The 144,179-nt window shown below is 32.5% G+C and overlaps 2 protein-coding genes across 3 annotated transcripts; both read left to right on the top strand.

Annotated features, from left to right (window-relative positions):
• The first annotated feature begins 44,982 nt into the window (after positions 1-44,982).
• LOC118191268 (gamma-interferon-inducible lysosomal thiol reductase-like) lies at positions 44,983-95,677 on the top strand. The gene is made up of 7 exons (XM_035362073.2): positions 44,983-45,137; positions 80,843-81,157; positions 85,994-86,074; positions 87,134-87,229; positions 89,022-89,168; positions 91,912-91,980; positions 95,429-95,677. The coding sequence occupies exons 1-7, from the start codon at positions 45,087-45,089 to the stop codon at positions 95,459-95,461; spliced, it is 792 nt and encodes a 263-aa protein (XP_035217964.1). The 5' UTR covers positions 44,983-45,086; the 3' UTR covers positions 95,462-95,677.
• Positions 95,678-99,604: 3,927 nt separating this feature from the next.
• On the top strand, positions 99,605-130,607 carry LOC118191267 (uncharacterized). Of its 2 annotated transcripts, none has more exons than XM_035362072.2 (4): positions 99,605-99,857; positions 119,771-119,854; positions 124,471-124,656; positions 130,362-130,607. In XM_035362072.2, exons 1-4 carry the CDS (start codon positions 99,827-99,829, stop codon positions 130,574-130,576), a joined length of 516 nt encoding a protein of 171 aa, XP_035217963.1. In that variant the 5' UTR covers positions 99,605-99,826; the 3' UTR covers positions 130,577-130,607. The 2 variants fall into 2 exon arrangements, with proteins under 2 accessions (XP_035217963.1, XP_035217962.1); XM_035362071.2 differs by lacking the exon at positions 99,605-99,857 and adding an exon at positions 119,463-119,692.
• Positions 130,608-144,179: the final 13,572 nt, after the last annotated feature.

Genomic DNA, 144,179 nt, shown 5'->3' with positions numbered 1-144,179 from the left:
GGGTTTGTACTGAATAAAAGAAGTTGACCGCTAATCGTTTAATATACTCTTGAATGAGTTCGATTCGAAGGTCTCTGTGAATGTAGATGTTTGGAATATACCAAGAAGCATTGATAATTTCTCGCAGAATTTTATTTGGCAGAATTTGTAATTGTTTAATATTGGTTTTAGCTGCATGACCCCAGACCCCAGATCGGAGCTGCATGAAGGAGGGCTGGACGAAGTATGGAGCGATATAAAATTAATTTGTTTGTAGTAGATAAATTGCTTTTTCTACTAAGAAGAGGTCGCATAGTAGCTGTGGTGATTTAAAATTTTCGTACTACGGAGCGGAAGTGAGTTCTGAAGGTAAGTTTTTGGTCAAGGGTGACTCAAGGGTATTTGGTTTCATTAATCCAGTCTATTTCTTCGTCAAATATTTCAGGGGGTGAAGGATAGTATTTCATGTTTCCTTTACGGAAAATTATTGCCTTAGTTTTATCAGTGTTAATTTTAATCCTCCAAAGGGTGAGCCATTTTTCCAGTGTAGTTTTATGACATAGTTTTGGAGTTGGTTTCTTACGGCGATAACTGTGTAGGCTTTAGTAAGTATGTGCAAGATAAACAGAAGGGTCTTTAGGGATGTCTTGTGTATAAATATTAAAAAGGTACAGCGAAAGTGCCGTCTCCTGTGGGACACCAGCATTGATTACTCTGGTGGTTGAGTAGGCAGTACCGATTTTGATTCTCAATGTTCTGTTGCTGAGAAAAGAGGCTATTAAGCGAATAAAATGATTTGGAAAATTGAGAGTGATTAGTTTGTAAATAAGGCCTCGATGCCATACCCTGTCAAAAGCTTTCGCGATATCGAGGAATATAGCACCGGTCGGAAGCTTGCAGTTGTAGCTTTCAGTGATAATGCTGATAACTCTAAGAAGTTGGTGGCAAGTGCTAAGATGATTACGAAAACCGAATTGTTCTTCTGGGAGAAAATTCATGGAAGGGTGAATTTTTGTATGTGGAAAAGTAGGATTTTCTTAGTAACTTTAGACAGATAGCTAAGCTGATAGGGCGATAGTTCTGTGGGAAGATTGTATTTTGTTGCGGTTTAGCAAAAACAATTATTATAGCTTGCTTCCATGAGTTAGGAAAATGAGCGAATTTGATAATGTTGTTGATTATCTTAGTTAGGCAGGTAAGAGCGTTGATCGGAAGATGTTTCAGTGCTTTGGTCGAGATGCCATCGTGCCCTGGGGCTTTTTTCGTTTGTAAGGAGTTGATGGTGTTCGCAGCGATTGTTGGGGTAGTCAGGAAAGTGAAGTTGTACGGAGCAGGGGTATTAACCTTTTCCCGGGGGCTGGGACATATGTGTCCCGAAGTAAGTATACAACAAATGGGGGCTCGGGACAGTTTGTCATTGGTGGCAGGGGTAGGAATTCTAGCGCTTGAGGCTTGATGGCTATTTTGTGACACCCCGTAGAGTGCGTTCTTTTGTGGGATTCTGCTAATGGATTGAGGAAAATTGTCCGTGTTTTGAATTCACATGTGTTGTTGGAAAATTTGGTATCTTCTCAGAAATATTTTGTTGAGAGGAGAAAATAAAAAGAATAATTTGTTACTTCTATTCACACGCGTTAGCGTTTTCAGGTTTTTCTCCTGCGCAAATACGGCTTGGAGGTCAAGTATCAAAGAAATTTTATTTTCCTAAGTTCGTCTGCTAAAATTCTTCGAAAATTATTTTAAAAGCTTGAATGTAGTTAAAAATGCATAATTTTTCAGTTATTTCTGATTAAATTCTTTTTAATTTGGTTTCAATTCGAATTTGAAATTGTCTTTGTTTCATTCTTTTCATAAGTGTTTTTACCACTTTATTCCATTTTTTAATGTGCATGTTAAGGCAGTGTAAATAAATATAAATGTTTCAGGTGATGAATATTAATTTTAATTTTATTTCTAAATGATATACATTCCACGACTACTGCTTACTTGAGTGAAATTTTGGTTTTTTATGTTCTAAATGAAAACTAGCGGCCGAACGGATAATATTTCTTTAACTCTGATAATTTAACCTGGATTCAAATTCCGATGAACGGATTGACTGCATGAACTTTTCTTGTTCTCGCATATATAATTAGGGTATATCAGCCAATTTCCTTTGAAGGCGCTCCACAATAGCCCCTTTCGCTTAGGTAGATAACACTTTCTTTAATCCGATGAATAATTTTGATGACAAAATGAATTTTAATTGTGCGACAAATGAAATACAAATTTTTACTAAAGCAATTACTATGGAACATTTTCTAATTCAAAAAAAGTTTCAAAACTTAATTTATCCGTTGTTATATGTTTGCATCTATGTCATATCTATATCAATTGGTTCAGACATTAGACACCGTTTAGGTTAATTGAATATGGAAAAGCGCACGAAGGCTGCCTACCTAAAGAAAAAGATGCCTTCGCGGAGATCTTTTAGAGGAAATTTGCTCGTTTCACATGGGGAAAACAACGAAAACCGACCATGCGGCCAGCTCGATCGCCTGACGTCGAACTAACAGCATTCAGCGCCTTAACAGCTAGTAGTGTTCAGAAAGTAATTAATTTTATATGAGAATTGTGTTTTGGAGGGAATCAAATTTAGATACTGAAATACTAAGCATGTATACAGGAATTTGATGTCTACCACTTTTTAGTTCCCTGAATTTAATCCTCAGTGCGAATCTTCATTAATATTCATCAATTCAGTACGAATCTTCATTCCCAGCTTCATTACTCCCAAAGAAAGCAAGTGTAAATAGCTTGAGACCTGAAAATTTTACATAGCAGTTTGATACTTCAAAGGTGATTTTAGCATTCTGAAAATGTAGATCATAAAAAACTGAACAAATATTTCGCTATTCGACAAAGAAAAATTTTACTTTCTGAAATATCAATGCCTTCCTGTATATGCAGTTTTGCATTCAAAGAAAAAATGGTGTAGCAATATAAACTATCGAACAACTATCATACAAAGTAATATCTATCAACAAAGTAATATCTTATATAGCTAAGTGATAAAACTAAATTTTTGTTACTGAATACATTAAAACTCAACAAGGATTTTATTTTCTGAAGCTCCAGGGTTTGCATCTGCATTTCTTTCTTGAACCAAAAACTATGAAGCGGTTAAAAAATATTAAACATCTTATATGCCTTATGTAAAGGCAGATCAACTCTGGGATCGCTATTTGCAATGCCACATGGAAGAAAAGTAAATAAAAAATTTCTTGGCTCATGCATTGTAAATTTTTAGTACAGTACAAACGCAGTGACCAATTGCTATTTCTCCAGAAATGAATATTACTAGAGGTGTAAAAGTAATAACACTCATTTGGGAATCCGGAAATGCTTTTTAGTAAAGTTTTTAGTTTCTTTGTAGTAAATAAACTCTATTTAATTTGCTCTTCAACATCAGAATAATAATGCTATTAAAAGGAGAATGTATATATTATTTGCAGGAAATGTTGGAATATTTTAACTCACTGAATTTTGATACGATGACAAGTGAATATATTTAATTCCGATTGCTTCGCTTATTTTTTAGTACATAATCTACGTGCGAGTTTAAAAAACTATTTTAATCATAAAATGGAACACTTTTTAGAACAAAATTTTATTGTTGTAGCATACATTTCATCTGAAGAAGATAAAATAATATTTTTTTCCCTTGGGAAAACTGCGTTCATCTACCTGCAGTGTGAAAGCAATTAGTGCATCCCGCATTCTAACGCCTAAAGAATTGGAACTGGATTGAAAGGAAATCATGACAGTTTTCTTGTCTGCCCCACAAAAAAGCACTAATCATTTAGTCGTCAAGACTCGATTCGATAATTTTCCCCCCTTTGCATAAGCGCTGAGCCAAGAGTCCCCAGTAAAGGTACACATCTGTTTTTCGAGCCCACGCAAAAAGCTTAAGGAAGTTATTGACCACCAGGCTGACCCTTTGAATATGGTTATTGTTGTACGGAGTGGGATTAAGAGTGAATGTATCTTTCATATAGTCCTCAAAAGATTTAGCTTTATATTCTTCTGTGTATGAAATTTCACTAGGTCTATGGATAGGTGGGATAAGTTTTAAAGTTTCTTAAATTTGCGGGAAATGTCAAATAGGGAATTGTCATCAATAGCTAGGTTATTTAGGAAATTGGTCCATTTTTGGTTTTTCAAGTTCTTGATTCTTCTGTTGATTTCTTTTTGCATATAGTTCGCGTTTGAGTTGTGGGTCCCTGGTGGTTTGCCATCTTTTACGGATCCGGTTTTTCTCTTTAATACTATTTCTTATATCGGCAGGCAGGGGAAGGAAAGGCTTCGTGGGATGTATATATTAGAAATTTTGAATTTTTTATGTTCTATTGCAATTTCTATTGTGTTACTTTCGAAAGTAGTGCTGGGATTAGGAATTTAAGAGTGTTTTATGCTCTTTTTAACAAATGCGATGATGCTACCGCCTCTTCCTGTCTCACGATCCGTACGGTAGGTGTTATAATTAGCATAAAGTACTTTGAGTGCTGGTCTAAGGTGAAAGTAAGGTGAAAGGTCTAAGGTTTCTTGTATGAGTATTACGTCAGGTTCAGTTTCAATAATGAGGTTGGATAATTCATCTTTTTTATGGTAAAGACTATTTGCGTTCCAAGAGAGAATTTTTATGTTGCACCTATTCTTGAATTTATTAGAATTGAAGATGATTTCCTATTTTTTCAATGATTTCGACTACTGCGATTATTTTATCAAGACGTGATTTCTTGGTTTTAATGTTTTTGAGTCCTCGTATCACTATTGTCCAGATTGGTTTTAGCGAAGAGAAGTCGAAGAGGTCTGACAGAGAGGATTCTGCGGTGCTGGTAGTTTCTTCTGTTGGATTTTCGTTTCGAATGGAGGTTTGAGCGAGATTTTCGTTGCTGTTTGATGCCAGCGGAGGAAAGTCTTGTCTTCTGTTAGTCCAGGGATTGATTGCTGGTGGAGGACTGGGTTGGAATTGAACTTTTTTTTTGGTCTGGCGAACAATCTGAAAAGTTGGCTGGGTGAGGACCTTTGCAGTGGGTGCATTCTATAGGTTTATGATTGCCTCCGCAACGGACCCAGTCTCTGGTGCAGAGCAGGGAACTGTGAAAAAATCCCTGGCATCTATAGCATTGTGGAGGGCAAGGTTTCTGGCGTAATGATTCTATTGATACGTTCATATAACCTATGCGTTTGATTTTGAATACTTCCTTATTTTCTTCTGATTTTGGTATATGTACTAAGAAAAGCGGCATTGGTTTATTTTCTCTTTTGTTTCTTAATAGTGTAATAAAGTTAACCTTGAATCCTTTGTCAAGTAGTTCTTGCGCTAAACTTATTTTAGAGAAGGAAAGGAAAAATATGGATGCAATCATAGCATATAGTTAAACTCTTAGCGTCATCTTGGAAACTGAATTTTGAAGAGAAATGAAAATACAGGGAGAAGAGCAAAAGGAAAAAAAAATAAAAATAAGCAGAAGAAGAGAGTTACATATCAGACTAGAAATGAAAGAGAAGTTAAATAATAGGATTATAAAAGATGAAATCAGGAAACAATAAAGCTTGGAAGAAAATACATGTATCAAAAGGTGAAGGAATATATCGAAAAAAAGTATCTTCAGCCATTTTAAATAAAGAAGAGAAAGCCAGAAATCAAGAAAATAAAGAACATCTTGATGTTTCCAAACAACGGTCCCTGGATAACAAAGTCTGCACCGTATAACAATCTTAAACAAAGCATGACAGTAAATTCTATAAATCGTATGAGAAAGTAAATTCTATAAATTAGATCAATTTGCGCAATTGCTGGGATTAAAGATACTTCGTATGCTAATGAGAGGAAGAAGAGATATTCAGTAGCGCATAATATAAACGCGCGAAAATAGGACTTCCTACCATATGCATTTGTATAAATCGCTATATACATGTGGGAAATCATAACGTCTAATGCTGAATTAGAATTGCCCGTTATGACGTCATCAGTATAGCATCACCCAGCGCAGTAAGAATCGTCCCAGACAGCGCTGAGACCTGGTCGAGAGCGGAGGGCAGACGTGAGCAGACGGCTCACGCGTCTTCAAGAGTTTATGAACTTAGATTGTGCTTTTGATAGCTGTGATGATTAGCTGTGATGATGCTGTGATGATTTTAGATTATCATACTATTTAAAGCTATGCTCGAATGTTTGTGTAAAAGGACTGCATCATTATGTTAATCCTGCATACCGTTAACTTCATCTTTATATACTTTTCTTAATTACTTTTATTTCTTTCTATTAAATAAACCATTTAAATATTACTTCGTGCTGTCATGCTGTGAATTAAGTCAAATTCTACAAAAAAATCATGGCGACCAATCGTGCGGCCTCGAATTCCAAATTGTGCGAGTAATAGAACTGTGCTTTGAACTGTGAACTGAGTGAACTGTTCTCACAAGTTATTTGATTTATTGGATTACTTGTATAAAGTGTGGAATACCCAATTAACGACGATCATCTGTCGGGTGAGTACAAAACTTTCTTTCCAATATGAAGTTAGTAGAAATTCCAGAATTGGAAGCAGCTTTAAAGAACCGTAAAAGTTCTGAAATCAAAAGTTTGCATAAGCTTATTTTTAATACTGATGGAGATCGAAATAACCGGAAACGATTACGTGAATTTTCTGGCTTTATATTTAAACCAGATTCTGAAGAATATAATAAGAAAATAGATACAGTGCAGAATAGTTTTACTTTGAATGAGTTAATTAAAGTTTGCAATGTATTGGGCATAAATTCAGAAGGTTTAAAAACGGAAGTCGTAACCCGAATTGTCTCTTTCCTATGTGATTTATCTGTACTATTTGAAAATATTTTGCATGAAGAAAATAGTGATATTGAAGATGAAACTATTAATAAAATTTCTGAGGTAATGCTTGATGATAATCAAACAGATAATCCTGGTTTTAACAAGTCTCAAGTAAACAACAGTATGCAGCTTCCAATTCAAGATCATTTTAAACTTCATCTTAGTTTTTCTGATATTGAAAGTATTATTAATCCTTTTTCTGGTAATGCATATGAAAATGTTGATAAATGGATTGATGAATTTGAAGATGTTATAAACTCTTTGAAATTGAGTGATTTGCATAAATTAGTTTTTGCTAAAAGATCATTAAAAGGTAAAGCGAAACTATTTATTCAGAGTGAACCTAAAGTTAATGATTGGTGTAAGTTAAAAAAGCTTTTGAAATCTGAATATGGTAAAGCTTTTAATTCTCCTGAGTTGCATGAAATGTTATGTAAACGTAAATTAATGCCTAATGAATCTTTAGATGAGTATTTTTTGAAAATGAAAGAAATGTGTTCGCGAGGTAACATTGAAGATGCTTCATTAATTAAATATGTTATTGATGGTATTCCCGATTCTGTAGTTAGAAAAACTATACTGTATGGTTGCGAAACAATATCTGAATTCAAACAAAGGCTTAAAATTTATGATAAAATGAGATCGGACAATGATAAGTTTAAAAATCCCAAACCGAAAGTAGACACTCAAGTTAAAGATAGAAGTAAGCTTTCGTCATCAAACCGAAATCAATCTAACGTTAATAAGGTCAAATGTTTTAATTGCTAGGAATTTGGGCATTATTCAAAGCATTGTGTAAACTAATCAAAGGGTGTAAAATGTAAAAAGTATGGGCATTATTCAACGGACTGTCCAGAGCGGAACCCCGAGACACAACAAGCAGCTTTATTACAGCGAATTTCCGACAAGGATAGAATTATGAAGACTGTAGGAATAAATAATCATTTAGTTGATAGTCTAGTTGACACTGGTTCAGATGTAACGATATGTAGCGTAGAGTTACACAAGCAGATTGGTTCTCCTAATTTAAACTGTAGTGATATCAAATTAAACGGAATTGAATCAAAGCAAACGTACCCCGTCGGCTTTTTTATTTCTGATATTTCAATTGATAGTTTTCCACTGCGTACTAAAATTTATGTTGTTAAGTCATTATGTAATCAAATTGTATTAGGTTTAGATGTATTGAATCAGTACTTCTCTTTTACTGAGAATGGCCTTCAAATAATTTCTCATCGGAATAAAAGTAATGTAAACTTGATAACTGCTGAGTCATCTCGAAATTCTAACGTTCGTTGCGTTATGGGAAATTTGAATATTGCCATGTCATTGAAGAATGTTTATGATCTTTCTCAGTCGTCTGACGCCTCCGTTAATGTAAGCAAAAGTCCTGAAAGCGGAAGTAGCTCAACGTTTAATTACCTTTCACATCTGGTGAATGCTATTTCTGTCAACGAGATTGATTTATCGCATATTTCGGATGCAGAACACAAAGAAAGACTGTGTAATTTAATTAATTCGTACCAGCCTCGAAAAAATAGACAATCTGACTTCAAGATGCAAATAAATTTATGCGATGATATTCCTGTTTGTCAAAATAGAAGATAGATGTCTTTCGCGGAACAAAATGTTGTTGACGATCAAATTAAGGAATGGTTGAAAGAGGGCATAATAAAGCCTAGCAATTCTAATTATTCGGTGCCTATTGTTTTGTGTAACAAGCGTGATAATTCGAAACGTTTATGCGTGGACTATCGGAAATTGAATAAGAAGATTATTAAAGACAAATTTCTACTGCCTTTAATTCCGGAAGTACTTGATCGCTTAGAACAGTCAAAAGTCTTCACGACACTAGATTTGAAAAATGGCTTTTTCCATGTAGACATAGATGAAAATTGCACCAAATATACCGTTTTTGTAACACATAATGGTATCTACGAATTTCTTAAAGCTCCTTTTGGTTTATGTATTAGTCCAAATGTTTTTCAAAGGTATATTTATTCAGTATTTCGTGACTTGTTAAATGAAGGTGTACTAATTATTTATATTGATGATATAGTCATACCGGCTAATGATGAAGTGGAATGTTTAGACAAATTAGAAAGAGTATTCAAAACTGCTTCGGAGTATGGATTACAAATAAATTTCAAAAAGTGCCAATTCTTAAAACGTAAAATTGTATTTTTGGGACATGTAATTGAAAACGGAACACCTTCCAAAACTGTTGCCGTTGGAAACTTTCCTCAACCGCGTTACTGTAAACAACTACAAAGCCTTTTAGGACTAACGGGATATTTTCGTAAATTCATTCCTGAGTATGCTAAAATAGCTAAACCTCTTAGTGACTTGCTTAGAAAAGGTATTGGTTTTAAGTTCGATTCCGAACAACAGGAAGCTTTTTGCAGATTGAAAGAAATTCTCAAGCACCTGTTCTACACATATTTAGGCAAGGATATCCATTAGAACTTCATACTGATGCTAGTAGTCAAAGCTTTGGTGCGGTATTACTCCAATTGTCTGATGATGGTAATTATCACCCAATCCAGTATATGAGTAAGAAGACTTCACCGCAGCAAGAGAAACTCTGTAGTTAAGAATTAGAAGCCCTTGCAGTAATAGAAGCTCTGAAGAAATTTCGAAACTATTTGTTAGGCACTAAATTCAAAATTGTAACTGATTGTAGTACTTTTCAGAAAACTTTAGATAAGAAAGATTTAACTCCTAAAATTGCAAGATGGGCAACGTTTATTGAAGAATTCAATTACGAAATTGTACATCGTTCAGGAAGCCAAATGAAACATGCTGATGCTCTAAGTAGAAATGCTCTAATTTTAACATCATACACATCCGATGTAACTGAGAAGATTCGGTTAGCACAACAACAGAATGAAGATGAACATGTGAAGTTAATCAAGAATTTAGTTGAGAAGGGAGAAGAAAATGTATTCTTCGTGAGAAATGATATTTTGTACAAATTTCAAAATGGTAAAGATCTTCTAGTAGTACCAGAATCCTTACAGAATGAAATCATACAGTAGGTACATAAAAAAGGTCACTTTGCTGTAGATAAAACTGTGAATGCTGTAGAGCAAGAATTCTATATTCCCAGACTGAAATGCAAAGTTGAAAAAGTAATTGCTAACTGTATAGAATGTATACTGTACAACATGAAGCAAGGAAAAGCAGAAGGGTTTCTTCATCCTGTACCGAAAGAAAACGTTCCTTTGAGTACGTATCATATCGACTTTATTGGACCTCTTCCATCGACGAACAAGAGATACCAACACATTCTGACTGTGGTCGACGCTTTTACGAAATTTACTTGGTTCTATCCAGTGAAATCACCAACTACGCAAGAAGTTATTTCAAAATTGAAGCAACAACAGACTGCATTTGGAAATCCAGTCAAAATCATTTCAGATCGAGGTAGTGCCTTTACATCGAAAGAATTTGCAGCGTATTGTACTGAAGAAGGAATAGAACATGTCAAAATTACTACCGGTATTCCAAGAGGTAACGGACAAATTGAGCGAATTCATAGAATTTTGATTCCTGTTTTGTCAAAATTATCACATGAAGATTCAACGAAATGGTTTAAGTATGTTCCAGATGTTCAGAGAATCATCAACAGTACGACTACGAGAAGTACGAAATATTCACCGTTTGAGCTTCTCATAGGCACGAAAATGAAGAACAAAGAAGATTTGAGAATTAGTGAGATATTGAATGAAGAATATCTAAAACAATTGATATAAGAACGTGATGAAATAAGAAAAGAAGCTAAAAACAACATTTTGAAGATTCAAGAAGAGAATCGTAAGCAATTCAACAAGAAACGTAAGAAACCGAAACTATACAAGATTGGCGACTTGGTAGCCATTCAAAGAACTCAACATGGGACTGGTTTGAAACTACGACCTAAGTTTGATGGACCGTATAAAATCATAGCTGTTCGATCAAATGACAGATATGAAGTCGAGAAAGTAGGATGCCATGAAGGACCGAATTTGACATCTACTGCGGCTGACTATATGAAGCCATGGTCAAATTGATTTAATGCTTGTATCAGCTCAAAACCTAAGGACCTGATACTCTCTTTTTCATGTTTTTTGGTTTTTTTTATTATCTTTGCAGGTACATGATGGTGATGTCCATTCAACAGACATCGAGGACGATGCCTCTTCAGGCTGGCCGAAGCTGTGGGAAATCATAACGTCCAATGCTGAATTAGAATTGCCCGTTATGACGTCATCAGTATAGCATCACCCAGCGCAGTAAGAATCGTCCCAGACAGCGCTGAGACCTGGTCGAGAGCGGAGGGCAGACGTGAGCAGACGGCTCACGCGTCTTCAAGAGTTTATGAACTTAGATTGTGCTTTTGATGTTATGCCTTCAGCTGTGATGATTTTAGATTATCATACTATTTAAAGCTATGCTCGAATGTTTGTGTAAAAGGACTTCATCATTATGTTAATCCTGCATACCGTTAACTTCATCTTTATATACTTTTCTTAATTACTTTTATTTCTTTCTATTAAATAAACCATTTAAATATTACTTCGTGCTCTCATGCTGTGAATTAAGTCAAATTCTACATACATACCTATACATATAATTTCTAAAATGCGCTCTCGCATACCTGCCAGATTTAAGAGCATCACAACGTATATACGTCGCGGAAAATTCCTGACATTGCAGATACAAAATCTAACAGACAGACAGCTGATCAAATCACAACATTAAAATTCGAAAAGTTAAAAAAGAAGATTACCATGATTAACTTCGCCTTTCACATACCAGCGAACTAAAATACAATCCAACAGAAATAAATAATGATTAACTGCCACATATTCGATTTTATTTTATAATTTAGAAAAAAAAAATTACAAGGAAAAACGTACAAGTTGAACTCTTTCTTCCTTACCCAAGTGAAAACTTCGGATGGGATAGAGACCGCCATCCAATCGGAGCTGTTCAAGTCCAGGAGATAGTGGATAAAGTTACTGCCCGTATAAAAGAATTAACCAAGCAAATCAATGCCTTGAAGCGTAATGGGAGTCGTAACAACCTATCTTGAAGTACTGGCACTAAGATGGTGAAGGCCACGTACGAAGGAACTGCAGAACACCCCAAGGCATGGAAAATAAGGCCATTCTACCGCAAGGACGCAGGAAACAAATTAGAGACCATCTCGAGGAGCGGAGGTTGTCAGATAATGATAAGCCCCATTCGAAAGCGCTTGATATTTTTGCAGTGAGTTTCGGCAGTAATAGACTCTTCACTGTGGGTCATATCAATGGAGTTCCTTGCAATATGACCATCGATACAGGAGCCAATGTTACCATCATACGAAAAGATTTGGCTCAGCAACTGGAAGGTAATCTCATCCGGTCGCCGCCCTACGTTATCGTCCAGACCGTGTCTGAGGACAAAATCGATATCGAAGGGATATTAAAACTTAACATTACATTTGGAAGTGCCGCCTACCATACCAAGGCATATGTAGCGAACATTACAGATCCTTGCATAGTCTGATTAGGTTTTCTAAGGAAATATAACTGATAAGGAACTGATAAGCTTCAGTGCCCTGCGTTAAATGAACTAGTAACTCTTCAGAGTCCGTGTCTTCGGAGAGCCGAATATCGGAGTTATTGCCGAAAACACATCTAAGCGAGGAAAAGGAGTGCTGCCTAAAGGGTCATTTAAGAATTTCATGATGATTTTTCCCATTCATCTTCTGATGTGAATCGAAACAGTTTAGCTCAGCCTAGAAATGATACGAGCGTTCATCCACCAATCAAGTAACATCCAAGACCAGCTAACAGGAAACTATCTTGATACTTCGACATTAGACTAATATTCATGGATTGAATAATGTGTTTGCATTTAAAAATTTAAAGTTTTCTTTAGAGAAAACTCTCTTAGGAAGGAAGGAGTTCAATGATAGTGATTCCTAATGTAAAAAGCAAGGGTGGGAATGTTATAGTGAAATAAAGAAAATAAAACGAATTGTTTATATTTTACAAGGATGTTTTATTTGTGCTGCGAGGATACATTGGTGCATTCAAGTTTCTAGGTATTAACAGTGAAATGAAAATGAAAGAGAAATTACGTGAGGAGAAACTGAAGATGAATGCTGCAAATAATGATTCATAATTAAAGATGTCTTAAAATACATCTAATTTGTTTAATTTTGTGAATAAGTCGGTATTGATTTTGCTGAAAATGTTTAGAAAAACGCAAGTGCCTTAGAAGCACATTATTTCTACTATAGCAAAGAGAGACTCCTTAATCAGTTTTAGCAGTTTTAGGAAATTTTTCATCAGCACTTACAGGTTTTCAATAATTCTATCAATACTGTTAATTCATAATGACTATTCTAAATTTCTGAATGGATGTGGAAGCTGATAACGAAGAATAATATGAATTTCGACTATTTTTCAGATTCGGTCATCTTTATTTAGAATCATATTTTCGTTATTAGAAACGGATGCATTAAGTTTAGTGATATAACATTACACGGAGAACATAATGTAGAATAAGAACTTTTATATACGAATATTTAAAGTGAGGAATGTGATTTTGCATACATTAATTTTTCATTTGTTGCAAAAGTAAAACATTATTCTTTGCTTTTAATGCAAAATTAATTAATATTAGTACATGTTATCCTTTTTAAAATAGAGGAGTATATATTTTAAACAATTTGAAATGAAACTTTAATTAAAAATACTAGTAGATTGTAACAAAACTTGGTCATATACAAGCACAGGCATTTGTAAAAATCAAATAAAGTTAAGGTTACAATTAAAAACTGAGCAGAAATTTATAGTTTAAAATTAAAAAAAAAATCTTTTATTTATGTTGCTGTTCTCATTTATTTAAAAAATTAATTTATATATTATATTTTTCATGGTTATATTTTTATAGGCATATTTCTTTTCAACGGTAAATTCTCAGAACTTCATATTGCAGACAATTATATATAATGTTTATACATAAACAGATGAGATTATAAATGTCAATTCTTTTCTAGAGAAACAACAGAAATACGTAGTGGTTATAATTAAAATTACCGTATTTAGACCTACTTCTTGTAGATCTGAAACTTGGAATATACGTTACATGGACAATGGGGAAAAGAAATCGCCAATAAAAATTAAAAGCTCAAATTTCGACCGACACATGCAATCTAGAAAGGACTTACGCAAATTTGAAGTGATTTAAAAGGCCAGTAGTCAATACCATAAAATCATTCTTCATAATGCCTTTAGAGAAGAATGTTTGAGTTTTACTGATGAAGATGTGTTATCAAAACGACAATAAATTTTCAACTACATTGAGAGAATATCGACGCTGAAAAGGCGTTAAAGGATGGCCTATGTCGAGGTAGGGTTTGAAAAAGAGATCACAAAATTGGAAGAGACTGGGGAGTTGTTTGGGCTGCGAGGAAGAAGACGAAAACGGATTTCAAATGAAACTGGGGAATAAACCGCTCTTTCTGTGGTGGAAAAAGCGTCAAGTTCTATCAGTATTCTTAGACAAGTGCTCAGCCTAAAGGTTTTGCGATAGATTGTAAAGTGCAAGATTCCAAGTTCTCTAAGAGCTGCATCCTGCAGCCTCGCAGGATTTTGCTAACCATTTTTTGGCCAGAATAGCCGTTGACAATGGATGGCCTTGGAACATTATGTGGTCGGACAAGTCGTATTTTACCCGGAGACGGAGCAGTCAATACTCAAAACTATCACATACGGGGTACTGCAAGTCCTAATGTTGTGCATGAATAGTCTTCGTATCCTGGTTACTTTACTGTATGGTACATTTTTACTGCTGGTTTCATTCTTGATTCATTTTTCAATCAGAAGAATATTTCCCAAAACCCTCAAAGGTTTTCCATCAAGGTTGCCCCTTATTACGAACTCCTTCAGCAGCAAATTACTCCAATTTTACAAGACTGAGAGTGTTTAGAAACTACTGTCTTCATGCAAGATGGCGCACTACCTCACACTGAGGACCCGTGAAGGCACTGCTCAGTGCCAGACTTTGAGATGACCGAATAATTTTGAGAAGTTTTCCGCTTTTCGGCCTCCTTATTGCCAGGGTTTGAATCTATGTGATTTCTTGCTGTAAGGATTCCTGAAAGATCGACTCTGTGGAGGAAGTATACTGACTATGCCTTAAGCAAGAATAACGCATCATGTTGCTGCAATTGATTAAGAAGCCCTTTACGGTACTGTTGAACATGCTATAACATGCTTTGAACGTACGATTGACGAAAATGGAATTCACATTCAACAAATGCTGTGATTAAATAAAACTTTGTGTTTCCAGTTTGCGATTTTTTGTTCTTCATACGCCCCCTACTCCCCTAATGGTCGAAATTTGAGTTTTGTTTTTATTGCAGGTTCCTTTTCCCCATGGTCCATAACGTAAATAACAAGTTTCAACGAGATAGGTCTACCAGAATGGGCTCCACGTAGGTTAGGATAATTTTAATAATAATCATCAGCCTGTACTAAAATTAATATTAAAAGGAAGCTAATCAAAGGCCGATCAGCTAAAGTTTAGTTTGACTTAGGCTCAAGTGAAAGCAAATGGGTTGGCTGCATATATACTTTTGTGTTTTTCTCCATGTGCAGTGAGTACATGAGACCAGTTTCTCTCAAAAAATCTTTCACGGAGACATCATTGTCTTCTAGAAGACAGCTTTAGCGAGATTTTCTATAATTTATATAATCCAATCCATCCCCCTAGAAAGCCTTCCACGAAATTATCACTCTTTTTAAATAGGTAGAACTATTATGTTCTGTCGTAATAAGTGCAATCCAGGTGAAAATGTGCTTTAGCCCACTGCTTGGCGATTTTCAGTAGCGGCGATTTTTTGAAAATCGCCAGTAAACGTTATATAAACAAAGTTGCGAAGGCGGAGCTATGTGACGTTCATAAATGGGTGGGACTAAAATTGTGACGTCAAAATGTATTCTCTACAGATGTAGAAATAAGTATACTAAATTTTTTGTATTTCAAACTATTAAATACGGTAAGTGAATTGTAACAGTTATTAAAACTGTAAACAACGTCGCAGTCTCTCATACAGGGTGAATATTTTTAAGCTTTAGTATTTATACAAATAAAAACAGATTTTTTAAAATTTTAATTTCATATTGCGGAACATTTTAACTTTATCATCTTTACAAAATTACCTTATTGCTACGTAACGACACTATCTCTTACATAATAGTAAGTAAACAATCTCCATTATTTTCTAAAAATTTTTAAGCTTTATATTAATAAAAAAAGGGAAAATATTTATTATTGAATATCAACATCATACACAGCTTTCATTTCCAAGTTTCTTAAATTCCTAAACCACGTTCTATACTTTCGTATTAGAATTCTACACATTAATAAATTTAAAAAATCTAATTTCTCACAATGAAAGAAAATAAGAAAATTTTAAAAATAAGCAATTTTAAAAAGAAAAAATATTTTCACTTACCCTTTTCAGGAAAATAAAAAGTATTTTTGACAATGACGGCACGTTTCCCTTGCATTTCCAATAAAATAATAAATTTACATGTACATTCACTCACCTCTCTCAGCATCACAGATAAATCCATAACGATTGTTTATTTAACGAAATATATGCAGAAAAATGGCAAAAACACACAGATAAAACCACTCGATTGATAACTACCACATAAGAACATTCAAACGGCAAATGAATTAACTGCTCAAATTACGAAGTAAAAATTCCAAAAGAAATCGTCTGCTTGGAAATTCTTTTTAACTGCAAGTATAGTTTTGAAAGCATAAATTATCGTCTGCTAATTGACAATTTGTCTTCGGACATTTGTGCTCTCTCCGAAGAAATTTATTCGTACAGTGTCTCAAAAAAGTGATGGGACACTTGTGCTTTATAAAAGGAAACTGCAATAAAATAAATTTAAAAAAAAAGTAAAATTTTTTGTGGGTGTGTTTCATACTTAAATTTAGTAACAATTATTACATAATATACATTTTCTCAAAATATTAAAATATTAATTTAATAAAAATACAATTGTTTAGAACGGAGCAGAAAATGGCTCACTTAAGTGATGGGACACTTACTTTTCCATCAAATATTTATCCAAAAATTTTACTTTTTAAAAGGTTTTAATATTTTGTTGGATTTCCTTTTACTTTTAAAACATGATTTAATCTTCTTGGGATGGATTCAACTAATTGTTTTGTGATTTCTGGAGTGATTTTACCCCATTCTTCTTCAAGCACCGATTTTAATTGTTGTTTTGAAGAAATGGTGTGTTTGCGAATTCTTGATTCTAATTCTTGCCAAATATTCTCTATGGGATTTAATTGTGGAGATTGTGGGGATGTTTTTATTATTTCAGGACAGTTATACAGCAGCCAGAGTTTAACGTTCAAAGCACTGTGCTTGGGATCATTGTCCTGGTAGAATTTAAAATCGTTATGAAGGTTCAATTTTCGTGCTGAAGATTTCAAATTTTGATTTAAAATGTCAATATACTTGTACTGATCCATTATACTGTCAATAAAAACAAGATTACCAACTCCAGCGGACGACATACACCCCCATACCATAACTCCTCCTCCACCATGTTTTACTGTTGGCACCAAGTTCTGTTTGCGAAATTCTTCCCCGGGTTTTCTTCACACCAAGATTCTACCGTCAGACCAAATATATTAAATTTACTCTCATCAGCAAATATAACTTCATTCCAGTAATCAGAATTCTTATTTATGTAGGATTTTGCGAAAGCCACTCTGAGTTTTCTATTCTTTTCACTTACGAAGAATTTTTTCCTGGCTGCTCTACCGTGATATCCAGTAGATCGAATTACTCTTCTAATAGTCTCAGAATTAACAATTACTCCATATAAAGCTTGTAAATCAGCAGCAACTTTAGGAGCACTCGTTCTTGGATTTTTTTTTTTAATATTTCGAACGATAATTCGCTTTATTCCATTGGATAGCTTTGATGGTCGGCCAGGTCATCTTTTATCCTGAATCATATGATTCTTTTTATATCGTTTAATGATATTGAAAACTGTTGAATGACTGAAGTTAACTGTTTCAGTAATTTCTCTAATAGGTTTTCCACGTTCAATATGCAAATTAATAACTAATTTTCGAATTCCAGGCAAAGTTTCTTTTCGTTTAGCATTCATGGCTGCACAGAGGTAAAAAACACAAAAATTCCAAAACAAACTGGAGAGAAATACTGCAGACGATTTTATAAATTATTGGCAATTGCTTTTGAGTAAAAATAAATACCCCAAAAGATATTTTTATTGCTTACTTCAGACGACTTTTGTTGCATAGTACGTAGTGTCCCATCACTTAAGTGAGCCATTTTCTGCTCCGTTCTAAACAATTGTATTTTTATTAAATTAATATTTTAATATTTTGAGAAAATGTATGTTATGTAATAATTGTTACTAAATTAAGTATGAAACACACCCACAAAAAATTTTACATGTTTTTTAAATTTATTTTATTGCAGTTTCCTTTTGTAAAGCACAAGTGTCCCATCACTTTTTTGAGACACTGTATCTTGTTATTAAAAAGCGCTGTGAAAGCCATGGCTTTTCGATATCTAAAGCTACGATAGGTAATATGGTCAACGATAGGAAATTAAAAAAAAGACAACAAATATAATGAAATTAGAAAACAAAATAAAATCTGAAATTTAAGATTTTACATTACGCCCCAAAAGTGCATTTTTTAACACTTTGCGTGTTACCTTTATTAATTAAATATCATGTTCTTCGCACTTAAACCGGGCCCACCAGCGGCCGAGCGGTAAAGTCGCTGAACACTGGAAGTTCGGTCCGAGGTTCGAATCCCGCGAACGGGCTGGCTGCATGGGTGTTTTCGTGGTTTTTCCCATGTGTAACGTGTATACGAGCCAGTTTCCCTTAGAAAGTCCTCCACGAAGGCATCCCTCCCCTTAGGCAGATAGCCCTAGTGTGCTTTACCATAATTAAATACACGAACATACACACTGCACTTAAACCGTAAAATTCAGTTCAACAGCGATATCACAAAATAATTTAAAAATAAGCATATCTTTAGATTTTCCGATACACAGCCTCGCGCGCTGGAGATAAAAATGTTTTTATCTGTAGAGCATTGTCATTGCTTGCTTTGAAATTCCTCAGTATGTTAATCAAAAATTCGTTTCGTTAAAGTTTTACAAAATATGAAAACGATAATAAAAAAAAAATTCCAAATTTCCAATTTGGGCTTCCAGATGCCCATATTCGCAGGAGGATGACGTTATTCTAAATTTGATGTTTCTAGGTACCGTTGTTTTATCAAAATGAGGGAAACATACATACATTTATGAAGATTTTTAATCGTTTAATTCCTTTAAATATAATACAGGGCGATAATATTTGTTGGCCACAATTTGAAACATTGGCTACATTGGCTTTTCCCATGTACACATCGATCTATTTTTACTTAGAAAAACATCCCATAATTGCACAAACTCGGCATCGCGTACAACCTCGGCATTGCGCACCACATTGGCTTTGCCCATTTGCACATCGATCTATTTTCACTTAAAAAAATCCCAGAATTGCACAAACTTGGCATCGCGCACAACCTCGGCATTGCGCACCACATTGGCTTTGCCCATATGCACATCGATCTATTTTCACTTAAAAAACATCCCAGAATTGCACAAGCTCGGCATCGCGCACAACCTCGGCATTGCGTACCACATTGGCTTTGCCCATATGCACATCGATCTATTTTCACCTAAAAAACATCCCAGAATTGCACAAGCTCGGCATCGCGCACAACCTCGGCATTACGTACCACATTGGCTTTGCCCATGTGCACATCGATCTATTTTCACTTAAAAAACATCCCAGAATTGCACAAACTCGGCATTGCGCACCACATTGGCTTTGCCCATGTGCACATCGATCTATTTTCACTTGAAAAAAAATCCCAGAATTGCACAAACTCGGCATCGCGCACCACATTTGCTTTGCCCATGTGCACATCGATCTATTTTCACTTAAAAAAAATCCCAGAATTGCACAAACTCGGCATCGCGCACAACGTGGGCATTGCGCACCGTTGCATGGCTTTGCCCATACGGTGCCCATGCCCATTAAAAAAAACATCAGAGAATTGCACAACGTTAGCTTTTCCAATCTCCTAGAATTGAGCCAAAAAGAAATACAAAATATTAAAATAAGCAACTTTAAAACGAACCATACAAGAAAACTTTTTTCACTTACCCTTTTCAAGAAAAATGTAGTCTTTTTGAGGGGATTATTACTAACCAGAGACAGCGTCAGAGTCTAGGAAAGGTAAAATTTTTAGAACTGAGGAAGGTACTGTGAAACAGAATTTAAAAGCCGTTAAGGCTGCACCGGAGGCAAAACGTCTAAAGACGTCACTGTTGCACACTTTTATAATACTTTGGGGCCTCGCTGCTGAGTGGAGAAATTTGCTTATTAACTTCCCGATGCTTGCATTTGCTTTCTTAGCAATTTATGCTTGTTCACAGTCTACGTGAAGTTGTTTGCATTTTTTGTTTAATCAAGCTTATTAAGTCAGGGATCCTTATCGTTTCTGCTTTTTCATAATTTATTTCAGGGGAAACCCTTTTGGATACCCCCTCATCTTTAAATAAATTTACAAACGTTTATAAGTAATATATGCAGAATATTTATACGCCGTATCCGTAATATTTATACGCCGTATCCGTAATATATGCAGAAAAAAGGCTAAAACCCACAGGGGGAAAAAACACTCGATTAGAAAAAGAAACCATATAAGAACATTCAAACCGCAACAGAATTAACGAGTAAAAAAAAAAAAAATTAAAAAAAAAAAAAAAAAAAGCTTTTAGATTTTACATTACGCCCAAAGGGGCATTTTTTTTAACGTTTTGTGTGTTACATTTCTTTATCATATAATGTTCTTTACACTTAAACCATAAAATTCAGTTCAACAGCAATATCACAAAATAATTTTAAAATGAGCATATCTTTAGAATTTCTGATACACAGTTTTGCGCTCTGCACGTAATTTTTTTTTTTTTTTTTTTTTTTTCCCGTACTGTATGGCAGTTGGTCGCTTTGAAATCTTTGAGTTTGCTAATAAAAATTTACCATAAAATTCAGCTCAACAGCAATATCGCAAAATAATTTTAAATTGAGCATATCTTTAGAATTTCTGATACACAGTTTTGCGCTCTGCACGTAAAAATGTTTTTTTTTTTTTTTTTTTTTCCCGTACTGTGTTGCAGTTGCTCGCTTTGAAATCTTTGAGTTTGCTAATAAAAATTTCGTTCAAGTTTTACAAAATATCAATCAGATAATAAAAAAAATTCCAAGTTTGGGATTCCAGATGCCCATATTAGGTTGGAAACGTATGTTATTCAAAATTTGATGGCTCTAGGTACCGTTGTTTTACCACAATGCGAGAAACATTTATGCAGATTTTTCAATATTTAATTTCTTTAAATATAACACAGGGCGATAACATTTAGTGGCAACAGAATAACAACACAGCTTCAAAACATCGGGTTAGCCATGTTGGCGCGTTTATTGCCCATTGAAAAACAATCGCCAAGCAGTGGGCTAAACCGCATTTTAACTGCAATCCACAACACATTAAATAGGTTAATATTATGTAACACATACTCATTCAGTAGAGAAATAGAAGAAAAATAACAAGGTATAACATGAATTACAAGTTCACCAATTAAAATTACTTTGAAATTAAGAGTTAACTGTAAAAACGAGTAGTTGAAAATTGTCTGATTTCTACAAAAGACCTCATTTAGATATAACCAAACGCATAACATCGAACGGAAAAAAGTATTGGCATTTCATTTAAGAAAAAATACCATTTTTTAAACGATAAACACATGTTAACGCAATGCTCTACATAAATCTAATGAATATATAATATCTTATTTTTCAGATTCACTTAATTATAAATTACCTTTTAATCAGTCAGCTTACTAGAACGAAAAACACTTGGAAATTTCACATTCATTTATCATCCCATGTAAAACTTCGAAAGGAAGTGCAGGAGAATATCACACTGCAGGAGTTAATTTTTATTTGCGATTTTGAATGAATAAGGCTTCAAAAAGTGCTAGGGTATTCTGTAACATTTATTAACGTTATATTTAGTAAAAAATTAAGTCAAGAATATTATGTAAAATTTATATATTTTTTTGAATAACGTTTTCTTACTGGTGCCATCTACCATTTCCTAAACTCTGTCTTGCTTTGCTCATGTGCTTGAATGCCGCTAGAACACCTTTAAATCTTTCAAACAAAAAAATGTACGCTGATGCATTCGATAAAATTCGACAAACGATATTAATCATGTTTTTGTTTAAAAACTTAAAGCTTAAAACGAATTATTTATACATTTATGCTGTGATTTTTATCCGTATAAAATATAAAGGAAATAGACATACAAAAACAAATATCATAACTAGATAATCTAGATATCTAGAACATTTGTATCAAAATGTCAGATTAAACAATATTAGATTTATCAAAATATCAGATTTGGATTACTTTTCATTAAGAGGATTTTGATAACTGCAGATATGTCAGTAGAAGAATATCCGCACGCATAAACATGATTAATCGTGTGCATCCTAACGATTAATTGAAAGCAGAAACGATAAGGATCCCTGACTTAATAAGCTTGATTAAACAAAAAATGCAAACAACTTCACGTAGACTGTGAACAAGCGTAAATTGCTAAGAAAGCAAATGCAAGCATCGGGAAGTTAATAAGCAAATTTTTCCACTCAGCAGCGAGGCCCAAAAGTATTATAAAAGTGTGCAACAGTGACGTCTTTAGACGTTTTGCCTCCGGTGCAGCCTTAACGGCTTTTAAATTCTGCCTCACAGTACCTTCCTCAGTTCTAAAAATTTTACCTTCCCTAGATTCTGACGCTGTCTCTGGTTAGTAATAATCATAAAATGTAAAAGTTTGATAAAACTGCAAATTGTTAATATGAAAAATGCAAATAAAAGAATTAATTAAAAGACTTATAATTTGTATCTTCATAGGATCCTAATTATGTAGTATTAAGTCCTTCAAATCCTATTAGATTGACAAGCGAATTATCGCTCCGTTTGAAGTATTTAAAAAGGGCTTAAGATGATTTTAAATAACTCTTTTTTTATTAACTTTTTGAAATAACAGAAAGCACAACTTGTGAGTGAAACTGAACTCCCCTACTTGCGAGTTATTTTAAATAACAGAGGTGAAATTTCAGTTTAAAGCTACAGTAGTCGGAGATTACACAAATGGGGCTACTTAAGATGCTCAGAATTTTAAATGGCGCATATTAATGTCGGCTATTAAAATGATTAAAGCCGAAAACACTAAGAGAGCTTTTCGACAAAACGTTAACTGCTGGCGTCGCTGCCAAGAGCTGTATATCTAAAACAAGCGTCAGCAACCCTTTTTTAGCTGACGGTCTAAAGTCAACCCAAATGTGTATATTAAGAATTTTAATTTTAAAACAGTCTTTCTGGATGATTATTAAGATAAATTTCATTTAGAAATTAATTACAATACACTTTAAGCATAAAAATTAAAACAATTCTAATAACTGAATGAACTTTATTTTCCTATTCAATATCAATGGCTTCCCTGATGCTGAATTTGTGATATCAATTTAGTCAAGAGTGGCTGACAGTTAGTCATCATAAGACGAATTCAAGCATCTGAATTTTCAGTAGTTAGGCTGGCCCCTTCTCGCTTAAAATAAATTTCATCTGTGAAAATATTTGATCCCTTTTTTGAGATACACATAGGCTTTTAAAGGCATACTTACAAAATTTTAGTAGTGTTCAAAGTAGTCTCCTCCAGCATCAATGCACTTCTATAGGCAAATTTTCTAAGGATTAAATGCATCAGGCCTTTCATTTCTTGGACTCGATGAAAAAATGCATTTATAGCCTCACCAATTTCATCTTCGGAAGGAAAACGATGTCCATGTAGATTCTTTTTTTTAGATTTAAAAATAGCCAAAAGTCACACATAGTTAGATCGGGTGAGTTGGGTGGATATTCCATAACACTGATGTGTTTTTGTTCAAGAAACTGAACTGTCAATCTTGCTAAATGAGAAAATGCATTGTCATGGTGAAGCATAAGTCCTCTAACATTCATTTCTTGAAGAATTTCTGAAAAACACTTAGTTCTATACCAGTTAGCTATGATTGACTTCTGTCCTTCCAGCTTGATCGCTTTGACCTGCGCTGTTGTTCGGAAAACAAACGGAATATATTATTTCTTTTCATGGCACATTGTCTTTTCACCATTGTGTGTAGGGGGATCATCTTGAAGGGCTGAAACTATACTTTCTTCATGTGTTGGAAAGTCAAAACACGGCATCTACGTTTCATCACCAGTAACGATTTTAGAAATAATGCGGTGGCCACCACCTTTACGTAATTTAAGGGTTTCTTTACCTATTCTGACATGCTTCTCTTTTTGGTTCTCAGCTAAATTATGGGGAACCCAAAGGCAAACAAATGTTTTCATATGCAATTCTTTATGAATAATTTTATGTATTGCAGCGGATACAACGTTAAGTTCCTTCTGTATCATTTGGTAGGTGCAGCAATTATCGTCGGTTAACATTTTTTGTAACGCAGACACATTATTCGTCATAACTGCTGAAATTGGCCTTTCTTTGCGTTCTACATCCTGAAGAGAGTTGCGAGCTCTGTAAAATTCTGTAAAACATCTGAATATAGTGGCAGGAAATAAACCTTCATTTCTAAATGCTAATTGTAGACGTTGAAAGTATTTTTCTTGATGTTATTCCACTGTAAAATCACTAAAACTCATAGCGAGATAATGTTATCCCGTCAACTCCATTGTCCCTTCTGCCTAAACTACTTGCAAATGGCGTTTAAAAATAGTACTCTAAGCTAATACAGTTCGTATTTTAAAATCTAGCCGTTAATCGTTTTTGCATCTTATCGCCTGCCTTAAGCTAAAAAATTTCAGAGTGACCTCCATATATGCTGAACCGAATGCAAACAAAATGGCAAGCCATTTTTTTCAAAGTTATGATTTCCAAACTTATCGATTTCTTAGAAATTATATGCTAAGGCTCTGCAAAAATGACCAACTGTAGTTCCAAGACCTTTTGCGTTCCCGTAAAAGGCGTCGCCGTAGAGAAAACGAATTCATTAATGCTCATAATCTGTTCGCTATTGGTCTGCTTTAAGTGTTATTAAAGTGCCCTCTGTGAAAGGTCTTTTGTTGGCAACCGTCAATGAGCCATTAAGCAGTAAACGGCCTACTTCATTTTTAACTAAGATTTGCTGCATTATAATTGAAAATCATCCATGACTATCACAAATCCTACTGCTGCCGTCTGGCTTTAACATTTTAAATAGTGTTTGCTTTTGTATATTCGAAACAGCTGCTTCAATGTGAATGTGAATGTGCGTCCTATACTGTTTAATTCTGTTTATTAATTGTTTATTAATGGTTATTACCATATCTTATTTGTAAATTGTTTACGCATTTATAATGTAAAAAGTTTAAGCATTTATAATAACGTTTGATTACCTTTTGCAAATAAAGTAATATTTGAGTTTAATTATAATTTAAAAAATTACCGTATTATGGACACTTTCAAAATTGCCGTATTTTGAAAGAAAATAGATATTTTTCGGTTCTCAAATTTACACACTTTTTCAATATAGCTATGTTAAAAAGTGTTATACTTCTTTGGCAATATGAAGCAACTCCAATGATGGAACACAGAAAAAAATTTATTTAGCAGTCAAATGGCGACATACAAAACAAGAAGAAGAAAGAATTATAACATTTATAAATAAATTACATTCTTCGTGCGAGATTCGTACGTGGCACTCGAGTCTGGTTTCAAATATTGCCATTCACAAATACCTTAATGTTCATCTATTTAAATTATTTAAACTACAAGATTTTAATAATATTTAAAGCTGTTACAACCTCTCCCCGAACGGAGAGACTTTTTCCGAAGGGAAAAGTTCTGTAAAATTCGACAGTTTAAAAAGCTCGGCTTGCTCATTTGCTTAAAGAGAAAAGGTAACTTCTCTCATAAGTTTCCAAATTTCAGGCCAAAAGTTTAAAGTTTTAAACAAATACTTTTACACCACATTTAAATAGAAAAAAGTGGAAAACGTTCAAATACATCAGTTGAGCAGACATTAAATAATAAAATAAATTCTGAACGTGGTTACATACACTAAGAGTTATTACATTACTTAATTCTACTCAGAACATTTACGTTTTTGTTCAAAGATCCTTTGCGATGAATGACCTTAAAATTGTAAGGTTGTAATGAGAGTGCCCAGCGCATCAATCTAGAGTTACATTTGGCATTGGATTGTAGCCAGACCAAAGGGTTATGATCAGTTTGAATCAAGAATTCTTGTTGACCATCCAGATTAAAAAATGCAGTTTCTTGATAGCGTAGATGATAGCAGCGCATTCCTTTTCAGTAGTACAATAATTCTTTTCAAACTTAGTAAATTTTTTGCTTATATACAAGATAGGATGTTCACGTTGTTCATCATCTAATTGGCATAGTACTATACCCATGCCATTGTTTGAGGCATCGGTTTGTATAATAAACTTTTTGTTAAAGTGGGGAGCATACAGAATTGGTTTCTTGCATAGCAACTCTTTTAAATTTTTAAAAGCTTTGTCACATATTTCAGACCATTGTATATTTCCTTTTTTTGTTACCCCCTTCAAAGCGTCCGTGAGGGGTGAAGCAATTTCCGAAAATCTCGGTATGTACTGGCGATAATACCCAACTAGCACGTACTTCTGTTTTGGTTTTAGGTGTAGGATACTCCTTTATAGCCAGGATTTTTACTTCATCCGGAGTTCGTTGTCCTTGTCTCACGACATGGCCTAGGTATCTCACTTGATCTTGTGCAAATTTAAAATTTACATTTTGATGGTTTTAGTCGTAAGTTTGCTTTCTGTATTCTCTCTAGAACAGAAGTTAAGTTTTTGAGGTGCTCTTCCCAGTTTTCTGAGTAAATGGCAAAGTCATCCAGGTAATGGTACAGCGAATCCTTCGCATCCAGCCAAGACTTTATTCATAACTTTGCTAAAAAAATATGGGGCATTTTTTAATCCGAAGGGTAAACGTAGAGGCCTGAAACTTCCAAAACTAGTTACAAATGTTGCATATCTTTGGGCTCTTTCTATTAACGGAATTTGCCAGTAGCCTCTAGATAAATCTAATAGGGTTATCAGGTTCTGTGTTCCTCCTTACTTGCTTAGAGAACATTAACTGTCCTGACTCGGAACAGGGAGCTTACTAAAGCTATGTTCAATAATTTTGGGAAGAATTTCCTTTCCGTTGTACTTCTAGTTTACTTTGACGATTCGTTGATAAAACAAGAATACACACAGGAAGGGTATACGAAACCCTTTATTTTTCTCTCTTTACAATGATTTCCGGACTTCGGAATACAGAGACCAACCACTTGTGGTCTGAACGTAAGAACATAAAAATATTAACTAAACTCTAACTAAACTAACTTTGGATTAATCAAACAAGTGCCTAACTCCAAGATTGGCCGTATATTAACAAAAAGCCGTATGTAGTACAGAGAACTGCTAACACTACGATACGTTTAAAATTATCAAGAGGATTGAACCTCTGGCCTTGAAGGCAACCAGCAACCGAGTAAAACTACTATGGCAAGCGGCCTGCTTCTAATAGCTCCTTCCTCTCTCTTACTTGGCAAAAAGCCACAACTTAAGTACTTGGCGTTCGCAAGACAAATTTGCATAAATAAGTTAAAGCTTTTAATTCTGGCCGGAAGTAGAAAATAAGAAGTGATAGTAAAGATTTAAAACAAAATAAACGTTAGTAAAACTTAGGATCCTTACAGGGTAATATATTTTGCTTTTACTACAGTTTCGATACGTTCTTCAATATTAGGCAAAGGATAGTATTCAGTTTTAGTAACAGCATTGAGCTTACGATAATAAATACAAGGCCGAAGATCCTTTGATGAAGATTATATCAAAATCATGGGAGATGTATAGTCCGATTCTCCCGGCTCTATAATTTTAAGATCTAGAATTTTGTGGATTTCCTTTTTGAGAATTTCAGTCTGTCGGGGGTGACAGTCTGTATGGCTTTATTTGTATTGGTTCGTTATTTAATATCTCAATATCGTGACAAACTAAGTTTGTTAGTCCAGAATTATTTGAAAAACAACCAGAATATTTCCATAAAATCTTTCGTAAATCTTCTATTTGCTCGGGTTTCCAACTTTTCTCGAGATCATTCTCCTCTATGATGTCCGAGAAATTTAATATCCTTGGATTGGAAGGTAAATGAGGAATGTTCATTTTTTAAGTCTCCTTCCACTTCAGTTATCATATTAATAATTTCTGGTCTTTTGTAATATGGTTTAAGCATGTTAATGTGATACACTTGATTTGGCTCATTTTGTTCCTCGAAACTTACAATATAATTGGTTTCTGAAATTTCTGCTCTATTTTTCCAGGTCCTTTCCGTTGTACTTCTAGTTTACTTTGACGATTCGTTGATAAAACAAGAACTAAATCTCCTCTAGCAAATTCTCTTTTCACTGCGTTTCGATCGTATCATGTTTTCCTCCGTTGTTGAGCTTCCTTTATGTTTTCCACGGCAAGTTCTTGGCATTTCTTCATTCTATTAATAAGTTCGAAAACGTAACTGACAACATTATTACTTTCTTCAATCGGTTCTAGCCACTGCTCATAAAGTAAAGTGACTGGCGTTCGTAGGTTTTTGCCATGAACTAATTCTGCTGGTGTAAAACCAGTGCTTTCGTGTGTGACTGTTCTGAGAGCAAAAAGAAGTGATGGTAGATAATTCTCCCAATCAGAAGTCGCTTCTATACATACGAATCTTAACACCCTTTTTAGCGATCTATGGAATCGCTCAACGGGATTACTCTGCGGATGATACACAGAGCTTCTTACATGTTTAATTCCGAAACGCTCCAAAAATTCCTCTGTCAAAGCACTGACGAAAGAGGTCCCCTGATCTGTTTGGATCACTTTTGGAAAACTCATACGACTGAAAATCTGTAAGAAAGCATCAATAACAGATGGAGAAGAAATGTCTGTCACCACAACAGCATCTGGATATTTGGACGACATACACAAGGCTGTAATAATATATTTTTTTTCCAGTCTTTGAAATAGGTAGCGGACCAACAGCATCGACATTTATTTTAGTGAATATTTCGGATATTACTGGTACTAATGTCATTGGAGCCTTCTTTTTGTCATTTCCTTTTTCAGCGCGCTGACAAGCATCACAGGTTCTTGCAAAATCTTCAGTTTCTTTGTAACACCTCGTCCAGTAAAAATATCTAGCAAGTCTGTCTTTGGTCTTTTTGACACCCAAATGACCAGAAGTTTCTTCGTGGCACATCTTTATAATTGACGGCTTGAGTTTTTCAGGTATGACTACAAGCTGTCTTTCAAACCCCATTTTATCCGTCGCTTTTTTAACTAAAAGCTCTTTTCTTGTCTGACTATAGTTATCATTTTTGCATGTACCTTCTTTAACTTCTTGGATGATTTTAGACAGTTCCTTATCAGTAAGTTGAAGTTGTGCAACTTCTTCTGAGTCAATGTTTATCAGTCTCATGAGAGCTTCATCTTCCGTATTTAGTTCCGGTAAATTATCTTCTTCTTCAAAAACATCTCTGGATGCTTTATTTTCTTCCTTCATCGGTTCCAAGATCTTCTCTTCAGCTATTTCTCTTTTCCTTTGAGCTCTAGTAGAGACAGCATTAACCTGGTGAGGACAACTATTAAGCTCCTTTCCTTGTTTATTCAACAGTTCAAAAGTTCGATTGCCTAATAAATACCTTCCTTTGTCGAGTTCATTTCTAATAATGGCAGCCTTAGTTATTACTCGCACAAGATCGCAATTTAGTTCGATCTCAGCCAATGGTAAACAGGTTGGATTCAAATCTAATGGCTGTTGCACCCACACATTTTCACCTGTCAGCATTTCCGGCGTGATGTATTTGCGACAAACTATATCAATACTAGCACCTGAATCCCTTAATATAGGAATTTTATGACCATTTACGTAACCCATACTAGTATAAGGTAATAGAAATTTATCCTCTGGTTTTGCACTAATTCTGTTAAGATTAGCAGGAGATTCAGTACTATTCTTAAGTTTTGGACATTGGGGTCTTAAATGTTGATAGGACCCACACTGATAGCACTGTGGCGTCTTTCGATTTTCATATTTATCATCTGGACGTGGACTTTTAGGTCTATGAAACCAGCTTTGCGAAATAAATCCTGATGACAATTTTTTTTCAGTTTTATTTTGATTATATGAACTCAATTTATCTTGAGTTAATGCATTGTATGTTTCTTTCTGCCGATCCACTACATGCCTCTTTTTGAAAGTTTCCGCAAACGTTTTTATAGGCATCAAAATTTTCAGCTAATTTTTTAGATGAAATCATCTCTACCCACTCATCAAGAAAATGATCTCGAATTTCAGGAGGAACTCGACGCTTAAGTTGGTCAATCACCATCAAATCTAGCAACTGATCAAAAGTCTTAACTCCTAGACCAGTCACCCATTCTTTGCAATAATTTTCCATTTCATAATTTAAATCCACCCATGTGGATTCGGTACTCGTTTGATGTTTCATAAATTTCTGCCTATACTTTTCCGGGCTTAGTTTAAACCGTCTTAACAATAAATTCTTCACGTGTTCATAGTCTTTTAGCTTTATCGAAGGGTTCTCTAGCTATTAACTGGGTTACTTTGTAAGGAAGTAGTCCTAGTAAATGAGATACAAATTCTTCTTTATAAATTTGAGCCCATTCTGCTTGTCTTTTAAACAATAGCAAATATAGACTGATATCTCTTTTGTTGTCATCGAATTTCTGCATAATGTGACGCAGCTCCGTTTTCGGCCGGGTCTGTCTGGTATTTTGAGACTTTGTCTCTGCTTCAAGTCTTTAATCTCTCTAATTCATACCGTTCTTTCCTTCTCCGCTCTTCTGCTTCTTCCTGTCTTCTACGTTCTTCTCTTTCCTCCCTCTCTTTCCGTTCTTCTCTTTCCCTTTCCTCCCTCTCTTTCCGTTCTTCTATTATTGTGTCTAAGACTCCTTTGACGAATACTTCATCATAATCTCTACTTTCAAAAATTTTCTGTTTTAAATCGACTATTTTCAAATCTGCATTCACATGAACTCTCAGTTCAGCCGCGAGATTTTGCAAATCTTCCTTACGAGCTCTTCCTAAGTAAGACATTGTTTCTATGTTTAAAATTAACGAACACTGTGTTCTTTATACTTCCTCAAAATAGCTCAATTCGATTACTTTAATTAATTAATGCATCAGGAATCACGGAATTAAATGCACTCTGTTAAATACGTTTACATCGAAAATGAAATATTTAAAATATATGAAGTTCGTACTTTCTACCACATTAATTTTGACTAGAATAAGAATAACAACGTACAGCAATATATATATCTACCATCTGGACAACTAAAATGAATATTAAAAATAATATCCAATACGGTAATAAAATAAGACAATTCAATATTAACAGGAAGTAATAATCTGGTATCACTAAAATTGCGTTCAGTGATGAACTAAAAAAATAAAGCAATTCAATATTAATAGAAAGTAATAATCTCGTATCACTAATATTGGGTTCAGTGATGAACTAATAAAATAAAGCAATTCAATATTAACAGGAAGTAATAATCTGGTATCACTAATATTCAGTGATAAACTAATAAAATAAAAATACGCACGATTATTCGATCTCGTCGGTGCCTCCAAAATAATTATGACTGTGATACTTCTTTGGCAATATGAAGCAACTCCAATGATGGAACACAGAAAAAACTTTATTTAGCAGTCAAATGGCGACATACAAAACAAGGTGCTACTTTGGTAGACGGTTGCACGGATTTTTGGCGATTTACTTTGGCGCAGTTGTTGAAGCGGTTTTTACAATTGTCAGCCATCTTGAAAAACGCCGCTTTTACGTTATTTTCCGCATAGTAAAGTATTCAAAACTTAAAAAAAATAAATATCGTTAAAAATAATGGATTAATTTTTTGTTGAAAACTTTGTTTTTTAAGATGGCAAGCAAATGTAAATAGATACATTTACTACGAGTATAAAATACTAAAGAAAGGTTAAATTATTACTTTCATATAGCACAGAAATAGAATAAAAATACCGCTATAAAAACATTGCGCCAACGTTTAATTGGATTAAAATATTACGTAAATTGAATATCGAATTAAAAACCATCATACCAACGTTTAAAAGAATTAAGATATTACTTAAATTAAGTACTTTAAAATAAGTAAATAAGAATGCTTCGTACACTAGAGCTAAAACACAGGAATTAGTTTATTGTCGGTAAAAAAGGAGGAATGCCTAATATTTTTCTTACCGTTACAGAGGTTATTTCTTCCAACATGACCAAAATACCATATACGGCCGTCCTTAGAATCGGCTCTTCTAACGATCTTCATCTGTGATCTACATTTTCGCATTTCATCGAAGAAGCAATTAGCGAGGTTTCCTCCAAAAATTTAAATTGAAATTATCCTTTTCAGCACTAATTTGGTTTAGATATCTCTGAAAATTTTGTAAGAAGGTACTATTATTAGAGTTTTTTTGGAAGGTTTGAAGACTCCTATGGTGCTCGAAGGAGAAGGGAGGAAAACACATTTCGCCCATTCGGGCTTAATGTTGTCAGAAAATTCCATGCGAATATATTTTTTTTATTCGTGCAGCTGAGCGACACAGTATGCATTCAACTTTGGTACAGAATAATTAATATTACTTAAAATGTTCATGACAAATTCTGGACTTGAAACATTTACATTTTACATTGTAATTTAGAAGCTGCTGTGATTAAAAAAAAAGAATTTTTGAAACATCTAGTACAAGGATTTCCAAAGTTTTGTTTCGCATTGACTTCTTTTAAAGGAATGATTTTCTTCACCGATCCTGTTACATTTTTCTGTATAATACACAACATAATCATAACACAAATAATTTCACATAAATAACTTACAGATAAGAATTAGATTAAGAATAGAAGCAAAAGTTTTGAAAGAAATGATTCATTATATCAAGTTTTCAGAAATAAAATCACAACTTCTAATTGCACAAATGTTCAATTTTAATAAATGCTGCGCTTGATGCACTGATGCAGCTGTTTTAATATTTTGGCATAAAATTGTTTAGTTTAATTTTAAAGTATGATGTATAAAAATAAATTAGAAAACATAAACATGAAACGAGCACTTGAAGAACACACATACAAAAAAGAAAATAAATAATCATAGTATTTTTGTTTGACTACAAAGCTGCAGTAACGAACATGCATTTTTACTTCCTTGTATTTCAATAGCGAAAATTTTCGGGTATCCTATTTCAACGAAAATACCCAGTTTGACAGCTCTTGGATCCATTTGAACGATGTTTTTGAGCGACATCTGTACGTACTGACGGAATAAAGGACTCGTTTTTCCAAAGCGGATTGTAAAACGAATTTAAAATGGATTCAGAAGATTTTTTTTCGTGACGTACGTACGTATGCGTACGTGCTTACGTATGGATGTGTCTCGCATAGTTCAAAAACGAGCAGCATCAGAAAGCTGAAATTTTTGTATATGGGACTGCTATAACGTGTACAGTGGCTAACATTTGTTTTTGGACACTTTTGTGTTTCAGTTTTCTTTGCAAATATAAATTACTTTAGCAAAATTAATAAAAAATATAAATTACTTTAGCAAATTAATAATTAAAAAAAGCTTAAACTTTAGCAAAATGATTTTATTTTTAATTTCACATATATATTTTAAAGCCTACTTGTTTTGAAAAAATACTCAAAACGTTTTTAATAAAAAATATTCAAAAAGCTTGACAATGAACTTATAAAAAATGGATTATCTCATAGAAGCTTGTAAAAATTAAATAATGAATTAAGATAAAATGCTTAACACTTTTGCATCTACCAAAAGAAGGGAATAATAAATTTAATTAAAAAATCATATTTAGATTTAACTGTTATTATTATTATTACTTGCAATTATTAATTTGTGGGTTTTTCTCTTTTAGTTGCACTAGACGCTGCTAATATTGGAATGCAGTCTTAGCCAACAGATATCCAAATGCAGTCTTAGCCAACAGATATCCAAATGCAGTCTTAGCCAACAGATATCCAACGAAATACTGAATGTCTCGTTATTTTCATTTTTATTAAACATAAAATTTTTATTCAGTGTCCAAATACTTATATGAAGTTTGTAGAGAAGTTAGGTATTTTTGGAAGCAGGCAAGATGAAAAATTAGCAAACGCCTTCGCCGGTAATCAAACCACAGACATCTGGTATACCGGTTCAGCGTGCAGAGCCACTACACCACGAAGGCACCCTAGGAAGGCGGGAGAAATACCTTATATATTCCCCCTTTTAAAAGGCGACTGGAGTTTTTAGGGGACCTAATCGCCAAATCCTGGGTGAGGAGCACCACTTTTAGTTCGGGCACCACTGCAGAGATATTAGGTATTTTTGGAAGCAGGCAAAATGACAAATTAGCAAACGCCTTCGCTAAGGTATTTCTTCCGCTTTCCTAGCGTGCCACGTGCGTTCGTGGTGTAGTGGTTCTGTATGCTGGGCTGGTATTCCAGAGGTCCGTGGTTCGATTCCCGCGAAGGCGTTTGCTAATTTGTCATTTTGCCTGCTTCCAAAAATACCTAATATCTCTGCAGTGGTGCCCGAACTAAAAGTGGTGCTCCTCACCCAGGATTTGGCGATTAGGTCCCCTAAAAACTCCAGTCGCCCTTTAAAAGGGGGAATATATAAGGTCCCGCCTTCCTAGGGTGCCTTCGTGGTGTAGTGGCTCTGCCCGCTGAACCGGTATACCAGATGTCTGTGGTTTGATTACCGGCGAAGGCGTATGCTAATTTTTCATCTTGCCTGCTTCCAAAAATACCTAACTTCTCTACAAACTTCATATAAGTATTTGGACACTGAATAAAAATTTTATGTTTAATAAAAATGAAAATAACGAGACATTCAGTATTTCGTTGGATATCTGTTGGCTAAGACTGCATTTTTCATGCGGTCTGACATGGATTCAACTAATGGTTTCCACAAGAATTGTAAGAATGTTCTATTTATTACATTCTTACGTAACTGCTTTTAGTGGAGCTTTTCAAGAAATTAATGTTTCATGATTTATAAGGCCCAAGATTATGGAGAATTTTTTTTAACACGACAGTGGTATAATAATTACGAGCGAACATTTAGGTTGTTTATGATCGTTATTCTGATAGAATTTGAGAAGTTTACATTCCAAGTTTTCTCGCAGTGTTTTCTAGTTTTTCTTTAACAATATTCATATATTTATACTAATTTATATTATTTTCGAGAAACATAGATTTCTAATACTAAACGCAGCGAAACATTTCGAAATCATTATGCTCTATTCTCGTGCGGAACATTACGCAGAATTTCGAATCCAATTCTTAATTTGAATGCGATTCTTAATTCAGGCTTTGACATCTATTAAATCGTCTACAAGAACCAAATATGTTACATTTTGACTTTTCTGCAAATATAACATTGTTCAAATATGATAAAACTTTGCTTGCTATCTGCTTTGCGAACGTCAGATGTATTTTCCATGCTTTCTTATTGACGACAAATTTTCTTCTCTCTGATCACCCATTGTATTCATGTGCTCTAAATAACTCTTCAAAAAGCTTAAAGGTTAATGAAGAATAAAATGACGTCTTCTATGTACATAACAAACATTTATTTAAACTACGAAGACGTTGAACAGCAGAGTAGAAACATGATATTACACAGCGCTTAGCCCTTCTCGCTTACATGCATTACTCACCATTGACTTTGGCTAACTGCCTACTAAGTATAAGTATTACGCAGCAGAGAACTTGCTTATCATGCGCATGCGCTAGGGGAATCGACGTCGGTTGCCAACATACCCCCTTTCGACGTTGATTCTCCTATTCCTGAAAAATAAAACAAAATACATATTAAACAGTATTCAATCCTACAATTGTACAACAGTTTTGATGTTTAACAGGAGTCAGGGGTTTGGTAAACACATCAGCTCCCATTTCACTGGTAGGTATGTACTTCACATCTAATTCACCGCGTTCATACACTTCACGCACATAATGATGGCGAATGTCTATGTGCTTTGTACGGGAGTGAAACACAGAGTTCTTTGTAATTTTCTGAGCTCCTTGATTGTCGCAGTATATTGTTGTTGGGTGTTCTATGTTGTAACCCAGCTTCTTCAGGAAACGACGTAGGTAGACAGTTTCTTTGGCGGCCTCAGACAGAGCCATATATTCCGCCTCCGTTGAAGATAGAGCTACACTGCGTTGTTTTCGTGATTCCCAGGTTATAGCTGAACCACTTAATATATATACAAAACCGGTGTAGGATTTTCTATCATCGACATTTGATGCCCAGTCTGCATCCACAAAGGCGATGAGTGGTTTTCCTGTTTTCGTATAAATTAGTCCTTGATCTTGGGTTCCCTTTAGATATCGAAGTATTCTTTTCGCAGCATGCCAATGTTCTTTTCCAGGATTTTTGTTAAATTGACTTAAGAAATTCACGGCGTATGTGATATCTGGCCTAGTAGCTACTGAAAGGTACATTAATGATCCGATCAGATTTCTAAATGGAACATTTTTCATGTCAGCGATTTCATTTTCGCTTTTAGGACTAATTTCTTTTGATAATTTTTTGCTGTTATCTATAGGTGAAGACACAGATTTAGCATTTTGCATGTTATACCGATTTAAAATATCATCAACGTATTTCTTTTGAGAAATTTTAATTGAATTCTCATTTTGGTAAAATTCTATTCCTAAGCAATAATGTAATTTTCCCAAGTCTTTCATTTTGAAAGCAGAAGCTAAACTATCGCGAATTGTTTCATACGTTTGCTGAGAATCGGTAAAAACGATAAGATCGTCTACATAAACGATTATAATATTTTCACTGTTAGGCGTCTTTTTAATATAAACACAATTATCTGAATTAAGAGATTTCAATTTTATAGATTTCAATTTTTCATCCAACTTTTTGTACCACTGACGTCCTGACTGTTTAAGACCGTATAATGATCTCTTTAAAAGACACACTTTATCTGAATTAGTTTCATCGCGAAAACCTTCGGGAATTTCCATGTAGATTTCTTCATCTAAATTTCCATTTACATAGGCCATTACAAAATCTAATTGGTAACCTTTTAGATTGTGTTCTACTGCGTAGGCTAAAACTGTTCTTATGGAACTTAATCTAGCAACAGGGGAAAAGTTTTCAGTGAAATCGAGACCAGGGATTTGAGCGCACCCTTTAGCAACTAGCCTAGTTTTGTATTTTTCGATAGTGCCGTCATGATTATATTTTAATTTAAGAACCCATTTGCTACCAATAACTTTCTTGTTTTCAGGTCTTTTTACTAATTCCCAAGCCTTTTCTTGAACAAGCGAGTTATATTCTAACAGCATGGCATTATGCCAATTTTCAGCATATGGTCCATTTAATGCTTCTTGCACCGTAGGATTAATGCTTTCCTCAACAACATTTTGAGTTTGTTCATTTTTATTTACAACTGTATAATGATATTCCTTTTTAGGCCTTCCTGGCAAACCTGTTTTTATTTTCTTGGGTCGACCAGGCCCCCTTTTAATCAGGATAGGAAGCATTGATTCGCTATCTAAATCACTTCCGCTTTCCTTTTCAGCTTCAGAGTGAAGTGGCGACTCGCTACCGTCCAGAGGTGATGATTCATTACAACATGTTTTATTTATAATTTTTTCCTCCGGAGCGAAAGGCAGATTTATTTCTTGCTCTGAGTCATAACTACAGCATTTTTCAAACTCATTAATAAATTTTACGTCTCTGCTTATTATCACTTTACATGCCTCGGGATCCCAAAGTCTATACGCTTTTGATTCATCAGAATAGCCAATAAAAATACATTCTTTAGATCGAATATCAAATTTGCCTATTCCTGGCCTTTTATTTAGCGAAAATGCTTTTTGGCCAAAGGTTCTGAAGTGAGAGACAGCAGGTACTCTGCCAAACATCACTTCGTAAGGTGTTTTTATTTCGTGTTTTAAACCTCGCGTTGGGCAGCGATTTCGAATGTAAGCAGCCGTATTGACGGCTTCGGCCCAGAATTTCTGAGGCAAATTGGATTGCAATAACAAACATCGCGCCATTGAAACTAAAGTTCGATTTAATCTTTCGGCGACGCCATTCTGGGCTGGCGTGTAAGGAGTGCTCATTTCGTGTTTTATTCCCGCATCATTAAGAAATTTATTAAAGTCTTTCCCTAAATATTCTAGCCCGTTATCGGTTCGCAGGATTCTGATTTTAGAGTTAAGTTTATTTTCAAAGGATGCTTTAAAATTTCTGAAAGTTTCTTTAACCTCATCCTTAGATTTCAGAAAATAAACACGAACATATCGAGATTTATCATCAATAAATGTTGCGAAATAAAATGATCCACCGATTGATTCAGTTCTCATGGGACCACACAAATCAGAATGAATTAGATTCAACAATTCAGTACTTCTATATTCAGATTCTTTGGGAAGAGGGGTTGCGGTTTGTTTACCCTGAATGCATACCTTACAAGTAGAAAGAGAGTCATTTTGAGAAAAAGAAAGACCTCTAACCATGTTATTTATTTGAAGTTTTTTTAAGATCATTTTCATTTAAATGGCCAAATCTTATATGCCACTGATCTATTTCTTTAGCAATTGATACAGATTCAAATAGTGGCATGACAAAATAAAGATCATTTTCACGTTTAGCTAAAATTACTGTTTCGTTATTAGAATTAATTATTTGAGCACATTTTTCTTTGAAAATTACTGAAAGATTATTTTCAGTTACTTTAGACACTGAGATTAAATTATTTTTCAAATCAGGTACACACAATACATTTTTGAGTTTGATATTTTCAGTTTTAGAACCTATGCAAACTTTAAATTTAACAGTTCCTTTTCCAATAGCTTTAACAGTTTTATCAGCAGCTAATTTAACATAAGTATCACCTACCTCGTGAATTTCTTGAAACAGTTCCTTGCTGTTACACATATGCGATGTTGCACCACTATCCAGACAAAAAATGTCTTTAGAATTGCTATTAGTGCATGCTACGGCTTTTTCTCGCTCCAAGGAATTCTGATATTCTGCAGACATCGCAGTTTCACTGAGGCGTTTGCTTTTAGTTTCTTTATTTTTCTTCATACATTCCGATGCTCTATGCCCATAGATATGGCAGAAGTTGCATCTGTAGTTAACTGGATACTGTCTTCGGTTTGCAGATTTATCTGGTTTCGGTTTAGGAATCGGTCGTTGAGTATACTTCCGATCTTTCGAATAGCACGCATGTTGTGGTTCAGAAAACGTTGAATCTTTATTTTTGCGAGCTTTAGCTTCTTCCAACAGTTTAATTTTCAGCATTTTTGGAGAAGGCAGTTCATCACGAGATTCGATTGCTATTCGAAAGCTTTCATAAGAGTCCGGTATGCTATATAAAAGCAATATTGTAAGCAAATCATCCGCAATGTTTATTTCCATTTCTTTAAGTTTGTCCACAAGAATGAAAAAATCATTTAGATGAACAGTCATTTGTTTAGAATCACTCATTTTTGTAAAAAGCAATTTTTTTAGAATTGTGGCCTTTCTAGCTGCTCCCTTCGATTCGTAAATAGAATGCAATTTACGCCACAGTTCGTGAGATGTTACACAATTCTTTACTTGCGGAAGTTCGCTGGGTAAGATGGATAGGATTATATCCGCTCGTGCTTTTTGGTCAGTAGTTTTCCATTTAGCAAATTCTTCATCACCAGGTTCTGGTTTCGGAATTTTCCCAGTTACATAGTCCCAATGATCATTTTTAATCAGTATTGCTTCCATTTGCAACTTCCACGTGTCAAAGTTGTCCTTGTTTAGCTTTTCAATTGACACTGTATTAGTCGTCGCCATTTTCATTTCAGTCGACGCAGCTTGGCTTGCCGAAAGAGTTTAACAATGGTAGTTGCTCTGCACAGTTAAGCGCTATCTGGGCCCATAACCTATGAAGAATAAAATGACGTCTTCTATGTACATAACAAACATTTATTTAAACTACGAAGACGTTGAACAGCAGAGTAGAAACATGATATTACACAGCGCTTAGCCCTTCTCGCTTACATGCATTACTCACCATTGACTTTGGCTAACTGCCTACTAAGTATAAGTATTACGCAGCAGAGAACTTGCTTATCATGCGCATGCGCTAGGGAAATCGACGTCGGTTGCCAACAGTTAAATTTTGTTGCAAATTGATATTCTAAATTTTCTGAATATTTTAAATTATTAGATTTTGGATGCTGTTTGATTTTTCATAAAACAAATCTGTGATTTCTTGGTGTTAGGTTGGAATGTATTCCAGACTCCAGTGCATTTTCGATAGTGCCAGGAAATTTTCGTTTTTTATTACATCAGAGATAATTAAACGCTTTATACCATAAGGTGTTTTTCGGAAATTTGGAATACTTTTGACAACTTTAAAAAGATGAGTTATTACATTTTTAATAGAATTTGTTATTAGTTTCTAGCGTCTTGCCATGCTTACTTCAGATATGGAACTGCTAATTTATTTTGCTAAACAAGTAAAAATTTCTAAATGCAGGCGATACTTCTTGTGATGTGTTTTCATTTAAAATAAAAAACTATATTAAGAAGCATTGTGAACTAAAACATTTCAACAAAAATTTGGAGTTTCGGAATTATTATGTGTATATAAATAAATGCGTATATAAATATAACTACCTAACATATTTTTTACCAGCAGATGATTTTGTGTAAGGAATATTATGAAGATTATTTCTGTAAAAAATATTTGCCTTCAACAATCATTTTGTTTATAATAATTAATCTCATACTTTAAGCAAAATTGAAGCAAAATTTTTGACCGGGTCTTTTTGCTGAAAATATTTAACGAAGGACTCGCCGTCTTTATGAGTGATCTATTTTTACTGATTAACACATGTGAACAAATTATTTTACTGCAGGGAATATTTTAATGCTATTTATTTTGCAACGATCAAAGTTTAAAACACAGAATACATAATGCATTAGAAAAAATTTCGAAGTCAGTGTTTCGATATTTAGTGCAATATATATGCAAATTTGGTTGCAATCGGCCACAACATTCATTCTGCTACCCGGTTCGGTGAGCTGAACTCTGTTTTTTTATTCTTATATGTTAGTAAATTATGCATTTTTTCTTTTAAAAGTGATTGAATTATGTTGTTCTTATGTTCCGGTTAAGGTTTTTATGCCTTTAGTTAATCTACATGCAATAGTTGTAGAATTATCAACATTTTAAAAATTGTTAAAGAGGTACTAAGTCTACCGAGGCCGCCATTCGTTTTATTTTGAAGAATAATAAATTCAGTTAATGCACCAACTTCAGTGTCTTTTTGCCGAGTGGTACCAAAAGTAAATTTTCAGCTATGTGCACCAAAACAATTTATCTTCCATCCCGCTGGCCGAATAGCTTGTTTTTGCGTACAAACTCTAAATTTAATTGCAACAATTTTTTAAACTGTTTTTAACTGTATTTGATGTTTTAGATTTCTCTGCATTTTGCAATTTTTAATGAAGATATTTTAAATTTTATGTATTTTTGCCTTGCCGCGAAGGGAGAAATGAACTGTTTGGATGAAAAATATATTTCTAATGAAATTAAAGGAAATAAGTTTAAATTAAATGAAGCAAAATTGTGTACGATTTAATAGGCTGTACATGGAAGTCATGGGGTGTCCACATCAAATATTTTTATGTAGAGAAAATTCTCTAAATTTCATGCATGCGACTTTTTTACTTCCTTGTAAGGTAAACCAAGTATTGTAATCGCAAAAATTTAAGACTATTATGTTTCAGTAGAAATATTCCTTTTGAATGTTTCCGAAGTTAACTGGCCCTTTACTTTGCGTGACATATCTGTACGACTGACAGCATAAAGGACTGTTTGTTGCAAAACAGTTTCCAAAATGGATTCAAATGATATTTCTTCGTGATGTCTTCATGTCAGTGCTTACAAATGTATATATGTATTTCGTATAACCCAAAAAATATTTGCCGTACAGCATTAAAATTTTGTATATGGGACTGCTATAACATCTAGTTGTGCACCTCTCTTTTCTCTTGCAATCCGCAGAACCCAGGATCTGTATGCATATATATATACGTATTTGTATATATACCGACCCCCTTATCCGGCTTAACCCATTAACCGCTGGTGTTGCGTTGACGCAACGGTCAAAATAAATGCGTATATAAATATAACTACCTAACATATTTTTTACCAGCAGATGATTTTGTGTAATGAATATTATGAAGATTATTTCTGTAAAAAATATTTGCCTTCAACAATCATTTTGTTTATAATAATTAATCTCATACTTTAAGCAAAATTGAAGCAAAATTTTTGACCGGGTCTTTTTGCTGAAAATATTTAACGAAGGACTCGCCGTCTTTATGAGTGATCTATTTTTAGTCAAGGTCACCGTTTATTAGAACATTACATCATTGAGATGTTTATATTTGTGTTGGAAAGGAAGGGAAAACAGGTGTTGCGTTGACGCAACGTCAGCAGGAAACGGGTAGTCAATCTCCTTTTTCATTCATTCCTTTCGATGTTCTGGTTCATGTTTTGGTTGTTTAAAAATGCCTAGAACGAGGTATCTTACATTAGAAGAAGCCCTTCAAAGATTTTTTGGTGAAGAAACAGATGATGGTAATGTTAATAATGACCAGAATGAAGCTGATATTATTATTGTTCCCCCAGAGATTGCAGAGGCTAGTGACGAAGAAAAAAGGAATGGCAATGTTTTAAATAATGATAACGACATTTTACCAAATGATACTGCTGGGGAAGTTGAAATTCACGTAAGAAGTAAGTTTCAGCCTTCTAAAAGCAGTTATAGTCATACTAAAAAGGATAAAAAGAAGAAGACTGAAATCTTGAAGTGGATAAAAAATTAACTGTTAGCTATGTCACAGGAAGAACATGAAGAAAGAGATAGAAGAGAAATGATAAAAGTCAAAACACAAGGTAAAACTAGTGCACAGATTTTCGATTTTCTATTTGGTTTAGACATACAGACAAATATATACGCTCAGAAAAAAAAAAAAGCTCAGAATTTATTGCATCTGTAGCCTATATGAGAAGATTTATTGGAATATTATTGCTTACAGGATATTATTCTTTACCTCAAGGAAAAATGTATTGGTCTTTTGATAAGGATATTTCTGTACCTGTTGCACGAGAATTGACATCACGTTTGCAGTACAGGAATATGAAGCAGAATTTGCATTGGACAATAGTCAAATTGACAATACTGATAAATTATATGAGGTGAGACCGTTTCTAAACTTACTAAATATCACCACTTTTTACTATTCCTTTTGCAAACTCCTATTGAGAGTGTAGAATTAGCCAGAAATAGATCAGCAACAGGAAGGCTTAGTAAATTCAGCATTCAAAAACCATTGCATGGAGATAGTAGGCACTTTATCGTCGTTTTATCGTTAAGTCTGTAGATAACAAAAGACTCTGTTGTAAAGAGTACCGTAGCCAGACTGTTTATACATGCAAAGAATGTAATGTAGCTTTACATCATAATTGTAATCAAGCTTTTCATATTTGAATCTTTCAAATGAAATAATCTGTATTTGTAAAAGAAATACAATGTATATTTTAATATTAAATTAATTACAAGTAAAGTGATTTGTAGATTTATAAAACATTATACAGCTAAAAAGTAATCCTGCGCTCCACTCAAAAGAAACATCTCACGAGTACAATCCTACTCCCTAAACATCCGTAGTCTTATTCCGCTGACGTTGCGCGAACGCAACACTCTTTTTTCACAGGTAAGAGCATTTTTTTTTTAAATTTTCAATGTAAATTTATGTTATAAATGCTTAATTTAATATTTGTTATTATTTTCATGAGAAAAGAAACATTCCTTATAGTTTTGGCGGTTAATGGGTTAAAAGTCCCTACCTGGTCCATATTTTCGCAATCGTTGGTCGAAGTCATATACTTCCAATTACGGAACTGTTTTAAATGACGAAAATATTCTGTTTTGGTGATGTCAAAAAGATTTTTTTTGCAAATAATAACGAAATTTAAATTTCAATGCGGTCTCCCGTTTTCTGTACTTATGTTTGGGAAAGCCTTATAATCGTTATGAAAAAATTAAATTGTAAGAAGTTTCACTCCTGTGCGAGAAAAACTGATCGATATTTTTATTTCAAAACTTGCAGGAAAACACTTGAAAATCCTGAGTTATTGCTCAGGTTGTTTAATGAATAGTAGCAACTGGCGTATTGATGTTCATGGACAATTGTAACATTTGTTTCGAAAGAGATGACCACGTGTAGTGCTCACATTCATGACAGCTCGAACTCTAGTCGTATTCCAAACAAATAGCATATCCCAAACAAACAATTTCGTGTTCATATAGGACGCAAACCAAGTTGGACGTATTTCAAAGCTAACGTATGCCGAAGTACCAATGTATATGGTAACTCTGGTAAGTACAGCAATTATTGTGATATTAAAGAAATAATGTTGAAGTTTGTTACGAAATCAAGATACAACGCAACTAGTGAAGTCGAAAGGTGATTATTATAATAATAAATTTAATGACAAATTTCTGTTTTAAACATGCTAATGGGATGACGAAAGTTTTCCAAAGAATATATTCTAATCTCCTTTGTCAGTAAGCGTATTTATATTTACAGTTTAATTGATAATACAGTTGATGAAGTTAAGTAAACACGTAGAGGTATACATTATACTAGAAACCGTTTAACATTATTTATCTAAGCATTTCCTTGACCATGACTGGATCTTACTTATGACATGGATTTTCATTGCCGTGAAGACTTTTATCAGATTTAGCAGACGACTTTCTAATGCGTTGTTATGATTGGCCGGCATGCTCGAGGTCGCTTAAGAACCGGAAACCAAAGCCCGTCCGCTATCAGACGTTTTCCGACCTCAGTTGCTCCCAGTAGGTAGTACAGTGAACATGTTTACTCTCTTTTTAACCTGCTTAGCAATTGCTTCAGCATGCTTGCAGGTAAGATTCTTAACTATTAAAGTAATTTTCTTGCAGTCCTGCTTTGAAAAATGAGGTTATTGAGTAAGTGAATGTGAAATATCAGTGAATTTTTCACAACATTTGGTAGAGAAGGTTTTAAAGTTTCAGTATCTGAATTTTTGTTTACAAATTTAAAATCACCTGAATTCTAAAATTTGTGTGTAATAATATGAAACACTTAATAATGTTTTCTGAAAAGTTATAAGAAGTTTTAGCAACAAATTAAAAAAGACAAAATTGAATTTAGTTTATGAATTTAAATTTCATAATTAGGATTACTTCAAAAATGGTTCAATAAGAATTAATTAATTTACAAAAGCCATAAAAAATGTTTTTGGCCGAAAAATTAATAAGGCATTTTTAAAGATCGTGTATACTTCTAAACTTCTAAACTCAATACCTTTGTTAATTTTAACTTCTTACGTATTATGAATAAAAAGAGTACTTTGTTGTGTCTCATGATTTGGAAAGTAAGGGATTGTTTCAGTTTCTTTATTTCAATTCAAATGTATAATTGAATAGGTGGCTTGTGAAGGACGCTAAAAGTTTTCAGCTTAATGCATTAAAATATTTACAGCGGTATTTTTAGTTAAAATTCTTCGTATGCTAACTATGGGACGGTTTTGAAATAGATTCATCTTGTGAATCACATGGGAGTTTTAACTGTTTATTCTTGATTTAAATTTATCTACGGCTTGTTGGTATTACTTAAATATAAAAGTGAGACGAAAAATTCAAAGTTAAAAAAATTTGTTTTTTCAGTTTTGTATATTTTAGAATATGAAACCACCATTTAAACATTAGCCTTTTCTTAAATGAAATTTGATATTTATTCTCAAGATAAATCAAGTTATGAAGTTTAAATCTGGATTATCATTCTTTTGTTTAGTGTAATATTCTGATAACAGAATCAAATTAAGATTTACACGAATAAAGCAAAGCATATTTAATAAAAGACCAATTATTAAATTAATAAAATTGGTCTTAATATGAATGAATTGATATGTCGTGCAATTAATACAACTATGGCGTTTGAATACACTATACTCTATTTAGCACAATTTCATTAAAGAGTCATAACTATGAAATATTTATTTAACAAGTTAGAGAGTTAGCTTAACTCAGGTAGGATATAAATAGAATGCAAAGTTAATTAAAGTTAACAGTCTTTAAAAACTTTTAAATCGAAGTGTTGAAATAAAGAAGTTATAAGTTTTAAATATCTTTCGGGTTACATATTAGGCAATAACAACAGGAGTATATTCCATAAAGTGAAGGTAAAATGCTGAAAACAATGAAACACAAATACAGTGTCAAGACAATATCTTTATAAGATCATCATCTGAAAAACATAGGTAGAATCCACCTCGCCAATATATCGTTTGGCGCTTTCTTGTTTTTTTGACGTCGCCGAGTTTCATTATGAAAAAGTGACACTAAATTATTATAATATGAATTTCACTCAGATTCTCAGAAATCATAAAATGTTGAAAATTTACATGTTGAATATTGAAATGACTTATTTTTGAAACCATATTGCATCACGCTTTAAATAGTCAAGCAATTATTACAATCTTCAAGGTATTCACCGTTTTTTTGTTACTTATTTATAATTTTTACTCTAAAAGAACTCTAATGAAAGTTAAACTTTATGCTTATAGAAACATTCTATACACAATATTGAACTGCAGATTTTGCCATTTGTGCTTTAGTATTCATGAAAACAAAAAGAAATATATAGCATCTTAGTAAAAAATACTAGGCTATGAAATATGTCAGTTAGAAATGGCGGAAATAAAAATTAGTATTTTCAATTTTTCTGGGTTTGAAGAAATAGACCTAATAACTGATGTGCAGCTAGAATATGCAAGAAAATTTAGCAAAGCTAAACACACAGCTTGGCAGCAGTCGTAATTAAGAAAGATAAAAAATATGCATTCCATAGACTATCCTATACCATGATCAGGCTTGTCTCATTAAACTTCATCTGTTATGCTACTCTCCTGCTTCATTTCCCTCAAATATATATTAGAAAGCAGTATCATAACCACAATGATAGTTTTGCGTGATAAACAAGTAAAATTTAACAATTTTTCTATTTTAAAGCAATATTACTTTTCATTTTGTAACAATACCGTAATTTTCATTTTAAGCATTATTATGTAAAATAACTGTAAAAATTTACGAATTTTTAACTTTTTATTTATAGTAATGGTTATATATTAATAGTTAATAAATTAAAATTACATTAAAATTGAAAATTTGTTCTTTGTCGGTTTATCTACAATTCAATCGTTTTAAAAAAGTATCTTTCTCTCTTAAATTCGGCATATACTGTCCTTCAAAATATATGGAACACATAATTTTTAAGCCATGGTATAGTATTATTATAATATGCAAGGAAAAGAAATATTATGTTCGTCGACAATTTGTGTTGGATTCAAGATTCAAGACAGTAAGTAACACTGTAATTAAGCAAAACAGTTACGGAAAAGAAAAGTACCATTCACATATATTTTAACAAACAGACAATTTAGTTTAGAATGTTAGCAGTAGACAGCGTTCACTCGCATGAATATTGCTTTTAAAGAAACTTAAAAGTTTTAATGGTCCTCGCTACTTGGACTATGTTGAACGTAGATCAACCTAGTGAACTGTGCAGTGACTTAACGCTGGATCCACGCATCCACGCATATAATGACAATTTAAAGGGTTAAAATACCCTTTTATTCACTCAAAGAAATATTTAGAGACGATCCTTTCTCGGGCGTACAGGGAAGCCTTCAAACCGAGTGACCATAAGCTAATACAGTTAAGAAACTAATCTAATACTAAACTAAACTTAATTAGCTGAAGCTAGACACAGATACCTAACGTAGTTGGCCTTAATTTAACTTAGCAGGCGATTATCAATAGGCACGCACAATGAGGCCGAGCATAGTAGATTTAATAACGAAGTAGCTTGACGGCAAAAGCGCGCCAATAAGGACTCCTAAGCTCTCCTACTAATGCAAGCTGAACTTTTCTTAAATACTCCTTCAACCTCATTTACATTCAACGCGATTCTAAAAATTCATTCTGGTAAGGAGTTGTAAGTGGGAAACAAGAATTGAAAGGAAAGGGTTTCAAAATCAAAAATAACTCTTATAAAATTAAAATACACTTTACAAGGTTACTGATACTTTGAGACTATAATAATAATGTTTGAATCCCGTCTCACGTAGTATGGCAATAAACAAATAAAAAGATGAAAATATGCGATGCTGACTGAATTTGAAACTGAGAACTGAATCGAAGGTTTTTCATTGTTGCTCACTTACACAAAATGAACATGCGCTTCTAATACCAAAAACACCTAATAAATGCTGTTTTTAAGAAAAAAAGGTTTTGAAAATTTAATTGAAATTGAAAATATTCATAATAAACAAACAGCAGAGCTTTATAAAGACCATGTAACAAATTACAAACATATATATATATATATATGACTTTGATTAATATCTTATCAGAAGATTTTGAGAATAGATTTCAAGATTTTAGAAAACACCAAATCCATTTTTGTATGGAGTTTTTATAATCTTAATTGATCTTTTCGGATTAAGTAACATAGAAGTCCAAATCTGACATTCATGGTCAGTTCATCCATGGTTACTATTGATGTTTCAAAGAAATAGTTAGACCTTATTTTCTCTAATAGTAAAGAGCTAGTGGCACTAAGATTCGCATATTATCATTTGAAAGGGCAAAAGATCAAAATGTCAGTCGGAGAGGCACCCACAGGTTATGCAAATGTTTCCTTATCAACTTATAAATTATTTCCCCCTTCCTGTCTGCATGCCTTCGAGGTGTACAGGTAGCACACTCGGCGCGTATTCGAGAGGTTTAGGTTCATGTCCCGGTGAGGACACTGCACATTTTTGTCTCTTGCTTTAAAATAACCTGATGACTTTATAGTGGAACTAAAAGGTGGTGAATGAGGATTCTTCATCACAAAGATTAGGCGATTGGATCCCCTAATACCCAATCACCTTTTAAAAGGGGGATTGATTATATAAGGTGTTTTCTTCCTCCTTTCTACATGACTTCGTGGTGTAACGGTAAACACACTCGGCGCGTATTTGAGAGATCTTGGTTCGAGTCACGGCGAGGGCACTGCACATTTTCATGTCTCCTGCTTCAAAATAATACCTGATGACTTTATAGTGGCACCCTAACTAAGAGGTGGTGAATAATGATTCTTCATCACCAGTATAAGGTGTTTTCTTTTTCCTGTCTGCATGCTTTCGAGGTGTAAAGGTACCACACTCGGCGCGTATTCGAGAGTCTAGGTTCGTCTCCCTGTGAGGGCATTGACATTTCATGTCTCCTGCTTCAAAATGTCCTAATAACTCTACGAACTTTAGGATTTCAAGACCAGCCTCAAGATTTCACATGCAGAGCCATCCGAAGATAATTTTCGACTACACGTTTGGGGCTTACAGAAATGATTTTTCTGGTACACGTTTCTGGCTCAGTTTTCTACTTCAGCTTTTTCTCAGTGCTTTCATAGCAACAGAAGAGCATATATCTACTTCTGCGAGCAAAATATTTTCCTTCGAGGATGTTTTACAAAATGACAGTGTATTCATCTACATAAACAGGACAGCTGGATTAAACAGACTAAGAAAACGTGCGCACACATAAAAGATAATATTAGTCAATGAATCGAGGTACACTTTAAAATTTAATTCGTTTTTTTGTTATGATCTTAAATGAAGAATTCTATACAACAAGTCAAGAATTTTTAAAGGAAACCTTTAAAGAGGAATCAGCAGAAAATTTTGAGGAATCTATTTGGGTGAACATTCTGATTTTAGCTTGTTTTTTGAAAGATACCCGAATGGGTCAAATAACTTGCTCAGCTGAATCTGCTTAATTTTTTTCTTTAATCGACAGTATTATGGCTTCTCTTAGAAAAAACTGAAAGCAGTCCATAGATTGAAGAGAAATATTTTTTTTAGTTAGATCAATAGATAATCAGAAATCATTAAGAAAAGTGTGATTACACTGTTCTTTCTTTCAAGGCTATGAAATAAACTCGGATAAGTACTAAAACGCACACTATTCTTGTTGATGATTGAAATATCCATATTTTTAATTGACATCATAAAAAGGATAAGCAAATATTTATTCAGACTAGAACTGGGCTTATTTCCTACTATATTTTATTTTCTCAGTTTTACAAAATGATTTTTGCCAAAAGGCGTTAGCCCAGAAGGGTTATTAGTTTCGTTTTGGCATTTTGCGTTGGTTCACTATAAAACAATGAAATTGTTGCCAAAAAAATAGAAGAGCCATGCATTATATTTAAAGAAATTAAATAACGAGGAATCTGCACGAATGTATATATATTTCTTGCACTGAGAAAAAACAACGGTACCTAGTGACATCAAATTTTGAATAACGTAGTCTTGCTCTCAAATATGGGCATCTGGAAGTCCAAATTTGGAATTGGATTTTACTTTATATTTCGCAAAACATTAACGAATTTTTAATTAATAAACTGAACGATTTCAAAGCGCTTCATTAACATTAACATTGCGTGCATCTTCAAATACGGTTTGTGTGCGAGCTTTCTTTACATTTGTTTCTGGTATTATGTTGGTAGCGTAGCAATGCAAAGCCGTCACAATGTCTAACGGTATTTTGTGTCGAATAACTTTGAATGTCTGCATCACTTTTCAAATCCATTTTCAAATCCTTCGTGAAAAAAACGTCCCTTTGGGCGTAATATAAAATCTGAAAGCTTCCAGATTTTTTTTGTTTTAAGTTTTAGCAATAATATGGATTTTTTAAAGTAAATAAGTAACATAAAATAAGAAGTAAATAAGTAACATAAAATAAGAAGTAACATAAAATAAAAATAAATAAATAACAAGGTAAATTTTAAACAATACAAATCGTATAAATAACATAAAACAACAGTAAATCATTATGTTATCTATTCTTAAAATTCAAGTTTTAATCTTTAAATTTATGCGTTAAATCTGCTGAAGTCACGGAGGGAAGCAAGTTGAAGTGGATTTACTTCGGAATATTGAGCTGGAAACTTAACTCTGTCGAAAACAAAGCTTTTCTTTTATGATAGTGGTGAAAGAACAGTTCTTTAACTTATCAGTTATACGTACATCTTAATAACAATTTAATCAGATAACCATGCGGCTCTAATTTTTTCAAGGATCAACATGTTTATAGATTTTTAAGATACTGGAGAAGTGGTTTTCGGCATTCTCTGCGTTTATGTATGAACGCTACTGCTGTAATAGCTTAATGACAGTAGGTTGAATGACTTTCAGAATGAAGCTCTACTAATGTATCCCGAGAATTCCCTACTGTCATAATTATCGTTTATTAAAATCTGGTGTAGAATCTTATGAGCGAAAACCATACTTTTAAATATTTGTTCTTCTTTAAAATAGTGGACTTCCACTGTAATGTTACGCAAAGCTCCAAAAATTTCGAAAAGTTAAATAATACTTTTGTATCAGAAGTAAATAATGTTAACGGAAGCAATTTACACCACTTTTAAGTTACCAGAGTGAATATTTCCAGTTAACGGAGACCATATTTAATAAGAGGAAGGAAAGCTGATTTCACGCTAATTTGTGTAAGGCAAGCAGCAAATAAGCAAACGTTCATTTTTAATGAAGAAAATGAACTGATACTGTAAACAATTGCATTTCCAATGACTATTGATGACCTGAAAGAATGAAATAAAGAAATAAGAATGTACCAATCGAGGCTGTCAGGGGCACTCCGAGGTGGGGGAAAGGCGGCCCGCACCTGGCTTCTTCTCCGTCTGAGAACTCCAAGACGGAGTTTTGTTGAATCTTATTTGAATAATAAAAGGGTCTTTTAATCCTTTCCAAGTTTATTTACTGTCTCATGAACTCAAGCGATTTTTTGCTTACTAGTTCTTAAGATTTTTCACATTCAACTGTAACTTAAAGTAAAAAGTACAGAATCTTTATAAAGTAAAAGAGATGGATGTGTAATATTTAAAGATATATTTCTTTTAATTTGCCTCGGACAGGCAAATTAAAATTCTATCCACGGGCCGGATAGAAACTTTCGGCGGGCCGTAGTTTGCCCATCCCTGCTGTAGACTAAAGCGATAACTCGATTTACAGTCTAGTAAGATCTGAAGGAATTAAGCTTCTTAGGCATAGCGGAACCTTACAATTTTAAAATGTTTACAGAGTTGAATAAATGTATGTATAAACATGCACATCTTGTGCATATTCTTCCAAGTGTTCTTAGCCCATAGTATGATTTTACAGTTTGTTTTTTAAAGTTCATATTAACAGAAAGAGCAGACTCAAATAAGAAATGTAACAAAATTTCTCTTGTCAGTTTTCAATCATATTGCTCTGAAAAAGTATAAATCTTAACTGGCTTTAACTTTTATTAGGTTCTCTTCAAACGTATCGTAATTCAAGAGCACGTCACTTGCCTTAAAATATTTCATTTGCATAATACGCTATTATATTACAAGGTCAGTGCATGAACAAACTTCATTGTTAAATATCTACTGATATCTCCATTTTTTAACTGGATGCTTTTAAGTGATCTAAAACGGACTGCTGAATAATGAATAATAAAATCAACATACTGCTATACTTGTGTTTAAAGAAAAACACTCGAGGGGGATTTTTCTCTTTTTTTCTGAATTATTTCTATAAATAATTCTATAATTTACAATGACTCTCACATTCTGTAAATATTACAATGGGCACTCGATTTCTATTTAAAAATTAACAACTAGCAAATAATTTGAAATAAATAAAGTAGAGGAATATATAAAAATATCACTGTCTTTTCTCCCTGAAATATGAACAAGGATATTTTTTGATTTTGTCCAAGCACTTAGATAAATTAAAGCATTTATTTTTGCATTTTAGAAATATAAAAGCCATCTGCTGAACTCAAAAATTCGAATTCACCAAAAATAAAATGTATTTCTCTAGTTTGAACTTCTGTTTTTTTATTGTATTAATATGCATATTTGAAAATTAGGCACTTCCAGAATAAACTTCTTACACTTTTATATCCATAAAGATAAGATATAATTGAAAGAATGTAATTTTGCCAATCAGAATACATTGCAATGTTTTTCAGTAATTGTTTTATTGAAATATCATTTGATAAATTTCAATTAATTATAACATTTTTTTCAAACTCTGATCGTAGACAGAAATTTAAAGGATAATTCCAAGCAAGCAGTTTAAACGTACAGGCGAAAAATCCGTTTATGATTATTCGCGTAATTAAGAGATTCATTTTTTCGGGGAGGTAGTAACTCTTTTTAGAGTAAATTTGAAATTTAGTATTAACAATAAATAGTAGAGCTATTCCGAGTTTATTTTTCATTTTGTTATATAATGGATAGTTAAAAGATAGATTTCTTGAGTACTCAGTGTGTTCATTCTGTTGAAGATTGAGACGAAACTCAATGCAGGTGTCCTAAGACATTTTTACCTCCAGCTTTAAAACTAATTTTATTTTCCTGTTTCGTTAGCTTAAGTTAAATGACGCATTAAGCTGAATTCCAAGCAAACCTTTCAAACCTTGGAAGTCTCGTTTTTCAAATTCGAGAGGTAAATGTCTGAGAATTGTAATCTAATTGTGTTTTGAGAAAGACAATATTTTTTTTCATTCGATGCGTGGACGATTACGGTTGATTGCAACAGGAAACACGTGGCATCATATTAAAAAGGTTGCAATAAATTAAATACTGCACAATGATGCCCATATAGAAATGTAATTTATTAATACAATGAATGATTTAATTTATTTTTCTGAAGAACATGAATTTTCGTATTAGATCTAATACAAACACTTTGCGCTCTAAAAGCAAAGCTATACATTTTGCGTTGCTAAAAATCTTATTCTGCATTCTTTTCGGATTAATGAAGCTCGCAAATGCATGAAAATATTGTTCAAATTTAAGAAAACAGTAGATCATATTTGTCAAATTAGTTCCGCCTGGAAGTTTCCTCCTTTCGCTTAGTCTTGCAGCGCATGTACAGATTTCATGATTAGACCTTAATTAAAATCTAGCAAATTTCCTTCTTTTAACAACAAACATGATAACAAACACCATCTTTTTAACAGTAACCACAAAACCGTGAGGAATGTGTATTCAGTATCTAAAAATGAAGAAATAGTTTTACAAACGTAAATTAAGGAATCCCTTATGTATATTCATAATACAGTACATATGAACATATATGATTACTAAATTTTTGGTAATTTTTGGTGGGTCATCGGCAGAGCAGTTAACTCAATACAGTGGTAGTTCAACCTGGACTTGATTCTGGGCGAACGGAGAAGTTGTTTGGGTGCTTTGGTAGGAGATGTGTTATGCGAATGCACCCAAGTTTCCCTCAGGAAATCCCTCTCCGAAAGCATTCCTTTACTTAAGTGTTTCGCCGTAATCAAATAAACCAAACCATGTATGGGAGCGTCACATATTTAAGATCAAAGCTGCCTGAAAAGAGGAAACTTTATAAATTTTAATGAAAATTCATTAAACTTTAATCATTTTAAACAACAAAGCACTAATATATCCCAGCTGTTGGCTTCTTAAAAGAAACTAAGCTAAATTAACTACATTAGCATCTTATATTTAAAATGAGCTGTTCAAAATGATAAAGCTAACTGATTTAAAAAATCCTATAAAATTATTTTATCCTAAATACAAACCCACATGAAGTTTCGAAATTTATTTTAAACAGAAAACACTTAATTATTTAAGACGCAGATGCGCATAGACTTCATTGGATCATTTGCGCAGGAAGCTTGTAACAAGTATTTCCCTCAAGTTCATCTCATTCTTCATCATTTTACCTTTTACCAAGACACGAGATCCGCGAACTGAAAACAACGTACACCTCGAGGCGTTAAGGAAATTATAAGCGGCTTAGGAACTTCTACGGTGAAGGCCAGTTTGACACTGACATTGAAGAACTTCCTGTAGCATTCCAAACTTTCACTTTCAAAGAGCAGTGAAACCTCGATTTGCACAATTAATTTAACAAAGATATAAAAACAGAGTTAAAAAAAAACAAAGCTAGCAAAAATTCTTCTCTTGATTTTCCTCTTGTAGAAGGACTTTTAAGGGATTTGAGCCATACACTTCAAGCGAGAAAAATCAAAAAGGTAAAGGAGAAGATAATTATGCTCGTTAGAAAGATAAAATACACTTTTTTTTTCAATTTGCGGCTGTTTACGTAATTTTCTATTTTAGCAGTTCTGACAGGAAAATATACAAGCCATAAATTATCCGAGAACAACAGTCATCATTTAAATAATTCTGTTTTAAATTATAATAACCACGCAGATTGAACTTCTGTTTTAACGCATCGTATGCTCAATACATCGCATATAAACAAAAGAAAATTTCAATTTTAAATGGCAGTAATTTAAAAAAACGGAAGAAAACTTGCTTAATTATTTAAAAGGAATAAGTATTTTTGTCTTCTCAAATAAAACTTCATTATTATAATTATTTATTTATGTATTTTGATGTAGGAATCGTACACTCGGAAATGATTCTACACTTTCTTCAACTAAAGCATTTATATTTTTACATTTTGAGTATATAATTAGTTTCGTTGTTTTTCATATAAAGAGAGAATTTATTTTTATTCTTAATATTTCGTGATTTTGAAAGAGTTGTAACTCTATACTGCTTAAAGTATTCGGTAATTAGAACAGCAACATTGAAATGACGCTTAAAAGAGTTAAAATTTATGCATATAATTGATATCATTTCTTCCATCTCCTAAATCTTTGAAATGAAAGATGGGAAATTAAAAAGAAGTAAATCCAAATATGTAAAATTATTAAAACAAGAATCTTATAGCTATGTAATAGATCGAGTAAAAAGTTATGAACTTATAGAATTTCAGAGAAAAAAAGTCTTTCGATAATTTTCCATAAAAATGATAATTCTTGAGAGTCCACTTCTTTACAGAACTTCTTCGATAATCACTACTTGGGCAACCAGGACTGTACTGTAATATAAGAAAAGCCTTTAAAATTATCAAGAGAAAATATAATATAAACTTAGCCTTTGCAGAACATAAATTCTAATAGCATTATTAATCAGTTATTTTTTTTTAATTCTCTGCAATGCTGCATTGCTATTTGCCGTATTTTCCAAACAGTTTCCCATACTTATTGATTTCGTGAGGTAATTGGCAGCAAGTCCGGATAGCAATCGGGAGGTTCGGCTTTCGAATACCAGCAAGGACATTACTCATTTTTAATGTTTCTTGCTCTGTAATAAGTCTCATGACTCTACAATATCAAAAACTTCTATAAGTCGAATCAAAGAAGAAGGATCATAAGCACGCAGTTATCCTGGATAGCTTCATTGTTCTCCAAGGTACCACATATATTCTTCGGAATATGAAGAGAATCTACACTTAAAAAGCCGTAAAGATGATTTGAAATTAAAATATAGTAGATTAAAAAGGTTTGAAATGTATCTGATGACAAATTCGTAAGCAGGCGTTTAAAACTTAGCTAGCGCTGCCTTTATTAGTCAGCATTGCCTTCATCGACGACCTTACAGACAGATCTTCTGTATTGGAATAGAAGTAAAAGTAAGTTAAGACAGAAAACTGTAGAACTAGAAGATCTTTCAGGTTAACTGGAAATTTGTAAGATTATGGAATAACGTTTCAAGGGAAATACTGCGGAGAGGGGGGAGAGAAAAATTAGGAAGTTCTTTCAAGGACAAATGCTATCAATTATTTCTGATATTATTCCTGAACTCTGGCGCATTAAATCGGATGCAAAAATTAACCGTTTTGTCTCATAGAACCAGAATTTATATACATTTATCTTTTAAAAACATGATACAAGGATATTACGCACATTTTCTGCATGAAACTATTTACATTGTTTAAAAGCTGATATTAATTCATAACATAAAATTTTCAACTTATGAATAGGCTAACAAGGAGCATATTATGGAGATTATGTTCATATAATTTAAGAAGGAATTGCTCTAAAATCTATTACTTTGTTATTTACAAGAAATTTATTATTGTTTGGATAAATCGAGGTTTCTCCTTAACTGTTTAATTTAGGAGACATGAGCTCGAATTACTTTAATTCATAAAATATGGCAAAATAGCTTGTATTTCATGTGGATTAAAGACTAGAATATTTTAATTTAACCTTCGAAACATTTACTGATAGTAAAAAATTCATTACTAGATCAGCGTTTCCAACGGTTTCAATAATGAACCCATGGTATTCATCATCAGGTTGAGCTGCTCCAAGGGACTAAATCTGTCAAGCATTTGCAGCTTCTTTCTAGGTTTGATTTTGGTGACTATTTAATTTCAAAGTGAGCAATGGCAACACTGTACGAAAAAAAAATTATTTTATAAATTTTTTTTTCAACTTTTAGTTATCATAAACATACTACCTAAAATCTTTTCGGAAGAGGAATCTAGTATGCCTACTAATGTGAGTCTCATTTTGTGAGAATTATAGCCATCTTCATGAACTTTGCAGACACTGAATGGTATTTTCTTTGTTTCTTTATGAGTATACTACTCGTTGGACCGGTTGTCGTTTTTGACTTTTCTTGCGACCTCAGTAGTCGTTATCGTTCATCTTGGCTGCACCGTGGGAGGAGGTAAAACAAATGATGCGCATTACCACACGTTTTAAGTTGACATGCGGTGCTACTGTCAAATAAAAACGTTTAAGGACGTATATCTTTTGTGTCATATAATAGCAAATAAATAAAATGTTGCATTTCTTTCCAAAACAAGGACAACCCAATTGAAGCAAATCCTAAGTTTAGAAAATAACCGATAAGCAGTAAAATCCATGTAAGTTTCAAGCCTGGGCTGATTTAAAACATAGCAAACAAAACTTTGAAACCGTCTTGGAGGATATGTGAAATAACTTGCTTAAATGAAAATTAAGTTCTGCGAATATTATGTAGCTTAACTAATATTTAAATAAAAAAGTTAATAGTTTAAATGTTTTTAATAAAAATTTAATTCTGAGTAACTCGTCTTTTTGGACTTACCGTTTGAAAAGCTGCAGTTAAACGGCATTTATTAACAAGTTTGTATAATTACTTATTTTACTCCTTGTTTATATAACTTCTGATTCATTGAAATAACACTTAAATTTTTAAGGAATATAAATAATGTATTTTAGAGAATATAATATTTTAAGTAACAAGTTAATATATACTAAATGATACACGATTTCATGACCAGCTAAAACCAGTTAACTCATGTTAAGCTTAGAGAATCAAGTAATATTTTAAGAAAATGGAGTTTTCCTTAAAAGTTTTTATACTGACGTGTAGAATGTATGTTATTAGAAAAAATTATTTTTTATGAATTATCTATCTTTTATTAATTAAAATAATAATTCAAATGCTTATAAAGTTATCAGTATGGTATATTACACATCACGTAATAGGAATTACTTGAACTAGATATGTAATTAAAAATAAAACTGCGCTATTAAGAGGTACACATATTGCTTTTGAATCTATAAATAAGCTAAGCAGTGACCTTTCCAAATTTTAAAGATCTTATAGGACTTCAGCTGGCAAGATCTCGGAGAACGGTGATTTGCAAGCAGCGTGGATGAAAACATACAAGTGATATTCTTATCTGGATCTGAGAATCGACTAATGAGAATGAAGCATTTTATTGTAGATTCAATTAAATTATGCCTCCGGCTACAGGTATATGGAAAAAAGTAGTTTCACGGAAAGCAGTAATTTTCAGTTTCAATAAATGAAATATGCAAAATGCTACAAACTAAATTTCCTTTAGTAAAATTTCTAAATAATGGGAATCAAACTGTTTAATTATTTAGAAATATAAATTGCAAATGAAAGTTTCCTGTTTTGGAGTGCAAAATTTTCTTAATTATTTTCTTTAAAGTTGTAAGGTTGAATTCTTCAATGCCAGTAATATTTAAATGCTGGCACGTATGAAATTTACGTTCAAGAAGCTATTGGGAAGAATGTGGGAGATATATCAGCTGAAACTGCGAAGTTTAAAATCTATAACTCATTTCTAATGAAAGTGGTTTTCAAAAGTCTGTCTTAATAACATGATGCCCTAAGTCATCCGACCTTACGCCCTACCTATCATTTACTTGTGGTCTATCTGGAGCGAACATCTAGTAACGCTTGTGCGACCATTGTTATGTAGGTTGACTGTTGCGTGAAAGGAGAGCTCGAAGCAAATAGGTCAGCAGGGTCGTTAACGCGCAATTGGAAAAACGAACCGTGAAAAGCAAGCTGAAAAAGAGGCATCCGAGCATGTGATGGAGCTTTCTTCTCTAAGTATTCTTCCGATTTCTGAATTCGCATTACTGTCAAGGGAGAGAAAAGAATCTTTGACTTGTCTGTGCTATCAGTTACGCATTTTGTTCCAAACGAACCAAATATGACCTTACATAGCTTACAGAAAAATGTATCAGTTGTCTATAAAAGGTAACGCTGGTGCATGAAGATTTTTTGGAAAAACTCCATTGAGGTAATAAGATAATGTTATAGTATCAAGCCCTTTTTGTTAAAACATATAACTTACCGTAGCTTGTTAAATCACACTTTGTAACAGATATTTTATTACAATTTTGCGTTTAAAGTGTGAGACTTATGTAGACTAAAAATAACTACTCCTAGGTTTTTATTCCCTCGCCCCCTAAAAATGCAATGATTATGTAATCTTCCTGGAAGGGGCGGAAAAGCATTCTGCAACTCAGAAACCGTTTTAATTTCTTTTAACTCGCATATGAATTCAAGTACATGGTACGAACGGAGAAAGACTTATGCACAGATTACAGAAAGTACACAAGCCGGTTATAAAATCACTTTGTGACACATCCAAAGCGAAATTTTTCCGTCTGCAAAAAGACTTTGCGTATTATAACCGTTTATTTTAATAGTATTCTAGTAGAAAAGTTTTGAAACAGCGAAATTGCAGATGAGGCGCAATGACTATTTTAATTTCATAATTTTATAAATTATCTTTTTAAAAAAAAAATGCCTCAGTGTTAAAATTCAACTTAATAATCATGATATGCTCTTTAATAATCATTTAAAAGACTAGGATTTTATAGTTTAGAAATGATACTGGTGGTAAAAGTTTAGATATTTTCACATTAACTACACATTATTCTTATATAATTTAAATGAAAGCAAAACCTTTAAAAGTGTAGTTAAGTTTGATTTAAGCAAAATGAATTTAAAAAAAAACATTTCATAAAACTTTAAAAATAATATGGCAGAATATTATGGACTGTAGCTCAATCCAACTAACCAGAACTATAACTTAAAAGATCACTTATAATTTAAATTAAAATAAATACGTAAATATGGTGTCATAAAACATAGAAACGCATTGTATATTTTTGCTTAACGATGCCTTTATTGTTGATCATATAGTTATCATGGATTTTTCAGAAAAACTATCCCAAATGGCTCCACCTTATTGATTCGGATAACTAAGATTCAGTTGTATATAAAACTACTTTAAGATCCTCTCGGTACTTCATCAAAAGAAATGTTATTATAAAATCATGTTCACGAGTATTTATTTTGCATTATTTTCGTGATTTTTCTTGCTCATATTCGAAGATTTTTGACCATAAAAGTTTTATTTAGCGATATTTCTGTTACAGATTGTTATTAAAATTTAGAAAAAACAAAAATATATTGAATAAAACAGGAGGGATTATTATTTTATTACCCCTGTATTAACGAAATAAATTTATTGGTTCACATAACATCAATGTTTTGTGTTCAAGATTTCAACCTGAGATGCACTTCATATCTCCTGCCAGGAATGTTAGGAAAAAACATTTCTTCTCACTTTTTGTAACGATGATGTGGACAAAATGGTTTTTCACGTAATAACCTTTGAAAAATTGCTTTTTTTTTCATGATAGGAAGATAAAAGTAAAAACCATCTTGACATTTTCTAAAAAAAAAAAAAACTGAAGAGTTTCAGATTTTAAATTACGTTCAAATGGGCGTTTTTTAACATTTTGTATATTACCTTTATTTATTAAATATCATGTTCAAGAGCAATATAATAAAATTCAATTCAAGAGCAATATCACAAAATAATTTTAAAATAAGCATATCCTTAGAATTTCCGATACACAGTCTCGCGCGTTGGAGATAAAAATGTTTTTCATGTACAACGTTGCCATTGCTCGCTTTGAAATCTTTGAGTTTGTTAATTGTTAAAGTTTTACAAAATATGAAATCGATAATAAAACAAATTCCAAATTTCAAACTTGGGCTTCCAGATGCCCATATTCGCAGGAGGATTACGTTATTCAAAATTTGATGGCTCTAGGTACCGTTGTTTTATCACTGTGCGAGAAACATACATATATATTTATCCAGATTTTTAATTATTTAATTTCTTTAAGTATAATACAGAGGGATAATATTTGGTGGCAACAATTTGGAAAGCGAAGCAATGCTTGTAGTGAATGAACGCAAAATGACAAAACGAAATTAGTCCTTCTGGGCCAATAACCTCTTTGGGCTAAAAAAAACGCTGAAAGCTTTCAGATTTTATATTGCGAATAAAGGGGCGTTTTTAACGTTTTGTGTGTTACCTTTGCTAATTAAATATCATGTTCTTAGCACTTAAACCATAAAATTCAATTCAACAGCAATATCTCAAAATATTTAAAAGAGCATATCTTTAGAATTTCCGATACACAGTTTCGCTTACTGGAGAAGATTTTTTTTCTGTACAGTGTTGCCATTGCTCGCTTTGAAATCGTTGAGTTTGCTAATCAAAAATTCTCTAATGCCTGAGAAAATATGAAATAGATAATAAAACAAATTCCAAATTCCAAACTTGGGCTTCAGATGCCCATATTCGGGTGGAGACGTATATTATTCCAAATTTGAGGGCTCTAGGTACCGTTGCTTTATCAAAATGCGAAAAAGATACATACATTTATGCAGACTCATCATTATTTAATTTCTTTAAATATAATACATGAATCTAATATTTGGTGGCAACAATTTAAAAAGTGATTCGCCGTTTATAGTGCATCAACGTAAAATGCGAAAACGAAATTAATATCCCATCTGGGCTAAAAAAAGCACTGAATAAGCAGAGAATTTAATTTTCACATATCATCAAATAATAATAATATACGTCATTTACTTGTCAAATATTGTAAGGTTACTTAAGAAGAATGAGGTATTTTCTTGCTCCTCACTGCGTGCCTTCGTGGTGCAATTGGAAAACACGTCCGGCGTTCATGTGGAAGGCCCAGGGCATGAGTCCCAGTGAGGGTATTGAATATTTTTCACTTCTTCCGCTTCAAAATAAAATGCCTAACGGCTTTAATAAATTTTAAATATTAGAAGCTTACTAAATCTTGTTAAATGAAGATCACAACTCGCGAAATCTGTTTCCTATTTCATAACGCATCGCGTTTCGCTTCTTTTTTCTTATTAACTAGTCTACTTTTTCGATTGTCTTAAAAATTATATTTAACATTTTTAGTCTTTTGAATCTGAGTCTTGTGGGCCTAGGTACCAGACTTTGCTTACTGTAGTAACTAGCTATGAAAAGAATATATTTCATGAGGTAACTGATTATTTGTAAATAATAATATGAAAAAATATTTATTTAAATTTGCAGCGAGTAATTTTCCTTAAAATTATTAAAATTTGATATATTAATCTTTGGTAAAGGCAATGGTCTCAAACCCATGATCTGCATGCTTCCCCCTATGCAATTTTAAGTAGTCGGAGAATACATTTCAATATATATTTGTTGCTAATACAATGCTTATTATTTTAATGACGTAAGGATATAGATTTAGTTTATATATTCGACTGGTTTCGAAAAAAAGTAAAACTAGTATGAATATGTTGGGGCTATATACTAGTATGGCTAATATGAATACGTTGTATACCAGGGCGTGTGACTAGAGTATGGAAGAATTTCCCAGGTTGGTACAGTCAATAAATTTTATTTGCTATCCGATAGCTGTTAGCGCTTCTGTATTCTAGTGTTTCCGGTTTTCCGTTTAGTTTAAATGTAAGTTATTTTGCGCTTAATTTAACATATTGGAATCATATAAAATAAATTCCTGCCTAAAATTAAATATTTAGCTGCTAATTCGTTTGAATTACAAACTAAAAGAAATTTCTTGCAGAGTTTCTTACTCTTTTAACCTTTATACTTCAGGTAGAAAATAAATATAAATTCGAATTAATTCCCTTGCTATATTATTATTATTGTTTATATATATTTTAATATATATTTAATAGATGAAATTTCTAATACAGTTAAAAATGGTTTGGGTTAAAAAGTGTTTAAATTTAATTAAAATATATTCTGCCCTATCAGCTGCTGTCAGATCATAATTTCTTCCGCTTGTAATTTGAATTTGAGACCAATGAGTTAAGGCATCTTTTTCAAATGAATAAGAGCACGTGTATATCGCAGGCATTTTTAACTCTTTGTACCTCTATGCGATATAAATATCATATCATCACAACTCCACTGACGCTGCGCGAACCTCGATTCGAACCCGAAACAATTAATTTTGTTTACTGCCTTTAATCTTTTGACCACTAAGTGGCGCCGATGAACAATGATTACAGGAAAAGAAGGTACTGCAATAATAATGCTCTGTACGGGAACACCCGCCATCACGATCGTGGGATAAAATTTTCCGACGTTAACAGCAGAGCTTTTGAAAAAAATTCTTGTTAAGGCCAAAGTTTCAGTTATTAGTTCCAGCACGAGGTGAGATAAATGTTACAAAAACATACAGAATAAAAAATAAAATCGAAGCAAAAGAACTAAGCTAGCACAAGAAGAGAATATTATCTAAAAAAACCATCTAATTAATGAAGTTCGTAACCTTTTATTAGTACTTTTTTTTTTTTTTTTGCCAGTAACTTTAGCTTACCAACGTTCAAGTAGAGATGCGCAGAATGTTAAAATTGAATTTGTTCACCTTTTGTTCTGTTAGAATGTGCGCATCAAAGGAAAACTTACGAGAGAGATTTTTTGTTTATTCTTTCATTCTCTACTGAAAGCTCTTTTTGTGAAAACAGAATGAGAAAGTTTGTAAAACACAATAGTTAAAGAACTCTTTGATGAACGAAGGTTTAAATCATTATATATAAGTGGTATAACATCCGGTATAGATAAGATTTTCTAGTTTAAGATGATCGCTGTTTTAAGTTTTTCTTATTATCATTATTTGAATCAGATCCGGTGCCCGAATTTTTTATGGCCACAAAGGCGCACGTGCAAGTCGTTGATAATTTCTTGGCATCTCATAGAGGACAATACGATGTTTTATCTAGATATATCATCTAGTAGCGTACAGTCGAGAAACTCTTGGGAGGGAATGGAATCAAAGGGTCTCGTATTCAGTCTTCTCCTATCACAAGCTTCTCGAGGGATTTTCTGTTTGTTAGAGTTTAAGTGTGTCCATAAACATCAATGCTTACTTTGGGATTCGGACCTGAGGTTAGTGGTGCGGCAGCTAGCATTGCTGACTACCATACCGTTTCTAAATATTTAGAGGCTTTAATGCCCGATGCTGGACCTGTAATGAGGCTAACGATTAATTTTCGCATATTATCTTGAACAGACAATAAGATATTATAATTATTTAAAATTTGATTATCATTTGCATTAAGCAATAATCTATCTCACTTTTATTATATTTTAGTTTTCTTGCAATTTTATTCATAGCATCCCTTTTCGCTACAATCCGTTTCGGATAGTATGAGATAAAACATGAAATTATTTAACATGAAATAAGACACGAAACTCTTTATCACATTGTCTAGTTTCATCATCGCTTTCCCCCTTTTCTTTTTCTGCTGAAATTTTAATTCTAGAATTTTTGTTTTTAAGGTCAGGCTTCTCAAACATTTTAGCATTGCAAACCACATATAAATAGTTGGTTCTATTAATAAGGATATTGCAAAACGTTTGCTCTCTGTTCTTCAATCAAATCAATATTTTATTTATAGCTAATGTTTGATGTATAGTTGCTTTTTAATATCAGTATGCAAATTTTTGTGCCATACATTATAAACAATCCAATATAACGTAAAACTTAAATATATAGTACAATAACTGTAAAACTTGATAAAGGATATAACATCGCATTAAGATTTGCTTAATATGTCCTTGTTGCAAAGAGATAGTTAATTTACTCAGAATAAACACATTTCCATCATCAGTAAATATTTTGATAAGTTCTCAGCGTCTCTTTGGATGAAACATTTGGGCGTTTAAATCTTATCTCTGTCTGCTATTTTTATTATTTGTGCCCTCAATAGCCGTAGCTCTATGGTAAATAAATTCGAACCTAAAGGACTTTCAGTTCAAATAACCTTTGGTCACAAATAACCTTTGGTCACGGACATATGCTGTGGCCAGAAATTAAAATCTGATTGCTTAGTCTGAAGACGATAATAAAAGAATATTAAAGGACTAAAGCCATTGCTTAGTTTCTAAAATCAAAATCGCCAAAGCAGCCGTAGGAAAGGCTGTGAAAGGATGTGAAAAGCCGTAGGAAAGGCTGTAGAAAACACATAAATAAAACAACAACAAAAAAAGAATAAATAACTAGTAATAAAATAAAGTGTAAAAAGGAATAAATAAAAAGTTTAATATAATAAATTCAGGATAAATAAGTAAATAAATAACAAATAAATTAAAAATCAATTAAACATAAATGCCAAGTGAACTAATTAAATAAATGAAAGGTGAATAACTTGATGATAGCAAGATATAGTACCAATGTTAAAAGAAAAATAAGTGTTTTAAAGATTGTGGTAAAAACGGCAGTTTATATTGGCTTCTGGGCTACCAAACATTTCTTGATCAGATGGATACAGCCTATAAATATTCCGTTTCCTTTAAGAAGTTACGTTTGGATATGTGCAGTTTCTTTCTTACCTACTGAAGGTAGGCAGGACATTCATATGTACCTTGAGTAGTAACCTAATCTAAATCTTTCCTACCTATCTTCAATAGGTAGGTAGTCAGAAGATTCCCATGTATCTTTATCAAGGGGAAAAGAAGCATAGTTTCAGAATTATTATCAGTCACTTTTATAGACTACTAAACGAAATGTTACAAAAATATTAAATAGCCTCTAATATTGCCGTTATATTACAAAACAAAGTGTACGAGATCATATGATCTGAGACTCAGAATAACGATTTTTCCGACGTGGGCTCCTACTGAACTTCTGAATTGACCAAACTACTGATCATTTTTATTATTTTAATTTATTTTTATTAATTTACAATTTTTAACTGTTAAGCAATAGAAATATTCTCAGAACGTTAAACTGAAAGAAGATCATTTTAATTATTTAAGACTTAGTTAAATTAATCTCATAATTTGCAAAATGTTTTCAGCTGATCTTACTGATGTATTAGAAATTTTGAAACTCTATTTGAAATATATAGCTACTTATATTGTTATTCAATTATTTTTATACTGGTAATGATGGAAGTCCTATCTATAACATCAGCGAGGTGTGATTGTTGTCATGACACAATGATTGCTTTTGTCATTCTTTTCATAATTTTTACATTGCTTCTATTCAGTGTCTCATTCTAATAAACTATATCTAATTTTTCATTGCTTTCATATACGCATTGTGAGATTTTCAATGTCTTTATTGTTTTTTCTTGCTTCATACACCCATTGTTTTCTCTATTCGTACCTCTGTTTTATTTAAAAACCTGATAATATAGTTCCTGAGAGTGAATTGACTAGGTGAAAATCCCAGAACACTATGATGAAATAAAATCCATGATAAGCAAATTATTCTCAGTAGCTGCAAGTATTTTACGTTATTCATTTTGTAGAAGTTCATCATTTTCAAAGACATAGCTAATCTGTTTTGTAAATCCTGTAGTAAATATGAAGAAAAAATCTGCTACAATTTACTGTCAGAATTTTCAGTCTTGTTAGATAACAATAATTCAAATTAAATAGATCTCACTTTTATGAAAAGTTCTTGAGAGTCTTCTTTTTAAGCTGACATAATATTTGTTTTGTATTAGCTTATAATTAGTCGTTGCATTAAAAAAAATTTCTAGGCTTTGGATATGTAGTACATGCTTTGTTTATACCCATAGGCAACGATTTACAATTTATTTACACCCTTAAGCAATGATTTACTATTTTAACACATGCAATGATATTTAGTTCTTCATGACGCCTAAAACAAAATTTTCCTTCGAACATTATATTATCTTATAGGAATTATAGGAATACGTATAAAGAACAAGTTTCGCCTTGCAGAAAATGAAAAGCAAGGGAAATACTTTAACAACGGTTTATGACTACTCAAACATATGAATTTCAGGAATAGATTTTTTCCCAATATGTTGCTAAAATTAATTCTAAATCGTATATTATCTCTTCGTATGTGTTTTTGAAAACTACTGTGGCATTTATGTTTACGTTTTACAATATATATATATGCATGATATATATATATATATATATATATATATATATATATATCATGCAGGACTCTAACATTTGCTGGCAACAGTTTGAAAAGTGATTTGCCTTTTATAGTGATTCAACGCAAAATGAAAACAATAGTCCTTCAGGGACAAAGCCCCTTTGGACTAATGATAATAATAAAAATCTGAATGGTTTCAGATTTTAAATTACGTCCAAAGCGGCGTATTTTAACATTTTGTCTCTTACCTTTATTTATTAAATATCACGTTCTTCGCACTTAAGATCCAGTTCAACAGCAATATCGCAAAATAGTTCTAAATTGAACATATATTTAGAATTTCCGACACAGAGTCTTGCGCACAGAGATAACAATGCTTTTTCTGTACAACGTTGCCATTGCTCGCTTTGAAATCCTTCAGTTTGTTAATCAAAAATTCGTTAAAGTTTTACAAAATATGAAATCGATTATAAAACAAATTCCAAATTTCAAATTTGGTCTTCCACGTGCCCATATTCGTGGGAGGATTACGTCATTCAAAATTCGATGGCTGTATGTTTCGTTGTTTTATCACAATGCAAGAAATATACATACATTTATGCAGATTTTTCATTATTTAATTTCTTCAAATATAATGCAGGGTTCTAACGTTTGGTGGCAACAGTTTGAAAAGTGAAACGGACATTTACAGTGAATCAACGCAAAATCGCAAAGCGAAAACAATAGTCCTTCAGGGAAAATCATCTTTGGACTAAAAAAAAAAAAAAAACTATTTTTCCTTTCTACCTCTTTTCGCTATGAGGTTTGCTCATTCCAGAATTTATGTAGATTTAATCGGTAAGCAACGATTAGAGGTTCACGAATAAAAAAAGTGTGGAAGCCTGGACAGGTGTCCACTGCCTTACAGACAGAAATAATGTCTATTGGAGATTCAAATCTGAACTTGCTGGAAGTACTCTAGAATGAGTTTAGATCTGTTTTAGTAAGTGTGTCTTCGAATTATTGTCACGGTCTAGGTAAATCTTGTAGTCTTTGCCCTGATTAGTTTAAAATTGTTGAGTTGATGGAAATTGGGAAAAAGCAGGTTGTGTTGAAAACAGGTTCAGGTTGTCTGGTAATTTTATGTTTATATATTATAATTTTATTACTCACGAGTGGTGAGGTAGAGTAAACTTGAAGTATTTTGTTGTTGCGATTTATTTCACTTGTCTGATAGTAACATCAGAATAAGCTCACGAAATTCATCGTGGCAAGGAGTGCAAAACTGCGCCTGTCATTTTCAAGAGCGTTGAGCACCATACAGGTTACAGTACGACTTGTTCAGTTCAGTTCTGCCCCCAATTTTGATGGAGAGCACCCCGACGGGATGGGTCCGGGGTCTCCCAACACTCTTCCGCTACCGCCAATCTCTCAGCTCGCCGCATATTTAGACTGCTTCTTGTCGTACAGACACTATACATTTAAAGACATCCATGCCGTCTCCGGAATTCGAACTGGGTAGTTATGTAAGATAGTCAATGTCGCTAACCACTATCGCGGTTAGGTGGCTGAAGTATTTTAACTGTGTCTGGTTGTTTTGGTGGTTGGATATTATGGTGGTGATCATTTACCTCAAAGAACGTACAGAACACCTTATTGTTATTGCCTTGACCTAACTAAGATATATGGAACCCATAGGAAGTATTACAATATGTTATACCAAATTTGGTTCGCTGGTTACTTAATTGCGACAAATCCCACAAAGGCTTAGGAAAAGGATGTCTTCTGGTTGGAATTGTAAGAGAAATTGTTATGTTACACATAGGGAAATCTTCCAGACTCTATGCAGCCAATCCTTTCGTCAGAGCCCACTAGCGGCTGAGCAATACGATTGCTGGTTTTGTCGGGGCATGAACCGATTTCGCTCCTCGGAGAATGGGCTGACTGTATGGCAATTCACTGATTTTCCCATGCGTAACGTTAATACCAACCAATTTTCGGTAAAACATCCCCTGTACAGGCATTCCTTCCTTAAGGCAACTAGCCTTCGCGTGTTTTGCCATTATTTTAGTAATAATAATTTCTGTAGTAGGTCTTTACTTATTCTGGTAGGTTTTCTACTGGTAGGCCTTTATTGGTAAATCTTTACTTATTCTAATGAACCATAACTAACCACATATTCTGAAAGATACTTTTATAAAGACTGAACGTTTTCAAAAGCAACAAACCATCAGTTGAAAGCACTGTGGATTTAAAAGTATTTTAACAAATCTTCTTTACCTATCTAATTACCATATTGTTTAAATTTTTCTGCTAAATAGAGGTCTGTTCTATTCTTCCTATTGTCGCAAGAATAACTGAGATTACGGTCAAGGACAGTGTTGAAGTTACTCAGTGTCAGATTTTCAATTCGAGTACACAAATCACCAGCTATTTGTCCCTGGCCTTGTAGTTTGTCCGAAGGATGCTTGTCGTCTGATAGAAGGTCTTGACTTTTGTAGTTTTAATGTCCCATATGCTCGTTTCGTAATTCAGTGTCACATGTTATTTTATGCACACAGCTGTGCATTCGAATTCTTTACGCAGCATACTCACATTTTGGTATGATCATGGAAACTAGAGTTAAGGTAATCAATTTGTTTTCACACAGACACGTTAATACAGAAAGACAACATTGTTTGTCAATGACTATTATAATTTAATTTTCTTTTCTTGGTTTCAGTATGAACTTTAGATACCATTCACGTTTTTTATTTAAAAGAAATCTTTTTCTTGGATTAAGTTCCTGTTGGAAGGAAGGTTATCCTCTTTCTAATACCTACATAGCAGAATTTAGGAAACATATTTGATGTTTAAAGGAAAACGTCGAAAAAAAAATCCGATTTTCCTTGAGATATGAAATTACGGTAATTCTTTAATAAAGATGCCGTCTGTCCTATTTGACTTCGTGTTGATTTATCTATGAAGAATACAGGGAATGTTAATCTTGCCAAAATATATTTAAAGAAGAAAAATTTCCCCAGTACTCCTAAATAAAAGTACATGAGTGGCAAAGCAACTATAGAAACTCTACTAGCACTCTAACTTTTGCAAGTTCTTAGAAATACCTAATGCTTTGGAAAATATACACAAACTTGGTAATCAGAATTAATCCTTTGTACCTTACACTAATTATAAAGATTCTGAAAACAGTTCTTAACAAAATATTAAGAAAAAAATAAAATAATAGCAATAATACTAGACCATAAAGCATTTTGTGATTGTAAAACTGTGCCTCATCAGCAAAGGAAACAATATTCCCAGGTTTAAGAAAAAGTATAATAATAAATCTATTAACTCTTATTGCATGAATCATTATTGCCTGTTTATAAAATATCATTTGTTTAAGAAAAAGCAAGGATTTTTACTACGTTTAAAGAAATTTATTTTTGAAAGCAGATTTCGGGAGATGCAAATTAACTTGCTTTGCGGGAAAGATATTTAAATTGAGATAATAAAAGAAAAAATAATAAAAAGATGGAAAATGAAAATGAAACTTTAGAATAAATTCACTCTTAAATGAAGGAAACATTGTAATAAAGTTAAATGCTAAGAATTAATTCAAGAATTAATTTGAAATCAATTTTATCTTATTAATCTGGGAAAAATTATACTAATGTGAATTAAAGATGACCTGAGGCCAGTAGCTTTCAGTGAAGAGCAGACTCCTTAAAAAATACGACGGATTCTCTCATAACGATTAGATTTCTTTCCGTTAAATAATTTTTCTTCCAAAAATAGAATATTACGTTTCAGACATTCTTTGCGATCTTCAAAACGAATATGATTACTTAAACACCTCGCAACCTGTAAAAAGAGTATGCTTGCTTAAACTTGGGAAAATCAGATGCATTAATAAGTTAATGCATTAAGAAGTGGATATTGTTGCCGACGTTTGCTTTTGCTATAGAGTGCTCCTAAATTATGCTTTGATTGACTCCACCTAACTTTGTGCGAAAATTGAGTAAAGTACCAATTGATGGCAAAGTATCAAGTAGCTTATAAAGAACCAGAGGAAGCTGCGACTGAATAAGTTTCAGGCTGATACCGATTATAGGATGTACGTGACGCGACCGCGTTAAATGACACGCGTGTACTGAATATATAAGAGTTTTTTGAAAAAAAAAAATTTCTTCCGAAAGAAGGGTCACGCATTCCTTGGCCTGTACTGAAAACGGGGTCGAATTACACCATTCTACGAAATGTGGGATGAACTGAAAAGAATTCTTTTTTACAATATATTTCTCGAGGACAACTAGCAAGCGAATTGTCTTAACATTAAAAGGTAAATGTTTACCATAAGAATTTTTGAGATATCACAAATAGCATATTTTTGAGATTTAGCGCGTTGCGTTATAAAGGAATTAAAAATATTTTATAGTAATATGGGTGTAAATCTGACAGCTATAAGCAGCATGAGCCATGAAATTATAATACAGGGATGGTTAGCTTATCTTATAAAAAACAAATGTCAAATTCCGCTTTAATATTTTGCTTTTTAGAAAAATAGAAAATGCAAATAATTATGCCTCAGCATTTTAAAATTAAAAACCGAATCTTTAAAATAAATAAAACCCAAAGAAATATCCCAGAAGTTACATAAAATAAACGTGTAAAAAACGTGTAAATTGAATTATGAAGCATGGTCTATGCCAGAAGCTGCCACACAATTTGTTTTTTCTGTTTCAACTCAATTCATCTTCTAGAAGGTTCTAAGGTCGAGTGATGATTTCAAAAATGTTTTTAACATAAAATTTAGGATTTTCTCTTAAAGGATTCTCATATGAAGAAAATTTTATTAAATCTGAAATATGTTGCATAGTTAATAGAAAATCTTCTTGTATCTTTTACTTCAAGGTGCAGTTCACAACGCGATTTTATGTCATCAACTTGATTTTAAACAACTCAATGCCTAACATTAAAATGATTAAAAAGATGGAATTTTTGCATCATCTATTTAAATTTTAGGTTATCTACAAAGCGTATGACAGAACATAAATGAAACTAGAAAATACTCATATTCTCTGGAGAGGGACTATCATAAGGCAAAGTATGATTATGATACACAAGATAGTAATAATAGCGATACTATGGGCACAGCCTTCACTCGCTGAACAGATAAACAAAAGCAGACAGGCCCAAGGAAAAACACATAGACAAAAGGAAATGAATGCTAAACAACAATCAGACATTAATCCCAATGGACCTGCGGTTGGCATTGACATCAGCCACAATTATTTTAGATTCAATTTTCTTTGCCATTTCCAAATTCAATAAAAGTTTATTAACATTAGATCTTTCCGTGAAAAGCCTATACGTATCTCTCACCACCTGGGTCAATGGGCACACTTCGACGAGGTATCGCGGATTGCCAAGGAAATTGCAGCAGCGACACAGAGCGGAGTCTTGAAGAACGAATCTTTTTAAATATTCTGGATAACGAAAATGGCTGAACAGAATTTGATTTATGTCGATATTAGATACATTTTCCCCCTAAAGTTACATTCTTCAAATAACCAGCCCTCTTTTCCAATACGGATCACTGCTCTTTACAAATACTGAAAATAATAGCTTCTTAAATGAGTAAGCGCTATCTTAACAGAACCCTGCACATAATCATCAACTTGGTTCCGTGTTAAACGACTTTCTTTTCAAATGTATCAACTTTCGTATTTCCAGTAATATCAGCTTGGATTTTAATCCAATAAAATAGACTTTATGTCCATTAGAAAAAGCAACAAATTATTCTTTTGTATCATCATTTAACATATTCGCATATGTATAAAAAGAGTTAAAAGGAAGATTGATTTCAAAAGTCAATTAAGATATTTTGATAAGAAAATGCAAGGCAAATGAATATTTTTCGAATTCTAGTGATCTTTGCTAAATACCTTAAATAATCTCCAGCTGTGGACTTTTTCACAGGATTTTCGATTCTGCGATTGCTTGTAAAATACGAAAAAATACATCGCAGAAATTTACATATGGAACAAATGAAGTTATAAAAAATGATTAAACTTTAGAAGGAAGAGAAATAATTTCAAACGTATTCTACAAATTTTCGTCCTAAAAGAGAAGGAAGATAGCTGAAAAATTTCTACTCCAAGCAGTATTGAATAAATCTACAGGGAAATAGCTTTCAACACAAATTTGATTATGATCACTCTTTATGGCACGTGTACTTAAATAAGCAATGACAATGAATGGCTAAAATCAGATATATCACTTGAGTTCATTCATCTTCATTAAAAACTTTTAATCATATTTGACTCTGAACAATAGCTCTGTTTCTCCAGATTCTTACGAATACTGTCACTGAATACGAGAAGATTATGCTAAATAGGGTTAGCTGTTTGCCCATTCGAGCTTTAAACTGAGAGTGAAAGACCTCGAACCTTTTGTCTTCTTCTTTTTTTTTTTTTCTTTTTTTCAAGTGTCGTGTAAGGTCGCTCATGTTACCAATTCAGTTGACAAAAAAGTAGTCACAGGTGTGAAGGGTTTTGAATTTTTTAAGATTAATTTATGTCTTTATTAAACAATGAAAATGTGTTTCTTAAAAGTGTCAAATTGTACTTGCTGAATATACTTCCGACTATATTTTAAATGAGATAAAATTTGAACAATTCATTATGTTTTGCTGGTTTCTAAACGTATCTTTCAATATTTCTTTGTAACTGTTCATTTCATACATATCTATCCGTTTGTGTATTAAGTTAAGGCTTGTAGTCACCCTCCCCCGAATTTAAAGCTAAATTTGCTGACAACTGAGTTATATTTAATGCTACGTTGTTTCAAGTAATATATATTAAATGCTGAAATAAAACTGAATTATTTGCGTAATTTCTCTCCATATTTTCTCCAGATACTCTCCAGACGATGAAATTAGTAAAAAAAAAGGAAGAAATACACGAGTAAATACGATATTAAAAAAAAAACTCTAATATGGTGAATATTTATACTGTTAGAAAAATAAGAGTTTGTAATTTCTCAACAAAATTGTAAATGCTCGTTGATTCGTTTGAGGATTAATTTATGGGTATAGAACTTGAAATGATCATAGTGTACCATCATAATATTACTCGTTCCAGATATAAGCAAATTTATTTTATGGAAAAGAAGGAAACACCAAGCGAAATTAAAATGTACCAGATCTTGCTGTTCAATTGATAATGCATCATTTTATACTGGTATACCTTGAGTTGAGGTTATTGTTTGTAATTAAACCTTGGGTATGCGCAAAAAGAAGAAAACTTGTTGAAACTTTCTGAGTGTAAATATCAAATTTCGAAAATTTGAAGAGAACAAGTTAGGAGACTGTTTTGTCCTAAAGATTTATTTATGTATATGTAAGAACTGATGTCCAAGTATTAGAAGGTTTATTTATTAATTATCTTGAGTTTATATGTTTATTGATTATTAATTGGCACTGAATATTTTAGTCGTGTTATTGCATACATGCGCATAGCCGTTCTTAGGGCAATCTTGCACATAACAATCCTTCAGGCAAGCAGCGTCGCCATTTTCGTATACATTCTATCGAAGTTCCAAAAGTTTATATAAACAAATCGTGATGTTTCTGGCTTTAGACTTAGTTTTAAAATATGCGTTTATGGAATTTGCTTGCAATGGAAGAGACTGCAGTAGAATATCTATCGTAATACAGAAATTCGCTAAAGCGATTAACGAGGAGATGCCTTTAGCAGATAAACGGTCTTGCCGAGTTTTTCAGCAAGCCGAATCAGCAATTCTCTGATTATTTTAAGGGAAAACAGATCGCTGGGTACTTGGAGAGAAGAACAGCGAAAAAAATAATTCAGAAAGATTTGGAGACAAACTCAAGCGATTTATTTTTTAACGTATCACGTAATCTTTATTTAATAATTAAAATTTGTATCTTAATTTTACATGTTAATAATGTTTACCAGTTTATGATAAATAGCGATAGTTTAGGAATTAAAAAAAATGTCATGATAACTCCCAACTTGCACCCGATAAGTAACTTTTACTTTTTTATCTGCAAAAAATTGCCGAATTGCGCCTAGGTGGTTGCGTTAACGCGAATGTACCTTTTAGGCCTTTCTCACTTATCCGAGTCTTCATTTCAAGGATTTAGGTTCTTTAACTATATTAATTCAGCCATAAGACCAGACTATCCAGTAAATAGTTATGGGAGTTAAACTCTTCATGACCATTAAAGTTCATGTTCTTTTTCAAATACATTACGACCATTCGATTTATTAGAAGTTCAAAATCGTTATAAAAATGCATTAAAACTTAAAAAAAAAAAAAAAAAAAAAAAAAAAAAAAAAAAATACAAATACAAATACCCCTTAAATTATAGAATTAATGGAATGAATAATGAAAAAGGGAATTACAAACAGTAAACAATGTTCTTTATGGTTTGAAATGATCAGCATCACATTTAAGAAAAATGTAACAAAAGTTACAGTAAAACTCAAATTATAAATATAAATATATTCATTGCTTGCCGCATACTGCTATTACGATATCATTATTCGGATAAGTAAAAGTATGAACCTAAACTAGCTCACTAAACAGTGGCTATTATTATTATTTTAATTTGAGAAAGATATTTGAATAACATATTTTAGTAAAATAATAATTTATTTTCTGAAGAAGAAAAGATACAGATATTTAGCAACAGCTATTTTATCTGTGAGTAGACAATACTGATAAGCCTGAAGTACAGTATAAAATTCTTTTTTTTTTTCTTAATTACACGACTAGGAAGAGAAAGTATGTAGTCAAATCACTAAACTCCAGTATAAAGAATCAATGAAAGGGGAAAGTAAAATTCTCTTGTCACAAAATGTATGACTAGTGGTTAGAAAAACATCTGCTATGCGATTTTCCTGGCACGTTACTTATATTTTCAATAAATAACCCTACTGGAATAAAAGCTCTTTGGCGAGTTCTGTATTATATACCATCTGGCGGAAGTAGACAGTAGAGACTACACCTGTTCCAAAATCAGGAAATTAAGGGAGGGTGATATTAAACTTGTGGCAGTTTTAAGGTTCACTAAAAAAAATTTATTTAATTCTTTCCTTTCTGATTCTTTTCATTGTGAGGCCGCTCGTTTCGTAATTTATGTAGATTTTGAGCGGCAAGCAGTTTGACTATAAAGTGTAGAACTTTACGAATAAGAGCGGGGGAATTTTGCCTCCTTTCGTTGCCCTGCCAGACAGGAAGGAAAAGCTACTAGCGACCTAAAGCCGCTCTTTAGACTAGCTTTTTCGCCCTATGCATCGCTTTCAGAATTGCAAGACGATATTCCCCCTATTCTCCCAACTCGAAAAATATATATACATATAATTTAAATTTCGATTCTTTTTTAATGTGCTTTATAAATTAAGCAAGAAAAGGTATAGAAAATATTGATAAACCAAAACTTGAATCAAAGCAATTTTTATATTCATAAATTAAATACTTAATAGCGGAATAAAAGGCTGACCGCATCCCCTTTCCGAAATTGTGAAATTCTCGACTCACCCAAGGAGGAATATCCCATTCGTTGAAAACCCCCGTTTTAAATCCAGTTTGATAAGGGTGTGCGTTCGAAATTCTGTCGCGGTAAGCTTGTAATCTCGACTTAGGTTAGATTAAAATTGTTAAATGTGTTATCTAGTTTTTTGGAAGGATTTATGTTAAAACCAGGTACAGGTTATAAGGTATTTCTCCCTCTTTCCTAGCGTGCCTTCGTGGTGTAGTGGTTCTGGATGCTGGGCTGGTATTCTAGAGGTCCGTGGTTCGATTACCGGCGAAGGCGGTTGCTAATTTTTCATCTCTCCGGCATCCAAAAATTACCTAATGTCTCTACAAAGTTGGCTAGTAATTTTCTTATACACTGAAGGTTTTCAAATAGATATATGGAAATTGTTTTGCAAGTTAACAAACCCTTTAATCTAAAAGTATTAAAAAAGTGTAAAATATCTAATATATAATATAAAACGTTTGAAAAGACTAACTCATTTTATCGCTTATTAACGTAGAATTAAGATAAATCTTTTATAGAAAATGTTAAAATTTCGATAGATATGAACACTTTGAGACTGCACATTAACAGCATTTGCAGACGAACAGACGTAAAGATGTAGTATTAAACAGCTTCGGCATAAAATTAAATTACGCATAATGCTGTTATTAACAATTTTTAAGCTATCCCCTGATGCTAGTGTTACAGTGAATTCAAGCATTATAGCTGTTTACTTGAAACTGCGTTTGAGATTAATCTGTTTCTCTTGAAACAAAAATTCTGATGCGGACACCACATGACTTCCTTGTACGGAATATTAAATTATACGCATTTTTTATGCATTCCATTTAAACTTATTTCTCGAATTTCATTAGAAACAGATTTCTCATTCAATTAATTCAGTTCTCACTTAGCAGGAAGTCAAAAATGGACAAAAATTCAAAATATCTTCGTTGAAAATTGAAAAATAGAGAAAAAATAAAACACCAAATCTAGTTAAAACAATTTTTATAGTTAAAATTACAATTTCTACGCAAAAAAAAGCAATTCGGCAAGCAGACCACAAGGCAGATTTTTCGTTGAATAAAACAGAGTGTATACTTTTGGTCCCACTCAGCAAGAAAACATTGAAGGTGCATAAACTGAATTCACTATTCTGTTAAGTTTCAAATATAAACAAAAATGGCTGCTATGGTAAACAAAAATTAGGCTTAGCAGCATTTAAAAAGCTTTTAAATTGTTCATTATTCTACATCTATGGTATGTAGATTAACTAAAGGCATAAGAACTTAACCGGAAGATAAGAATAACATAATTCAATCGTTTTTTTTAAAGCAGAAAATGCACAATTTACCAGCATATAAAAATGGAAAAAAAAAAAAAAAAAAAAAAAAAAAACTGAGCTGACCGAGCCGTGTAACAGAATGGGTATATATATATATATATATATCCATATATTTATTTATATAATTTTTGTACGGCCGATTGCAACCGAAATGGAAGGTGCACAACTGCATATTATAAAAGTGCCATATACAAAATAATCAACGTTCTGAGACTACTAGTTTTTATGCGAGATAAGTACATACATACGTACGTACAGATCTGACGAAAAAATCTCTTCTTAATTTATTTTAAATCAGTTTTTTAATCCGTTTGGAAAAAAAGAGTTCTTTATTATATCCTTACGTACAAAGGTCACGCAAAAAAATTGTTAAATTGCATTCGATAGCGGCCAAAATGGATATTTTCGTTGAAATATGATACCTGGAATTTTTAATGATTGCAATACTTCTTTTACTTCGTATAAGGAAGTAAAAACTAAGCTTCGCAATAAAATTCAACATATTGACACTACAGTGAATCATGATCTTGTTACTCTTTCAATTATTTCTGATAGTGTTTAAAGTATTACTGTAACAATGAAACAGCATCACAGATCTCTTATAGCTATCACGAAATACGCTGAAATTGTAAAGAGAGATCAGGAAAATTTAGGATTCATCATATGTCTAAAATTTATAAATGTCATAAGTAATAAAAGAATCCAGATGCTTACAAGATTATCTGTGATTTAGCTTAAAAGAATTTCAAACACGTAAAAAAGATATCAGAGATATGTGCATTCTTAATAACTCTGTATATAAACATTTCCAGTTTAATTCAACATTTAAGTTAGTTTAAAATAAACAACAGAAAACAGAGTGTTGAAATTTCATTTAGAGAGGAATGCATTTTGTAATTACTATCGTTTCTTAATCATCAATGATGGGAAGAACTGTAAAATTATTATAATACATAATTAATAGTTCCTGAAAGTAGTCGCCGCCTTTGTTCGAAATACATAACTGTTAAATGCTCGAATTGCACAAACTCGAAACTTCTAGAAAGCGAAGGAAGCCAGAAAATTTTCTTGTGATAAGAACATTAAAAGAGTGGCGTAAAATATCAGTTTGCCCTTCAAAGGAAGGTAATGCTTCATAATTAAAATGCAACTTATTGTCGGTTTCATAAAGCTTATAAATTTATATGGAATTAAATGAAAATTTTCTTGAGAAGGTATAGGGTCTTATACGGATAATAGTAATTCAGAGCCCTTCAGACCCTATAGATAATAGTAATTCAGAGACTTGCAAGCGAATAATCGCACTGTCCGGACAACAAAATTTTAAGAAGATTTTTAAATCTTCTTAAAATTTTGTTATTTTATTTATCTTTTTATTTAATCTTGAAATGAACAGAAAGCACAACTTGTGCATAAGAAACAAACTCTGCCACTCTGCGGATACTTAGAATAATAAACTTGAAATTTCAAATTGAAAGTAAGTAGTCGAAGGCTACACAAATTGGTTTATTTAAGTTGCTAAGAGCTTTAAATGGCGCGTGTTAACGTCGGCTAGCAAAATGGCTAAAGTCGGAATATTATTGCGCAGTAACTCAGCAGCAGAAAATAAAGCTAAGAAATGCCGCTGTCAGAGGGCAAGCAGAAACAAGAAGTTATAGAGAGATTCAAATCATAAAAAAATGTTTATTTAATATAAAATACATTATAAAATCACAGAATATGATGCCACTCAGTAAATTATTTCTTTCCTCAGTAAATTATCTTTCACATGAATTGTGAAGGACTACGTGCACCAACAATAATGAATATTTTAGAGATGAAAAGTTCACAAGGAATAATTTGTAAAAGATTCTAATTAGAATTATTTCATTATTGTAATTTCCAATATGAAATATCGGGATATTTAAAAATTAATTAGATCTTTTTAAAAGGATGAGTAATAAAAGATATATAAAATTTCTAAAGTGACTGAAATAAGGAAATAAGTTCTGAATCAGTAGGATTGAAATCAGACGAGAAATATTTTTAAATTTTTTTTCTCAGTAAATATTTTTCGCTATACTGTGCATTTTTCATAGTTGAATTATGATAAATAAGATTTTTTATTGCTGTTTATTTTATTATTTTATCTGACCCAAAAAGTTTTTTAAAGATATTTTTATGCCTCATTTTTAAGTCGACACGATTCACTTATCATTATAATCTTCACTTTTATTAAGTATAGCATAAGACAGGTGTATGTATACAAAACATTTAAAGATCTGTGTCTGTATATAGGTTATTTCTGCACAGTACAGTAGTGGATTTCATCGTCGATACTACATATATCGAAGGCCAGCCAGCAATTATCCCCCGAATGTTGATTTAAGGAACTATTTTGCTTCTGCTTCTGATGTACAGCAAACCGCTGTGGCTTCTCCTACTGTAAGTGGTTCTAGATCAAGTACCAACCCCGAGAAGGTGCAGCTAGACATCTATTACGAAACCGACTGTCCAGACAGTATGCGATTTCTGACTCGCCAGCTCTATCCACTCTACAGGGAAATGGAAGGCATACTTGATATACGCCTGATTCCTTATGGTAAAGCAAGAGTAAGTAGTCCAAATATGCTTTTTAAAAATAAATATAAGAAATATTATTAAAATATACTCCTGCTTTTATGAGTTAAGCTGCTTACCTTTCATATTCAAAATGAATTTAGTAAAATATTTTATTACTTATTGGTAGGAAAAGAAATATCTTTTTGTTGAAGAACTAATGAAGATGTGAAGCGGGGAGAACTTGTATAGTTTTACTGTACAGGGGCTTAAACAATGTCCTTGAGATCCTACTGATTGCCACCTGAGATAACCACTGACCTGACTTTGTTCTAAAAGTCTTACAGTGTTAATAGTTAACCTGGCAGAAGGGGCTATTTCTTCTGTATAAAAAAATAATTATTACATCGGCATACAAGGCCTGCTGTGATACTTATGTCGCAATATGAAGCAAACTCCATTGATGGGAACACAGCAATAAACTTTTATTTAACACTCAAAATGGCGACATACAAACAAGAAGAGAAAATGTATCCTAAACATTTAAAAATAGAATAAAATAAATACATTCTTCGTGCGAGAGCCACACATGGCTCTCAAGCCAGCGTTTCAAACATTGCCGTTAACATATAGCTTAAAGTTTATTTATTTTAAATTATAAGATTTTAATAACAATATTTAAAGCTATTACACTGCGTATATGCATAGATATGTTAATTACAGACATTGTCTTGTACAAGTTACATGAGATAGTTAGATATAATCATGACAGTTATATGCACATTTAAACATTATCTGGATTCATATTTACAATGCTTTTACTGAGATATTCAAAGTAAACTTGTAATTCAGTTACACGTTGACTGGAGTTTCTATGTCATTTTGAATTGCTTTACAAAATTATTTTGAACAAGTATATGCAAAATGGGCAGCGATAAGCTTACATTACAATAGTTTTTGCTCTTACAGTAAAGTTACTATTCTACGAGGCGAGCTATTTTTCTAATGTTGATTTTTAGTTGCTGTGGTACTGTTTGGCTTAAACTGGGTAGGGAGTTACGTAACTCAGTTTTCTGGGACCTTAGCTCATTCGCGTTTAAAAGTTGCAACTGCTATTATAGTTGTAGTACCTATCAAGGGAGATTCTTTGTTACTGTAAAAGTTCTAAATCGAAAACGTTCAAACTCTCAGCTTAAATACTTAACAACTAATTTGCATTCTGATCAGGGTTACGAAGAATAAAGACGCTATAGATAATATGGAAAGGGGAAGTCATAGTAAAGATTCAAATCGTAATAATTGGTTAATTAACATAAATCTTACGAACTTGCTTTGTGAAAAAAAATCAGGTTTCAGGCTATTACCTAGGAGGGGATTTTTAACATTAAATAAATTAAGACTTAAGCCATTCAGAAGAAATTTTACCATTAAATACAATGCCTAGTAAACAATTGATAAAACTAAATCGGTACTGTTTTAAGCCGCTTCCATAGCCAATCTATAATAGTTAGTACTGAAAAAAAAAATACGAAATGTTTTTTATCAATCAACTGAAAAAAAATACGAAATGTTTTTTATCAATTAACTGAAAAAAATACGAAATGTTTTTTATCAATCAACTGAAAAAAATACGAAATGTTTTTTATCAATCAACGGAATTCAGCTGGCATAGCTTCATAAAAATATTTAATTATTTTCACAGTAAAACAAAAATATTGGTTTTGTAATTACCCTAATTTAATCAATTGCTCCAGTCAAATGATTTTAGATTTTAATTGAAGTAGAAAATACATAATGAGCTGTAATGTATACTCAACTTGCTCTATAATTTCTTTAATATGACAATTACTTTTAGCTATGTTGTGAAAAGAAGTGGAAAGACGAAAAATGCTTTAAAGGATTTTATAGTTTAATGCATTAAAAAAGCTTATTATTTAACAATGAATTACGGAAATTAAATGTGAAGAGAATCCTTTTATATTTCTTTCCGTCATATCTTCTGAACTATTTTTGGTATGTTATTTCATTTTCCAGAACATATTAGAAGTAAATTCAGATATCTATTGTTTTATTTCATTTTTTATTTATTTAGTTTTTTGAAGAATTCGATAGCTTCCTTGCTATCGAATAAAATTCCATAGTATTCATTTTACCTATGCAACGAAACCTGGCAAATTTCTGTCAAAGAACATTAAAAAAAGTCAGGACTGGAGTTTAATGATAATATAAAATATAGAACACACTGGAGCACCTAGATACTGAATTATTTCAGTACAGGGGGGAATTATTAGAGCCGTTCAGCTTGGTAACGTAATTGCATCCTAATTCTTCAGATTGCGTCATAATTAATACTTTAAAAAAGGATTTGTCTTTAAAAAAATGTTAAAAGGTGCAATCTTCTAGATATTTAAAATACTATTGTGTTTGTTGAAAAACATCATATGGAATATTTTAAAAAATCAGTCCTTATATAAAATCAGGCTTTGTAAATGAAAAATGCTATTTAGTGAAGAATAACTAAAGATTTATTAAATCGTAATGCAGTTTACTCAACCTGTGTTGCGATACACTGCTGTGCTAGAAATTCAATGTCCGTTACAAAATTTGAAAATTTACTTATGAATTTAACGACATTCAGATATATTTTACAAAAATCTATGATTATATGCTAACCATGAAGCTGCTAATGCGTTTCATTTTGAGATAGGCATTGCCAAACTGTGAATGCCTACAACAATGCTAATTTATTATTGTCGCTTCTGAAAATTAGACGATTGCAACTGATCGAGGTGCATAGTAATGTGTAGTTATTAGTTCAGTTTTCTACTGTACAATAAACAGAGCAGGTCTACCATAAAGCGAAACATTTAAACGCATTAGCATTGCCAATTTGGATTTTTGAGTACACTACAGTCGAAAACAGGGCGATTAGTTTTTCTTTCAGAATGCATTGTCACACTTGTACATATTATCTATTTCAAAACAAAAAAGAGAAAATCTAAACAAAAAACTGTCACATCTTAAAGATGAACCGCGTTTTATTTTCTTAACTTGAAACTCGAAAATCTGTTGAAAACGGGTAGCTCCTATTTATAATTAATTAAAAATTACTTAACATAATACTAATACTAATGATTAGAACTTCAAATCTCTGGTGGACAAGACATAGCGTTTCAGTTCTGTCAACTATTATCTGGAAAAGATTGAAAACTATTTTCATATTAGAAATGCTATGGTTGTTTCGTTGATCGTTGTGAAATTTTACGTCCTTAAATCTTTGAATACATATTAGGTTTGACGGCGAAATTCTATGAATTTTCTTAAATTTTACTTCATGAAATAATAGCTTTTTTCACAATAACTCTTACGAAATTTTGTTTCATTAATTTTTAATCATGAAACGAAAGTTTCTTTGAGAGCAACCAAAATAATCACAATTTTAATGCAATAGGAAAGTCGCTTGTGGCGACATCTGTTGAGGATGAAAGTAACTTAGTTAATTAACTAAAATAGTGTCTCTAAAATTATGCTTCGTTATGCTTTGGTAAGTCATTCTTGTATTGTTGGGAAAGTATGTCGGTTTTACAATATGGGTTTATTATCGCAATATTGACCTTATTGCTTATGATGCCTTGTTTATTATTTATTATATAATAGTACACACTTATGTATTATTATTGCATTTACGTATTTTAATTGCAAATATTATGTTATTATTTCCCTCTTTGTGTGTTACATCCGAATGTAGCAATATAGTATTGTTAATAAGCATTCACGTTTTAATGAAGACAAAGTTTCTCAGGATGTTGCGAGTCTAAACATTTTAAGTCCCATATCTCAAACAATCTTTTAGTGGCGACATCTAGTAGCAATATCTAAAACTTAATTATTTAAATTCATACTCAATTAAAACAGATAATTTGGAAACGTAAAATCTGAAACTGTGAAACATGCCGAAATAAAATTTAAAATTAGGTAATAAATATTAATTTGGCTTAACGTTCACTTGCAAGGTTTGGTTTTAGCTCTGTGGTAGAATAAATCATAAAAGCTTGATTAATGTGTTAAATGAAAGCTGTGAAAAAGCAATCATCTGAAGGATTTCATAGAGTAGTTCTGAATATAATTGCTGTACTCTCACTGACCGTCTAAATATACAAAAATTTGCAAACACGTTTATATTAAATGACTTTATTAATTTAAAATAAGAAACGATGTCGTATAATTATGCTGCCATGGTTTATCAATGATAAATAACATGCTAACATTTTTAGAAGCAGTATTATGTTTATTTTTGAAAGGTTTTTAACACATTTTTTTAAAACAAAATTGTCAATTTCTATGTAGAAATTAAATTATCTCTAGATAAAAAATGAAGAAATTAGAAATTTCGAGGTAAATTTAAAGAAATTTAATTATGTGAAATATCTTATCTTACAAATTTATCTTACAAAATATTAAATGTGAAATTGATATGCAATTTTAGGTAATATACAAAAAAAAAAAAAAAAATAAAAATAAAAAAATAAAAAAATAAGTTCCATGTGAAATGCTGCGAAATTAGGGTAAATTTAATCGAATTAGTTTGCCATTACTCTAAAAGTAAAATTTAATTTTTCTATATATGTTTTTCTAAGTATGTCGAAAAGAAGCATTTATTACATTAACATCTGTGAAATTTACGTCATTTATTTGCATTACTCACCTTGTTTTACTTTCGTGTAATAATAATGAAATAGAAAATTCAAATAATTTGAATTTTTATTATTTTTTTTGTCGAACATATGGTTAAATGTCGTTTTAAAGCATAGCTTGATGGCAAACATTAATCTCGCTGTTTAACACTGATTTCAAAATGACATTTAATAATGTTTTATATTTACATTTTAGGAATATTATAACACTGAAACGAAGAAATATGACTTTATGTGTCATCATGGACCATCCGAATGTTATGGAAATACTGTTCAGGTGATTGAAATTTTAAATTCTTTCAAGAATTGTATTCAATATTTTATAGTCCTGAATTTAATATTACTGAGTTATTTTATCTGAATTTTATTTACGTTCATTCTGGAAATCAAACACAAAAGAACTTTCACACAAAGATACTTTTGTGTGAAAATTGTTTACGATTTATTAAACATAAATTCTCTGTGACTAATGCTTTAAAGGTCTAAAGTTGGCATGAATGACAGATGTAAATACGGTGTTTGACTGCACCAGTTTATTAACCAAGAACAATTCAGTACTTTTATTAAGTTGTTAAGGGCATTATCTGATCACACATTTCTTCACAAATCTCAAATCGGAAGCGACGAAGCGACGCAATAACAAGAATTGAAAGCGACGATGTAATGAAAAGTAATATCACAGAGAAGTAAATTTAGATTAAAATTAGACAAGAAAGCAAACAATAAGCAATACATGCTAAATAAGGTTTTACGTTTAAAATAACTGATGCCAGTTAATTTTATATTGGGAAATGTCATTCAGAAAGATAATCTGATATTTTTAATATTATAAGAAATTCAGAGAAAAACTAAAGAATAAGAGTATTTTATTTGGAATTTTGCTCAGTGTAAATTAGGCTTATAGTATTTAAAAGAATTTAGAATAATTAATGCAATTTACTGTTTTAATTTAATTTTTATTTTAAATACATGACTAGTCAATTGTGTGAACTAGTTCAAGGACATGATACTCATATATACTCGGTAAATAGAGGGAAAATTAATTTTTCTGTGGTTATATAAAAAAAATCTAATCTAATCCGTTTTTTCAAAATGATATACCAGTAAAAGGGTCTGAAGAATTCAAGGAACTATTTTCTATCATAATTTGCATACTAGTCTGATAAGAGTTTCTTTTTTTCTTTCTCATTACTACTTAAAAAAATAAATTTTAAATTTTATTAAAATTATCGAAATGAGAATAGCGTGCACTGAATAATGTATTAAGTTTTGTTTACCATTTAATGTTTCTAATTTATTATAATTAGTTTAATGTATAGATTTGTTTCCCTTGCAGAGTTGCGTCATTTCTTTGTATCCAGAAAAGAAAGATCAAATGAATTTCATTGATTGCATGGAGAATTATCCACGACCATCACAGAGCGCATCAAAAGTAAGTTTGCTCACTTAATTATGTATATTATGATTTACTTCAGGAATGGGATCCATACAAAGGATGTACTTTATTCTTAAATTTGTGTCCATATGAATTTATTTTGTTTAAAAAATGATCATGATATAATTTCATAAATATAGCAACTGTTTAAGCACGAGTCTTAAGATTCTTTGAAGATTTTTCACCAAGAAGAAAAAAAAATTTCAAAATGGCAGCAATCTAAAATAAAGTAAATGTATGCAAGAATTTAGCAAATTCTCCTAAAAGTATAAGCTGATTTCTATTCTTTATCATGAATATAATTTTACTGCGACACTTTCATAAGGAACGACTATTTTAATCATTTTCTGCTGATTGAGCTATCTGTAAAATGATAGGTGAACTTAGGTTAAAAGCTGTTAATTAATCATGATAAAAAATATAATTTTCCCTGCTACTTACTCTCGTCTTCAATGCTGATGCGGCAATATTTAACTATTTGTAACATTATTATTCACAGAAATTTCAAAAAAGATAGCAAAAATAAGTTGCTAGCTTTCGGAAGTAAATTTGAAACACCATGACTTTTCCCCCTTAAGGAGTGAAGGATAGAATTAGATGTTTATGAAGACATAATTTATTCACAAAAATTACTACTCTATCTAGAGTCCCTGACAAAATATGAGAGAAAGTATAAAATTTTTAAATAGAAATTTTCATATTTATCTGGAAGCGAATAATAGAATTCAAAAATTCCTTTTTAGAAAAACATATCCTATTAAGACAGTTTTTAGAAATACCACTTTGAATGGAAATTTTTACAGCAGCATTAAATTAAATTGCAGCAGCTGCAAATATTCGTGTATTTTATTACATGCAAATGAAATTATTTTCTTTCCCACAGGAAAATTACTACATGCCATACTGAAATAATGTCACTTTTGAAAAAATAGCTAAAAATTGAATATTTTAAAATGTTAACACTCAGTATCTTGTAGAATCCATTAGTATTTTGCAAACTGATCTAGTTACTCACAATAAGGAATTTTATAATTTTAAATTGTTACTGAACTTTGAAGTCACTCGAAAAATTGATTTATTCCCAAATCAGATTAAATAATTACTTAATATTTTATTAGTTCTTACAAGTAGTGGATTCAAAGTAATGATCTAATCTTGTAATCTGTAGAATCCTAGCTACGTAGATGCTTAACCCAATGTCCTTCAGATCCTACTAAACTAACAAGCGATTTATCGCTGGAGTCAGAATTAAAATGGTGAAAAGTATTTCGAAGACTTTTTTTTTTACTAATTCTTAAAATTTAACAGAAGGCACCACTAGTGTTGCAAAACGAAACTCCTCCACTTGCGGGTATTTAAAATAAGCAAGTAAGTGGTAAGTAAGGGGAAGTAAGTAAGTGGAAGTTTAAGTAAGTAAGTAAGTGGAAGTTTAAATTCAAGTAACATAGTCTAGAACTACACATAAAATAGTTTGCTTAAGCTGGCTGAATTATTTAACGGCAAATTTCGAACGTTGGATAGCAAAATGGCTCAAAACTGGACTAAACTTTCGCAGAGCTGGCAGTATGACGTAAACTGCGAGAGACGCTGCCCAAAACTATAAAATATTCAAACTCTCGGCTTAAATACTTTACAACTAATTTGCATTGTGTTGAGGACTATATAAAGAAGAAGGTATAGTAAAGTTTCAAATCATAATAATTGGTTAATTAGCATAAAATCCTACTAATCAATCAAAACTTCCTTTTAATGATTATCAAGAATTTATATACTTCGTTTTCTTTTACAGTGTGCTCGCAGAATGAGTCTAGATTGGAATAAAATTGAGAAATGTGCTTCTGGAGATGAAGGAAATAGGCTTCTTCATGAAAATGCTCAACTGACGGAGAACCTCAACCCTCCACTTTATTTCGTGCCATGGATCGTCGTTAACAAGGTACTGTAAACAATTACGAATAGCTATAGTTGCATGTTGAAAGATATCTGATAGGTTTTGATCTCTGATAGGTAAATCAAATATAGTTTAATAATTTGAATAAAGCAGAAAAACAGAAGTTTGAGATTATTGTTATAAATGAAATATGGCATTCAAATTCATAAATAAGAATTTTATTCTGAGCAACATCACAGTGACAGAAAACCTGATTACTGGATGAAAGCATTCCGCAATTTTGGCTTGTGAGCCTAAATTTTATAACATAGCCATTAAAGAATAAAACACTCCAATAGATATCATTAAAGAATGAAACACTTGAATAGACAAAAAGTTAAAGAATGAAATACTTGGATAAGTAAATAATTAGAGAATGAACACTAAAACGCTGAATAAAACATTTAATTGGGCGAAGAGGAAAAACGATCTGTTTGGGAAAATTTTTATAGATTTCATAAAACTAATTGCGTTCATCATGCATATCATGATTATCAAGGATTTACATTTTCTAGCTGATGAAATCCTAACTGCGGTTATCCTGAATACTTTTTTAAAAGTTTTCACATATGAGCTTTAATTGAATACAATCATAATTTAAACAAAATCATGACTAAACAAAGTAATTTTGTTTTATTTCTGCCCAAAACTATAATTTCCATCTTTACTTGAAACAGTGTATTTGATAAAAACATTTATCTAAGTAAGCTACTACAAGCTATATGTGAATATGTTAAATGAAATGCTAAATTATAATGAGAAACTGTGTGTATTTTAACTCAAATAATAATTTGTTTCATAATAATCAGGAGATCAGTCAACATTTATAATGTTATTAAGATTATAATGAATAAACATATTTATTACTCTGTAAGAATAAAATGAGATTAAGTTATGCACATTAAATACACTCATGTCCATAAATTAAGGATAATTCGAAGTCACGCGGAAATCGAACTCTAAAATAAATATATCACCTATAAAATCACTACACATATCTTCAAGAATCATATGCAAATTTCAGGAAGTAACCAGATGACACCGATGGTACGTCACAATGACGAGAGTGTAAGAGAGTGATATGTAAGGAATACAGACAAAGAAGTAAAATTGTTCTCAGGTGCTTTATAAGCATTTCAGTGCAATAACCGAATAGTTATGACACAAAGGACATTTGGATGATTTTTTACGTGGCAGAATAATCGGCCGTATGGAATGTGGGCGTACCCAACTGGAAGTATCAGACGAACTTGGAATTGCCCAGGCTTTGGTAACGATTCCAAGATGATGGTAATGCGAGTAGACGTTACAGCACAGGTCGCCCCAGAGTTACAACGCCGAATGAGGACCGGTATTTGGCAGTTACTGCCAAAAGAAACAGGCGAAACACAGCCTCAGACCTGTCTCGTCAGCTCTCTTCAGCCACTAGTACGACAATTTCAAGGCAGACCGTGTACAGACGCTTAGGGCAGATTGGTCTATATGTTCGTAGACTTGTCAGATGCGTTCCATTTATTGCAACTCACTGTCGCCTGCGGTTAGCCTGGAGTAGACAGCATGCATTGTGGACACCACAACAGTGGGCTTGTGTGATGTTTTCCGACGAGTCCAGGTTTAGCTTGCAGTCTGATTCTCGCGGGACTTTCATATGGAGAGCTCCAGGTACCCATTGCCACCAAGAAAACAACATTGAACGACATCATTACGGTGGTGCAGGAGTGCTCGTTTGGGGTGGAATTATTCTGGGTTCCAGAACTGACCTGCATGTTCAAATTGGAACCATGACAAGCCAAATCTATCGGGACGTCATTCTGGAACAACATGTACGTTTGTTTCGGGGCGCCATGGACGCACAATTTGTGTTTATGGATGACAACGGTCGTCCTCACCGTGTAAACATCGTAAGCGAATGCCTTCAGGCGGAGGACATCACCCGTGTGGACTGGCCAGCATTCTCACGGGACTTGAATCCAGTAGAGCACGTGTGGGATATGCTTGGTCGACGAGTTGCAGCCCGTCAACGTCTTCCTAGATGTCTACCGGAACTTGATTTTGAGTGGTGTAACATCCCCCAAGATCAGATCGATAATTTGATACTCAGCATGCCTAGGTGTTGTACGGACTGTATTGCATCGTCTGGGAGACATACAATGTATTAACAATCATACCAACCATGTAATATTGGTTTTTTGTAAATAGGTTTTTTTTTGTAATTTGCTCCAGGGAGAAAAAATCGCTAATTTTTTTAATAATTATCAAGCATATAGCATCTTTTTTTGCTCTTTACCTTTTGTTTAAAAAATAAGCTTTACAAATAAGTCAAATTTGTTTTGCTTCTAGCTCTTCCTTTGCCTGATTTTGCATTATCCTAAATTTATGGACATGAGTGCAGTTTCCAGCAATCATTTTTATGTTGTCAGTTTTTGTAAAATAAGTATTGAATTTCAAAAATATCAACGTAATATTCTGTAATTTTAGTTTGTAATTTGAGCTTAAATGAAGTTATCAATACACAATTTTTTCAATAAAGGAAATACTCAATTGTTTTCAATAAAGAAATGAAATACTCATTTTTTTTCAATAATTGGAATACTTAGTTTTTTCAATAAATTAAATAATAATTTTTTAAAACTTCAGTGAATAAATGAACTATTTATTTTAAATGCGGAAAATAAATGTTCAATTTTTTAATTTTGTTCTTATTATTTTGTGAAGATTCTGTGTATTTAAATACTTTTAATGCTTCTAGGTGTACTCAGACAGCAACCAACGTATGTCTTTGAGAAACTTGAAAAGTGTAGTTTGCAACGCTTATAAAGTAAGTAATAATTATACATAAAAATTAACATGAATTGAACGAAGTTCCTGAAACGTAGTTTATCTTCTACACTAGACATTATATTATTCTCGAATTCCCGTATATGCACAGAAATTTGTAAAGGAATTTGTAATACTGAGCATTAACTGATTCTCAAATTACCGTGTATGCATAAGAATTTGTAAAGAGAGTACAAGAAAATACTTTTAATTTGCTTTAACCTTACATAATACTGGGTACGTTAAATCAGTAGATTTTGAAACATTGCATTTTTAAAAATACTCCACGTATATATTTGATACATAAAAACAAATTAATTAACCGTATTTTCCTCATATTCTAAAACAAGGGTTGGCAACGCGGTTGCCGAGGGCACCAAGGTACTTTCGAAGCAAATTTAAAGTGTCTTTCAGATACCCGAATTCTCGAATTCTAAATTTTAGTTCTTTGGGCAAAATATACTCGTAATTCTAATGAATAATTTTAGTGAAAATTCTTATTTTACCTTCATTGTTGCAAAAACTGATAGACTTGCACAACTAACCTTTTCACAAAAATTAAATCTCAAGGACACTTAGATATTACTACATGATTAGGTGAAATTTTCGATTGGTACAAGTGTCTGATTCCCAAGTCAGTGAACTATTTTCTGTCCCCGCGATTCTTATATACTCTTTCCAACCAAGATTGGCTATGTTTCCCATTCGTAACTTCTGTTTTTGCATAAACTTCTGAAATTATCAATTTTGATTGGAAGCAGAGTACTGTAACGAAAAAAATTTTGAAGCAGGAAACATATCACTTAACAAAATGTGTGTACACATTTCTAAAATGATTTCAGAGCAGTATAATTAACGTTTAAACTATAAAGAGTATGTTTTCAAATGTTTGATCTCAAAGCCATTTTTTCTGGAATATATGTCTGCATCGTGATTTTGATGATAAAAGGGCTTTTCCTGGATTATCGAGGGGTGCTGATTTCCATTTCTCTTCCACTACTTTCTAGGCAGCAACGATCGTAGTGGGTTTGCGCTTCAAAAATGCTCTTTTCAAGAGACTAAAGGCATAAAACCCCATAGCCGAAACGTCAGGGGACTTTGCGCGTTGAAAAGACATGTGTGCAATAGTTGTAACAGTCTTCATTTTTTCAAGGAATTCAAAGGCACCTTTTGAAGCATGTTTGTTTGCTTTGTCTTGAAGAAATTTCACTCTTAGAAAGCCACTGAAAAAAAGAAAGGGGATTTTCTCTGTAAATAACGGATATGAAATTTTATTTTGATATTGCATTGAGTTTATTTTAATATTTTTCATCGAGTGCCACAACGCATTTCCATTTATCTTTTGCTAAATAATTTTCATGCTGGACTTCACAAAATATTCTGCGTTCAGTCACATGCCTTGGTAAAAGTTGCTGAACATTATTTTTATTATTTTTTTTAAAGTAAATTCTTGGTGTATTATTATTCTATTTATTGTTGATTCCTGCGTCTGCAAATTTCCTCTTTTTAGCAACGATTTAACTTTAGAAACCATTAGTACGTATTTTTCTGGTTATTCGTTTGAAGTCTTCTTTCTTTGTAGAAGTAATGATTGGCGGTTTTTGTCTTTACGATAAATAATGTTGCTTATTTTGCGCTTAGAATTTTAAATTCAATACATTTCACAACTTTTTCGAATTATGGATTAGAAATATTTCTCTTCGGAAAGTTCAGAAACGTGTTCTTCAATTTACACCTTTTTTACATGCGATATTTCGAAAGAAGAATAAATTTAGAAATACTAGACGATATTTCAAACTTCAAATAACAAATTGCTAACAGAAATTGTTATTCCAAATCATTTGCTTTTTTAAAATTCGTTATCGAAATTGTTTTAATAATGTGTATGTAATTCTGAGTGGAAGAACAATTTTGTTTCATTTAGTATAAAGAAAAAATATATGCTTTTAATGCAGTTAAACTACAACATCTACTAAAAATATAACTTGAAGAGAGATTTCATCACTACTTCGGTGCTCACCAAAATGATCACTACGGCGCCCGCTGGAATCTCGCATTTCTGAAACATGCCAAACCTATTAAAAAAAGATTGCCGATTCTTGCTCTGAAGCAGCGGTTCTCAACCTTTTGACTAACACTTACCATCTAAAAAAAAATTGATAAACTTTAGAACCACCATTACATTTTACAATGATTATTTTTCAATTTCTCAATAAAAATGTTTTGCCATTTTCACAAATGATTGGTTATTCGCATTAAATATGTACATATAAAAATATTAGATTGAAAATTGGTTACCATTTTAATTATCAAAATTTAAGTTATAATACTTTAATTATAAAATTTTGTGTGAAATTTGGGCCCGTTTAAGGGAGATGAATTTCTTTATGTCTGGTCTGTCTGGTTATTATTTAATGCAGGGCTTCTTAAATGTTTTTCAGTCGCGACCCCTTTCCATCACTGAGAATTTCTTCGCGACCCTAGACATTAAATATAAAATAAGGATATAAAATAAATATCCTCCCGTAAATAATTTACTGCTTTGGTAAACAATATACATATAAAAAGAAGCAGTTTTAGGATTTATTTTAAGGGAGCAAAAATTAAAGACGATTCTAATGAGACAGATGTTTCTGTTTTCTTCTGCTTAACAAAGTAAATGTTGGTGCGATATTTGATACTGCTAGACATAAAGCATCTCAAACATGTTTCAACGTAGAACGACATTTGGATTTTAATTAGTGCTAAAGCTGAAAAAGTAGTTTCATAAAAATATGTGGTGCTGAATGAGAGAACATTTAAAGTTATTTCAGAAATAATGAGAAATCTAAGTTTTAGGTTTGAATCGCTAGATAGTTTTACAAATTCCTTTTGCACTTTATATAACAGGTAATTAATCTTGTTAATAGGAATTAATGCAGTCTTTAAAAGTCTAATCTCATTAACGTCAGTTAACGAAATTTCTTTAAAAGTCTTATGAATACAATTTCTTTAAATTCAACTATCAAATTACATTTTCGCGACTCCAAAATTTCGATTTGCGATCCCATTTGGGTGTGGTGGTGGTGTATTTAATTATGGCAAAGCACACTAGGGCTATCTGCCTAAGGGGAGGGATGCCTTCGTGGAGGACTTTCTAAGGGAAACTGGCTCGTATACACATGGGGAAAACCACGAAAACACCCATGCAGCCAGCCCGTTCGCGGGATTCGAACCTCGGACCGAACTACCAGTGTTCAGCGACTTTACCGCTCGGCCGCTGGTGGGCCGATCCCATTTGGGGTCGCGACCCCTAGTTTAAGAAACTGCGATTTAATGCAAGTTATTTTTACATAGATAATATAGTGCGTTGAAAATATAACATTTGTTACGAATTTAAAAATTTTTAATGTCCTGTTTTTTATAAATTTTATAAGGAAATACCTAAATAAGTACGATATTTTTTACAGGGAGACCATGAAAAATGCCCGAAAGGTTTTTGATATTTAATTTGATGTGTTCCAATTAAAGCATTTGACCAAGGTACAAAATCATTACATTTCTTTACCAGGATGAAGTCAAGTACATTGATGTGATTCTGTATGTTTTATTTGCGTACTTAAAACAGCTACAACTGCTGAAATTTCAACAAGTGCATTGGCATTGCTGTATTTATTTTATATATGACTTACAACGTTGAATAAAGTTTTAAAAGAATACCATATTGTCTTTTATAAATTTTCAAGACATAATTTTAATGAATGTTTTAAAATACCAATAAAATTGCTTGCTATTGTAGTCTAGAATAGTCTTTTGAGTTTTAAAAGCAGTCATAGAAAAGTTGTATTCAAAGCAACTGAAAGCAAAAATTAAAAACTGTAAGATTATTAATGGATTTTCAATAAAGAACAGTTCAAAATATCACTGAAGACTCTTATATGTGTTTCATATTTTCGCAGTTAATATTTATTGAAAAATAAATCAACACATATTCTTCTGTTGATTTAATTTTTGATGAATGGTAAAGGTAAAAATTTCTGTGCACTGAAGTTATTGCCTTTAAGTGATGAGAGTAAGTTATTTGAAAACTTTTCTTTGCAAAATTCAGTGAGAAATGATGTCTTATATTATCTAACGCAGTTACGAAGATTTATGGTAACGCAATTTGAGGTTTTATTATACACATTAAGCAATTTTATAGTAATCAACTTTTTCTTTCAAATTTATTGTAAATTTATTAAGAATACTTTATTATCACATGGTTTTACTCATGTATTTAAACAATAAAGATGGTAATATTTAGTTTTTGAGCAAAGGCGCAGTTTCAAAAATAAGCTAATAATTTTATATCATGAGATAAATACGTATAGAGGACAAATTACCGTTCATCTTGCGTGCATAAAAGTTAAAATATGCATGCATGTGTAGATGGACGTAAGCTGAGTAAAGGATTCTGTATCGGCATTATTATCAGCACCAAATTTGACATTAATGTTCTTCGATATCTTAGAAAAAATACCGTGGGCTTACCACCATACGGAAGCATTTAAAAATATATGCGCGAGGAGTTCCGCAAGATTTGTCCATGAAATTACTTTTCAATTCAGTACACGAATATTTTCTGTATACGTGCTTCCTATTTGACCAACTGAAACTCATTTTGAAGCGTTCTAATACCTTCTTCTTACGATTTATAAAATATTAGACTATTATATTTTCTCAATGTATCATAGTACGACAATATAAGATCTATGTTTTCTCGATGGAATAAGTGTGCCTACAATAAAGATATCTTTTAATTACATGTACATTCTTCACTACGATTTGCTTTTGAATAGAAATTACACTTGTGGGATGAAAAATGTTGATGTTTTTGAAATACAATAACAGACATGATAAAATTATAGCTTACCAGTCCTTGATAGTAAAATCATCAATATTGTAAAAATAATTTCTTTTCAAGTATAGGTTACACTGTTCAATATTACAGAGGCTTACGATCGAGAATTTATTGATTTTAAACCTATTCAAATATCACTACAAAATTCTGCAACAAATTCATTACGTTCAACATTATATTTCTTCTGTGTTTGGTTAATAAAAAAGTATCAAACCCATCTTGGGTAACATATGGTAATGAAAGATGACTACTTGTTTTCATAAGCAAAGAATTTGCAGGATACTAACAAAGAATTTCGAGAACTGCAATGAGAACAAAAATTTGCAATATTTCTGAACTTAGCATATACACTTCTAGCCAACGTAAATGCAACACCCTTAAGGAAGCATGCAAGTAACATGAAATTTACAACATGCATTAGCGGAGGTGAGATATGCAAATGATTAGAATTTCAGCGCAGACGCACATCACCAGCGTCTGTGGTGCCACTTCAAAGCGCTATTTAAGGCTTGGAGTTTTTGACGATTTCAAGTTCTGCAATTGTGTTTTTCTTGTGGGTTTTCTTCAAAAAAATTATCAATTATGTCTCTTAGTAAACAGCGATCAACGTTTGATCAAGTATCCGAGTTCGACAGAGGAAGGATAATGGCCTACCGAGAGTGTGGATAATCTTTCAGGGAAATCGATAGTCGTGTTAGACGAAACAAAACAACTGTAATGCGAATATGTGACCGATGGATGCAGGAGGGTACGACGGACCGACGTCTTCGATCGCATCCACCTCAGTGTACCACTTCACGTGATAACAGGAACATTGTGCGCATGGCAGTGATGGATCGCTCAGTCACATCACGAACCATAGGACAGCACATTCAGTCTGTAACGCATCATCCAGTGTCTGCGCGTACTATTCGACGCCGTTTACAGCAGACGTCCATTGCTTCATCTACCCTTGACGCAGAACCACAGACATCTCCGCCGCAAATAATGCGATGAAAGAAGGACGGTAGAATGGAATGAAATTCTCTTTACTGACGAGTCACGCTTCTGTCTTCAACACCACGATTGTCGGATTCGAGTCTGGAGACACCGTGGAGAGAGGATGCTGAACAGCTGCGTTATGCACCGCCACACTGGTCCTGCAGCGGGTATTATGGTATGGAGCGGTATTGAATATCACTCTCGCACTCCTCTAATACTCATTGCCGGTACTTTAAACAGCCAGCGCTACATCTCCGAGGTGTTGGAGCCAGTTGTCCTTCCTTACCTTCAGGGCTTGCCCACAGCCATATTTCAACAGGATAATGCGCGACCACACGTGGCACGCATTGTCCAAGGGTTCTTCGTCAATCGCAGATTGAATTGCTTCCCTGGCCGGCTCGCTCTCCGGATCTTTCGCCAATAGAAAACATGTGGTCCATGGTTGCTGAATGATTGACCCATATTACATCTCAAGCTGCCACACCAGATCAATTTTGGCAACGTGTTGTGATATCTCTTGTCTTTCTTAGTGTTGCAATTTGGGTATCCAGCAGTGTAATTAGTTTGTTAGCTTTTGTTACAATTCATTGTTGTAAAATTTTTAATACTTTGCTGTTTTCTGAACATTTAAAAGATTAATTTAAATGACTGATTCAAACAAATAGTACTTTAAGTTCAGAGGAAAATCTGTAGATTACATGATTTTTTAAAGTGATAACTCGCCCGATTCTCATAATGTCAACTATACATCCTGCACTAACCTATTGAACTGTGCCGTTGGTATTCCTTAATGTACATAATCACAATTTATTCTTCTAAATGTATAGTATATTATAATATTTACTAAAATATTTACATTCCATATGTGTAAGCCTTCTGTCACCTAGAAGATACACGTTACAGCTTACTGGTATTCTGCCACTTATATCAATAGCGGTAATATGCCCGAGATCTTGGCTGTCAGCTCCTTTTGCGTTCTATAAAGCAACTAACCTTTTTGTGGTGCGCACTCTGGTAAAAATCACTGCAATCAGAGGAGACCAAACATATCTCTTTGCTTAATAGCTGGTAAGATTTTAGAAATCCGTTTCTTCTCAGAATATATGGGTAAAAAATAACATTACACAATATCCTTTTTTTCATCTCTTTAAAAGTACAGATTTTCATTCTTGTAGCACGTAGTTTCTCTGGGTTTTTCAATGAGAAACTGCCGCAATCTGAAGCACAGGATGATGTGATCGCGGTTAATGTAATCTTTCGGATATTGTTACCGAAATGTAGATTTTCCGCCCATTTGTATACGAAAGTTACATTGGAAGTTACATTTTTTAATTTTACCTTATTATCAGAGAATGATGTTTTTAAATTGAAGTGAAATCGGCAACTGAAGGAGAAAATTGCCAAAAATTCTTAAATATAGAAATTGTGAAATGTCGCGACATAAAGGATTCAGTCGTCAAGCAGCTTGAATTAGATTTCTCGCAATCATGTACTGAAGAACCCGTTAAAACATGAAAGAGTCATTAACAGAATCCATTTTCCGAATTTTAGGAAGATCGACTGAAATCATCAGAATGAGCGAATGACAAGGCTGTTTTCTAGATGATTTTGCTTTTTTTTTGCGCCAAAATACCTCTTCGCTTGATTTAAGCTTGATAATCTTTATAAATATTCTATGCTCGGAAACGCTTATTTTTTTCTCTGCTCAGACATTTTTATCACGGATTCTAGCAAAAGGGGCAACAATCTAAGGAATAAAGTCCACTTGTAGGAATAAAAATTCTCCATGCTTCCTAGAGCTCAGTCAGCGGATTGCTGATCGTAAATAAAATATTTCTCAATTTCCCCCACGAAAATGTTAGTATCTTCTACGAGAATAAAGATTTAGGGTATAGCGTTGGTCAAAAGGAAGAAATTTATGATTTTTCAAGAAGCTTTATGAATATAAACAGTTTTCTATTTCCTGAAACATGAAGACTTTCAGAATATGAACATAAACGTTTTCGCAACAATTACAGGTATTTTACTTTTGATTATTTTTCTTCCTACTTAAAATGCTCTGAAAGTATGTATTTGTATATTTCTATTCATATTTATATTAATTTCGTTAAATTGCACTGGTATTTTGAAGGCTACTATTTTTTATTGCGAAGGCTACTTTTTTATTGCTTAATGTTAACCTTCGGTTAGTGCTATCACAAGAGTCTTGGACAAACGTGATCACATTTTAGCTTTGCGTATTGCATTTCTGCTGTGTTGCTGATAGTCTAAATCAAATGTACATCGTTTTCTTACTTTAGAAATAGAACAGGATGATGACGTGCCAATATAATAGGGGAACCGGAAAGTAATGTCACTTTCTTACATTAAATTCAAACGAATACATTTTTAACAAGTTTTTATTTTTAATCAATAATATAATCACCCTCGTTATCAACAACCTTTTGCCATCTAATGTGCAGATTTTCAATCCAAGACCGATAAAAATAAATTGGTTTTTGAGTAAAATATCTCGAGAGGACATTTTGGACATCATCCAAATTTTCAAATTTTTTGCCAACTAAGAAAATGTTGTAGGGATCCGAATAAATGGAATTCCAATGCTGCGAGATCGGCCGAGTATGGTGAGTGAATATGGCAGTACCTCCCATCCTAATTCATTAATTTTTTCCAGTGTTCGTCTTGCACAGTGCGGTCTTGCATTGTCGTGTTGCAGAATGACGCCTTTTCTGTTGACAATTGATATTTTTCGATTGGTTCACTCCATCCAATTGTTCACAATAAAAGCCTGCATTAACAGTTTGTCCAGGTTTCAGCAATTCAAGATGAACAATTCCGCGAATACTCCATCAAACGCCCAGAAGTGCCTTTTCGGGATGTAAACCCTTTGTAACCCCTATTAAAAACTGCCTTTTGAGTTTTGGATTATTATATAGGACTTATTGTTTTGTCTCCACTAATCAAACTATCAAGAAACGGTTCTGTATGGTGCCGTTGAAGCAATACGTTGCATGTGATGGATAGGTTGGCTTTGTTCTTTTCGGACAGATTATGAGGGACTCAAACACCTGCTGTGCTTATTTTTCCATTCTGCTTTAAACGTTCTTGGATGGTCGACTAAGGTTGGTTAAGAATGTTTGACATGAATTTGCTTTTTCTTCTGCCCTTAGCATGTTGTTGTCGACATGCGCAGAAACGACATTACTTTCCGGTCCCCCTATTTAAAGGAAAACAGCATCTTATATAAATATATCAATTAGTTTATTAATGCACTAAAAACATGTAATTTAAGTCTGCTTTATTTGATATAAGGCATGCAGTGTAGTTTTACATATAAAACATTGTTAAGTTTATCAAAATTTATCATTACTTGTATTCTACTTAGTTTTCAATAAACCAGTTATCGATAAACCATATGTTGATAGCGTTCCAAACGAAGCTAAAAGAAAATTTGAGCTTTGAATCACTAACAATGAAAGTAAAGTTACCATTTCAGAAGGGGAATGGCTAATCATTTTTTTTCTCATACAGTAATTTCAAAATATTTTTGACTTGTTCACCTTTTCATATGCTAAATAAGCATGCAAAAATCTTTTCCGTTTTTTTAATTTCTTTCTTTCTTTCTTTTTTTTTTTTTTTAAATCGAAAGGCGGACACTTGCCTTTTTTAAGCATTGGCCACTATTAAGGCCAAACGTGGTGACCATTTTATTATGGAGGCATTTATAGGCGACCACCGTTACCTCTTATGAGGGAACAGGCAATTTACATCATGCCTTCTCCGGGATTTGAACCTGGGCCTTTCGGTATTGAAGTCGGCTTCCCTAACTACTATGCAGTCTGGGCGGCTAATGAAACTGTAAACTAAGTTATAAAGAAAACATTACTCAAATAAGTGAAGTATAAGATAACAATCTGATTGTGATCTACAGTAAAGATTGTGAACAACCCTGTACCACAGTGAAGTATAGGATAACAATCTGATTGTTCCATTCATCTTCTAAGCTTGGAAAAAACTAAGGTGCTGAACAAGTTTGTAAAATATCTTAGTACTGAAAGGAACAAAGCAGGGGAAAAGCAATGGATTAGTTTGTCATGACATGACCAAATACTTCTGTACAATACCCAATTCAAACGCAGATTATATGAACAGGGTTGTTTCCGCGTTAGTTGATAAAATAATGTCAGTACATAGCCAACAACACAGGCAAAATATGAATGTTTGTTTCATTAAAGAAAGAACTTAAAAGTAAAAATAAGCAAACCTTAAAAATTCTCCGATTAATGCATAGGCACTTTAGTTTGAAAAGCAATAAATTTTTCATCTTCAGGGTTTTGCATTTCTGATCCTGAGTTTAACCTTGATAAACTTTTCTAAGAGAGATGCTATAAATGAGAGGTTGAATAATTATGATAATATTACAATATAAATATTAAATTTAAAGCGTTCACATGGCCTATTATATTTAAATTGAAGTTTCTTGACTATAAGTTTCAGCTGTTGAATCTTATCAAGTATTTTCACCTCTCTTTTCGCATGCCTTGGGGGTATAATTGGAAGCCTACTCGGCGCGTGTTCGAGAGGTCCGGGGTTCGAGGCTCGGTGAGTTCATTGCTCATTTCTCCCGTCTGCAGCATTAAAAAAAACCTAATAAACAACCTTATACTTCATTAAATGTTAACTGATTGATGGTGATGCCATTCTTAAAAATAATGAGATGACAAAAAAATTGAGTTTGAAAAACTCAAATATGCGACGAGCCAATTATGAAAAACAAGCTATTCTTACATACAAACAAAAACAAGCTATTCTTACATATTGTAAATAACTTTTACTTTTGGGTATTATAAACATGTACTGAAGTGTTCAAATGATTAATATTAATTCAAAATTTTCTGGAGCAGGTCTTTTTATTTTCTTTTGCAGATTTAATGGTATATTTCTTTATATATATCTGTTTAAAATAGCGGAAAATCCTTTATGAAGAAACATTATTAATATGTTTAATTGCTTATTAATGCATATAAAATTTTTCTCCTTTACTTAGTATATGCATTAATTTTTTAGTTTTGTGAAATTTCAGCTGTTTTACAATTCCATTAAATGCATAAATTCGACTTAGATTGATTCAAGAAAAAGATAGAACATTGTATCAAACGACTGAATCTTATATTTTAGATAATGCAAGTGCTTTATCTCATTTAATCCATATTCCTTTGAAAGTAAATCGTTGTTATCTTTTCCTGTAGAATTAAAAAATATCCTTTATTGGAAAAAAAATCACCTCACGACTTCTTTCATACTTCCGATCCAATACGACTTTTTTCATACTTCCGATCAATAATGGAATAATGTTTCATAGTAAACAGAGGCATTTCTCTTAGAAGCATGTTTGGTGAAAATTAATTCTGTTTGAATGACATTTACGCTGGTTTATATATGTTGCCTTTTTCATGAAATTTCATTATGGCTATAACAACAATCAACATCTGACATCGCTTATATTTTCTTTCACTTAATAGCATTAACTTCGATTTGAACGCAATAGATTTTGAGTTAATTTACTAAAAATTATTTTGAAAACTTAAAGGTATAGATTTTAACAACATAATATTAACAAAAGAACGTTTTACAGAAACGGGAAAATCATGCATATAAGAATATTTTACAGAATGATAGGGTAACGGTAACTTTCCCCCTTTCAAAAATAATGCATTTCGATAAGTAACTAAAAATGTTTTATAGATTTAGTTTATTTCCACGTGTTTTATTATTGATAACATTGCTATTGTAAGATTCGTAGTTAAACCACACTCCCATTTCATGCGTACGGTGAAAAGATAAAGTAAAAGAGCTGCTGATACTTTTTTAAATTGCTGATTGTTAAAATTTGTTTAATTTAATTATAAAATTCAGATTACGTTTCTTATTTTTGAAAGGAATGACTTAATGATAGATTGATAACATATTTGGAAACAAAGAACAACACTTAAGGCAGATATTACTGTATTTACTAGAATATTTTTTTCCTTTCTTATAAAAAGCAAAGAAAGTATTGTAATTGCGAAAGATTTCGGCATCGTATTTCAAAGGAAATACCCATTTTGACCGTTCTTGAATCCATTTGGAAGTTTTTTCTTGCGTTACGTCTGTACGTTAGGACAGAATAAACCACTCTTTCTCCAAAACGTACAAAATTGTAAAATGCATTAAAAGGGGATTTTTTTCCGTGATGCCTGTACGTACATGCGTACCTATGTATATATGTATGCATCTCGCAAAACTCAAAAAGAATTAGTTCCACAAAGTTTAAAATTTGTACATGTGGCTGCTATAACATCTAGTTGTGTACCTATCACTTTTATTGCAATCAGCAGTACCGAACGTACATATATATATATATATATATATATATATATATATATATATATATATATATATGTGTAATGGAAGCACAAGCACTGATGTAAGAACACTGAGATGTAGATACTTAAAACGTAGAATTCGTAAAGACTAAGAACTTGGCAGTCGAGACGGTTTTAATTCCATTTTTTATTTAAATTCACATTTTTGACCACAATTCACTTGGCACTCTACTCGTGCCTATTACAGAACATTTACAATTTTGTACTATGGCGATATAAGCGATCAGCATATAGATGATTGCAGCAAAGCGTCTGGCTAGGAGCAAAGCACAAGCAAAAGTGAAAGAGTGTCGCTATAGCAATGCAGAGGAAAAAGGGAGAGAGTCAAAAATGTTTTGGTTTACAATTATTTTGATTGATCAAGAGGTATCTGCATTAAGGGTTATGTAAGATGGCATGATTAATTTGCATGACGCAGTTTAGACTTATGGCGCTATTTTTAGATAGAGAGAGGAATTCTCTCAAATTAACTAAATATAAAAGAGGTTATAGCCAATTAAATTTTAGAAGTTTGCTTTCCTATTTTTTCTTAAATATATATATATATATATATATATGTCATAATAAGAGCAAAGGAAAAAAGACGGAACAGTGTCGATGCGTGCTTAGATCCATATTGAAGAAGAATTTTGATTGCGTAGTATGCTAGTAATGCTAACTTGGTAATATCTAAAGAACTTGGCAGTCAAGGCAGTTTTAATTCCATTTTTATTTCCAATTGATATTTGTGGCCACAATCACTTGGCACTCTAGTCGTGCCTTTCCACAGAAGATTTACATTTTTGATATTGTTGGGATAGAAAGCAAGCCAGCGAAATTACATCTTAGCACAGTAGAGAGCAAAAGCTGAAGTGCGTAGTTATGAAAGATGAAAGCACGCGAAGAGAAAAGTTTTGGTTTACAATTCGGTGATTGGTCGTCAAGAGGCATCTGGTATTAACGGTTACGTAAGATTGCATGATTAATTTGAATGACGCAATTCAGATAAGTTATTACGATTTTAGAATAGAGAGGAAGAATTAATCTTTATAGTTATATTATAATTCTGATTTATACATTTTTATCTTACATATATATATATGTTATATAACAACCTCAAATTAACTAATCATAGCTTGTCTCTACAATTGCATTTACCTCGGTATAAACGCTCTTGGTACAAAAAACTACGTCATTCTTTTCCTAGCTCCGGCCACGCATCAACGCTATGCTATTCTGCCTGCCTTTTTATTATTTTAAAATGTCGTCGTTTCTCCGTTAATCTGTGTATATAAGAAAATATTGTAAATGCTTAATGATCTAGAAATATTTCACCCACTAAGAAAATGAGTTGATATGCTTGAAAATAAAGATTGGTGATTTGTCAGAATGCAGTTTCGTCTTACCACTCAGCCAGCACGATTACGCAGTAAAAGTATCATATTTATATATATACACACAGCTCAAAAGTCTTTACCCGGCCTTTGGTTTTGCAATCGTTCGACGTATTCTTATACTCCCAATTACAGAAATGTTTTAGAGGACGAAAATATTCATGTTTTGGCAATGTGAAATTAAACGCGGTCTCCTGGTTCTATACTTATTTAGGTAAATTTTACATTCGCTATGAAAATTTAAAATTTTCAAAAGTTTAACTCCTATAAAAAATAACTGGGATATTTAAAATCTGCTATTATTTAATTCATTTTCAACTTGCGTTGAAGGATTCGGTAATTAAGTTAAAATAATGCGTGGAAATAAGTTTAAATGAGGTGCAGTAAAATGGTATAATTTAATACGCCGTGCCAGGAAGACATGTGGTGTGTTTATATGGTGTGAACACCAGATTTTTTCTTTATTAATTTATCCTCTGAAAATCGAAACGGGAACGCTATGAGAATAATTTTATTTCTGAGGAACACGTTTACATTAAGAACGTGAAAAAAGAAAAGCAGTGGAAAAAAAAAAAAAACAAAAAAAAAACACTGCACGTAATTATCACAATATTCTTCCTTTAAGAGAAACTAGTAATTTATGCTAATTAAACAGTTATTATGGTTTGAGATTTACTTTACCTTCTTCTTTCCATATCTTTATCCAGAATACAAATTAGTTGTTGCGTATTTAAGCCGGAATTTTGAAATTTTTAGAGTTCCTGGCATTTATTCTGTATTCTTAATTTTCCGGCATCGGTTCCTTTTAAAATTTATTTCGCGCTACATTAGACAACAATTTTACTTGTAATTCTACTAAAATAACCTATCTAAGTAGAAAATTCTGACAATATATTACTCCAATTTATATCAAATTACCTTAGTGTAATGTCTTATACATTTGGAAAATTATGTTACACAAATTACAACATCACCAAAACTACAATATAAAATGAATATTTTATTACATAGGAAAGACGCATTTCAGATGCATATAAGATTAGCACATTTTTTTCGAGAAATAACAAATGACACGATACATTCTTTACCTAAAAGCAGTTTTCACAATACCGCACATACGCTTGAGTAGAAAATTCAGACAGTCTTTCCTATTAGAGTCTTAAATATACAGTTGAAAGAAATGAATTCAAAAACAATGAATATCTCACAAAATCACGTAGTGGTTAATAGTTAAGGCATTAATTTAACCTCATAAAATAGTTAAGGTATTAATTCTTAACTTTCCTGAGGTTAATTCCTGAGGATTAGGAATTAATGAAATATTTTAAACACTGGAATACACTAAACCAGGCATCGGAAATCATTTTGGTTGCGTGTGACGATCAATTAAATGAGTGTATTAAGACGACGTTTCGGGTCTGTAGTATTTTCATTTTAGAACAGTCATTCTGGGTAAATAATAAGATAAATTTTGCTCAGAAAATAATGACAATACGCTTTAAACTCTAAACATAAAAATTAAAATTATAATTTGATTATTATAAAACCAGACATAACTAAATGAACTTTTTATTTCTTTCGATAATAATGGCTTTCCTGATGCTGAACTTGTGATGAGAGTTTAGTTAGGTCTGGCTTATAGTTAGCCGTCTTAAGATGGATACAAAAAACTGAATTTTCGATAGTTAAGTTTACCTATTCTTAAAATAAATTTCATATGTGCTCGCATTCGTAAGTTGAACCGAATGTGAACAAAATGACAAAGATATTGTTTTCTGGAATTACGGATTATAGATTGGCGTTACTAAACTTATCAATGTCACCCTGAAATTATGTTACAATTCCTAAATTTTAGAAATAAAAATGCATGTCAGTACTACAATTTTGTAGTCAAACAAAAGTGTTATTGTTATTATTTATTTTTGGTTTAATTTTGATGTATTTTTAAAGTCCTCATTCCATATTTATGTTTTGCAATTCACTTTTATATATTATACTTTATTTTCGAAATTCAAATGGGTCACTTGGTGAATCGCGGGTTATAAGTTGACAAGGCCTTACTAAGCCGTTTTTCCTTTAATACTCTAGATGAAATGTCTATAATAATTTTTTGTTTAATTGAAATTGCCAAGATATTTAATCAAAAGAAACTATTCCACTGCATTTATCATAATCAAAGATAAATATTAAGTATATGGAATCTGTTGCTTTTAATAATGCAGTTATTTTGATATTTATGATAATTTTTTATTTCCCTTGCTTTACTGTTTTGAGAAATTAAGTATTAGTAAACCATACGTTAGTAAAGCTCCAAACGAAGAAAGTAAGAAATTTCGTGTAAGGTAGAAGAGACCTAAACCAGAGAAGACTTGAATTTTCTCATCAATAAAAGATTTAAGAAGATTTATGACACTCGAGCAAGTTGCTTTTATCGCTTCTTCTTCATATATCGCCCTGAACGTCGCTTTCACACGAATTATATTTTCGTATACAGAAGAAGCATTCATTACTGTAACCAGTAAACCAATTAAAGAATTTATAGTTATAAAAATATAGCGCATATATACTTTTTTATTACTAAAAGCCTGAAAATTTATAAATGCAAGGACAATAAACATGTTTGCAAAGTAGAAAATGACCGAAAGAAACAAAACCGGAGAAAAATACTGGAAGATACTTTCATAGCAGTGACGAATACGTTTATACAGTAAGCATTTCTTTAGCAGATTTTCGTTAAAAAACTCTTTCTGAATCGTTTCATCAAACTGCAAGAGCACATCTTTAAGAGTTACACAGAAAAGGCAAAATATGAAAGTCTGGTAATTCATTAAAGAGAAAGCAGAAAAGTAATAATAAGTATTTATCAAAAATTCATATGCTAAAAATGCAGCGGTTGTGTTTGAAGGAAATAGAGTAGATTCAAGCAAACGTTTTCGGGTGTCTATAGAAGTTATGAAAGTAAGAAATACTCCATATATAAAAGCCTGAGTTAAAATAAGAATGCTGTAATATTTGTAAAAGCAGCAGCTCTTTGTTTTTTCGCACTTAAAATTGTTCGCAAGATTTTTAAGGTTAATAATTAAACATTTCATTTTTTTAACTTTGAACCTCATCAAATGCCAACCGATTGATGGTAATACAGTCGTTAGAGATGCTGACAATGCAATGGCAGGTTTAAATTCTTTACGATAAAGAGCGAATCGTAAAGTCAAATACAAAAGAATACAGTGATGAAGTGCTAAAAGAAGTCTTATCACCCATTTGCTACAGCAGTGGTGTTTTTTTGCTTTACGCAATATGAGCATATACTGAAGTACTTTAGTGACCAAATTTAATTTAATGTTTTGAACAGAGGACCGCATTATTTTATTTAACCTTTGCCTCTTTGCGTAACTCTTGCAGAATGAACTAGTTTAACGGTGCATGAGAGTTTTATTTGTGTAAACACAATCTGTAAGTTTTTATGTAAACATTAGCTTGCAATACACAACGTAATAAAATATAAGTAGTTAGACCAGCGTTGTTGAACTGAGCTGCTGTTTTTGAAGCACAAACACAGTTATGAAGATAATAAGGATTCAGTCATGAAGATGATGAAAAGTATTGTCTTCAACATAAAACTCTAAACTTGCTTTCGCTTTCCAAATCAGTCGAAATCTTTTGCCTCTGCAAATGCATCATACAGATGTTCTTCGGAAATGCTGTAATGCTGTCTAATACTGTAGATTTTTTTCAGTGTACTGTAAATATTGTAACACTTTCAGGATACGTTATGGGAATCTATGAATACATTCGGAACTAGAGATTTATCCAAAAGCATAGAAATATTTCTTCCGATGATTTTCTGTTCGTTTGTCTTACATCTATATGGTTCTTTTTTGTTCTATTAGGAATTTTCGTCAAGAATCTTAAATTTGAAGAAACGTTTCAACATAATATATGGGTCTTCTATGGCTTACGTCCAAGCCCAGCTGTATTTACGTAAACTGTTATGGAGAATAAATTTATTTTCAACCCTTCATTTCAATAATTTTATCGATCTAATTCTTTCACTTTTAATAGCTCTTAATTGTAGCTATGGTAACCAAAAAATAACAAATAATTCAGTTCAATGAATGATTTTGTCAGTCAGGCTTAAAAATGAATTTCTGTTATAATATTTATAAACAGTAATCTGTAATAATAGCCCCTAATATCATCTCTTATCTTTTATTGGCTTCATGGTTTGTTCTGTGTTAGATCAGACTGTTATTATTTGAACTACTGACAATGCTCGAAGTTTCATTAATTGCATTGCAAAGATTTTGGGGTTGTTTAACTAAATTTAATTTTATTTACACAGGAAAATTCACTGTGAATAAAAGTGCTTGTACAAAAGCGATGTGTAAAAGAAAAGATTATAATCTGAAAGAGTTCAGATTTTAAAGGTCGCTTAAAACAGCTTTTTAAAATTTTAATGCGATTTATCAGTTTAGATTATCAATATATATAGCCCAGATGGAGTAACGGAACATTTTACAGGATACTCGATGAATACACATTGAAAATTACATAGGAACATTTTATGTCTACTACATATATGAAAAGCAATATATATAAACGTAATTCTTTAGAAATTTTGAATGCTTTTAAGTAGATCTACCATAGTATATTTATTCAAGTACCAAAGTAAATTTATTCTCAAGTGTTGATATTATGATCTATAATACTCCTTTCAGACATATAATATTGCTGTATTAATAACTGAATGAATAAGCCATTTTAGTTTCTAAGGTTTATCCTAAGTTTTTAACAGTTATCTATAGTTTAAGCTACTTTTCAGCTTACAAATTCCCGGCCAGAGGGAGTTTTTAGAATCGTGAGCAAGGAAGAGCAGTACTTAAGTCGAAGTTCCACTGACTTCGTTAGAGAGCCAGAGATTCCGACTAGCGCACGTTCGCTTTTTGGCTACACTCTCTCTAAGCTATTACTACGCTCAGCTGTATTTCAGGCCTTTCATAGCTTCGCCATTTACTTAACATTTAAGGGCCAACTCCTGTAGAATTTTGACAGCTTCGGCTACATCCTTTTAGTTAAGCATTAGTTAAGTTTGATTTTCTTAGTACTCTTGAGTTCAAGCCCAAATGGAGGCTTTTCTGTACTTCCTGAGAAAGTGCCATCTGTTAACCTTTATTTTGAGCAATAAAGGGTAATTAAACTTCTTTACTTTTCTATTTCCTGAGCTACAGCGCTTATTCGCCTACGAGTTTTCAAGATTACACACGCATAGCTGTAAATTCTAGGTTGGAACTCATTAAGTTTAAGAATAGTAAAATTTGTACCAACAACTCTAAAACAAATTCAAAGTTCAGACCTTTTACAAAAGAATATATATGGTTAACATTGTACATATACTTTTCAAGATATTATTCCGATTAATTTTAAATCTCAAATATTTACATGACGACCATATCATGAACAAAGTGAGATTAAAATAAATTATCAGTAAAAGATGCAAATGATTAACAAGTAAGGTGCTGCTGAAAGGCCTAAGTTTGGTCAACGTAAATTGGTCTAGACTGTTTCTTTCGCCCTATCCTTTAAGGAACCTTACTGACTCAAGAATTTCTTGATTTTTCTTTGCGTTCTTTTTAAAAATAGAGTTTCAATTTATAAACTTTCAAACTGTGGTAAAAGTCGCGACATAATATATTTTCAGAATTTGTGCGGTAAACTGAATATACAGGTATTTTATACGTGATGTAAGTTTGATTTCTAATAAAATAAATATATTTTCAAACATTTCGAAGTCAGCTAAGATTAAAAATATTTCTTCGCGCTGCTGTTTATTAAATTCTGCAATCCAGATCACCATCTAAATATTTTCTTAAATATAATTCACAAAAATGAAAAATATAAAATATAGAAAAAAAATAACACTGAATAACGCAAAGTAACAGTACTAAAGTACCATATTTCTTCGCGTATTCCCAATTTTTACTAATTTTACCGTCCGAAAATCGAGAGAGTGAAATTTAATTTAATTTTCGAAGGATGAGTTTACAATAAGGACATGAAAAGTAGTAATGGATACACTGGAGTACTGTTTCCTTAAAAGAAACCTTCATTCCAAAAAGAATACAAAGAACATTACAATATCTAAAAAGATACCGTGATATCGTTATTTCTACTTCCATGTAACTTGAAACTCGTCCGTTCTTCTTGTTCCCTGTGCCGCTTCTTAAATCATCCATAAATAATTAAAGAACGTGAATTATGGCGCTAACTGTGCAGCACAATAGACTGTATGTCAGTCCGCGTTTGCTTCGCTGTAATTGGTCTGCTCTTGTATTAGGCTGGTATGAAGTTCAACATTTGGAAGGGAATTTTGCGTGATCTTCAGATATTTTGCGAGGGTTTGCCTTTGTTAGTAAGACTAAAAGAGTCACTATAAGGACGAATGTATTTTAAAATTTAGGGAATCTTGTTTTCTGAATGCATTAAGAAAGGGAAAATTATGCAAATATGTTTTAAATTTTTCGAACATGCCGCAACGTTAGGAGGGAAAATGCGGGAGAAAATATGATGTGTGTGTGTATATATATATATGTATGTGATGATTTTTTCGGATAGGCACAGGAATTACGAAGCTTGGCATCAGAGTCCGGGTTGTATTTGGCTGAACGGAATACAGCAGAATGATGACACAGAAGGATTTTACTTTTAATTGCACATCTTTTTTCAATTCAAATGGCAGATCATTTTTCTTTTAGTTGAAATTCTCCAAATTACATATCAAATAGTGTTTTAAAATTAAATAAGATGAAATCTAGGCTTTTGATGTCATAACTATTCTAGCAAAAGGAAGAAGGATGAACAGAGCAGCGCAGAGTTTGGTAGTAGCGATAGTAGGAAGCAGTCTGACTAAAAAATGACGCCTATCCAGTATTTATACTAGCGGTTACATAATATGCCAGAATGTTCTCGAAAGTACCGGTGTAGGGGGAAGATCTTGAAATTGCGAAAAGTTAATTAGAGGTTGCCTGTGCGCGTAGAGCAAAGCCATCGTATTTTTTATATTTTACATATATATATTGTTTAGGCCACATTTTCAAAACTAGACGGCAACCGCTGGCAGATGCAAATTAACTCGCTCGAGAGATATTGCGAGAGTAGAAAAAGATTGTCTATCCTATTGCCTTGGTGATCTTCTTTTAGTTTTCCCTGTTCTTTCATTATTCAATAAATATATTTTCATGAATACAGTCGGCTTGAAAATTTACTTTATTACGCACGCTCTGCATCATTTATTGGTCCGTCGAAGCTGCAGAATCTATGCATTATTTTATGTGGTGTTATTTAACAAAATTCACTTAATTCCGTTTCACTGGATTAAATTACACTGCGACTCTTTCAATGCATGGAGATTTCATGCTTTACTGTGATTCCTTTCAACTTGTGATGAGCCCATTTTCTATTGTAATTCTTTCAAATTATGGTGAGTTAATAATATCTTTAATGCAATTTGTGCATTTAATTGGTTTATAGCTCATAATTCATTTAATAAAATTTCGTGCATTTAATTGGCTTTATAGGCACTGTTTGAAACGTATGATGAAATGTTAGCTAATTTAGATACAGCAATTTCAAAATGTAAGGAAAGTAAAAAAAATTCTGCAGTAGCAAAACAAACAGTGCTGAAGAAAGCATCTGATACCACTGAAATTATACTTCCTGTTTTCTTCTTACATACATTTTCTGGCGCTATTGATAAATGGTTAACATTTTCCGATTTGCTTCACGCAGCTTTAGGAAAAAATGAAATATTACCCGAGGCTGAGAAGTTACAGTATTTAAAAGGGGTTTAAAAAAAGAAGTTCAGAAGATAGTATAGTTGCCTTCTATTACTGATAGTTATTTGAAAATTGCTTGGGATCTCCTTGCAGAGAGAAATTTTCAAAAACTTGAGATACTGTCTTCGTTGATAAAAATATTCTTAAATTTGCCCTCTATAACTTGTGAATCTCATGCTCAGATTCTGAAACTAGTTGATTCAAGTAAAAAATATTTGAGATTAAAGAGTCCTTGTATGTGAAAATTGAAAACGCAGCAGATATTCTCATGTTTATTTTTTTCCAATGGCAGATTGTGAACAATTACAAACGCAACCCAGCCCATTAATCTATACAAGGCCGGATGTGGTGGTCTCTTTATTATGGGAGCACCTAATAGATGGGCCACCATCTCCTTTCCTATGGAGGGACGGACAGTTACAACCATGCCTTCTCCGGGATTCGAACCCAGGCCCTTCGGCGTCGCAGTCAGCTTCTCTGACCACTATACCGACTGAGCGGCTTCTCATGTTTATTGTGAAGTTTAAATTAGATTCAGTTATGGTTGGTGGGCGTCGTTTTATCATTTTACAAATGATAAAATTCCTTCCCTGAGTGAACTATTGCAGTTTCTTTTAAAACATGCTAAGAGTGTTAATTACTAACAATCCAGATCCAAAAAAGATTTTTTCTAAGCGGGTTACTCTAGTCGCTTCCGGTTTTCAATCACAGAGTGTTTACTGCTCAAGCTGTCTGTCCAAAAAAGACTTAGTTTTGTAAAATTGAAAAATATTTGCTTCAATTGTTTAGCATAATTTCACCTTAAATCAACCTGCAGGAGTTCTTATAGATGTCTCAAACGTACGAAAGCCCATCACACGTTATTGCATTTTGACGACATCACTGAAGGTAGCATTGATCCTCCAGCAAGGAAAACAATTAATCCAAACGGTCTTTATGTGGACGCTAAAGTATTTGCACATTTCAATTTTAAAACTACTACTAGTGACCTTAATGCAATGTATGGAATTATTTCAAATTCCATTACTTCTTGTTACTTAGATTTGGGCTTTCAGGTACTACTATGCACGGCTCTAGTGAAGTAAAGGGTTCCGCTGGTAGAATTTATACGTGCCTTTTTGGATCCAGGCAGCCTGAGTTCTTTAATAACAAGCGATTGACTAGAAAGATTGAGTTTGTCAAAAAAGAAAACAAATGTGATAATTTCATGTTTGGGTGCGTCAAACACTCTTATGAATGGTGTTTCTCAAATTAGATTTACTCATTTTTCGTCAAATCCTTTCTTTGGAAAGTCTGTCTACGTTGTCAAGAAAATAGTTTAATGAAGAAAATACTCAAGTTCAATGAAGAAAACTATCAAGAAAATAGTGTTTTCGGTCCCTTGGGTTTCATATCTCCTTGTTGATGTTTATGAAAACCTTTCAGGAACTGTGGAAAAACAACTTAACATGGGATCAGTCCATCTCAGAAGACATAACAACGAGATTCGCAGATCCTTTCGCAGAGAATTTCCTCTAATCCAATAACTAAAAATACGTAGATGTTTATTGAAAACACAAAGTGTTGATCTAGAAATTCATGCAGTGATGCTTCTGAAAAGCCTTATTTCAGCGTGATGTATGTAAGATATATTTCAGAAAATTCAGATACACACGTTTCTTTACTTACCTCTAAAACAAAGGTTTCACTTCTGAAAACCCATTTTCTGCCAAGTCTAGAATTATGTTAGGCTTTATTGCTAGCAAATGTGTTGCATGTAGTCTTAACAGACATTCCTTTACCAGTTAAACGCATCATAGCTAGGATAGATTACACGATAGCGCTAGAGTCGCTGAACCTTATCGCTGGCAGTCATTTGTCGCAAATCGAGTGTCCAAGATTCAGACGATAATTCCTCCAGCGAAATGGTGTCGTGTTTCAGGAATCGATAACCCAGCTGACCTAGGTACGAGAGGTATCTTATCTTCTCAACTAACAAGTTGTAAAAAGTGATTCAAAGGCCCTGACTGGTTACGCAAACCTATAGATGAAATCGAGAAACTTCCATTTGAGACACTGTCTTTTCACGAAATTGCCTTGAAGGAAGAAACGAATGTTTTAATGTTAGTGTTTTAGGAGTTCCAGAACTTGCTGTTATTTTAAAATATTCTTTGTGGTCCAAATTACTTCAAGTCTTGGCCTACTGTCTAAGATTTGTGAATAACTTCTCATCCAGAGAAGAAATTGTTAGATTTTTCTAATTACAGAAGACCTCGAGAAAGCAAAAATCAAAGTTCTAAAGGTGATTCGACGTTCTGAATTCCAGGAAGAAATTTCATATTTACTTAGATATTAAAATATGTAGTAAGATCCTCTGCTTATACCCATTTCTAGACAAAGAAGGTGTTTTGCGTGTCGGTGGTCGTTTAAGAAATGCTAATATTCCGGAAGATGAAAAAAATCTAATTCTTCTTCCTAAAAAGTATTTCATCAGCGAACTGATCATTAAATATTTTCACCTAAAATATTTACATGCTGCACTTCAGTTATTGATGTGTGTACTGAAACAATACTTTTGGATGATATCTGCTCGATCATCCATTCGTAAAGTCCTGAACAAATGAGTTATCTGTCAGCGATATAGAGCTAAACTTCCCATACAAATCATGTCCGATTTACCTATCTCACGTGTTACAGATATTAGACTATTTTATAGTCTCACTGGATCTTTTATGATCAAACACCGAACAGAACATGGTTAAAGGTCTTTCAAATCCTACGTGTGCATATTTGTATGCTTTTCGACGCGTACTATCCATTTAGAAGCCGTCGAAGATCTTCCTTCTAATGCATTCTTAGAATCTCCGAAACGATTCATTGCGAGAAGAGGTAGACCAGTAGAGATTTTTAGTGATTATGACGCTAATTTTAAAGGAGCTGATAGAGAAATCTAGAAATGTGTTTCAAAATATGAACGAGAGCAATCAGTTCGAGCTTATATTGCCTCCAAAAGTATAAAATGGATCTTCAGTCCTCCAGCATCCCCTCACTTTGGCGGTTTGTGGAAATCGGACGTCAAGTCGATGAAACCTTCGTCGAAATGCAGGATCAGCAATACTAACATATCCAGAGTTCACTACAATCATCACTCAGGTCGAGTCCTGCTTGAACTCAGGTCCATTGCAGCAATCCCCTAGGATTCTACAGATTTTGAAGTTCTCACAAACAACCAGTTTCTGATTGGAGCTCCAGTTTCTACTTTACCAGAGCAGACGCTTTCGCAAGAACCTATCTTCTATAGACAAAGATGGCAATTGCATCAATCCGTCCTACAACATTTCTGGAAGAGCTAGGCAAGAGAATACCTTTTACAACTTCAACAACGTACGTCCTAAGTGGCAAAGATCGAAAAGATACTTTCAGGTCAACGATCTTGTTTTACTCAAAGAAGAAAACCTTTCAACCATTATTGTGGTGTAGAGGAAGAGTCATTAGACTCCATCATAGAAGTGACATTAAGATCCGTATGGTAACGATACGAACTGCACATGGAGAACTCAAGAGACCTATCGTTAAGCTTTGTTCTTTATTGAACCGCGAAACAAACTCTTAAGTATGATACACACTATTAATTCATATAGACTCTTGAATACGATTTTGATTAGTAGCTTCAAAAATCTTTGCATTTTATTATGTTTAAAAAGTTTGAGTTTAAAATTGTAATTAATTGAAAATGTGTTTCAATGGTGTGCGGGATGTTTAGGCCAAATTTTCAAAACTAGATGGCTACCAATGGCAAATGCAAATTAACTTGCTCGAGCTATATCGAGAGAGTAGAAAAAGATCGTCTACTGCGTTGGTGATCTTCTTTTAGTTTTCACTGTTCTTTCATTATTCAATAAATATGTTTTCATGAGTACAGTATATATATCGGTGCGCCGCCCAACGGTTCAAATTCCAGAGAAGGCATGGATGTTTGTAAATGTATAGTGTCGGTGCGACACTCTAAATATGCGGCGAGCCGAAATCCTCTCGTGTGGTTTGGTGAAAAGGAAGGTGGATGGGAGACCTTCGGACCCGTCCTCTCCGGGGTGCTGTCTATCAAAATTGGGGACGGAACTGAGCTAAATCGCACTGTCACCTGAATGGTGCTCGAGGCTGTTGCCAACGGCAGGTGTAATCTAGCATTCCTTGCCACGAGAAATTTCGTGAGCTTGGGCAGACTACGTCAGACAAGCAACATATGTGAGTGCATGGTTGATGGGATATTCAGAAATCTGTAAAACATTTAAAAAATTAAAAAAAAACAAAAAAAAAAAAAAAAAAAAAAAAAAAAGGAAGTATTGTAATCGCGAAAAGTTTCAGGCAGCATATTTCAACGAAAATATCCATTTTGACCGCTATCGAATGCAATTTAACGATGTTTTTGCGTGATATCTGTACGTAAGGACAGAATAAAAGACTTGTTTCCTCCAAAAAAATTATAAAACTGCCTTAAAATGAATTCTGAAGAGAATTTTTCGTGGCGTCTGTACGAACGTATGTACGTACGTGCGTACGTATCTCGCAAAACTCAAAAACGAGTAGCCACAGAACGTTGAAATTTTGTATATAGAACTGCTATAACATGTAGATGTGCACCTCGAATTTTGGTTGCAATCGGCCGCACCAAAAGTATATAAGTATATTTATATATATATCCACTTTGTTACCCGGCTCAGTGATCTCAGTTTCTTTACTTTTATATGTTTGTAAATTGTACATTTTTTGCTTTAAAAATGATTGAATTATGTTGTTTTTATCTTCCGGTTAAGGGTTTTATGCCTTTAGTAAATCTGTGTGCAATATTTTTAGAATTATCAGCAATTTTAAAGTTGTTTAATTGCCGCTAAGCCTGTTTTTAATGGCGGCCTTTGATGTTTACATTTGAAACAGGAGACTAGTGGATTTGTTGCCAATCTAAAGAAACTTAGCTTCGCAACAACAAAGATAACGCATTCATTTATTATTGCCAATTAAATCATGCTTAATTCTTTCTGGAATTTTTTCGAGGAAATAAGCGTTTGAGATTTACTTCGTAATTTTTAATATTGATATTTTGAGTTTTTATGTATTTTTGCCTTCTCGCGAAGTGAGAACTGAATTAATTAAATGAGAAATACTCAATCATCTGTGAAAAACCGTTTCTTTTTTGTTTTGTTTGTTTAATTTCTTTTATACATCGTTCTAGCTTTATTATAGTATTTGAATAGAACATGTGGCAACGATTAGATAATTCTATTCTTTAAATGATGTAAATTTTGTGCATTCTGGGTTATAATATGAATGAAATATAATACTGTTAAGTAAACCTAGCCCCAGAATGTCACTATGGTAAACAAAGTGAATTTTAAAGAATGCATTTATTTTATTGTGGTTTATGCGCTGTCGGCGAAGTAGGTTTAATTCAATCTAATAAGTTTAAATAAAATGCAAGAAAAAATGCGTATAATTTAATATTCCGTACAAGGAAGTCATGTGGTGTGCACATCAGATTTTTTAATATTAAAATTATTCTCCCATTAAATTGCTCGGAAAACAAGCTTTCGGTGCAATAGCTGTGAAAAATATTATTTTAATGTAGAAAAAGCATAAAAACTAATAATTTAGAATTGTTGGAAGTCGGCGTATAGTTGTCTAATCATTCTTAGAAAATATAGAGTAATTTATGAAGTGGTTTAGTAAAACTGTACAGTTTTAAAATAATCGCCTTTGTAAGCTGTGATGTATACATTCACATGCCTTGCTCTATATAATACTACAGTTTTAATAGTATATGCTTCAAGAGATTTCATGTACAAGAAGCATTTCTTAGAAATAATATCATGAAAACAGGTTAAGCGTAAATTTGCAGCATTTCCTCAATAACTTGTTTATGTGTAAAAGAACATTCAATAACAACGAAGCAGTTTTTAGTTCATTTGTAGATTTAGCAGAGGTAGACAAAAAAAGCAAAGAAATAGTAAGTTTAAAAAAAGAGCTGATGAGAGTTATGCGAAATCTTATCGCATTTTTCAGTCATACAAGATGGACATGTTTGGTGGGCTGCTCATTTTGGGATTTTCATTTATTGCTTTGAACTCTTCAAATAAATTCATTGAGATATATTTCGAAGACCTTTGTTATAACGTTATGGAAGAAAATCTAAGCTATGAGGATTCAATATTACATGAAAACGCGACATGGAGTTCAGAGTTTTCCACCGGTAAGTTTACGCAGTGCAATTCACTTTTTGTCCTTTCATGGTAAAAATGACTGTAATCTTAAAGCATAAACCTTTCAGATGGAAATTCGTTTAGAACTAATCCTCCTGATACCGATTCTTTCGCACCCTTGGATTTGTTAGATGAATTCCCCATCGACAAAAGTGAGTTTATTTCCCCTTTTTTATTAAAATATAACACAAAATATATTTACTAAGTTATTAAATCATTCATGTGAATCCTATGCCATCGTTTTAATGTAATGTATTACAATAAAACACAATTAAAAAAAAGGTTTTTATGCAGTATGATAGTTAATTCACTAAATGGAGAAAAATCATTTATCAGAGAGTTTAATGGGAATAATATTAAAAAATCTATTTACAGAATTCATATACAATTTTATATAGCGAATAATGAAAGCAGGGATAGCCCATGTTAAATTAAAAAAATAATGACTTGATTAAAAATTAATAATGATTAAAAAATAATGATAAATTTGATAATGTAATTAAATTAATAGATTTTCGTTATTTAGTTGGCCTTCGCTTTTATTATTCGCGATATAAAATTGTAGATGAATTCTATGAATAGAAGTCGTTAATTTATTATTCAATGTAAACAATATAATAAATTATTTTACTTCTTTTAGCGCATTAATAATTATATCACTTTTAAATGAAAGCTTATTACATAAAAATGTTTTCTATTAAGCGTATTTTATTTTCTGATTTTTAGTCTTAATTATGCATTATGAATGCTGAAATTTTTAGTCATTGTTAAAATACATAAAAAAATATGAAGTAAAGAAAAATAACCGAACGTCATTCAGAGAATGAAGAAATCGCTTTGGAATTTCAATTTCGAAAATTGGATGAAATAAGAATATTGTAACGAGCATTTTTCTTGAAGCTAAAATGAGAAAACGAATATCTCTAATTCGCCATTAAGTGCGCCGGGATGGCTAACTTCCTCCTTAAGTGCACTAAAATGGCAAACCCAAAATGCTTTTTTCTTCCGTCTACTTCAGTCTGTAGCACATTTTATTTAATATAGAAATATTATATGAATTAATATTCTTTTACCATTATTATTTTAAAAGAAAGCGAAACATTTGTATAAATAATCTCTGCAAATTTCAGAATTTTATTTCTGATATATTTCTAAATGTCGAAATTTTTATGTCAAATACAGTAAACCCCCGTTAATACGAATCTCAAGGGACCAGAAAATCAAGAGCTTGTGTTAATAGAATTCGTGTTAAACGGGGACTCATAGAATACATTTTTAAACATACTAATCATTTACAGTATATAGGTTCATACGTATAGTATATTATGTATGTCTTAACAGAAAGCACTACAGTTACACATTAATTACAGTGGTGTATTTGTGGTGTATTTAATTATGGCAAAGCACACTAGGGCTATCTGCCTAAGGGGAGGGATGCCTTTCGTGGAGGACTTTCTAAGGGAAACTGGCTCGTATACACGTTACACATGGGGAAAACCACGAAAACGCCCATGCAGCCAGCCCGTTCGCGGGATTCGAACCTCGGACCGAACTACCAGTGTTCAGCGTCTTTACCGCTCGGCCGCTGGTGGGCCCATTAATTACTGTACTGCAACCTGAATGAATGCACTCACTCATCATTTTGTGATGAAAAATTACTAGACATTGCCCTGTTATATGGAACGAAAATGCCTGGTAACTAACAAGACCTACTGTGCTCATGCTTCCGTAAAACTAGCGATTAGTTCGTAATTTGCAGCAAAGCGTTCTGAAGTGTACAAGGTGTATAACACTTCTTGGCGGGTGGGTGGAATGATATTATCCTCCTGGACACTTCTTTCACGTTAGCCACAACTGCTTGTACATCAGATCTCCAAGTTGGCGTTTCTGTCACCATTTCAGCAGCGTGAATTTTATCTAATTTTTTTAAAATTGAGAATTAATCAAGATTTAGCATTTGGTTAACGAGTTAACTTAAAAAAATAATAAATAATAAAAAAAATAAAATAAAAAAGCCCATCTGAACACAGAATTGTATTTGTTATTCATTGTTGACACTATGATCGGGATTAACGAGCAGTGTTGTTTGTGCTGGTTAAGTTTTAAAGTATTCTGCGAGGTTTTCGCGGGACAAAACTTTTCTCAACGCAGCCTTAGCAGAAAATCAACAGGAAGAATTACAAAAAACTTTGAAAGTTCGTGTTAAAAATAACTACACAGAAAATGGTTCGTAATTTGTGCTAACCGAAATTCAAATTAACCGACAAAATTTCCTGTAAGATCATGTATATAGCTCTCGAGACCGAAATTTTGTTCATATTAACCAACTGTTCCTCTTAAGCGAGTTCATGTTAAGGGGGTTTACTGTAGTTTGGAAAATCGAGCGATTTTCCAAAATTCTCGAAAAATTCAGAAATTAAGCTAAATATTTCATTGAACAGATATTTTTCCGCCGCATTTGATGGGGAAAACTTTAAAAATTCTGATATGCTTAGTTTGTTCATTAAGCGAATATACATGAGAAAAATCGTTTAAACATTAAATAAAAATATTTTAAATCGAATTTTGAAAAACACGTTGTCATATTGCATTGTCATCGACAAACAATTGCGTGTTGAAAACTTGAACGCGATAGCTTATTACAAAATAAGCTAAAAATCGATGACAAAACTCCACTGACAGTGGAACACAATGAATGAATTAAATAACAGTTTAAATAAAGAGTTGCATTTTTGAAAAGGTATTAGTTTGGCTTTTAATGGAAAAGTATCTGAAAATGATATGTAAAGTAAAATTTGTTTAAATTATGTGCATGAACACAATCGCTAATTTGAGATCTAAATTTGCGGTCATAAAATTAGATTTCAATTTGAATTATTAGTTGAACATAGAATTCTATTCATGGTCTAATAATAATGCGGTATCTTTATATATTAATTTTATTGGAGTTCAAATTAATTCCTGGAATTCTAGTACTTACTTTTGCCTTTATGTATGCATTATGGATTATATTCGTTTACGAATTCAATAGAAATATATCAATATAATTCTTCATGTATTTATATTTAGAGGTTTATTCGAACATAATTCATTAAATATAGAATGTAATGTTTGTAGAATAATAGAAGGAAAAAAATAAATGCAACATGCAAACTTCATCTGCAATAAAATGAATTAGAGCGAGGATTAAATCGGAAGCACTTTGAAGATGACACAAGTGTTATTTATTGCCATCTGTTGAAGGAAGGAAAAACACAAAATGCAAGAATTTAGGTGTATAGCATTGATGAGTTCTGTGAATAGAAATAAGATTCGTCGGATTTTAATGGATAAATACATTTAAAAAAATACAGTTCTCAAACTGAAAATTATTTTAATATATCAAATAGATAATAAAACAGCAATAATAAACACATTTTGAACGTGATTTTCAATATAAATTTTAAATTTATTTGTGCTTATAAATACTGATATTATGAACAATCTTATAACTAGTAAAAAATAGTTACTTTGAAACTCATGATGGTATATTGTTTCTAGCCTTTGAGGTCAAGTTATTAAGCTCACCGTAAAAGCAATTTGAACACAGAATCATGCTCCTAAAACCAATTTCAGGACAATCATCAAGACGTGCTGACCTGCTGAAAGTGACAATATGCATCATGGAACACTCATAAGCAAAGTTAACGAGATCGGCAACGTAAGGTGCAGTTCTCAAAGTTGTTTCTAGACGCATCAAGAGACCCACTGTATTCCAGGAAAATATTGCCCAGGTCGATTCTATAGAAGAAGTAAGGTGAAAAATTATGAAGTAGACAAGAGGGTTCCATGAATCCTCTCTATTTATAACAAATTCTGTCTATGTCATATGTTTGGTGGGGTAAAAAACGAGATTCATCGGACCAAGCAGTTTTTTTTTCTCTAGTCGTCAGGGATCCAGGTTCCTTTATCGTAATTTTCTGCTTTTCAGTGATAGCATGATAGTCTTGACGATCTTTTGCTACTAACATCCCTTCGATGCAAAGTCTGTCGTGTTCTGAGTTAGTTTAAAGTCTGTTGTCGTGTTTTTAATTACTCTGAAATTTGCACAGACCTTTACCTGGTTATGTGGTTGTTTTTCTGCTGCTGCAGATGGTATTTCTTTCATGAGCGTTATCGATTGGAATTGTCTTTTGTTGTCCTAAAGTGCTTTTGGCTCAAATGCCATTTCCTGAACACCTGAGGCACTGTTGCGCGAGAAATGCCTAGAATATTAGACTTTTCAGGGACTCTGGAAACAAGTCTTCTTGCACCCACTATTACCACGTTAAATCCCTCAGATATTTCCTCTTACCTATTTTCACTGTAGCCGCAGTGATAACTATTCTCTTTTAAAAAACGTGTGCCCTTGTAGAAGTTTCTGGCTGTTAAATCACTTATGTCATTGGCAGACTGGTCCATGTTAAAAAACAGTGTCTGTAATAATTTGGCTACTCAACGTATATGTTTTTGCTAGTGGTTAAACAAAAATACAGATGCATTACCATTCTTTCATAAACATTATTAATAGGTCCTTTAAAAAGAGTTTATCCTATTTAAGGTAGAAAAAGAATTAAACTTTAAACGTTTGTAAGAACTGTTATTATAAATTATGTCATTTTGTAAAATCTGTCCTAATTTATCTAAATAAATATATTGTGTTATCGTTAAAATTAAGTTTCAAAACATGATAAATATCGCAACAAAGCATTTTAAACATTTATTCATTTATTGCTGTTGCTTTAAATAGATATTCAATGCCCAGAAAAAGATGCTCAATTTCCTTATCCTGGAGATTGCTCACGTTACATAACTTGTAAGAATTATGAAGCTCATCTAAGGCAGTGTCCTCCAGGATTGTATTTCGATTCTTTGTACCTGTACTGCAGGCAAGACTTTGAAGCGGCTTGCGAAGAGGAGATTATAGAGCACAAACGTAAGTTACCTTCATTATAAAACTATTAACTTGTTTGGTGAAAGTATAAAGAAAATTTGAATTATATCATGATTAAATTCCAAATGATGAATGAAACCCAAACCTGTTAATTTTTGTAGAAGCTCTGGTTTTATGGTCAGTGCCTTTTTTCTAACAATCGTAATTCTATATTCATAATTTTATTTGATACTTAGACACGGAGATCTTGAACAGAGGAAATGAAGTGTTCAAGAACTAAATTCAGGGGTTCAAGCATTGGCCATCGTAAGACAATTTCAGAAGACCTTGACTAAACTGACAATTATGCGTAGTTTGGTTGAAGTACCTATTTTACTCATTTCAGGGTAAATATTTCTTGATGAAGCTTCACACTGAAGGTTTTTACTTCCTTGTACGAAGTAAAAAGGAAGTATTGTAATCGCGAAAAGTTTCAGTCAGCATATTTCAACGAAAATATCCATTTTGACCGCTATCGAATGCAATTTAACGATGTTTTTGCGTGATATCTGTACGTAAGGAGAGAATAAAAGACTTGTTTCCTCCAAAAAAATTATAAAACTGCTTTAAAATGAATTCTGAAGAGAATTTTTCGTGGCGTCTGTACGAACGTATGTACGTACGTGCGTACGTATCTCGCAAAACTCAAAAACGAGTAGCCTCAGAACATTGAAATTTTGTATATAGGACTGATATAACATGTAGATGTGCACCTCGAATTTTGGTTGCAATCGGCAGCACCAAACGTATATAAATATATTTATATATATATCCACTCTGCTACCCGGCTCAGTGACTCAGTTTCTTTACTCTTTTATATTTGTAATCGTACATTTTTTGCTTTAAAAATGATTGAATTATGTCGTTTTTGTCTTCCGGTTAAGGGTTTTATGCCTTTAGTAAATCTGTATGCAATATTTTTAGAATTATCAACAATTTAAAGTTGTTTAAGTGCCGCTAAGCCTTTTTTACGGCGGCCATTGATTGTAGCATTGTAGCAATCTTGCTTTTGAGCAAGAAGAAAGGAGGTGAGGAAAACTTAGCTTCGCAGCAACAAAGATAAAGCCTTCATTTATTATTGCCAATTAAATCATGCTTAATCCTTTCTGGAATTTTTTCGAGGAAATAAGTGTTTAAGATTTACTTCGTAATTTTTAATATAGATATTTTGAGTTTTTATGTATTTTTGCCTTCTCGCGAAGTGAGAACTGAATTAATTAAATGAGAAATACTCAATCGTCTGTGAAAAACTGTTTCTTTTTTGTTTTGTTTGCTTAATTTCTTTTATACATCATTCTAGCTTTATTATAGTATTTGAATAGAACATGTGGCAACGATTAGATAATTCTATTCTTTAAATGATACAAATTTTGTGCATTATGATTTATAATATGAACGAAATATAATACTGTTAAGTGAATCTAGCGCCAGGGTTTCGCTATGGTAAACAAATACTAGAGTGAATTTTAAAGAATGCATTTATTCTATTGTGGTTTATGTGCTGTCGGCGAAGTAGATTTAATTCAATCCAATAAGTTTAAATGAAATGCAAGAAAAAATGCGTATAATTTAATATTCCGTACAAGGAAGTCATGTAGTGTACACATCAGATTTTTTTGGGTCATTTTAAAGAAATGTTTCCCTATCTAGTGTCATTCTGAAACGTTTGATGTAAGTCATCTGTATTCTCTCCTATCTGTATTTGTTCTTCACTTCAAAGTTACTGAGGTATAATAGAACTTATATTTAGACAATGGATCCAGTTTCGTAGTGAACATGTTTTCTTACGGTATTCTGTTACAACACAATAATTGCAACCATCTGTATTTATTGCTCCTGTTTATAGAATGATTACGTGTTTTTCTCATTGCGTATCTTTGTTTCGAGTTCGTTCTCTGCCCCATCCGGAGGAGAATATTTCCTGCAAGATTGCAAAGTAATGCAAAAATAGCTTATTATGTATTTTGTATTCAGTAAATGTTTTCTTCAAAACTATTTAGATGATGGAAACATTATAAAAGAGGTGTTGAACCCAAAGATATCGCTTTGGTGCGTTTTGGGGGGAATGGTGTGTGTAAAATGAGGTTAAAAAAGCTGAAAAGTATTACGAAAAACAACGTATGAATACCTGACGAAATAATATACTTTTTTTTAATAAAGGAAAAGCGAAGCACAAAAAAGCCTTCAAGATCTGTCAACGAAGTTATTTTTCTTGAATAATATCGATTATTTTTACCTTTGCTCGTAATGTGTTACTAGAAGGTAGATTGGTAGGCAGCAGGCAGGTAGTAAAAGTGAGTGAAGCACCATTAGACTTCCCTACGGATCGCAAGATAACTCCCCAGAGCTCACTAACCATCTTTAGAATTAACCATTAATACATTGTTGAGATTGAATGGAAAAGGCGATGGGCTGTTGTTGAAGATGAGACTGCTTTATTTCTGATATCACAGTTGAGTATTTGCTATGCGATGTGCTCCGTAATACATATTCATCTGGGAAAATTCCTGCGTTATTGATTTCATAGTTGTAATGCCCATTGCTTTATTCATTACGTTGTGGATGCTGATTACATTCGGCTCGTTTTGCGTTATTCTGCCTTGTCAGTATTGAGGGGTTCTTTTTGAGGTGGAGTTCTTTTGTGAGCGACATTTGAAAGAATAATGATCCGAATCACCCAATTCTCTGCATGAGCATGTATCGGTATTTGCCAGGGTTCTTTTGCAGAAGTAAGCAGAGACTGGGCCATGACCGACAAATATTGCTTTAGGAAGCCTTGCGTACTTCTAGTGTGGTTGTCCACTTTTGAAAAGCAATCATGTATGCGACAACCGGTTGTCTCTCCGTCCTCTCTTGTTGACAGACATTGCATGTGTGTATTTAGTGTCTTAGAAGATGGCACGTCAAAGAATTGTTCTAGTTGCTCTTTTTTTTTACCGCCTTCTTTGCAAATACAACTGCCGCGTCATTATCTTAGACCATAATCCGTAATTTTCAGATATATTTGTATTTCTGCATATATTCTGGATATACTGCATCTCTGTGTATAGCTGTAGTTGACTGCTGATTACTTCATCAAATGTTATTTCTTTACTCAAACGAGAGAATGCTAAATATTCTTCCTATACCTTTTTTTGCGGGATTTTTCCTTTTCTTTTGGATTTACAAAAGTCTCTTCATAATAAAACGGACCTAATAATTTACTAACAGTTTAAATGCTACTATTTTCTTTCTATTTTTATTTAGATCTTTTCAAAAAGTATGGAATTTGATAATAAGTCTCTGAAATTTTAACAACTTCGGTTGGCTAACCTTCTGATCTTACGTAATTACATTTGTTTCCTTCTGATTATCGGCTTTTATACATTAGATTTTCCCTCCCTTTGTTCTGCCTACATTTGAGAGATAATATATTTAGTTTTCTTGTATTGCAGTTAGTCACTATTTCAAATTTTCTTATGTTTAATTGCTAATTGTAAATTTCGTTCACACTTTCTGCCTAGATCTATGCAATGAATTTTTTGAGTGATAACATTACGAATTACTTCTATTAAAGAAATGTTAACTAAGATTTGATTCGAGCTAGTTATAAGGAGGGAGTATTATTACAATATGAAAATCTTATAAAACTCTTCTTAAGTTATAATAACAATAATTCAGTTTGAACATAATCTTTTAAGAAAATTGTTAGCTTTAAAATACATTTCACATGTTTCAGAAAAATAATTGTTTATATGAAATATATAATCAGTTCCTACATATTTAATAATTATACTGTGAGTATATATACTTCTGAACAAAATCAATCTGAATTAAAAACTAGAATTTGACTCTTAAGATATGTACATTAAAAAAAGTAAACAACAAGTAATTTTTTGTCCTCTTATATCTTTTTGACGCACACCCTTCGATATGTTTTCGAAGAGATTAATTCTTTTACCTATAAATCTGAAAATTTGCATTCCGAATAGAATAGCTTTCGGTGCTTGTAGACGCATACAATTTACACTCTCAGTATTTTGATGGCTGCTCGTTTCGTCAAATCATTATAACTTGGGTAATAATTTTAACATTTATAAACGTGAGGAAATGCACGTACTGAAAGCGTGGATATACTTTCTTTTTCTTTCCGTCATCGGCAAAGCAGCTGGTTCAGTGGATTAGATTTTCATCAGCCTGTTGGATCCCATCGATAGAATTAACAAAAAAAAAAAAAAAAAAAAAAAAAAAAAAAAAAAAAACTACAGCTTAGTGTAGTGTCGTCCGGGGGTTAGTTGAAGAATACTGAAAGTAGGAGCGGAGTCAGGAAAGAAGATAGCAGGTGGGGGACACAGCTAATATTATATTATAGTATTAGTAGAGTATACAAATATAATAAGGCCAGGATGTAGATATAGGTACAGATGCGTAGATGGAATCAGTACAAATATTGAACATTGCACGCCAATCAAGATAAATATGCAAAATTATGCTATCACGAATGTACAAGGATATATACCAAGTCTAGGTATTGCTGAAGATAGTGCTTTACAAAAACTTAAAGTGTGGATGGAGGTAGTGACTGATCGATCTTGTCTCTTTGGAAATACACTAGATACATTTCTGAATTATTTTAAAAGCTAAATTTGCAAAATCTAAATTTTCATATTTTTAAAATGTCTCATTGCTGACGATATTAGAAGTCGTAACAAAACACAAGATTTAAGCTCTAGTGTCATGGACTTAAGTAATGCTGTGAACTACATTTAATTTTAACATAACCATAAATTTGTTGTCCATAAACAAAAAATGAATGCCTGAACCTACTAAGAAATGTTTTATTGCAGCCCAGACGGTATAGTGTTTAGGGGAGCTGACTGCGGTACCAAAAAGCTCAGGTTCGAAACCCGGAGAAGGCATTGTTGTAAATGTCTGTTCCTTCATAGGACGTAAAGCTGTGACCACCACTTCTGGCCTTAGCCGTGGCCAAGGCGAATTGGTCTGAGGGACTTCCCCTTGGTCTTCGCATTGGTGGGGATTTAGGAAGTTCAAGAACAACAACAACCAAAGTAAAATAATAATAATAAAAAATGGTATCAGAATTTTTAGCAGAACTAATGCTTGTTCATCTGCTACGAATTAATTTCAGTCACAAAGTGCTCATGTGATGACAGAGCCATTTCGCTCAATTTTCCAACCGATTGAAGATTTGAGGGTATAACTATCGAATCATATGCGCTCATGATAAGCAATGTATAGCGCTGTGAAGGACATTAACCGTTTCACATAAAATTGAAAAACTTGTATTTTTATGAAATCTTAGAAATTCTCTCTTATATTCAGCATAAAGTCTGATGCTGTTCATTTAAATGCATTGCTGAAATTGGAAAGTTTTGAACTGAAATGATTAGACCACTGAAATTTGTATAAATAAATATAATCGAAAAAGAATACCAGTTAACACAATTAAATTTAGGGAAACATTTTGAGGAGCGTTCCAGAAAATTACCTGAATCTTTACATTTTCTTATGCGCACTTTTTTGGGCAATGTTTTTATATCATATAAAATTTTGCTATATATGTAAATCAAATGAAACGTTAGGAAATTTCAAAAGAAATATTAACTCTATTTTAAACAGAACTGCAATATGTCATAGTCTACTGTAAATAAATTATTGTAGAAAGTGCAGAATATGAAAATGATGTATAAATTTCTTTTTCATTTTAGGTTTATGCGGTACAGATGAAGAGTATCTAGAATGTAGTATAGGCTGCGAGAAAACGTGCAAGAATTTTGAGAAATATGCTCTTTGTTCAGATGTGTGCGTGCAAGGTTGCTTCTGCAAAAGTGGACTTGTTAGAGGTCCTCTTCGACTATGTATTCCCGCTGAATTATGCAAGGAAACTAATTCTTTATTTCCATGGTTTATGAATGATTTATAAGAAATTAATAAAATGTAAAAATTAATTAGTATTTCTTATTTTTAATATCTGATGTATAAAAGTGCGTACTATTTGACATTAACAAAATCAACATGTAAACATTTAAAGACCAAACACGCGAATGATTAAAATCCAATGGTAAGGTCCAAACTGCAGTGAGTCAGAAACGTATTGGGGCAGAACAAGTTTTTGGATATTTTTTGAGAGGAACGAAATACTTTTATTACATGCCATATCTGAGAGCTTAACGAAATCGAAAAACGTTAAAATAAATTTAAAATAAAAAAAAAATATTAAATTGTATTTTTTGTAAAAATGATAAAACAATGGTAAAAAAAGTACAAACTCACTTAAACTAATCTCTATAAATATTACTATAGTACTGAACTGGGCCATTCTTTTTATTAGTTCATTGAGCCTTGTTATAAAAATTTTTATATATTATTTCGTTGTGTACAATTATTGCGTATTATTTTACTGTGCATAAGGTATCCTTAGTAATTATATTATTTTACTCTGAACAATGAATTTGTAATGTTCGTATTTAAGAATTAATGTATAATATTTAGTATTGTTTAAACTTTTCCTTCAATTACGGCAAAGCTCTTTTAAGTTTGGCTGAAGATGTGTTACAGCTAAAACGGCGTGGGTTTATTCCCGTATCTCACGAATTGGGCTTCTTGTGGGGGTCAGGGGTCGAACTGCCCAGCTCCATTTTCCTCTTTTCGCGGGGTTGATCACATCTTTAGGGTGTGAAGACGAGAAAGTATTTCGGACTTTCTGAAATAGAGAACTGGGTGACGTATTTATTACCTACGGATGTCGTAAGTTTAACTGAATTACGATTGAAAACATTCTTCTGTTGCGCGGGAAAGAAAGGGTCTGCCATCTTGTAGAGAGTTCTGAATTTCTTCGAATTCTAGAGGCTATATATTGCCTCTGTTCTAGTTGGCTAGAGGGAGTTCAAGTTTTGCTTACGATTGGTTAAATTTTAATTTTAGTGTTGTTTGAACCAATAGTGATTAGAGGCGTTTACATTGTGAGCATCTACCGAGCTTTCTTAAGCCGTTGCACGATAGGAGGAGGGAGAATTTTGTGAGATTTGATTCAGTTTTGATCTACTTTTGAGAAGAGCGTAGCCCCGCGACCCTTTGTGGGCGACCGCGGTTGCGGTTAATATTGCTTAGCTCTGAAGTACTGGCTGCGTGGACCGGTCCGAGCTTGTCGGGGGCTCTCTTCGGATAGACTTCGGCCAAAATGGACGGAAGATTTGGGGCTAGATCCAGCGTCTTCTCTGACCGGCAATTTTTGATTGAGAATTATGTCTCTGACGTTTTCCACTTGTGGAAAACGTGGAAGAGTTGAGTCTGAATTGCTCACACTGAAGTTCCAGTTTACTTTGGAAACTATGGAAAAGAGGGAAGTCATCATCTTCTGATGTCTGCTGTGGTCTGTTGTCTGCTGCTGTCTCCTGTTGTCCATCTCCTTCTGTTATCTTCAGAGGAACTTCGGAATAAAAGAGAAGGCTAACTTTTGAGTTAAAATGCTGCTAGACGAAGGATAATTGGGGAACTATGAAAAAAAATTCCCGTTGTGCTTCCTGTTGAACTGACTTCAGTATCGGTTTTCTTGACAACGATGAAGTTTTGGCAGTTATTGTTTCGACATTTTATGACCGGATTGCAGCTCCTCGAGTCCCTCAGACTTGTGTTACGCAGAATTTCGTGAGTGTAAAGCATTAAATTTACGTTTTTTTTCTACGTAACAGTCTTCTAGGCATCGATTTGATAAGATTTTAATTAAAATTTTCATCTATTTTTTCCTATTTTGGGGTGAGCTTCCCTTCAAGTGAATTTCTGTTGATTTTGTCTTGCAGATTATTCCAAGCATGCTCAATACGATTGATGGGATAGGTATGCAAAGTTCACGGTTTGCAGATATGAGCAATGTACTTCTAATAAGCGTCCAAATAAAATTTTAATTCAAAAATAGATCCATTTTCGATGTATCTGTACTTAAAGTTTATAAAATATTCAAATACATAAAATTGTATATTTTGGCATCAACAAAATGTAGAATTCAAACATCGCAAGCACTTATATAGCTCAAGACCGTATGGCTACACTAAAGCATGGTGGAGGAGTAAGAATCTTCATCTGAAGTCAGAATTGGGCTTTCACCACACCGTTTTCTTTTAATTACTCTTAAAATATTAAATTTACTTTAATATGAAAATATAACCATATTCTAAAAATTCTTTTCATAGAAACGTATTGAGTTATAATCATGCTCTTCCTTTCGCTTTAAAGAGAAATGGATTTTTCTAGTTATTCCGCTATAAACGTTGTATTTTCTCAAGATATTTGTAATTGTTTCTACCCCACAAGATGAATGAATAATGAAAAACTGACAAGTGAAAACAAATGAGGATGCATCGCTGGAAAGATTTCAACGCAAGGGCGATTATATCCGAGTTGATTGCGGAATTAGTTTAATACGATCGCGGTTAATGTTAACATTCAGATACTGTTACTGTATTGGTAAAGTCCCGCCCATTTGTATACGAAAACATAGAAAATGTATAGGTAATACATAGGAAAATATATAAATCGCCAAAGAAGGTCGAAATGCATTATAAAAATTTACACATGCAGAGAAATTTCACGTAATAAAAGATCAAATGGCCAGATGTTTTGATTTCAATTTTAGTCAACCAATAAAAATACAAATAAGAAAAATACCTTAGTCTTAGTTGATTTTCAATGACTCTTGTTTGATTCGACAATCGATTTTAAGGGGATAAAACCAGCTCCATTTCTTCAGGAGAAAAAAAAATCCTGACTAAATTTTGTTTCCTATAAAATATAGAAAAGAAAACATCTTAGTCAAACTAAGGTTGCTTTTTTTGCCTAATTTTAACTTTCAATGAGAGATGCCTTCCGAGTATTAAAATTTACAGTATCGGAAAAATAATTTTGCCAAATAATGAAACGTTCATAAATGAAAAATTGTGAAAGTATTTATTTTTATCTCTCTAGTTATATTTATATTAGATTATTAAAGTTCCACTCCAGTTTTAAAGAATTCTTTTTCTCATTCCTTAATGTTTTCAAAATAGCTATGGACAAATGTGATCATATGAAGCGGCGCCTACTGAATAAGGATGTTTTAATACCAAAGTAATAGTGTACACTAGGAGATGAGAGAGTTTGACATTAGGCAAAGACTGTTTGGTCTAACGTTTTTTTATTTAAAAATTTGTTTAATAATGTAAAATCAATTATCAACAAAAATTAACATTTTTTGTCTTCTTTTTATTAGGAATTTCTATTCATTGGAACATTTATCAGCTTTTATGAATTACGTAAGAAAATTAACTATACCCAGAATAGATTTTATTTTAGTAAAAGTGATTTAATGTTCAATACTATTGCCTTAATCAGCTGCAATATATATGCAATAAAAATTTCAAATATTTTTTGCCATTAAATGAAAGACAAGTACTAAAATAAAAAAGAGAAATGGATGAATTTTCTAGATTTTGCTAACATCAAACACCAACTTATCAGCAGCACAGTTAAGCATAATTTGTCTAATATATAGCACTATCAAAAATTGATTTAAAAAACCAGTTTTTAAGGTTGTTCTAAGAGGAGTTCAAAAAAGCTATAGCCAACAATACACACGTGAGGAATGCTCTATAAAAATTCATTTTTTGGAATATGTGACAGTTGACGGCAGGTTGAGACAACATAAGGAATGTTTGACAAAAATAATGTAAATAATGTTAAAAAAGCTATAAATGCTAAAACAGACGTCTAATGCTAATGACGTCTTAATTAGAATCAGAGCTATAAAAGAACAAATTTTGCAAAATTTATGTCATTAATAAAGTTTATAATTTTTACATTATTTAATTTATTATTTTATTATTAAATTCACATATTGTTATTATTAAGTATTATTTATTGATTTATATATTATTATTGTTATTTTTCTTAATTAATTTAAATTGATAAAGAGGCTGATTAATATGATCACCCAAGTCTCAATCTCAAGAGATCCCACGTTTAAAGGGAACCCAAATCATTAATTAATTAAAAAAATATCAAACATGCCCCCTGGCTTTAGATGAAGGGTCCACAGAAGTTCAGGTTGAGAACGACCCTACAAATTCCTAAATCAATTTGCTGCGTACAAATTGTTGTCTTAAACTCCTCCGCTTAATAAAGTCTAGCACTTTTTGTGTGTTCAAATTTATTAAACTATACTATTTTGCGGAACTAGTGCGACTTTAGTGAGAGTTTTGAAAATGTTAGGTAAGGTGAAAATGTTAAGCCTTTGTACAGCACATAAATTACTCCAAGACTGACGATTCTATAACAAATAAAAAAAATCTGTCCTTCACATATTAGGAAGTGTATATTTCTACACATTATCATTATAGCAAACGAATTCGAAATATAACCGCTGACTTCGAAATCATCTCAGAGTGGAGAAGGTCATAATCCAGAACAAGGTTCTGCAAACTCAGAAGAATTCAGTGCGTAACGGGAAAACGAAAGCTAAGCATATTTATGTAGGCATCACTTTAAGCGGATCAGCACGATGCAATCTAAATAAAATATTGACTCAAGATCTACAGGCGGACATCACGTGCTATCTAGAAATAAAATCTGAAGATAACTCAGATAAAAGCGATAGATTAACTTCCATAAAGTAAATTCCATAAAGGAAAGAAATTATTTATGATTATTTTTAAGAATATTCAATTCTTAATTTGTTGTAATAATTATTGAAACTATTAATATTGCATGAAAAATAAAGCAAGCCACAGTTGCCATTGTTAACCAAAGTTTTTAAAATATATCTAATTTCGCCAAAAGAAATAAAACAATACAGTTTGGTTCTTTTGATTAAATTATTTCTTATTTCTTGAATAATTTAATATTTTCTTGAATAAAAACACCCTAAGCAAATTAGTGCTACATTTAAAATAAAGATTTATTAAAAATAACATATTAGAAGCATAGACAGTTCGAAATCAGGGTTTTACATGTATTAAATTGTTCACAGAAACTTGAAAATTATTTCTTTTGTGAAATTTAAATGCTAATATCCCCGGATTTGCATGAATGTATATCCAAGATTCTTAAATTATATAAATTTATTTAATAGATTCTTAATCCCATATATCACCAATTTTTATAAATGCCTTTCCTAGGTGTTTTATTTAGTTCTGCATCTCGTCCCCTCTTTGGATAATGAACACATTATTAATATTTCAAAATATATTATTACTAGAAGTGTTATTAATAAGAATTAAACTCACTGTCAAACGCCTTAATATTTTATTTAACCGAACATAAGGGGAAAATGAAGTACAGAATTTTATAGATCAAAGAATTCGTTAGAATTTCTTCGGAGAAAATGAAGAAACCTTACTGGATTTTGTGATGTGAGAATTATTCCAGGTGCCCATAATAAAGCTAAAATATATTATTCCAAATTATATTCATCTATTTGCCATTTGGCATATTTAGAAATATGCAGGGATAAGGAAATGGGTCTTTAGTACAGAATAATATTTAGCCGAATGCAATTAATGACCATGAAACACTAAATCTGTAAAAATCCATTAAAGAACGTGAACGTTTTGAAACGCCATTTATTAACGGAGAATAGTCATTAAATTTACTGTTGATGAGTATAACTTTAATTCGAAAAAACAAAACAATAAAATATGGCACGCGTAGAATATTGCAATCCAATCAGCTCGCTTTTTTATGAAAAATATGTTCAACAATTTATGTACAAAGCAAACATTTACATAAAACACTTTGAATGGGGAGTTCTTGATACAGTAGCTAAATTGGAAATTTTGGTTTTGTTAGGGTGATCTTATGCTTGCAAACTTATTGGATTTTATGAATCCATAGTTTTACATTTAATGAAAGGACTTTTGTGAAAGCGACACGTACTGATTTCTTTAAAATATTTTGCATTAGCAGATTAAATATAAATTAAAGTGCATTCATTTAAGCATGTTTAGCAGATACTTTAAACAGGGTTTTAAATAGTAATAACTATTTAAAAAATTCAGGCATTTTCTAAAAGCGTTAATTTTTATTGATGTTGGTAACGTCCAGAAAAGAATTTTGTAGTAATATAAATACATCAATTAAATTAAAAAACTTGTAAAGTATCTTATGTTAATTAATCAGTTATTACAACTGAAGTCTTTACTATAGCATCTCCTTCCCGTTTTCCTCACCAGAATGCAAATTAGGTTTTGTGTGTATTTAAGCTGCGGGATTTGATTGCTTAGATGAAATCTTCTGGCAATCTTGTTTTGTTGTAAGTTATTTTTTCCAGCTTTGCATTTAGTAAAATTCCGGCAAAAGCGTTTTGCTAATCGATGCTTATTGTTTGGATGAAAGCTTCTGGCAAACGAGTCTTACTGTTAGTTATTCTCTCCAGCTTTCCTCTAAGCGCTTTGCTAAAGTTACGTTACGTTAATTTAAAAACCCACACTTAGTGAATTGGTTTTTAGCATAAACTGTACCTATTCTGTTCAAATTAAGGTTTTATTTACAACTTTCTTTAGTATTTCGTCAGTTGCTTAACACGTAGCGATAACTCAGTGTTAGTTTAGTAGGGTCCGTAGGACTTTAATTCTAGTTTATAGCTATAACAAAACCTTACAAACTGATATATATATCTATATACATATTTCTTTTTTAAGACAGTCATTATCTGTATATAAGTAACGACGAATTTCAGAAAATTTGTAATTTGTAAATTTCATACAAAGTGCGGTTTAATTTTATCAGTTTTCTGATTAGAATAACACATTCATTGTGCTCAGGAAAATATGTGATTGAACACGGTTAGGTAAGTAAATTTCGTTTTGCCTTGGATCCTTAAAACGAGTCTCATTTCTAAAACTAATATACCCGCAGATAAAATGGCGATTCGGGCAATTAAAATATTCTATATTTTACACTCACTTCTGCCAATTTAAATATTTTGCATCTAGATCTAAGTATTTTTAAAATTGTCTTGAAGTTTTCTCCTAAGATGATGACCAATTACATTGAATTATGAGAAAACAGTTTTGGTGGAGCAGAATTTTTTATTTGGATAAACAATAGTTAAATAAAATGATTTGAAATTGTGAAAAAAAATTAATGAAACTGTTGCAAAAAATACAATAAGCATGGATCATTTTTTCAAGAAGCACTTTTGATCAGCTAATTATGGACTTCGGAAAAATAAATGTTGTGAAGAAAAGTAGACATAATTTTTCAATTTTGGAAGATCAAAAAAGGCGTTTCTTTGCCCAATCTTCTACAAATAATAGAATATATTTTCAGCATGCTAGAAACATCGGCATCAGCCGAAACAATAACTGTCAATAATGAATACGAGTGCATGGTTTAACGAAAAAGGTAGACCAGTTGAATCAACCGTACAGAGTTTTCAATTCGCAAAATTTACTGTGAACTAAATTGGAGTAAAGCTATCTACGTCATTAAAATTAACAAAGAATTTTTAAAGTTCACATTAGTGAAAAACACTCTCTTAATTATAAGGTATGTTCAGAGAAATTATTAAAAGTTTCTTTTAACTCACTGTGGTTTTTGTGAAGAACTTCTTTTTTATGCCTTTCAGTCATAGGTACTTTATACTAGTAAGTTTTATTCTCTGTTGTGATATTTGCTTGAAATTTCTCGAGCGAAAAATATTATGATAAGCCTATGCATAATATCGCTTTAAGAATTGCATTTTTAAGGCCGTTATTGTCAACTAGGGTATATGTAAAAGCTTCATATTTCAAATATTGTCATAAAAAATCCTGCTGCAGTTTAATAATGGAATAAGGGTCACATAGACATTTTATGATAGTATTAGACAGCTTCTACTAACATTCTGCCTGACGTTAAGAACAATATTTTATGACAATATTTATATGATATATCTCAGAATCTACTTTTATAGAATGATGTTAAATACGGATCATATTGTGATTTGAATCCAAATATTACAAGTTACTGTTTTGGTTTCAAAGTAGTTTTTTTTTTACGCAACTGGATTAAAAATTGATATTTTAATCTGTCAGCTCTGCTCTCCAATAATGTTCAAGCAAACCATATTATAATAGTTGTGCAACATAGGAGGAATTTTTATAATTCTTCAAGTTCCTATAATTCCAGTTAGTCTGAGCAGAATCATTCACAGAAATTTTATTATATAGGAGAGAAACTCATTAAATTGTACAATTAAAGAAGCGAAGAAATGTAGCAGTTGAAATTTTATTTTCAAATTAAATAGTACATGCACACTGTTACAAACATAAGGATAATAAATAAACTAAAATTTTCTGTAAAAGCTGCTTTAAACACAGACAATATTTATACATTCTTTGCTAAGCAACAAAATACTTACAGATATTACTTGAGAAATATTTCTGCTAATACAGATATTTTGCTTGAAGCAATCTTAGGATTCTGAAAGAATGCTTACAGGCAAACATATCACGAAGTATATTAGTTTATCCCCCGTCGTAAATTCTCTGATGTTTAATTGGAAGACGCCTGCGTTATCCATTCTCCTTTGAAAAGAGGCACACAAACTTAATTGAATTTCGATGAAATGGAATTAATCTGAGAACGAAATAAATCCATTTCATTGCCCGCTATCACTTAAATTTATTAGGGACAAATGGAAACGGGAGCACAAAGTGTTGAGAATTCTTCATCTGGCAGTATGCGATGGCAACTATTGACAAAACTCGTTTAGTGACTACTAGCATATTGGAAAGGATTAAAAACCAAGACATTTTGGCAGAATTTAGAAGGTAGATATGATGCAATTGCGAATTTTAGAAGGTATATGGGAATAAGAATATTAAAATTAAGAATGCAGAAAAGAATACATTAATAAGATTAGATCTCTTGGCAAAAAGAAAAAAGTGTTGAAATATTTTACCATATTATCTTCATCTATTATGATAATTTAATAACATTTGTTAACACTTAAAATAAAGAAATTCATATTTTTCGGGTGAATTTTGAAGTTAATATTGCTGATTTAATTTTTACTGACTTGAACAACACTAAAGAACAATTTGTAATATAATTTATGTTGAACTGTTTTAGAGTTAAACAGGCATACTGATTTCAAAACTGGAATTAGTTTTCTTCTATCATATCAAGTTTTTTCTGTACAACTTATGAGATTTTGACTACTCTCCACGGCATGAGCTCGTATCATAGGAAGTACTACTGCGCTCCTGTTGACTAACATAAACCCTCTGATTGGGGCAAGGTGAAGGGGCCAGCGACAGGTGCATACTTGCTTAGACTAGTTCAGTTACGCCTGAGATACCGTAGTGAGACATTATATATCGCTCTGATGTGGAAGTTCTTTATTCGAACAAGCGCCTTGCGTCATGGAGCTGAAGTTCTTGTTTGTATACAATATTAATACGTAGCTTTATTTATATATGAAGTGAAACATTTTATGTGTTCCTAGTTCGAGACGCAAGTGCTTTCAACACCCATTCCTTTTATCACGTATGTGGCAATTTTTCCATTCCTAAAAAATAAACATCAGTATAGTTGTTAGGCAAGACATTTTGCCTATTTCAAAGTGAAAATTGGTGGTCAAGGTAAATAATGGGCCTCTCACAAAGTATGCAAGTAGCGTGTCGAGAGTTTACGTATGTGGATGAAGGGAACAAATTCAAAATTTATATTTGCTATACCTATGATTTGGCTAGAGCCCAAAGATCACTCAAGTAATTGCTACGTTTGTATAATGGAAACGTCCGTATATAACAAGAAAAACAAAGGTAAAATACAGGGTTACGAGATAAAACATCATATCAAAAACATCGCGGCTCAAGGCGAAAACGTCATCGGACAAAGCATGATAAGAGGAAACATCGCAGTTCTAAAACATCGTAGTATAAAACATCATCGTCGAAAATATCGCGGTATAAAATAAAGCATCTACAAAATCATCGTATGATGATAACATGGCAGACATACGTTTTTCAGTCTTTAAAAGTTTTAAATGCATATTTGCAAAATGATTTGTGAGCTTAAGAAAGATGAGGAATATTTTTGTTTTTATATTTTTGAATTAACTAATAAATGTTTGCTAAAAAACTAAGAAGAAATCTTAAGCATTCATAGAGAGTAGGAAAGCGAAAATGAGTAGAAAACTAATACCACTTATAGAAGTTGACAGAATTTTGTAATTTGATAATTAATTAAACAATTTTAATAGAGCACGCAGTTACCTATCTTTCTTCTAATATTTTAAAACTATATTCAGGATAAAATATCGATAAAACTTTATGAACTTAATTAAAGATCTTTATTTGTTAACTAAATAAGTTCAAAACACTGTTAACTGCTATACATAGCATTATTTTTCTACTCATATTCAGTTTAATTTCTTTCTTATTTTTTCAGAAAAAAATTATTATTTAATTCAAAGATGTTGAGTATAAAAGTATTCCTCATTCCTTCTTCAAATCATTATACGAATATGCATTCACAACATTTAAATTCTGAAAAGCGTTTTTCTGCAATATTATCGTTATGTAGATGTGAAGTATAAAAGTAAAAGTATTCCTCATTCTTTCTTCAGGTCACTATGAGAATATGCATTAACAACATTTAAATTCTGTAAAGCGTTTGTCTGCAATATTATCGTTATGCGATAGATTTGTAGGTGCTTTATTTTACCACGATATTTCAGACGACGATGTTTTTAAACTGCAAAGATTTTGAACCGCTTTATTTTTTATGACGATGTTTAAAAACACAATGTTTTAGAACTGCGATGTTTTTCTCTCTGTTTTCTTACACGATGTTTTGTACTGCGACGTTTTATGCCTTACGTTGTTTTCTCCGGGGCGTTTTCGTCCACGAAGTATTTGCGCGATGATTTCGGCGGACACCTACCGACTTTACCGTTCGGCCGCTGGTGGGCGGGAAGTTAAAGTTTAAGAAAAGGTGTTTTCAGGGTGAAATCAGACCGCGTTCTACCTGCCTGAAGGCCCTCCTCCTTTGGTTTTCTAGCGTTTCGATTTCTCTGGCGTTGAGCTATTCTGGCTATTAGGCTTATTTGCACCGACTTTCGAGTCAGAAAGAGCTTGCGTTATATCTAACATGTGAAGCCGTTAGGCTAAACTTAACTTCGTTTAATTTTAAGTTATTGAGCTAAGCGAAAAGTGTTGGCTTTTGTAAGCAGGATTTTGAGCCATCTGTGGACTTTATTTGTGTTAAAAAGGGTTCTTTACACCCTTATTCTGACTTTGTGGTACTAAGTGATTATTCACTAAAACGTTTTCTAACATTTAGCTCAGTTTATGATAGCCAGACATATGAGACGTTATAAGTTTTTTTTATTTATTTATTTATTTATTTATTTATTTTTTTTTTATTTTGCCTTGAATTTCAATAACAGTTCCCTATCTTGGAACATTTTCTTAAATAATCATAATTATAATATATTTGAACACTCCTACATTCTGAACTCAAAAACATTTCTTAGAGACATTTATTTGTTTCTGATAACTGCGCTATTGTGTAATTGTTTCAAATTAGGAAATGATCCACACGTTGGAAAATATCATGATGGCAAGTGATTTGTTGTGTGTTGTCGACTAGAAAATACCTCAGAATGCAAACTGTGTGCTTTTTCTGACTACTATTTTTGATATATGGTTTAGTGTTTTCTCAGCAGGAAGCTAATTTTATCCGCACTCATCAATATAAGTAGCTTGGTACATACATCTGAATGCATTTAATTCATCTGGTTAAGTACTTCATAGAATAAATTCTTCATCACATTTTAAGAAGAATTACCGTTTGAGCAACACTAAAGAGAGTCAATATTAGCTGTTTCGGTTGCGCATTTTAGGATCTGATTAGAGATCAACAAAACAGCTTATAGGATCGGATCAGAACCTTTTCCTCACTAAAATGAATCGCTCACAAATAATAACCTTGATGAAAATATCGAGAAGTTGGGGTGCATAAAGTGCGGTTAGCGAGGTAGTAGTAAAGTTGAAAAGCACTGAACAAGCAGTGTGATTGGTAGAATCAATCAAATGTTAATTCCGTGAACTGATTCCTTTCAACTGTAATTTTGAAATTTCTGAAAACCTCCTTCCTACACAGAATTAACAATAAAATTCTAGAATAAAAATTTCAAAGTACTGGAAAGTGATAAAAATAAACTCTCTTTTAACATAATAGGATAAACACGATTTTCCCCCCTAAAATAGAAATCGAACTTCGCTGGCACGCTTTCAACAAGAGCGGTGTACTCTCCCTTCAAAAAAAGCTCCGACCTTTTTTCGCGAATTTGGCGTTCACTTGTTCAATAAAGTAGATAAAAATATCAGGTCGCCAGTCCTGGCGTCAGAGTTCTGCGTTAATTGTAAAAGACTGTACTCTGTGTTCTGGAACCGAAGTTAATTCGCTGAATAAAGTGAATCGGTTCTGGAATCAGTTCCGAAGCAAAACGTTCAAATCTAGCCCTGATCAACACCTGCTTCCCAAACACAGTGACTAAATCAGCAAAATCTATTTCCAGATTTTTTAATTTTTCTAATGCTTGCAAATGGCCGAAAGCGTTCGAATAATACATGTTCAAATTCTTTGTCAAGTCACAGATTAATTTTATTGGTGTTCAGAGTTCTTCATTGTCGATGATTGCTACTGAATATCCATTTTCAAAGATCTAAATCCAAATATCTATGACAGTCGCTTGGTTCATTCGTTTGCTGTGCAAACTTTAAACAATATTGTTGATGCTTTTCGCTAATCAAAAACTAAAATAATGTTACAATTATCGGAATATAATGTCCAATATATTGGTGCCATTCAGCGTATTTTATAAATAAAGAAATTTCATTTCAAAATTTGATATATCGTGTACAACTTAATCTGACAGTATATTTATGTTCGTAGTTTCGAAATTTATTTCGGCATTGTGAAAAAGGTTAAAATTTACATATCTTAAACAGAGTTTAGAAAACAGGTAATAGTTGGTGTAAATGATTTTACAGAATTAACAATCTAGGCGAAAGCTATTATTAATAGCATTTTAATCGTTGAAGTGTTATCTTGATTATAAGTTTTGTTTTTAAGGTATTTCTCCCACTTCCCTAGCGTGTCATCGTGGTGTAACGGTAGCACGCTGGGTCGGTATTCCAGAGGTCCGTGGTTCAATTCCCGGCGAAGGCGGTTGCATATTTTTCATCTTTTCTGCTTCCAATTAACCCAATGACTCTACGAATTATGTATTTTATCTTAATTTTATTTTTTTTAAATTTATCATCAAATTGTTTAGAAGCACTTAAAAAGTGTAAACTCGTAATTTCACTTTTATGCAGTGGTAGGAATACTAATTTAAAACATTTTAGATTATTTAGTGATAAAGAAAGAAATAACGTATATGTCTAACACTGTGCTAGATATATGTGGCGGAAAAGCACAGTTGAGCAACATTCAAAAACAATTTGCTTCAGAATAACTCGCAAATATTATCCTTGAAATACCACAAAGCTAAACCAAAA

Source organism: Stegodyphus dumicola, chromosome 10 (assembly GCF_044657685.1).
Source record: "Stegodyphus dumicola isolate Sdum_Otavi_A_Nest chromosome 10, ASM4465768v1".
Taxonomy (NCBI): Eukaryota; Metazoa; Arthropoda; class Arachnida; order Araneae; family Eresidae; genus Stegodyphus; species Stegodyphus dumicola.
This window is presented reverse-complemented; position numbering and strand designations above follow the sequence as displayed.

What these genes read in the sequence shown, in the direction of transcription:
- LOC118191268 (XM_035362073.2), top strand. Translation starts at nt 45,087, where the DNA reads ATGTTTACTCTCTTTTTAACCTGCTTAGCAATTGCTTCAGCATGCTTG. An exon ending in TTGCTTCAGCATGCTTGCAG is followed by an intron (nt 45,138 to 80,842) that starts GTAAGATTCTTA and finishes GTCTGTATATAG; the next exon opens with GTTATTTCTGCACAGTACAG. An exon ending in TTCCTTATGGTAAAGCAAGA is followed by an intron (nt 81,158 to 85,993) that starts GTAAGTAGTCCA and finishes TTTACATTTTAG; the next exon opens with GAATATTATAACACTGAAAC.
- LOC118191267 (XM_035362071.2), top strand. Translation starts at nt 119,515, where the DNA reads ATGGACATGTTTGGTGGGCTGCTCATTTTGGGATTTTCATTTATTGCT. An exon ending in GAGTTCAGAGTTTTCCACCG is followed by an intron (nt 119,693 to 119,770) that starts GTAAGTTTACGC and finishes TAAACCTTTCAG; the next exon opens with ATGGAAATTCGTTTAGAACT. An exon ending in GGAGATTATAGAGCACAAAC is followed by an intron (nt 124,657 to 130,361) that starts GTAAGTTACCTT and finishes TTTTCATTTTAG; the next exon opens with GTTTATGCGGTACAGATGAA.